General features: G+C 38.4%; 1 protein-coding gene across 2 annotated transcripts; it reads right to left on the bottom strand.

Annotated features, from left to right (window-relative positions):
* Positions 1-37,860: 37,860 nt before the first annotated feature.
* CDYL2 (chromodomain Y like 2) lies at positions 37,861-98,923 on the bottom strand. 2 transcript variants are annotated; one of them, XM_074881957.1, is made up of 7 exons: positions 98,643-98,923; positions 65,753-66,347; positions 57,531-57,748; positions 50,348-50,520; positions 45,501-45,711; positions 44,648-44,791; positions 37,861-42,428 (listed from the first exon to the last, which is right to left on the bottom strand). In XM_074881957.1, the coding sequence occupies exons 1-7, from the start codon at positions 98,664-98,666 to the stop codon at positions 42,270-42,272; spliced, it is 1,524 nt and encodes a 507-aa protein (XP_074738058.1). In that variant the 5' UTR covers positions 98,667-98,923; the 3' UTR covers positions 37,861-42,269. The 2 variants fall into 2 exon arrangements, with proteins under 2 accessions (XP_074738058.1, XP_074738056.1); XM_074881955.1 differs by lacking the exon at positions 98,643-98,923 and adding an exon at positions 66,729-66,872.
* Positions 98,924-102,266: the final 3,343 nt, after the last annotated feature.

Raw genomic sequence — 102,266 nt, 5'->3', positions numbered from 1 at the left:
ACATAAGGTCATCCTCAAAAACAACTGGCATTGTTGCACTTTATTTTGTCAGTGATTCATTTTGGGTAGCATAGTGGTTGGTTTGTCAGTTGCTTTGTATATTCTATAATACTGTAATCATTTATCCAGTGGCACCCTAGGCTTTAGGTGAGATTCATGAAACAATCCACCTGAACTGTCTTTGTGAAATGAAAATTCCAGCTTTTACTTCTTACACTTTTCTGTAGCTTTCAGAGCTAAATATTTGTGTGGATTATTTTGCTGTATTTTGGCTTGCTTCATATTCTAACATTGCTAGTAATGAATGTATGAAGTACTTTGTGTATAAGTGCTGTTAGTTAGACAGCTGCAGTTACAAGCAGCCCACATAATCATATTAAATCAATATTAAATGTGTGCTACTGAATAGTTGTCTTTGGGATGCTGATGGTCCCAATTTAATTTAAACTTCATCCCACTAGTACTTCCAAAAAACCTCAGAGGAAAACAAATCAAAAAGTCAGATCCCCAAATGAGTAACTCCAAATGGAATAATAGATCTTTCATAATTGGTCCACAGTGGCTTCATTTAGGTGGATATACAAGTGTGTGGTATGCGACAGCAAACAGTCCAAAACCTGGTCACTGTTCACTGTCACACAGCTAGCAGACGGCAACTAGGGAGAATGGGGTTTGAGATACTTTTTTGTGATAAGAGAGTTTGTTTACTTTAACGAGGAAAATAGAAGAGGCTGGTTGGAGTTACTATTGTATATTTGGTGTGAGGAAAAGATTTAAACACTAGAAGTTTCTTCAGAAAGCCAGTTAGCCCTTACTCTGACGCAGCTGTGCTGCCGTTGGTTCTGTTTTGCAGGATGGCCGAGAATAGATAGCATGAAGGCTAAAGAGGGGTAGCAACAAGGAAACCTGAAACTTTCCTCTGGAGCTTCTTGGTATTCAAAATGGAAACTCTTAAATCATCTTCTAGTTATAACAAGAGCAAAACATTCTCCCTTGAATTTTTCTGCGCTGGGCTTGTGTTCAAGGGCTTTTGTTTTATGCTTGGGGCTGTGTTCAAGGTGAGGGGAAAAATGACATAGTTGAACTAAATCTCCTAGTTGAGAAGTTGCATATTATTGCAGGGAGTGGTGCATCAAGTGGAAACCAATTCCGGTGTCCAATACTCACTGGAGATGTTGTAATGTTTATTAGGTCTTGCCGTGTGTTAGAAGATACTGCGAACAGAAGGTGTGTACTATAGGTTATCCTGGGGAAGCAGAAAGGCTGTACCTGCACGTGAAGTGAGAATTTTCCCTTTGAGCAGAATGGCAGGCAGGGAACCTTGTCTGTATGAAAATATCTCTGTTTAAATAGGTTGAATATCTGGGGAGGAACTTGGACATTATTCATAGGGATTTTTATTTGTGGCTTGATGGGGCTTGCATTGTTTGTAGTTATAGATCAACAGGCCGGTTTTAGTGTATCGTGGTGTTGCTAAGTGGAAGTTTCCTCACGTTCTTACACCAAAAATGGTGCTTAAGAGTTGTAGGTCATGCCTGGCAAGCGCAGGTCACGTGAACCTTGGTCTCTGGTGCGTCCTTTCCTTAGTTGTGTTGCCTTCCTTTAGCAGCCAAGAGGGTTCCAGAGGTTGCATAGCAATTCTTGTCTGTTTTATGTGACGACTTAGGGAAGGGGAAGAGGGAAAAGTGAAGGCAGCAACGTAGGTTTGTTGAAATTATTAGTAGCATTTAAAGCGACATTTGAAGCGGTGTTGTGTATGTGTATATATATATGTATGTATAAACATAGAAAAACTACTACAACAGTGAAAGAAAGGAAATGGCAAATTTAGACAAATTTTCAAATATGGAAGGTGTATGGCTCTTGTTAGCCTCTGAAGCTGCCTGCTGTATTGAAACGTAGCAGTAATACAACAGTGCAGCCTTAGTGATGGCGTTTACTTTTATTTTGGGGTTTTGATTCAGCATATGAAAAGGGAAAAAATATTACCTAAAATCAAGAGAGAAAACAAAATGCATTAGTCTTTCTGTTGTCTTTTGAGATACTGCAAATAGGCTTTTTAATTTAGACGTGTTTGACTTGGCTTTGACAGTGAGAGAAGCTAAAATAGCTTAGCAGCATCAAGAAGTTTTGAATTATCATCTGCCTCTGTGATAACCTGCATTTTAGAATTATTTAAGCTAAGTGCAGAATTATGTTCTGAGTCTTGCCATTCCCAAACAAATCATATTGCTAATACTAATGAAGGATGCAAATGGTGTACAAATACAGCAAGTAAGGAATTTACCATTTTTCAGCCCAAGAGAAAGCGTGGCTAGTAGATTTTCATACAGATGCTAAGTATTTTTCCTTAAAATAGTGATGATAATTCCTTACAATAAATACCTTTATTTCAACTTGACCAGCAATGAAAGTAATGCAAGTTATTTTTGTTGTTGCCATAAACTCTTTTAAGTAATTATGGCCTACTCTCCAAAGTTAAATCACCATATTTTCATCTTCATTTCAGCTTCCTGTGAAAGTGGTGATGAATAAATGCTTCAACACAGCTCCTGGGGGTCTATGGTACATTACAAAGATCCAGTATTTAGCAGATATAGCCAAAAATAGCCTGGGGAAACCTCAAGTCTACCGAGACACTTAGATTTTAGCTAGTGATGGGCCCAAAAACATCTGTGAACTTAAGGTCAGATTCAAATCTGTTTTTATTTTAAGATTCCTCATCTTTGTAAGCAGAACCAAAACCATGGTTTCAAGTCTCTTTTGTCCTGAGGATTAGATGTGTCGGCTTGAAACTAAACCGAAGTTTGGTGGCTTAGGCTTGTGGTAGTTCAATCTTTTTTTATTTTTTTATTTTTTTTTAAAATGAAACAAAGTATGAATGCCACCTTAACAGCTGGCCGTATAAGATGCCATTTTACCATAGCTAAATTAGGATTCTCAGTTTAAGTGTAAAACGGTCCTTAGGAAAGGGAAGAACACAAGATACTGCCCCGAGACAGTTGGCAGGTGACAGGTTGACATAGCATTTTCCTCCAAACCAGTGCTGGGCCCCTCAATCTTGACTTGAAACCAAGTACTGGAATGATAATATATTATTACTGTTGAGCAGAGACTGCTTACAGCATAGGACAACAGTTGCATACATATAAAGTGCGAGAAGGAATCAGATTAGATACACTAGTGATTTTCTGTTATAAGCAAGTATGTAGACAGGGAATTTGTAATTGCAGTTGGTTTTCTGCAGAAATTGTATTCTATTACATTCTTTTCACAGCAACATTAGGGAGTTCTGTCAATTAGACATCTTTTGAAATTGGTTTTAAAAATGGTATTCTTCTTAGTTTACAAATAGGCACTGGAGCCAGGCTAGTGGTTTTGTTTTGCATGGTTGTGGGGAATTGTTTTATTCTCCTTTTTGAGTCCTCTTTCTCTAGGTCAGCAGCCAGCAGTGAGGAACATTAAGTAAAAATAAAACTCCTATTTTTAGTTCAGCTAGATAATGTCCTATTTATAATACTGAAATTTCAGCTACTACCTGGCCCCTTTCAGTTCAATGAACCATCTCTCCTCTGTTAGCCCTTATTGCTCTTTTTTCACACCTGCCCCATTTGATTCGTTTGCAGTTATTTTTATAGGTTTGGGGATGCTTTTCCAAGAGGGCTTTTAATTCTGCACAGTGCTGACAGCTATCAGTTCAAGTAATTTGACTAGAAGTAAGGGCAAGTAACAGCTAGCAGGGGATACTCAAAACTTGGCATAATTCATCCTCAAAATTTTAACACCATGGAAAAAAAAAAAAAGCTGCAATCATAATGATGTATCAGTTTCTGCAACATCCAGATAAATGTTTGCTTCTGGCTTCAATCCCTCATGACTACTGAAAATAAGATACTTTAACTTAATTTTCCTCAGGATGATACATGACAGTCATTTTCTTTTTTTCCCCTTTTGTTTTGTATAAATGTTAACACAGCTCACCACACTAGCAATAGGCCAGTGAGAGGGAGACAAAGAAAAGCGTATACATAAACATCGCATGGCTAGCCAATAAGCTGCTTACTATTTGGAAGTGAAATTGTTAAAAATGTGTTGAAAACCTCAGAGTCTAGCTGAAGTCTGGGGTTTTGGCAAGTAAAAGATTACCCTCAGCACAGGACCTTCGGAAAAATGCATTTGTGCAAAGTTAGTTTTTACCCTGCCCTCAGTCTTGGAGATAAGGCAGTAATTGTAACAACAGGAATAGTTCCAAAATACATCTGTCAGCTTAAAGAGTTAGAAGGAAATGCTGACGTGCTACTGGGCATGGTTCTGCCACCATCGTAGAGCGGACTTCGAAATGGGAATATCACTCTGGTTAAGCCAAAACTAAGGCAGAAAAATTCCCAGTTAGAAGCAGCTTATGAGGTTTATTCAGTGCCTATTATCCACCAGGGACCAGGCACTGAAAATAACTTTTGTAAAGCATTTTATTTATTTCCTCCATATGATGTATCTCGCTTGAAAGAAATGAAATGACTTGTAAACCTACTGCTTTTCAACTGGGTTGAGTCATGCTAGAGACTGATGAGGAGTTGGATGGGGGTGGAGGAGGAGGGAATGTAATTCTGGTAATGTGGAGACCTTGTCATTGTGTGGCAGAGTTTGAGTTTTAAGAGCCATGATTATGCTTGAGAGAAATTTTTGCACAATATGTATGATACATGATGCCAGATACAGTGTGCTGGGCTGGGCTGTGTTGGGAACTGAATAAATAGATTGAGCAAGTAGTTAGCCAGGCATGATTGGTTTGTTACAACAGAGGTAGCAAGGTGTGATGGCTGGAAACAGCCATTCTTTAGGAAAATGGGGAGCTGCTTTAAAAGAGGCAAAAAATAATCTAAAAACACGATTTTAAAAAAACCAAGCCACAAACCCTGTAACCCATGCTGCTTCACAAAATTCGGTGGCAGAGGTACAGAACATTTCATGTAATTAGATTCCATATATAAATAACTCCGTATTTCAGGAAATTTCAGGTATCTTCTAAACAACAACAAAAAAGCTATTGTTTCTTCATATCCTTAATTTGAATACAAATCCAAAAGAGAGTTTCTCCTTCTCAGAGAGCTCTTTTTTCCCCTTTCTTTAATACCCATTTTCTAATACCAGAATAAATGATAAAAAAAGAAAAATAAGTGAGGTATAAATAAAGGAAAAAATATATATCTTATGGCTGCTCTGTCTCAAAACCTTCATCTCTAGTTGGGTAAAAGATTCCTTTTGGAGAGAAGGGCAATGGTTGGAATGTGGTTAGGTGGGGTAAACATGTAATTCTATTGTTACATTTGGTATTGCAGGATCTGTGAGAGAAAGGTTGCAGGGTAAGGATATGCAAAAGAGGAATATTTGAGGGTGGTCAGTCCCTGCTTGAGGAGAGACCACATGAGTGAATGAGGTCAATGGAAGGGTAAAAATAGAAAATGTGAAAAGTGGTCGGGTGAGAAGAGCCCATTCAAAAATGTCCGCAGTATATGAAGGGAGGAGGAGGGAGAGGACACCACTGAAGGTAGCTCTGAGAAGGGCCAGGAAGAAGCCCACTGAGTATACACCTGTGTACCAAACTGAAGTTCTAGTGAGACGTGGGTAATCTGTGATATCAAAGATATTGATGGGGTTTGTAAGAGATGATAAGGAGAAGACAGTGTTAGGTCTTGAATTTAAAAAGGCCATCAATGATGGCTGTGATGGCTGTTTTAGCAGAAGCTAGAAAACGCATTTCTGTAGACCTGAGGTGGAGACTGTTCTGCACTCACATCAGGTTTCTGAATGAAGAAATTCCCATTTCTAACCTTCTTTGCCTTTAACAAATTATGATCGTTTCATGTCTTGTAACAGACATCCTCCAGCTATTCATTAAATGACTAATATTCTTGCACTTTATACAGCCATAAATAATGTGTGTTAGATGTGACCATTCCTGGCAGTGCTCCAAACTGTTTCTGCAAAGAAGCATTTGTTTGCCTTCTACTTAATAACAATCAAGGGAATGAAGATACTGCTGTAGTACTTTTCCAAATATTTGGAGTGTTCACTGCGACATAATACATTCACTACTCATTGCATTCTCCCAAATTGTTTTTTTCAATGACAAACACCCGCCTCCTTCCTGATCTCCCTTCCTCCTTCACCTTTCACTTTGAGCAGAATCCTTTCCAAAGCAATCAGCTGGATCTGACCCAACTACAAATATGCTAAATTATGCCATTGTTCTTCTGTTTTTCCTGAAGTTCCACCACCCCCACCCCCACCCCGCCTTATTTAATGCAAACCCATTTGATACTGTCGTCTTGAATTTGTGGTACACGGTGCATACATTTAGTGTAGCCTTTCAATTATTTCTGTGTATTTAATTTCAGTATATCTTTTGGACCTGCTTTTCATAAACTTTGCACACAGTTCCAAACTGGTAAAATTTTAAAACCTGGTGCTTTGCTTGTTTCTAGAGCCTTAAATGTCAACTTAGTATAGCTACATCTGCATTTGCAATTAAACATCTTCACTTAGAGACTGGTTTAAGACAGGAGAAAAGTAATATGGAAAACATGGAATTCAGAGACAGCATGATAATTCCCTTATGTTAGAGAAGGCAGTGTTAGATGGAGGCAGTGATGGATTCAAATATTTTATTCGAATTAAATGAAAAACTACTATTGCTCTAGAGCATAAAATGTGACAATAAAATGGAATACACTGCCTGCTTTTGTACACGTGCATTCTGCCTGCTGTGGTTGAAAGGTCATGACCGATCATGAAAAAAGTGTGTGAAAACAGTTTGCATCCCTGTATCTTTGATTCATTAAGTTAGCTAGTGCACTGAATGGGATTGAAAATATTTGTCCATAAGCACAGAGAGTATTCCTAAAGACAGATGATGAATAATTTCTTATGGTGGTATAACTGTTCCAAGCTTGTCTGTTTCTTGGACACTAACAGAATACTTTGGTTTAGTTCCTTGTGAAAGGGGGCCAGTGCCTATCTGTTGGGTTGTATTAACCATCATTATCAAATTAAACTCTAGCTGAAATTCCACCAGAAAGGCAGCTGATCCACCATTTCTGGTATATGTGAGGAATATGACTGCAACACTGCTTCGGTTTCACTTTAAAAGTCTTGATTTTTTTATTAGTATCCAAAAATTAATAAGATAAAGGAGAAATACAAATTCCATTTGATATTTGAATATGGATGAGAAAGAGAAGCCTATCTTAGGAGACAGCTGCAAATAAGAGAGAGTCTTATTCACAGGAAATTGGGAGCATAGTTCAAAGAACATGTTTAAGAAAGTCAGCAGCATTGAAGCAGCTAGAAAAGAATGTGTGGTGAGAGAATGCTATGCTAATAATAAATAGAAATACAATGCCACTGCAACCAGTAATAACACAGAAAACAGTATGTAACTGTCTTCCACTGAGATGGAGATAATGAAGCAGAGATGAAGTAGAATTTAAGCCTGAGATACAAACTGTGTCTTCAGAATCCAGAGGTTGTTCATTAAGTATCTTGGAAACTGAGAGCCTTCAAGATACTGCCTCTTCCTTGAATGGTTTTGTAAAAATTAAAATACCATATTAATTGCAGAGAAAACTGTTCTTTATATTTTGTCTTAAAATTAAGAATCTCAAAAATTATTTCCCATCCTAGCCAGAAAATGTCTAACTTTTATTCAATGAAACTAATAGGTCGAGAAGCATGAGCTTATCTTGAAATTAGGTAACTTGGCAATATTATGTCTATGATAAGTTACTATCATTCCAATCATTTCAATAGTGTATTAACAAACAGCTTAGTAGCCAACTGTAAGATGATCCCAGAACACATTAAATTCACAGATTCAGTTCATAGATAACGCAGTCCTAAAATCCTTGCTCTGTTGAAACACAGTGTGGCTAACTGAATGAATCTACCAGAGAAAGACTTACTGGCAGTGATAGCAACTTAATTCAATTTAATAGAGAATAAACAATAAATACTGAGGCCTTTATGATCAAATACAAGTTGTCCTTTGTCTTTGCTATATGCTGAGACTAAATGATGAAAAATATTGCTAGAATTTTACGGTTTGCTACCAACTGTGTTTAGAATTTAAGGTACTGCTTTATTGTGTATCTTCCAGGTTTTCAATTCTAAATCTGTTTTTCTTGAATAGACTTGGGTTCTGGAAATTTGAATGATTGCTGTAATTTTTTTGCTGCTAATTCATGTTTTGCATGTGTGTAAGTAGGACTTGTCTGTTCCACTGTTGGATGTCCCAGGGTCTAAAGGTTCTCACTTCAGTTGGATAAGCAGAGAAAAGCAATAAAATTAACAGGCATATGTCTCCTTTAATTCAGCTATGGAAAAATCCAGTTGCTCCTTCAGTTTGAGTGACAGTTTTGGACAAGAAATTATCATGTTTATTTCCCCCCAGTCATCTTCCTCATTGTTAAAGGCAAGTAGATACTGTTTCTCTGCTGGTAATGTTCACAGCAGTATAGAAAATTAGCTTTAAGTAGGTGTATTTCTGAAACGTATGTTTTTCAGTCCCTGTCAGGGATTGGAATTTATTGGCTGTTATGGTTTTAGTTGCTAGTTAACTTATTTTTTGTGTTTTATTCTTGGGCCCCGTGTCACAGATGCCTGTGGCTCATCAACAGGTGCTCTGGGCGTGTTTTGCATGGTAAAATTTGGTACAAAAATTAGGCTTGTACAGAAACTTCTATTTGTCATGCTTTTTTGGTTTGATATGAGAAGTGAGCCAAGATTCTAAAAGTTGTTGTACTATTTGAAAATGGTTAAACTGAATTGTTCAATTTATTCTACACAGAAATAAAATTAAAGAAGATAAAGATCCTCTTCAGTTACTGCTCCTGTCAAGTTCTCCATTAATGAGGGCACAATAAGAAGAGGAGGAACATGCTATTCATTGTTTCTTTACTGTTGACGTAAAGCAGTTACTCTTGATTGGAATTTGGAAAAGGCAGTGATGTTTCTAGGGAATTATTCTTGACTTGATACTTAGTGCCCCTGCAACTCTATAATTTTAATGCATTCTCCTGAATTTTATCCTTTTCTAACCTCTCTTAGTTTTGGCCCTTTCCCCTTTTTCTGTATCTCCATTACTGTATGTAAACATAGATAAACACAAATTAAGATATTAAGTAGCTTTTGATGAGTATGCGCAATAGGAAACTTATCTGTTGCCTGACCCTTTAAGAATTATATACCACATCGCAATGTTGCCACTATGACTTTCTAGACTAACATGAAGCATTTTGTTTTTCAAGCAGAATGCAACAGTCTTTGAGTTTCCTCTTTTTAGACAATCACCACAGTTCCCTGTGAAGGAGAGTTTTTGCATTCCCCTCAAATGTATGCCTCTTTTACAGGCTTATTAACCTTTAAGATAGATGGAACTTTTCTTGTGCAATGGTGTGTAAGGTGCGTAACGACAGAGGGCAACTGTTATAACCTTTCTGCTCTTACTAGATATCAAACTCTAGTGGTAGGTCTTTTGTGTCTTGGCTGTTTGTCTTAGTGCTGTTCTCTTTCCCATTGGATCTGTAATATTGATTATTGCAGCCATCGAGGCATGTTGAAATGATCAGTGTAAACTACTATTACTACTGAAGGAGCAATGTGTGTGTCTGTGTTTTGCCTCAATGACAGTCTCTCCCCTAACACGTTTGCTGCTTCCAGACACGTGGGCTACCAAGCCAGGTAAGCTCTTTTCCTTGAGTAGTTGTGCATCATGCCTAATTTTTTCCCTACTTCTCCCCAAGCTGGCAGTGATTCCAGAGGCAACAAAGCAGTTCATTGACAATCATCCAGGAAGAATTGCTTTGTTTTCTTTATTAAACTATGAGTTTATAAGACAGAGACTGGAAGGGCTTAGTTCTAGTAAGTTAGAACAGCCTAGAGGGTTTTCTGTGCTATACCAGCAATCTCCTGTGTACCAATGGTAACATCCCTACTGCAGTGTAAATCACTGGGTAGCTCAACATACCTTTTATTTAGCTGAATATAAATAAACAGCAGGATACTTGAAAGAAGTAACACTCTAGAGAAAACACAATCCGAGTGCAATTAGAGCATTTCTATTTAGATAATTGCTCACTGAAATTATAAGCTTGGATCTAATCCTCAAAGGATACAGAAAATTGGCAGTTCCAGGATGATCTGCTTCTTTCATTCTTCCCCCCCACCCCCCAATACATGAATATCTTTGTTTCTCAAACCCTAAACGATGATGATTTTTTTTTTTTTTTGGCCTTTTTCCCTGCTATAGTGAGAGTGGTACTGAAAATGACAAAATAGCAAAGGATGCCCTGGAGATAATCTAATTTTTGAGGGAATCTGTGTAGAGTGATAACAAGCATGGTAATTTACTGCTGCTTGAAAGAAAAACATGACCTCATGCAGTTACAGAGGGGCTTGCCCTAATTATGGGTGCAGACAAGGTGGTCACTGGGGTATTGATGAGACAGGCAGTAATCTCCACAAACAAGTATTTACCTCAATGTGACTGTTCTCTCCTACCCTCTCTTCTATCGGACTAAGCTTTCTGTGAATATTTTTTTTCCATTTCTAAGAACTGTAGCTTGGTGCTTAGCCTAGGAGGTAGAAGGGCTGTTCCTGACTGTCCTATTGACTTTGGATGTGAGTTTAGGCGGGCTAATTCCATTTCTTTGCATCTTTTCCCATATCTAAAAAGTGGGGATTACCAGCCATGGGTAGAGCACTTTGAGTTAGTTCACATGCTTTAATTTGGTTTCTTTCTTTGCTTCTGTGTTTGTCGATTTTTTTTTTTTTTAAATCCTTAAATTTTCTGTTAAACTGAGACTCATAAAAGCCAGAAAATTGGGAGTACAAAGAGACTTCCCTGTTACACTACTCAGCAGAGTGCTCTGAAAAGACAGTGTTTGGGCCAGAAAGAAACTGTTTTTAAATACTGATGCGTAAAACAAATCTCTCAGGTAATCCATGTCACTGCTTTGTTCAGTTGTGTTTTCTTAAATGTCTCCTCAAGTCTCTGTTTGCAATGCATTTTATGAGACATATTTGCACTTGCAGTTTATAGAAACACTTGCTGCCTTGAACACCTGCCAAAACGTAGATCTTTTAAGGATGGAACTAGAATAAAGATCTTAGGCTATGTTGCAGTTCATAAGATTAAATTTAGAAGTTTTAAAAGATAACATTTCAACAAATAAATTACTGAAAAATGATTGAATTCATTGATGAAGCAAGTTGTGAAGCCAGTAAAGATGTGTATGAAGTACTCTTATTGGTATTGAAAACTGGCTCCGTGTTTATGTAAGATTGCAGATCAGAAAAATCAGATGTTGCCCCATGCATGACTTAGAAATACTTACTGGCTAGAGGAAGAAAATATGGCTTGAAGTAATTTTTTCTGTGTGCAGTTTTTTTCTGCATATTCCAGAGCTCATGTTTTTTTTCACAAATACATGAAAAAATGGGTATGTATCCATATGCGGTTTCTGTGCACTAGGCCTCTTCCCCAGCTCTTTAACATTTAAGGGAAGGGAAAAAGTGTGGGTGTGAAAGTATGGGGGCAGTTTGAGAAGGCGCTCTTTAAATGGTATGGGATTGTGTCATTCTGTCTCATAAATTACATCCTCAAACCGTCATTTACTTCTTAATCCTACTTTTGAATAATGAATATTCATCTAATCTGTTCTTGGTTCTCCATGTAACTCCCATCACTGAAGAACATCTTTCCACAGCCACAGAAAAGCACTCTGAATTTCACTCAGGACCACCATGACTTAAATTCTCAGGGGCTTGCTCTACAGTTTTTGAACAAGCCTGGAAGATCTGTGTGCAGGAGGGAGAGATGAAACTGCTTATTTTCCTTTCCACCCTAGAGTGTGATGGCATGTATCAGTTCTAGTCCCTAGCATAAAGTAAAACTGATACAGACTCAGACTCTGCCTCAGAGGACTGTTTTTATTGATTTGGAATTGGTAAAACATAGCAACAATCTTCTCGGTATCCTCCCATTTGTGGTCTGTTTGACACTCACAAATGGGTGCAGAGTAAAAGCCACAACAATTGAGGATTCTTCTGAGCCGAGGAAACGCTTGCTGACAAATTTCCTTGATTTTACTTTTGAATCATGCTGTTAGATCAGGGCACAGCAGACTCAATGGCTGATGAAGTCATCCACGTTTTCCTTTGTTGCTTGTGGTCTGCTGAATGTTCACTTGTATTACTGCAGGACACAAGTTTATGAAGTTGATGTGTTGTTATCAAAGCCTTTTAGTGTGGCCATTATACACCTCTTTTTTTTTTTTTTTTTTTTCTCCTCTTTAGCAGTCAGCCATCTGCAAGAACTGTTTATTGTATCCAAATTATTGTGATAGCATTCAGTTAGGGTATAAACAATAGCAGAGCTGGTTTCATTAGCAAAGGGCATGCAGAATCAATGTCTAGGTCTGATTCCTTCGTTCTTAAACTTGTATCAGTATAATTCATGTTTAAGTGGTTAACTTCTAATTTACTTGAGCTCAAGTGAAAACAGATAGAAGTTCACGGACTGACACTATTCATGTTGATGGAAACCGTTTATATTACTGCCAAATTGTTGGGGTTTTTTATTACAGTGGCAGTGAATAAAAGCCTGAGTAAATCATAAATTTCGCTACCTATAATACGTGAGAAACTGAGACATCTTATAGTAGCAGTCCTAAACTAATTCACAGCAGTAATTTATTTTATTTTCATTGTTTTCTACAGAGATTGGCTGAATGTTTTTGATACACATAGCTTTATATGGGCACTGATTATAAAATATTGTTACATTTCTTACTGTTAAAACACTCTTCACTGATTATATAGTCTGTCCCAGAGAGGAAAACGGTAGAAGGCTCCCATATAAAATTTTTATTCCTGTAGCTTTTCAAAGAATATTTAAAAAAATAAATAAATCTCATGAATCTGAACTTAGGCTGCTACATTTCTGCAGGGAGTATATCACAGATGAAGCAGGCTTTCTCAAGGGGGATTATACCTCATTACTTGGAAAAGTTAATTGGTAGTGCAAACCCCACAGAAGCATCCACTTCATCTGCAGACACAAGATACCTGAGCTGTTCACAATAACCTCATTTTCTAGTCTTAAAATGGAAAGAGGAGAGAGGCTTGTACACTTAAATAGTTTGAATTTAACTAGGATGAGTCTATAAGCAGTTGAAGCGAATGATTCCATTTGGTGTGTTACTGAATGCTGGCAGGAATCACCTTTACTGTCTCACCTCATGCTACACTACGTACGGTTCTGCCATGAAGCTTTTAGACTGAATGCTTCTTGGGGGAGAGTCACTGCACAGCATTGAGGAGCATGTGCATGGAGCTTTCTATGTGGACGTTCAAGGAGGGGGTTCACCACCAAAACCAACTGCAAACTTCTCTGTGTCATCAGATTCCTGTGAATTCATGTGGCAGACAGTGGTTTACCTGTATGGAGCATATACAAAAGATGGGAGTCAGAGGGACTTGAACACACCAGCAACTTCTGTCATATCTTATAAAAGGCTGCCTGATACTTATAACAATGTACCTGATTTTCCATTTGCATAGACTTTTCTGAAACACAGCTTAGTTTTTCTTTGAATCTCCTTCAGTGCGTATGTTGGTATTGTTACTGGAGCAAACAGAGGCCTTTTATTTCTGTATGTCTGTGGGGAAGGTCCCCTGCTCTGTTCAACATCCAAGCTGAATGGATATTAAAACTGGTGCTGACAATATCATGTCATCACCAGTTCTTTGGAATAGAGCTTGTGCTCATCACAATGTTGAGTGTTTCTTACAGTACTGCATTCTAGAGGGCATAAAATTACCGGTGCAGGGAAGAGGCTGGATTATGCATGAAAATAAAAGCAAGACTGTATTAAAATAAGACAATATTTGAAACGACAGCAGAGGCTTCTTGGAATTCCCTGCTGTAGCTGTTGTTGCCTCTTAGAGACAACAGGATATTACATGCCTGGAAAGTCTGTACCATTCTTCAAGATTTTGATGATTTTTCTTACTGCCAGTGGTTAGCACATATCCATACCTGAAACTGTTCTGAAAATACCCTTTCTCATTATAACTCATCCAATCAGAAGAATAACTGCTGATTCAGGTACTTTACGCAGGTGTTGGGACACAGGGACTGCTTTTGTGACCAGGCAGTTTCAAGAAAAGGCAGAGAATGGCACTGAGTCATGGCACCAGCAGCACTTGCTCAGCTGCAGTTAAAGGCCTTCATTAATTAGTTGTCCAGCAGTTTGTACCTGTGCAAAGTACAGGTAGAATGTCACTAAATCAAAAAGGTTGTTTTCACAGGGACAGATTTACTGAGATGGGATGAAGGGCCAAGAGGGTTGCTTCTTGCCTCAGCCTCTACTTTGCATAGCCTGGTATGCTGTCCTACATCCTGGTCATATAAGCAAGAGCAGCTGTGTAATTCCTCTATCCACACTACAGCTGTTTCTGGTTTTATATCATCTCAGGTACTTCAGCGGTTCCTGGGCCATAAATGGAAGCTCATTTTTCTGGGCTTAGTGGGAGAGTTTGCTAACCCCAGAAACTTACCTCTGCCAGAGGTTTCTGTATTACAACAGAAGCTGTGTGAATGCTCCCTAAGCAATTCTACCTAATGGTGTTAATCCGCCTTTGCTGGAGGGTCCTGGCCTGGTGGATAATGATGAGAAGGTAGAGATGGGTGCATACTTCAGCTGAATCTGGCAAAGATGTCTGCCTGTGGTTTCCAGTAGGTTGTGGACAGGTGGCCATCTTCAGCCCTGCCAGTGGAGCTATTTCTATTTCTGTCAAATTAGAGAACTCTTCTACAGCTGTTTCTTGTAGCATGTCAGATGTGGCTGAAACGTTTGGGGCAGCGCTCACACAGCGTGTCTGAGGAGATGATGGCAATAACATCACGTTAGAGGATGCAGATTCCTTCTAGGGACATGTTACGAGGTTTTTACACGGTGTTTACGAGGTTTGTGATGCCACCCCTGTGTAAGCAGATGTAGCCTGTATTGGTTCACACCAACAAAAAATGTGGCCCATAAACATGGAGAAGCAGGAAAAGCAGATCAGAATGAGGATACAGGTGCGCTCAGTGTTTTTTCTCCTTTGTACAATTTAGCCCAGGCTCATTCTTCTCTGCTGTTCTCTATAGTTGCCTGTTCGTTGGGACAGTAGCACAGAATTTGAGAGATTTGGTGTTAAAAAACAAGGTCAGGACCAGCTAGGATATGGAGATAATGTTGTTACATCCCAGGAATAATAAAGGGCCTGGGAGAGCTAAAGAAATGAAGAAATGCCTTGCCACCTTACCATCTCACATCTTTGCTCATCTTAGCTTGCTCTGACTCTCACAGCTGTAGTATAAAGGCTCCTGTGCAGTTATCCATTGGTAAATGTAAGAAACCGGCTGTGGGAGTAAAGAGAAAGGGAATATTGTGCACTGTGGTCTTAGTTATGAGGCTTCAGTGTTTTGTTTGCCCCAGGACCTAAAACAGCTTGTGGTCTGTGAGCTGAGGTTGAGCTGGAGTTCTGTGCTTTGGGGGGGCACAGATCAATAAGTGCATGTTGGTAACAAAGGAAGATCTGACCCTTGACTGTCACTTCCATCTGGCAGCTGGAGGCCAGGGAGGGATTTCTTGCAGTGGGGGAAGGGACCGATTCGTTCTGTAGAACTACAGCACAACTCTCGTTGCTGGCAGGGGCCAGCGACCAAGAATGGCTGATGCTGATTTGAACCACTGAACTGGTACCGTTTCACAGCCAGTCTAAGTCAGATTTTTCTTGTTTCCTTTATTGCTTTTGTGTGTTGATCATGAGCACTGTACTTGCTCTGGTGTAAACACCAGTGGCTTTGAAGAGCTCAAGAGTAGAGGAGGAAATGCGCACATGCACACGTAAGCATGCACACACAGAGAAGGAAATCAGGAGGAGTCAGCGACGCAAGGAAGAGTCAGTGACAGAAAGTGATAGAAGTGTAGGAAAGAGTAGCATCTTGAGGAAGTCTTATTAGGGGTCCTCTTTTCATCAAATACATGTTTCAGTGATGAACCCAGTGAAAGGTTTAGTAATCTTCAGCAAAGCAGCAGAAAAGGAGATTCTAGACAGCACATTTTTTCTTGACCAAGCAAGCAATGTTTGGATGAAGCAGACCTTTATTGTTTTGAAAATAAAGTAGTGCTCAAAGGCATATTTGGTTTAGTACTTTTCATTGCAGCATTAAAAAGCCTAGCTTCTGCCCTGAAGAGCTTACAGTAAAGTAGGCAAGGCAGAGGAATAAGGAAGCATGTGAAATGATGAATATTTATTATCATTTTTCAAACAGATGGAATAGGATCAATAATTTGCGAGACTGTCTACAGTTGGGATTTTGGGGGAGATTGAATGTTGTCCATCAAGGCCAAAGAGTATGTTGTTCCAGGGCACTATATTTGTGAAGTGCCTAGACTGCCAGGGATATGTGTTGTAGCTAGTCTTTGTTGATTGTCAGTTAGCTCAAGCAGACTAACCCTCAGGGCTCTGTTCTCCTATTGTCCTCTGGACGTTATTGATCCTGCTGTACTGCTACTTGTACATGGTCTTTCAAGGAATTGTTAGACTGGCTGGATAATGTATTTCTGGCTTAATAATAATATTTTGGCACTTATTTTATTAGCCATCTTTCAAAGAGTGGGAATGAAGTAATGTTTCTGGGATGGTATACTAGGAGTTAGGACACAGAATTAAGCCTTCAGTGTATGTGGTCCCAAAGGAAAAGATTGATGTTCATGCTGGAATGAGAGGAGCTTGGACTCCAGGTACAGAGGGAGGGAAAGGACTGTCTTGCGCTGCATGACAGCCCTCATACAATGCTTTCTTTGCTAGTCTAAATCGCCGTGGCTGTACAAGGGGCTGACAGGGTTGGACTGTATGGAGGATTCAGCTCCTCATACCATCTCAGCATTGAAGTGATCAGCCACCTCTTCCTGGTTCACATCAGTACTAGTTACGTCACACCTGATATTTTTGCCGTCATGGACTATTACAAAAATGATTGCTTAAGCTTTATCTTCCGTAAGAAGAGATAATCTTGGAGTGTTGTGCGCAGAGAAGTTTTGGCGAATGGGTTAAATTCGTCATTGTAAGATTTACCCAGAATGCATTAAAACATGTTAGTTTTTTGAAAAAAGATCAACACCACTTGGTGAGATTGTTATCTAAGCAGTGGGCAGGAGGAAATTGAAATGCTCTGAAAGTTTTGGTCTGAGCTTGTTGCCACTGTGTTGCAGAAACGCAGTTGCCATAGCTAAGGTGTAATTAGCTTTTAGGTTAATACTATAGTGCTTTGGAATTACCTTCTCTAAAATATGCAGCAGTTCTACTTTTTTTTGTTGCTTTGATTCCACAAATTAGACACTGCATGTTAAAAAAATGCTCTTACATACATGAACACATATGCACTCTCACACCGTTTTTTCTTTTTTTTTTAACCAAGCAAACACTGAAACACAGAAATAAGATTAAATGCAGGACAAATGTTGTAGTTATTATATGCATAAGCAATATGTATAATTCTGAACACGACAGTATTATCTGTTGTACTCCAAAGCAGAGAAACTACATCTTTTCTACACTGACAGAAGCAATAGTAAAAGTTAAAACGTCATTTCTCAGGTTCTATAAACCAAACTGACTGATGTGCTGTCTGCTGAAATATACATTGCTTCAAAATTGATGCTGCTGTTATTTTTTATATGTCTAAACTTTTAGTGATTTGTCTCCTTCAAAGATAGAAAAAAGAGGGGGGGGGGGGGAGAGATTCCTAGCATCTGCCCATAATGAAGGATTCTTTTTGTTCTGTATTTCAAATCTTTCTTGATCAAACCCATGCTATTCTCTGAACTGCTTCTCGAGAAGGAAAAATAGTTTTTAGCCTTGAAGAGAAGGATTAAACAGCTTGCCCTAGAGGGCTCTAAAACTAATAGCAAGGGTGAACACTCTTGTAATTATTCATTCTGGTGTTTCAGGTTTGGAAAATGTAAAGTAAAACAATCTGAATAGTCTTTCTAAATGGTTGCATGGTAAAAGATTTTCTTGCCATGAGAAGGATAGGAGATCTTGATCCTAAAGGAGAAGAAGATGGTTTAAAACTGTCTTGCACTATAGTTAGTTTACTGTTTTCTGTGCCATTTCTTCTATATTTTATCTGTTGAAGAGGAAACATAATATTTCTCATCAGGTGAACTAAATCAACCTTCTGACTCTCCCCCATTTATATTCTGAAGATAAAGCCATGGCTTCCTGGCTACTTTAATCTAGGATACACCAAGATTGCAGCTGAAGAGGGCCTTCCTGCTTTCCCCCACTCCCCAGTTTTTCCCCTGTTCAATAAAAAATAATTATTTGTCTATTTAGCATCCTGTGATGCCTAAAGGGATCAGTTAAGTGCTATTGCTTGCATGAGGGAGAGGATGAGTGGATTGGAGGGGGAAGGGCAGGGGATGCATTGCCAGCTTTCATCAGTCCAAATTTTCCTAACAGTATTAAGAGGCAGGTCTATGCTAATCTGGTTTGTTTTGGCTAAAGTGGTTTTGGTACCAGTTAAAGAGAACAGCTGGCAGCTGCTCTGAAGGGGCAGTAACCTCTGCAGCTGAGTTGGTGATGGACATCTGGGGATAAACCTTTTCCACGAACACAGCTATTTGCAAGGAGGGTGTTTGTCCACACCCTTAATTTCTTCGCTCTTCAGAGTTGAACTAAGAATCTAGTAAAATAGATAACTGCATGCAAAAGCCTTAGATATCCACTTGGTGCTGAAAGCTCTGCATGTTCATTTCTTATTATCTCTTATTATTCCTTATCTGTTCCTATTTGGCAGGTACAGTATTTTAGTTTATTGGAATACAGAGCACAAGGAAGTTTTGCTATGACGTGTCTCAGGAAAATATACTTGAACATACTGTCAGTTAAAGGATTGGCAGAGATCTTGTTTCATAGTTGCAAGAGAATTTTGAGAATATTCCCATTAGTTGAATGACTGATTTCTTCAGGAATTAATAGCCTCTTCTTCCTTCTTTTGATTGGGGCCACTGAGGATCTGCAGTAAGATAAAGCAGAGAAGAGCTGGTGGCAGAAGTTGTGTTTTGTGGTATTGCCGATCCAGTGTCCTTAGTGCTTAATTGGACATTAAGAACCTGTGGCATTGTTTTAAAAGAAAAGATGAATTCAAATTATAACAAAGTGTGAGCTCTTATTTCTTTTCTCCTGTCCTGACACCCAAAGTTTTGGAGGAAACCTGGATAGGAATGAGTGCTAATCTCTCCACAGTGCTGAACCATTCAACCAGAAGGTAAGTAAAGCTACCGTTTGCCTCTGCTCTGGACTGCAGTTGTTGGACAGCTGTCTGGGTATCCCCGTCAGCCCTGTGACACCTTCATGCATAGCAAACTTCTTCCATTTTTAAGGATTGGGAGCAATGTCCTTAAACAGCAATAAATGAAGCACGTTCCTTTATGTTTTGCTTGGCCTGTGGGTGTATAGCATACTTCTTAAGCTCTGAATTCTTGATCCTGTTAAAAGGCAAATCAGTAGCCAATCTGTTATCAGAATTTTTCTTAGGAAAACTGTCATTACAAGAGTTCAGTACACGCAACATAAAACACACTTAAGGCAGCTAAAAAAATTGACATATTTTCTTAGGTCTTCATCTTCAACATCCTCTTTGTTGTCATTGTTCTTGATTTTCTTTTTCAGAAAATACTGTGAAATGGCAACAGCACAGAGCTTGAAAATTAAAACTTGGATAAATGATTATGTAGTACAGCAGAAACTGATGTATTAAAAATTATGGAAGCAAGTATCTTTTACTAAAGCAGAGTCTTTTGTGCAGATCTCAGCAGCTGAAGTTGGTTATTTAGCCTTTCAGAGAGCTGGTTTATATTTTATGATGGGAGATTAGAAGCATTATTGAAATGTGATAAAAATCAGCTGCATGTTCTGAAATTAGCGACACTATTTCATCTGGCTGCTTTGTTTTTTGTAGGGTTCAGTACCTTCTGCTATGTAGTGCACACTAGAGGACCTTCAAAATGAACGCATCCTCTATTTGATATTTGTATCATGACCAAGGGAAAAAATACTTCAGTACAAGTATATAATGAGCAAGATTCTCCATGGATGTAAATTATTGCAGCTCCATTGATTTTAGTAGATCACAGTATATAATGTACAACTTGGGGGGGGATCTTGTTCTGAATAATATTCCTTAGAATATTTGATGCTGTGAATATTTATGTCTGTCTTTCTTGCAGCCATGATAAACTAAACAACTTGCAAATATCTACATTAAAAAACCCCATCCAACATGAAAAATGTTATTCGAGCAGTTTGTGAGAGGAGAAATAGCCAATCCAAGTACTGTATTTGAGCTTCATGCTTTGCTCCTGCCATGAAAATGACAGAAGTCTGAGCTGGGATCATGTATTGGTTTTAAAACTGAGAAACATAGTTTGAGAAATTGATGTGATCTCAGCTTCCTGCTGTGTTCACTCGCACCTGTAAGAGGATATTGAGTGTCAATGTGCTTGGAAAGATTAGTGTTGGTTTTGGCAGATGATATAGACTGGTAAAAATCTACAGATCAGTAAGAAACAAGAAATTGGATTAGCAATTTTTTTTTTTTTGGTATATGATGTACTTTGGCTTTTGTTGTATAAAAATGTTATGACAAAGTACTGTAGATACTCAAATAAGCTATCTTCTGTAGTGTCATTCTTATCTACCCCACTCTTAAACTCTGAAGTAGATAGTAAAGAACAAAATAAGTGAAATATGTAAACTGAGTGGCATTTGTGAACTTGTGAATGCTACAAACAGCTCAGATTCTTCTCACTATATCTGTTTGAATATTGGTGCCTCCTAGTAGATCTGATGAAGTGCAACTGACTGTAACAAGGTACTGCTGAAAAGACCACGAGATCAGAATACAGGAACCTTTAGGACATGTCAGAAAGAGAAAGTAAAAATCTTAACACTACATGAGGACTATGGAGGCTGAAAAAAAATATCAGTTCAATTGTATCTGTGGTTATAGGCTTTGCTACAGTAATCCTTGCACACGAATGAATGCATTCACAGCTGTTTTTTAATGTAATAAGCAGTGCACATACTTCTGTTCTACATTGTGCTTCTTCCTCCTCCTTTCAGCAGTAGTGAAAACTGTTCCTGCAGATGCTGGTAATACCCACGTACGAAGACTGCAGTAAGGAAGCTAGGGCTTTCAGTCATACATACATGCTTATCCGGTAGTGTGTGTGTTTTCTAAAGTACTTATAGTCAGAGTTCAAAAAGAGCAAGTTATTCCTGGAGTTGTTAGTGTTCCTTCATGGTTAATTTCTTCTTTGTAACAGCAAGAATTCATCTGTAGTTCTTGCTCCACATGTAGCAGAGAGAGAGGAATAGTAAAATAAGCTCTGTTCAGAAAAGTGGTGTCATTGAGGAAGATCTGCTATGTAAAATACTCTGCAGCCTATTTTGCCGTGCTCAGAAAATAAGTGAATTTCAGTATGTGTGTGTCTCTATCAAAAAGCTGAAACTTTGATTGCTGGTTTCCAGTTTATTGTAGGTTTATATGTCAGCTGAGTTTAATGTTGAGCATGGTATCCCTTCCATAAATGTTTTATGCAAATTGCTGAAAGCACATTGTCAGATTTGCTAGAAAGGTAGCAATTTTAAGAGTGAAATTTGTGAATGAACTTCCTATACATTAAAATGGCCAGCAGCTTGGTATTTTGTTCTTTTTTGATTTTTTCAGGTGACGTATGCACAACATTCACACTCAGCCATGTAGACAAGAAGATTAATTCCTTCAGAGGCTTTCTTGTATAATATGTTTGTTCTGTAATTATCAGTTTTTTTCAAAACAGTCTGAGAGATGTATTATGCCCATTTTACACGTAATAAACTGTAGCAAATGGAAATGAATGACAGTTTATGCTAATGCTGGTTGCCTAAATTGAGACACCTAGGACCTAAGTTACCTTTTGTCACCCACCATGTGGTACATACGCTCTATGATCAGGGAACAGCTTCCATTGCAGCTAGTCAGTGTTCAGAACTGTCGTACCCAAGGATCTCCAGTCAGAAGCTCTGAAATTGTGGAGCAAGTTTGATTCTAAAGATTTTCCAGCTATGAGAAAGTAAAGCAGAGATGGGGATGAAATCCCATTCTACTATGCAATTTTCGGGTGTCCTACCTTCAGACTGACTTCTTCTTGCTTGCCTTTCTTTTCCCGCTGCATGCCATTTTGTTTCAAATGTGCTTGTGAACTTCAGCAGTATCATAGGAGCCTTTTTCTTTAAACAAACCAAGCGCAGCATGTATCCATCCTGAGCAATAGGGAGTATGGAAAAGAATAATATGGAATTACATAATCTAGGGCCATATGATACTACATAATGTATGGGATGTTTCCTCAAATACTAGTTCTGCTGGCACCTTACGTAGCACCTCCCAAGTTCTTTCCTTTCCCTTCCCCCTGCAAAGTCTTACCCTGCCAAGTGTGTTTTAGTTCTCTTCCCTATGTATCTGCTGTTCCCCTCCATCTAGACAGACTACTGGCATGAATGTTTATAAAGTCTGGCAGAAGACGTTATCAGCTGAATGCAGAGTTGCTGTGCTAGGCTTTACCTTGGTGGGGCTGCAAGGCCAGGAGGATTTCTGCAGCATAGCTATACCTTACGGAGCTGCTGCCATGCAATACCCAAGCATGTTTTTGTGAGAGAGGCTTTGTTAGGCTTCATGTGTAATGATTTGTTGACTTAAAGTATAAAGCAAATAATCAGGCTGAGTACTGTTCCTAAATGGAACCAGAGTAACCTTGTGTAAGCTCTTCCTACTTTTTGTGATAAAACCTCACTAATAGACAGGCTTGCTCTGTGAGATCATACCTTGTTCTAGTGGCTGGCCCTGGAACAAGAACATTTCACTGCTTAAACAAAGGTGCTCTTAGCTTAGAGTGTGGAAGAAAAGTTTGATTTTTGTTTCAAGATGTGAAAAATCCAGTCGTCACTGCCAAGTCTGTGTGGTTATATGTTGTTGTACATAGTCTCATACATAAAGCATGCTGCCATGTTGACTCTGCATATGTGTATAAAATAAGACAGTTTAGGTTAAGCTTTGCCTATACTTACATCCTTCTACTTTCTTCAGTGCATAATAGCCAGGCATCCTATCATTTTATTATTCAATGGCAAGTTCTCTATGCCTTAAGAGGATTTACTGTAGGTGTGACTGTAGAAAAAAATAGTGTATCAGTGGCCACTGTATAGCATCAGTGGAAGAGCTGTACTGAAGCCTTACTCATTGACACAGAGGAGAGAATTTTTCTATACAAATGTCCTTTGGCAATTATTGCTGACAGATGTAACAATAGAAAATAATGATATTTTAACGGAAGTTAATATTTCAAATATATTGAGTATATTGTGGCACTAGTGACTTTCTGCAGTTGTCCACAGAGCATCCCAAAGGCCTGTTTAAGATGCATTAAGCAAGAACTGTTCAGTGTTTATTTTAAAACACTTATGAAAGGTAGAGCACAATAGAAGAGAACCTTGTCCATGATCTATGGTTTCGTTTGCAGTATATTCAACAGACAGTCTGTAGTTTGTGTTTCCCTTTTCTGGAACAAATTGCCTTTACTTGTGCAGTTGCAAATTGTGCAAGTACAGTTGAGCATCTGTAGTCCTTATGGTTTAATTTGTGGACATTTCTGCTTGTGTGTATAAGCTGGGAGCTGCAAACTAAAACTTGGAGATTCATGTGCTCAGTTTTGAAGACTTGCATGCTGTTTTGATGGTATGAACACCTGACCCTTTTAAAGGTAACAGAGAGAAGGGAGATGATTTGAAGTTGTTGAAATATGTTATTGGAAGAGTAGAAATGTTGAAGGCTGTTAATAGCATTACTTTCTTTCCCCCATGTGGATTATGTATATTGTAATAAAAGACCAAGTGTATGTTGGGATGAGTGAGTAATTGAATGAACTGTCATATCTCTCTCCCACTCACCAGCTTGTGGAATCCACAGTTAGGGGACCGTTAGCAGTGATCTCAGCTGCAGGGCAGTAGATGTGAAGTTCACAGCTGATCTAGCACACTCACAGTTAAAAATGTTTGCTTATTGCTTCAAAGGCATCACTGTGAACTCTCACACTGGGATTCCAGTAGACCTCATAAAAAGTTACTGTTTGTGAATGTGCAAACACAAAAGGGAAAAGGCTCGGTAAATAAAATGGCACTTCAGTTTTGCGAGTAATTCTCGAGCTATTCAGTGTTTGGTTTATGCAGTTGGTATTTTCAGGTGTATTCTTCTCAAGTGTAACTTCCCTTATAGGTCACACCAAAAAACCTGAGGCTCTTCAATTCAAAAGTTAAAATAGCTTGATGCAGCAAAGAGGCAAAGTTTGGAGGTTTAGAATGACAGTCTAGATAGAGTAAGTATTTTCTTCTAAAAGTAACCTTCCCTGGGTGTGATGTATTTTAAACTGTGTTTGGTAATGAATGCTATAGTTAAATTGAGACTTGCACAGTAAGCTGTTTTATAAACTCATTTCAGCAGATTTTTTTCTCATCTTAGAAGATGATTTTGTATGATTTTAGACTTTGAGAAAGACTGCAAAATCTTTCTTTTCCTCTCCTCTGTCCATGCTTCTTATCTACATTCAGACCATATAATAATTTCTGAGTGCTTTTAATATTCATCAGGGTCACAAGCCAAACCGCATTACTGATCTCTTTGGACATTTTATTCCCCAAAACTTCACCCCCTTTCACTCTTGTGGCTTCCCTCCTTGTCCCTGCTTTTGTTGCTCTTTCCCCAGGGAGGCCTCTCTCTGTCTTGGATACATTTCTTTTAAACTGGGAACTGTTTTTACTCTCTGCAAAAGAAAAACTGTAGAGAGCTTAGAAATTCCTTAACTGTGTAAAAATGCAAGCCAATGTCTAGAATGCCTTCAGTGATGTAACTGATGTCATTTGATTCTCTGAAGTTTCCTGATGAGGACAGGGAAATGCAGACTTGGTATGCCAATAATAAAGTGTTTTAGAAAATCTCTGCTTCCCCATATGCTTTTTTTTTTTTATCCTTACTTTTAGAGGCACATCCAATATTGTTAAGAAATACTAAAGAGCAAAAAGAAACTTACTCTGTATGATTCAATCTGAAAAATGATATAATTTTAAAAATTCATAATCCCTGAAGGTAGAAATTGCATTCATTTAGTGTTCATGGAATCACCATTAATAAGAAGAAAATATGTAGCTTTTGTATATCTCAAATGAGCACATAGTTCATATGTTTAGGGTAGTGTTTTTCAATGTACATGTGTATATAAGTTCAAAAAACAAAAAGTAATTTGTCCATTAACAGTATTTCATGAACAGAAGTTTGATTAATTTAATACTAATATTTTCTAATTTCCTGCTCTTCTGAGAATCACTTTTAAACAGGATATTGATTCTGTTTACAAAAAAAAAGCCAGTTTATTAATATAAAATTGGAGTTGTGCCCAGATGGAAATATGTATTCCTTTGCAGCTATCTGCCTTATATTGGAGCTAAATGCTGAAGTTCACCCACCATCCACAAATAGTATCTGACTTTACAGTAAAGGACTTTTGGGACTTCTTTTTACTTTTTTTTTTCATATATCCTTGGTAGATTTCCTGTAGAGAATACATGTCTGATATCAGCTGAGTGTCTGATCCAGTGCAAGTTAAGATATCTTAGTTCTCAGTAGGAGGTCCAAGGCTCTAATCCTGACCTGTGGAAATTAGCCTGTGTTTTATCACTGGTCTCAGTCCATATAGAATTATGCCTTTTCCAAAGAGAGATTTGTTGATACCATTCAAGCCATATGTACTATTTATTTACAAATATACTTGTTCAGTGACAAATATCTTAGTCACTTTATTTTGCATTTACTTGACTGTGGAGCTGGAAATTTGAGTTTATCTATCTCATGTGTGGATGAATGGTTAGTCTTTGTGATGTTTATTTTTCAGAGGAACCTTAGTATCTCAGAAAAAGACACTGAACACAGGTATAGAGTGGTGCGCATGGACAGAACAAAAATACGTCTCCATTCCCCTCTGATATCTGAGCTTTTAAAAAAGCTTATATTTTTATTGTCTCTCTTTTGACTTGATTGGTTGAGCACAATTTTGGAGTTTAGTGTGGTAATTTAGATGGAAGGGGAAACTGATGGTGGAGTAGGGTGCTTCATTGATACAATCTGGTTTAGGGGATTTCTTTGCAGACTGAGACCAAAAGAAGTTCATATGTCACACTGCATGTTTTACTGGAGCAGAGAATTTAACCTGGATTTTGTATAGCTAAACTTACCACCTTAACGTACGTACTTGTTTTCTCTCTGTAAGCTGGCTGATCCATTTGAATTCATTTGAACTTCATCTGAAGTACGAACTGATTCATTTGAATGATTTGAATGTTCTGATTTGTTTAGAAATGCACATACGACCACGAGAAAAGTAAATAGTAGATTGCAACAAACTTACATTGCAAAGAAAGGAGAGCAGATTCTGTGTGTGATGTGTCTGAGTGCAGCTGTATTGGCTGGAGTTTAATTTGGGGAAAAAATAAATTTCTTGTAAATATGATTAAATAATGCAATAGAGCATCTGATGTTTTTGTGGTAAATGACTGGTCATGTATGAAAACCTCTCAGTCTTCCACCCTCACGAATCATTTAAATTCCATCATTCCTTGGGGTTTTAAAATTACTTCCAGTATTTTTAAAAGTGTCTGTTGGCCAGAGATGAGTAGGCAACCCTTTTCTTGAGGTAAAATAGACTCTTTGGCTTGCAATCCCTAATTCATTTGTCTTGCTGTCGGTCACAGTGGAAGTATCTTCATATTTTTTTGAATCAAATGTTGTACATAACAATGAACTTGAAAATCAATCATGTGATACCCACTAACTGCTCGTTTGCTTGATAATGCCATTGTGCACTCTAAGAACACTAAGTTCTCACTATCCTTACATTTCTGTGGTTATTTTAACAATTGTTGTTTATGGACTTCAAAATACTATGTAAATTATTCGGTGCATTACTCCATTCCCTCATGTTTAGGCTAGATCCTACTTCCCTTCAAATCCCTAGAAGCTCTCTTATCTAATACCTTTCGCTATGTGGGCTGACAACAAATCCATACATGCATTGAGTAATTCAAGTCTCAATTTTGAGAGAAACATTTTATTTCCCCTAATTACCTTTATGAAAAAGTGCACTCAGCCATCCTTTTTACTTGTAGTAAAGCCCCTTTTTCAACCTCTCCGTTTTTTGTGCTTACTCTGTTAGTTTCTAAAACCTGTGTTCATGAAGTTGTTTCACAGTTCTCTTGGAGTTGTAACGATTTGTATCAGCTGCTGACCTGTTCTTCCTGTTTGTCTTTTGTCTCATTGTCTCTTGATTCTCATCCTCAAAACCCATTTTTAAATCTCACAAACTTACTGTGTCTCTTTCTGCTCCATATTGATCCTGAAGACCTCCCTCTAATGTGATGATTGTAATAAATGAGATTGTGCAAAGGCTAGGTAGAGTCTGATGAGCAAAGCTGGCATATCTCCCATCTCTGGGCTTGATCCTATTTCCATTCAAGTTGGTGAAAAATCTCTCATTGATTTTACTACAGTAAGGTCAATATTAAATTTCCATGTATCTGTATTTATAACTCTGCATTTCTGATGGTGAATATTCCTCGTTCTGAGGCAGGAGCTATGTCTTTGTCCGTGTTACCACAGCATTTTGGCAACTAAGGCAAATCTGAGTTTGGGATCTTATCTCTATTATAATACTGACACCAAAGACTGGGAAAGAAAAGGAGAAGGGAAGAGGATTTGGGTGTTACTGATCACCTTGCTGCCACATTGGAGTCAGTGAATTTACCCACTCTGTGTTCAGTTATATGAATTCTTTTTGCTTGGCTATATTATATATATGTGAGCACTGTGTCTGATCTCCGACTGTGTGTATACATATTATCCTGATCCTTTTGTCAGTATGTAGTGACATGCAGTATCATAATGCTCCTACTGTTTTTGGTTTTGTTTTAATTACATGACTTAGTGTTATTTACTAATCAGTCTGGGAAGGTTCCTTGAATTTGACTTACACTGCTGCATGACATGTAACACCCTGCTTTGTAGCTAAGCAGTGGGTATATAATACCATATGAAATAAAGGAAGACATAATTCTCCTAAAAAGATAAATATATAAAATTTAAAATTAAAATATTCTAATAAGAATATAGAATTCTGCAGAAAATGAACTTCTGGATTCTGGGGGCCTGTCTTGCGAATATCTCTCAAATCAAAGCTTTCTTCTGTAAAACTTGAAGACCTGAGTCTGTGAACTAAATGTACACATAGTTAATTTAGATCTTATGTTGGCTGGCATTGTAATGCCTGAATCTAAAGCAAGTTAGGTGCCGAGGTATCTAACGGGTTATAGCAGAGGATCCATAATCAAGTTGGAAAACTCAGGAAAAACATAAGAAGGCTGATGAAGAGATACTATCTACTTCCATCCCATATCGTAGCTTTTTTTTCAGAATATGGAATGTGGGAGGTATAGCTGTAATGCCCTCATCTACTTCATGGATTTGAACGTACCTCCTGCAACATCCAAAAGTATATCCCAAGCGCTGAACAGGATACTTAGAAGTGAAGGAGGGCTTCCTCAGTGCCTCCCACTGAAACTGTTCTACTTTCAAAGAGTAGTTTAATGTTCAGTAGGCCAATGAGAGAGAACAAGCATATTGCTGTGACTTACTGGTCAGGGCACTTGTCTGGGAGGGTGGGAATGGGGTTCCTGTTCTGCTTCAGCAGTGTTGCTTTGTGGATCAGCACAACATCTGGAAAACAAGCTGCTGTGCATATTGTACAAGGGGAGGCTTGAGTAGACTGTGGTGACCAAGTACAAATGGGTTTGAGCAAAAGCAAGGTGCAGAATTGAGCAACAGCAGATGCAATCTAATCTTTATTTCTTGACTGGTGCTGCTGCTCAGCGGTCTCCTTGATGACTCAGTTACATGGTGAAATGAGCTTTCTGAATCCAAAGTAAAAAAGTGGCTTTTATGACAAGGGAAGGTTCTTTCTTGGTAATCTGTTCACAAAGTAGAACATTAACCTGCTGCAAATCATACTCCCATAATGTAAATGTCATCTTCCTTAATGTTCAAAGCACCGGTTTTACACAGTGAAAATTGGAAGGTCTTGCAGAATAGAAATGAGAACATTTTAGAGCATTAATTGACTTACAGGTTGAGAACCTCACCCCAAGCATGTGGGTTTGGCTTTTTGTCCTTGGTTGGTTATAATTCTTTTTATATCAGTTGAAGATGACCTATTTTTCTAGTGGTAAGTTTTGAAACTCTAAAAAATGTACCATTCTTGTCAAATGAACAAAGCCTTCCTCCTGTTTTAAAAAGATAGTTATTTTCATGCATATAACCTGTGATCAGCTGCTTTAATTAAAAAAACAAACCTGTGATTTAGTGTTTTTGTAGATCATATGCAAGTAATACACAGGCAAACATAATCCAAGCCTCTGCAAATCCAGTATCTCAGCTCACCCCTGTTTTGTAAGGTGATATGAGACTTATTTTCAAGAAAGAATGTTTTTAAACATGTGGTGGTTACACATGCTAAGAATACGACTGTCTGAAAGCTAAATTACTGAGCACATGCTCTGAGTGCTACCTCAGTGGACATACTGGACCCAGTCAGGGCTCACCAAAAGCAGGCTCTTTTGTATTTTAAAAGGCATTATTGGCACAATTCTATGTGAATAAAGACTTTGCCTAAACACTGAGAGAAAGCTTGCCAGCAAAGACACAAAAGACAGGTTCTCAAAAGAACTATGTAAATTTGGTACCTAATTTCCATGGATGCAAATCTTGAAAAAATTGCATGAGGAAGTGCTGTGTTTTCTTTGACTTGGAAGGAACCCTGTTGCTGCCATGATGTGTAGTACAGTCATTCTGTGGGTTGTCTTAAAAACAAGTGGAACTATGGCCTCAGAAAATCTGAGGGTTTTAATGGTGCAGAGATGTACCATGTTAGTTTGCAAACCATAAAATACTTCAGGTTGGAAGGGCCTGCCAAGCTTTAGTTTAACATGGAGTAAAAATAAAATTAGTTTTCAAAATTATTATGTATATTTATAAATGATTTCTCATCATAGTAATTATATAAATGTTACTTAGATTTGATTTAAGAACAAACAGTACCTTTTCTGGAACTGGGATCATGTTCAAAGCAGCCTATCATTAATTAGTCTAAAAGACACAAATGGCTATTACCGAGGAATATAAAGATTTATAAAGAATATAAAGATTCTGTGAGCAACTTTGGGACATGTTAGACTGTCAGCTACTTACTGCATTTATACCACAAGTCGAGAACAACTGTCATCAGTAAGAGGAGCTGTTAGAAAATCAAGGTTTCTCTGTACTTGGTGCTATTAGTTATTATCTTTTAAAGATAATAATATAAGTTATAAACATTTTTCTCTCCAGTATATTTTATTTAATTTCTGCTATGATGACAGTTTTGTGGGACTGCATTTCAACTTTATCTTTACGCTTTTATCCCCTGAACCTTTATCTTCATTGACATATTTTTCAGTTTTAAATATTTGCATTTTCTTTTGGTTGGAATTCATCCTGGCTGTGCTGAGTTTCTTTTCCCTACTGCAGTTTTTGCTTACATACACAGAATTATACCTATCTCACCATACCTAGCCACAGCAAGACATTTTGGTGCCTCTTCCATCAAGTTCACTTTTGAACTGAATGCCTAACAATTTGCTCTGTACTGCTGGGGACAGGTTTCTGCTCTGGCACCCATGGTGTGTTCAGCGTGTATTGTGTGCTTCCTGACAGGCTCTTCCTTGTTGTCATGGTGGTTTTTCATTATGACTGTACAGAAGAGCTGATGGCTGCACTGCTACTGTGTGTTTACTTGTTTTTGTATGTGTTAGGAATATGAATATTTTTTTTTTTCATTTATGAGGTAATTTCAGTCCATTTATGGTGGTATGGTTTTGGACGTGTGGTGGTCTTTTTCCATGCTTTGGATATTTCAAATTAAAATTTTTTTTTTCTTTTAACTTCTGTAGCTCCTGTTAGAGAAGAAGTGTGCTTTTAAATAAAAGCCCCTCCTCTGTGACTTAGAGCAAAAGTTTCATAGCTTGGCTGTATGCTGGCCACTGCACAGTGGACATTGGAATCCTTTCTGTTTTTAAATGGATTTGCACAGCACATGAAAACTGAATGCAGTCTATTGCAGAATGGTTTTTGCACTCTTTTTTTTAGTAATTACATATCATTATAATGCTATTTAAATGCAACCTGACTAAACATTTTATTAGTACTTTACTACTTAATTAACAACTATTGCTGAAAACAGTCCCCACACTGAGACTTATTCCACTTAAGTATCCATCGTGATGAAATGTAACTAACTCCGCACTTGAAGGAATATATGACATTCTGTGGAATGTTTTTTCTTGGTTGTTTCTTGAAAGCGAGCCACTTATTTAGTGCTGAGTATCTGAAATTATTTAAAACAGTCTCTGCTTATGCTTTCTGCATAAAAATTGCAGAGACTATATAAATGAAATTCTCAACAATAATTCACATTCTTATCTGGGTGAAGAGCCTTCATACAAGCCACTGAGTTGTAAAGTGTTCAGATTTTTCTGCTGCTAAATCAACAATTGTATTAGTCTTGTGGTGTCACTGCATGTGTCATTTTATTTGGTCTCTTACTCTCCTGATTTGTTCAATATGTTGGAAGCAGTGTAAACTGGTATAACCTGTAGATGTTAGCATTTCCTGGGTATGTAGACACAGGAGACCAGAAAAGGTGTTTGGGTATGGGAGTGCAAGAATAGGCAAATAATTTTCTATTTGTAACTGGAATTTCTGGGTTTTTTAGACAGTTTTTGATGGAGGAGTGCTGGGTATATGAAATCGTGCTCTAGAGAGTTCTGGAGCTCTGCAGGATTTCTGGGAATTAGTGCTGGGATAATGATGGAAGAATACTTAGAGCTTTCTGCATACAGGAAAGATGTGTCATGATTTCCTTCCATAAACTGCAAGCTTAATACTGCAAGCTGACAATCTTTTACATTCCTTTTTCTTTATGAATTTCAGATGGGGGAATTTAGCAGCATTCATGGGGAATTTCCTTTCAAAACTGCAGTTTGAAAGTTCTGGAGGACTTGTTTCTGTTCTCACACTTGTGTAAGCCAAGTGCGAGCCATGACAGAATCATTCACTGCGAGTGATGTTGGTTTCTCATCAAAGTTATTCTTCGGTCATAGTTCTGTATTTCCAGTCCATAAGATCATGGTGGAGGGGAATGCGGTGTTTGAAGAGATTAATCTCCTTCTTGCTGCTGTGCTCCTCTGTGGGAGGTTGCCATCTTTCAAGTGTCCTAGATTTTTGTCAACCATTTGAGCTCATAGTCGGCTCAAATTTATCTTCTTTGGTGCAGATGTGGCTGTCTAATCTGAAGCCCCCGCTACAGTTGCTAACATCTAACAGAAAGACAGGGATGAAGGTTGGGGTAAAAGTCTTTTCAACCACTCCAGCAGGGTTTGGCAGGGCTTGGCTCTTAATGCCCAAGGTGATGGCTTTGTCTAAACTTTGGGCTTAGACTTTATGAAAGATGTTAGATGGGAGAAAAATTCTTTCATAGATCTGTGCAGGGAAACTATGAGTGTTTCCACCCTGGTCATACATTAGATATCTATACAAACTAATTCTTACCTCTGTAGTTTCATAGCCCAGGCTTAATCCAGAGCAGAACAAACAGTAACATTAAATGGACGTTACTGGCTATGAGTTGAGTTCCTGTAGAAGGTGGCTTAGGCTGTGGCGTTCAGTGAGGCAAGATGTGTAAAAATATTACTCATTTGTGTAGGCGTTTGTAGGATTGAGCAGCGTGAGGTATGGCAGAGCTAGCTGTTCTCAGCCTTTAACTGGAAGCTGTATCTGTTTGTTAATGGGGTAAGCTGTAAGTTCACAGCTGGTCTATAATTACCCTTTAACACTGTGAAAGTAATAACTAGAGTCTGTTTTTTTTTTTTCCCCCCTTTCCCCTCCTCCACAAGTGTCCAATGTGGTTATTTGCACCTGTGAAGAGTGAGTAAGAAACTAGGTATAAAATGCTGCCATTCTGGTTTGGCAGTGTTTAACCACCTTGTAAATGAGTGTTCAAATTTTCAGGTGGAAGATTGGGTCGTCTTTCAAACCTTTTTAAAAGTTTTTTTAATCCTCGATCTTTTTATCCTTTTTTGCTATCCTGAATAGAATATCTAGGGTGATCATGCAAAGTGATGCTTCAATGGGGAATTTCTTAAGAGGGATTAATTTAAAAATGATTTAGGAAGTCTCATGATTTCATCAAATACTCCACAAGAACACTGTGAAGCAAAGTAGCATGCACAGATACTCCTTTGGGAACATGACAGATCATTTGAACTGTATTTTGATTAGGAAAATGTACTGCTTTTTATATCTGTGCAAGTATTTAATATTATTGACTCTAATGCTCTCATGAAACCCTTCTGCACTCAGCCTTGCCAGGATTATCAGTGGGATTTTTGTCAGAGTAAGGACTGGACTGATATGTGATCATGAACCTCTTTCTCATCAGTTTGCCGATTGCTATTTTCTTTAGCATGTGTCCTAATTTAAAATTAGTGGTGCTAGAGCTTCTGTAAGTTGGAGGAAAATTGAGATAGTGGCCTGTACTAATGGAGAAAAAAATTCCAGTAATTTTTTTCTTTTTATGGAGTGTTTTCATTCTATTCGTAAGAAAAGTGTTCTCTGGAGTGGGGGTTAAATGCATTCTTGACACTTGATTCCCTACCCTGCCTGCTGACTCACCATTTTGTTGGCACACAGCCATGGTACAGTTGTGGAGTGTGTTTACCAAGTGCTTGAATCGCAAATGGAGTGCTGTTGGATTCTCTCATACTTGAAACGGTTGGGAAAAGTTTTAGCCTTTCAAATCAGCTATGTTGCAGCCTAGTTCTTTAAAGTTCAGTTTAATCTTTCAATAGACTTTTAGAGAAAGTGGATTTATTTAAAAAACATTATTTAGAGAGGGATGGTGTCTTTGTGTTACAGCCATTTATGGAAGATGAATCCTACCAGGTCTAGTGTGTTTTGGGATATTTCTTTCCAACTGGCATCACATTAGCATCCAGGAGAATAAGTCTGTTTTATCCTGTTACATGTACATACATGAAAAATATAATGCCCTGTTTTTCTGGTCTGATTAACCTAGGCACAATGTGGTGCTGGGGATGGTATAGGTATTGTGATCACCTTGTCCACTGCTTTTTTCAGATGGACCTGGTTACTGGAGTAAGAAACTTGCAGGTTGCTTTATAGTTAATAACTTACATTGCTTCAGATGTCATTCCAGGGAGCAGCCCTGTGCAAAGGAGTGATGAAAGGTCATTTATGGCAAGAAAACCCACAGAGGGCTGGACCACTGATATTATTAAGGCTTGCTTTCAGGAATAAAGAGAGGATCAGGGTCAAGCAATTGTCGACTCCAAACCCCACACTCCAACCAGTGGGCATGCTGCTGCCGATCAGCAAAGCTGTGCTCATCTGACCTTTACCCTTGAAACAGCAGGGAATCCCTTGGCAGCTCAGCTGGCAGGAGTTTTGAGCTGTTGCTCATTATGAGCCTAATGGGCAAGAAGTGGACTTGGAGGGAATTGTTTGCCAGAGTCCAAGTCCCTGACAAACAACTCACCGCAGCTGCATACAAAATAAACAAGTGAGAGCCTAAGATAACGCAGATCTTGAATAATGAGGCATGGGAAGAGTTTTCTGTGAATGCCTTTATCCATTTAATGAACCTCTTGTAGAAAGTGAATACCCTAGAGCCTGGTAGGCAGCATATGTAATTGCTAACCAGAAGGCTGGAAGGGCAGCAGTATGAAATTGTTGATCTTTTTGGAGTAATAGAAATGGTAGCACTTATTTACAGACACATCAGAAACACATTTCTGGATGACTAAATAACTTACTTCTAGATGATAGTAATTAACTTAATCCTAACAAGTCAAGATTGCTGCTTAGTGTTTAAATAATTTTTTGTTACAGAAACTCTCATGTTACATGCAGCTTTTTACCTAACATTTTAAGAGGCAGTGGTAGTTCAATAGCCCCTGTTTCCAACATGACTTAGTTGCAAAGAGCATTTTCATTTTTCTCTTTATAGTTGTTCACCAAGATATTTCTGTCTATGACCACAAGCTATTTCTGTCTATGACCAATGTATAAAATAAGTTTCATAGATGTTACATGAATGAGTCCAAGTTGATAAATGTGACTGAAGAGTTGAGGAAGATTAAAAACACAGCAGAGCATGTCTTTCTATTAACAAGAGTCAGTGATAAAATTGAAAATGTTGAATTCGATACAAAATTTCTTAGACACTGCTGTTAAATTTTGAACTAAGTATATGCAACCCTGCCACCTGTAGTAATTATGTCTTTCTGATCAGTGGCACATTATTTTTTGAAGAAGACGGCTACAAGATATTCCCTGTGCTATTATCATGGAGGAGTTTGCTGTGGTATCTGTCAACCACTGGGGTTGATCTAGAACCAACTGAAGTCAGGAGGATCTCCATTGGTGGCTTCTGACTTAGATGCACTGAATTCGTTCAAGTGACACCAGTGCCAGGAAGTGATAAAGGAAAGGTGATACAGTTTAGTTTAGGGTTTTTTAAGTTACTAAACTGTTTCCTTCTCCCAGAATGAAAATTTCCTTTTCTCCCATAGTACTTTTGACAGTTTCAGGTGACAATTATTGTGTCAAGCCAGATGGACTTAATAATTGGAATTCAACAAAGTTTTTAATGGTTCTATTTTCATTATACATCTGTAAGGAGCAAATTTTGTACAACCAAGGAAAGAGTATAAATTAAAGCAAAGTGGTGCTAGAAAAATTCAAATGGTTTGAATTCTAGGGTCAGCTGTTAGTCTGGGTTTCTTAGTAATTTGAAACTATCTCCATGCTATGCCTGTAGATTGGTTTTGAGGATGTCAGACATCAGTCATGAACAGATGCGTTATGTTTTATTAAATTTTATAATCTCTGAGGGAGTTTAATGAAAAACAAGGCACCAGGGAGGGGTGAATTCCAGAAGTTAATAGGCTCAGAATTTTACCCTCTGACTTTTTTCTCCTTAACCAAAGTGCCCCCTAGTCTGACTTCTGAGACCTGATTTGCTTTGAACTCCCACAATATTTAAAATGGTGTCCTCCTGGTTTTCTTACGTGCTTTCATTTGCTGTTTGTTTCAGAACCTCCCCTTGTTCTTTCCATACGCAATATTGTTTCTGTTATTCAAAACTCAAAATGAGAAATGGCATGTCTCAGTTTATGTAGAGCTTTGACCTGTTTGAGTACTTTTTATATCTTAAGTGGGATTAATACCTGCCTGTTCTTTTATATATGCAATTCATAGACTAGTCTTTTGTCTGCCTGAATTTGTAGACCTTCTTTATATCTACTTAATGCATTCCTCTTCCATGTAGTTTGTTCATGTATTAATTTACAGCAACAAGGACTAACATTTATCTTGTTTTAAAAAACCTTGTCTTGACAAAGTATTTGGGTGGATTTTTTAATTTTAAAGAACTTTTGCATTCCTTTAAAAATGATTTATTTAAAATTTGCATGTTGGCAATCTAAGACCAAAACTTATCAATAAAACTGCTAGACAGGAAAGGTGTCATACTCTGTTCATCATGTGCACATTGCTTACAGTCCAGTGCAAGCTACAATAAGTTAATTCCTGAAAGAGCCACTGTAATAAATAATTGGATTTGTTGATGGTGAAGCAAGACTAAATTGCTCAATCCTCTGCTCTGAATAGCTGACCACAGTTTTTACTAACAGTGTCTGTCAGTTTAAAGCTAACTAATGTAATTGCTAGAACATAATTGTTGTCCTTTGAATCAGGTGTAGGTCATTTTTCCAGACCTTTCTGTATAGGTGGTTTGAGTAACACCGGCTTCCTGTAAAAATATCCATCCTTTTCTGCCTCTGGCAGAAGTAATTTACAGTTACTCTTCTAATCGTGGGAGATACATGATTGGAAACAGCATTCATGGATGTTACAGCCAAACGGTCACCTTATATAGAGGAGACCCCATGGAAGGATTGCTGTCTGTAACCAGGTAGGAGGACCACAAGGTGATCCAGCTTCACACTGCACCAAGGGCGTTCTGGGCTGAATCTCGGCCTCCCTGGCAAATACCACTTCAAAATCAAATTCCCTCATGTCGAGCCGAAATACTGTATGCAGTAGTTGATTCTGGGCAGAAATGCTTTAGGTGACGTGCACATATCAAATAGTGGAAGTGATAATGGTGGAGAAGGTATCCTAGAAGTGCATTTATAAGAAAGACAGTTCTCAGTGGTTTTCTTGGATTTGATCATGAAATGATAAATGAGATAGATCATGATGAATGATTTCAGAGAGTTTGTACTGCAATGTCTTTTAGTGCCCTGGGTTTTGCCATTTCAGGAAAAAAAAGTTTTTAGTTTAATTTCTCTTCTAAAAACCCTGCTGAATCCCTGTTTCTTTTAAAAGGCAGGAGTTCATGAATAGCTTTATCATATACAGTACAAGGGTCTGTGGCTACCACTTATCACATTCATTCTGATCATGTAAAACTGCAAATCACTGCATTGAAATGAAGTTTCAATGTTTTTATTCAAAGCAGCTTCTCACAATGTATAAATACTGCATATTAACACACATGAAAAATACAACTTCTAAGGCACCCAGAAATGTGTCCATACACTAGTTACAGGACCATCAACAAATAAATTGTGTACATTTTGATCTAGACAGTCAATATTTGATATATCAGAAGATACAAGTCCCTCAGTACTGTACCAGTTTCAGAAAATATTTACAACACTGTGATATAGGGGTGCCTGTACCCTTATAATATTATAATATGTACTCATTACAAATATTAGAAACTGTTTTAGTCTGTTCCATGGCGTTCTGACAAAATAACTTAAGGGCCTAATTTGCAAAGTTCTACAATTAATTATTTGTGCAAGTTCTGAAAATAAATTTACATTGACATAATTTGTGAATTTTTGGTTCTTTGCTTCATCTCAGAGGTTTGGTAATAAGCCTTACCAATAGACATGCCATCCTAGCTGAACGTCACTCCTTTCCCAATAGGTCAGTGGATACATCTTTTCCCCTTACACTTGACATGGATGAGAATGCAGTGTTTGTAGCAGAAAGAGACTATTTGATCTTCAGTACGAATGTCAAACTAGTTCACTGGCGAAGGAACTAATGTTTTGTTAGAATAATGCAATTCTTTGGTCCTTTGTTTTTATGGAAGGCATAATATTTTTATTCATTAAAAATTGAAATCCTGTCTGTGAGTAAGCAAGCAGTGAATGACTTTCAGTGTAGTATTTAAAGTAGCAGTAAAGAGATTTAATATGGCTTAAAACATACGGTTAATTGGGCAGACACAGATAACACATCTAGGATACCGAGTACCCAAATGTACTATGATTAAGATTGTCTATAAGTCTCTTATGTAAACTTCTTTAGTGTCTCCTAAAGAGCGCTGGCTTTAGCCAGATTTGACTTTTATAGACCCAGCCACACAAAGCCTGAGATTAAACTACTGTGGTTGGGAGCACAAATGCACAGTTTATATATAACAAAGCCCATGCTGACAAGTCTACCTATGTTGTTCAAAAGAAACAACCCGTATTATCCTTTTCACAAGAAAAACTTAAGGCCCTGTACTCTGATTTGCTAACTTTCTTACAGCAATTATTTGGGGAAGTCCTTAGTACTACATAAGAAATTATGTAGCTTTAAAGATTTCTTGTACCTAATGGTAAGGCTTATTCACAAATGCAATACATTTATAAATTACACTTAAAACTGTAAAGGCTGGCAAAATAATAATTAAAAAAAACCAAAATAAAACAAACCCCAACCAAAATTGTCTGTTTATCCCTAACATTAAAAGAGCATTTTATTCTAATGAAAAACTATTGGCACAAAACCATTATATCATATATTAAAAGAACAGTTAATAGTAGTGAAAAAGATTGCCTAAAACGCATACCCTAACCTACCACAGAAATATAAAAGTTTATATTCTGAAAATATATACTGTATTAAAGTTTGTAAGCTTATTCATTTAAACAGAAATGTACTGAAATAGTAAACTAAGCAACACTTATCTACAGCAAAAATATACATGCAGGACAACACAAAATAAATTGCTTACCTTTAATATCTACAAATTCAAAACTGTAGATTTTTAAAGATTGTACAAAACAATTTACACAAGAATAAAATAACATACTTAACAACAAATTGCATTTATAATCTTAAATACTGTGAATATTAGTAAAGGTACCCAGACTAATATGTACAGTACATCTAGAGATCTGAATACCTAGTAAAGACAGAAACACAAGAGAAAATTGATTCTGATCTTTAAATACTGGAAAAGAAGCTTTTGACATTGTTATTACTCTTTTTTGAAGGGAAAATAGATTCCATGAAAACTAGATTGTAACTGTATAGATATGAATAATTAAAAATGTTAACTATGGTTAGCGCTTGCTTTAATGGAAAAATAATTATAGAAAAATGTATTTCAACCATTCCTTTGTCATAAAAAATGCTAAGATACAGATATCTGAAAATTCAGATGAAATGATGCAGTTTAAAGGTCTAACAACTTATGATTCTTCTCTCTTTGAAAATCTCATATGGAAAGCATACCTTCACATTGCTGAGCAATTTTTCTATATTTATCTACAAAAACCAAGCATAGTATTGAAATAAACTTACTAATATCTTATTAACATATGACTAGGAATTATGGCTCTCTGGACGGGAATAAAGGAAATAAAGGAAATTGAGGAATCATGGTACTTTCCATTGCTTTTTTTTTTTCCTTTTTTTTTTTTTTTTTTTTTCTGAAGTCACATGCTGGAGGCCTGACTGTGCAAACACGTATGCATGTGAGTGGTTTTCACTTGAGTAATCCCTCTCTTTTGAATGGGATTGCCATACAGGTGACTCACATGCACACACTGGCATAGTAGGGGGTCCTGTGGCCTTGATCCAACCAAGTCTTTGCGCATGTGCTCTGCGGCATTGCTGGCAGGTTGTGGAAATAAGCAAGTGTTAGTATAAAACAAGTGGTGCATCTATCACTTCAAATAGTTATTGAAAGAGTTCTGTTTCAGACATTTAAAAATAAGTTACTTGTGTTCATAAGTTTTTTTGAAAACATTTAAAACAGGCTAATTAGAAGCCAGACTTCTGTCTTTTCAATGAAGAACTTCCATGAGAACTTCTGCCTTTAGGGTAATGATTTCTTTAAAATTCAGTGGTACAATTAGGCCATAGAAATAACACTTCTAATTAATTGTGGAAAAAGAAATGTTATATTAATGTGTTGAAGGCTACTGTTTACTATAATCAACTGTTCGTTAACTTTACAAAGGCTTTGTTGAAAGTCTTCATGGAAATACTGGGAGGGAGAGAACGCAGCAGCCTCATTTGCAGAGGTTGAAACCATAAGCAAGTCACTGAGCTCAAGGATGGAGAGCAAGTGCACAAATTACAAAGCAAACAAATGTGCAAAGCTTCTGCTTCAAGAGGTTTTAATTTGGGCATACTAAAATGGCAGGTGAAGTCACAGAGCATGCTTGTGTTATTTCCATATTAATTGCCTTCTAGCAAGAAAGAACTGAGAGAGATCCAGTGTTCAGGAGTCAGTGTCACTGAAAAGTACTAGGATCACATTCTAAAATAGCAGATTGGATTTTTGTCGTTTACTGTGGACTGCTTTTATGGATAGCCGTAAGTTCTTGTAACAGATGGTGGGGTGGCCAGATGTGGAGAGCTGGGAAAAGCAAAACAAAACCTCTCCCTCCACTTAATTCAATACCTAGCACCTTGTATAAACTGTTGGCCCACACCCAAAGGCCTCCAGAGCAGAAATTATCTCACACCTGAGGAATCAGGCAACTAGACTAAGGCTCATAAGGATTTGCTTTTAGACTTCAGACCAAAAGGGGATGTTTAAACCTGAAAAACAGTATGATGCCACATAATGGCACCACTCACCCTGTTACTGATATCCGACTAACAGGAATATAGTAAACTCACTTAAACAAAGCATCTTGTTGGCAAGCCCTTCAATGCTCCTCAAGAAGGCAGAAAGTGAAAAGAGATTTAAGGGGGACTCACTGTTTCATCCACTTTTTTTCTCTTAACCCTGGCAAATTAATCTATTTTAATATATTTTTTGTACAATTTTACACATAGAGGAGCATGCACATGGCTGTTTCTTTTACTGCCCACAGCATTCTGTGTTTTCTATATATTCTTTGTCTGCACAGTTTGCTGCTAAAAATGTGTTCTCATTCTCATGTGATGCCATTAATTCAGTTGAGGGAACTATGAAAATAAGATCTGTGATCAATAAACAGCTGAATATGAACACAAAATAAATAAGTTAAATAAATTCAACAAAGAAAAAAATCCTAGTAGTTTTTGTAAAACTAACTTTACATATTATACATATAAATTATCAGATTTTTCCATTACACTGTTAGAACTTAGAAAAAAATAATTAAAATATTTCTAAAGTATGGTGTTTGGGTCTACAAAATATTGTGCTGACCCAGTTCTTAGATTGAGCCCTCTGTGTCAGCCCAGATGTGTTGCAACAGCAAGAATAAGTTAAGAAGGACAGACAAAATAAATCATTACAGATGGTGTGCCTTATTGGGCCTCAGTGGTGCTTCTCAGCACATGGAATGTATACTTTTATCTGGATGAGCAATGTGAAAGATGCAGCCCTCTGTAGAGATTATGTGCACTGAACAAGCCTGCCTATGTCTCGGTTACACGAAATCAAACCAGCTACAAGCAGCTGTGTAGCTCACAAGGAAATCGACACAACCATATGTATTAGGATACACTGTCACAAATTCCTCACTGATGCATTGCCTCTGCTTTTCAAACACAGGTAATGTTTGACTCTGTTCACAAGTGGAGCATTTTCTCTTTAAGTTAGGCCAAGACATCAGACTTCATAAATTTTGTCTTGCAAGTAGCTGAATAATGAATCCAGTCCTTTGGAAGAACTCCACAGCTGTTTTAACATCTGACACTCTTTCTCATTCACATCTTCAAGTCCGGATTTCAGGAAGCTCCGCACAAGACATTTGGACTCTTCCAATACCTAAAACCAAAATATCACTCAGTATTTTATTTTGAATCTGAAAAAAATTATGGGGAATGGCGTGAACAGCTTTTTTACACTACTGCGTCTGTTTTACAATCTAAGTAATTCCTTTGGGCACAGAAATTAGATTTGATTTACAGCCATAACTCTACTTGCTGATAGTCAGCATCTTTAAGAATTAAGGACTTCTGAGGTTTATGCGTTAGTGCCAACATTTTTAAAAGGAATGAGGGATTCCGAAGTACCGTGGTGTATTGAAGGTCTGCCATGAAGCACTAGAAGGAGCTGAACTCCCTCCTGTTGAAAATGTGATCCCTTGAAATGAAAATGTGTGAGGTGTGATGTCTTGGCTACCTGTTTTCTGGAAGGTAGTCTTTAAGGTTACAGAGGTTGGAAACCCAAATGTGGATGTCCACCATCTTTAACAGTTTTCCCTCATGCATCATTTCCTTATCAAAACAGAAATTAATAGGAAAGGGCCTTTACTGCAAATTCCCTTTTAAGTTCATTTACTTACATTTTTATAAAAGTGAAATATTTTATAAGAGAAGGGTGTTAATTAAAACAAGCACCCTCTGACTGTGTTCTAGAGTTAGATTTGCTTAGCACATGCAGGTAGTCATAACAAATCACATAAGGTTTTTGCAATGGGAAGCCCAATCTCAAGCCCTCAGTAATTGCTGCAAGTTCTTAAAGGCATGAACAGCAGGTCCATGGTTGCTCCCATAGATCAGCTTGTTTTTCCCAGAACCATTTTTAAACCCACTGAGACTGCATCCTTAAAAATTCTTTTTGAAATACCACCATACACCAGTATGTATCTCACAAGGAACCCAACTAGTCAAACAAAACCAGTAGTAATTCATTTTTTGAGGGCAGAAAATTTAATGTCAATTAATCTAGTGTTTATGTTAAGGGAGATGCACAGTCTCCACTCAGCTATGTCAACACCTCCATGTTAAGCCCAGATCCTATCCGTTTTAGGTTACAACACTGCTATTACAAAGTAGTATTTCTCTTTAACTCAAGTAACTGGTGTTAATTGCGAATTGCGGGGCTTGTGTATTTTTTTTGGTCTGTTTCAAAAAGTATCCACTTGGATTCATTGGTTTTTTGCATTTAGGATCTCAAGAGAGTAAATCTAGTCTTTGCAAGTTTTAACTCTCATCTTTGTCCACAAGTTCGCACCAGTCTTTCTAACAGGTCACAAGAGAAAATTTCATTGACAGCCAATAACAGTGAAGGAAGGAAGAAATCACAGTAAGGCCCAGAGGTTTTTCCAACTCATATAACACACCTTATATCAGCATGATTAAATAAGCTTATGCTACATTTTCAGAGAGTTTAATTCTGAATGTCTTTTGTGAGATCTAATCTACATTTCATTTAATTAAAAATCTCCTGTGTCTCTACCTTCTCTTTGACAAAGGATCTTTGAGACTGAGGGATGTTAAGACAGTTTCAGGCATAGGAAATGTAGCAAGAAACTGCAACAATTTGCACTTTAGTTAGTGCAGTTTTATTGCAGCCAGTATCACTTTTTTCACTGCATTTTTTTTAAACAAGGATGTGCCCAGAATAGGAGTATATCTGCCTGAAGGAAAAAACCTTAGGAAGTAGAAATAGGAAAGGGTTTTCTTTCAACTTTTATGTCCACAAAAGGAGAGTTATAATATACTGTGACCAGACTGTGTTCAAATCCCTATGTGTCTGGATCTCTTCTCTCCTTCACAGCAGAGGTTAGCTGGCACTATCCTACCCTTCTGGTGCACTGTGTAGAACATTTTGCAGAATCAGGAACTATGCAGGTGCAGAAAAGAAGGAAGACTCAGCTGAAACATAGTAGGCCAGGACAACATGAAAGGCAAATACATTTTTTTACTAGCCCTACAGAGATTTCCCAGTACAGTTGTACAATTTCAGACTCTTCCACTTTCATGAAGGAAACCTATGCTAAAATCCCCTTTCAAAATCTGAGGAAAGGAGGTTCCACTCATACTGAATAAATGTGGAGATGGGGAAAGGAAACACCCCCCCCCCGCCACTGAAAAATGGGAAACTCCACAAGCTCACTGATCCCTACGCAGATTTTGTGTTGTTAGCCCTCTTCCACAGGTATGGTTGTGGAAACTGAGGACCCACAACCTGGTGAGCCTTGGGAGCACACTTTGCCTCTGTGAAATGTAGTTTAATTACAAAGAAGTTTGATTTCTTACCACTGCACTGCAGGATGCCATTTCTTTCACTCGTAGCATCACTTCTTGGCTAAATGTTGTTGGCCAAAATACTTGTGACACTAGTCCTCTGCTGCAGGCTTCCTGTGCTGTCAGCTTTCTCCCACAGAACAACATTTCATTTGCCTGTGAAACCAAAAGATTGTTTGTGATCTTGGGCTATAATTCCCTTAAAAAATTTTCCATACTTGCCCACTATTTTCAAGATTAAATTTATAAATGGTCTCCTCTATCTTTTCATACTGCAAAATACTTAAAAAGGAGTTTCGGTAGCTATTTAAGGATTGTGCAGGTGGCCAGAGCACCAGCATGCGTTTCGTGTAAGAGAAATGTGCTGGCACACATGATGAATCTGTATTGCTGATTTTACAAGAGTAACTGTCAGTGATACTGTACCAAGAGTCATGGAACCTAGTATGAAGTACTTTGTGGGGCAAATTCTTCTTTGTTATACTGGTAAAAACTAAGTAACCTCACTGGAATTATTATGAATTGTCTTTAGAGAACAGAGCAGTATCCTGCTCTGTTACTGCACAGTCCTGACACATTACAGACAAGTCTCTGCAACATATTCTGCTAATGCATTTCTTCCCTTCTCTACCATGCTTTTTCAACCTGTGTTCAATCTTACTTATGTACAGCATGTGTAATATATTGAATTCTGAGGTCATTTTGTGATAAGAAATTGGTAGAGATTAGATGAACTTTCCACAGATTTCATTTCTGTTCATGACAACTGAGAGAAATAGTGGTTTTCTGTTGTACTTTTTAAAGACAGAAAGAAGAGCATGAGTTCAAGAAAGGTTCTTCAGCAATTTGAGGTGGAAAACCTTACCAGTGCAACACCCAGAATTTGCGGGAATGTGTATGATGAGCAGCCAGCTGGAGTGAGTCGGATTGTTGCATATGGTGTCTGAAACCATGCCTTCTCACTTGCCCAAACGATATCACATAGTGGTAAAATAGAGGCTCCTAAACCAAGAGCAGGGCCGTTGATAGCAACCACAATTGGCTTCTTAAATTGAATAAAAGCTTTTACAAAATCCCTAAAATAAAAAATAAAAGATCTTGAATACAGAAGTAACAGATAATACCCAAGCTTAAAGTACTTAATCTGAAAACAAATTAGAACAACAGATGAACACAATAAATGCCATGGCCCCGTTTTATGAGGTCAGAATTGCAAGATACTTTCTAGTTTGCACATGGAAAATTTTGCTAATGTTTAGGTACTTAATCTTTCTGAATACCTGGGATATTAAACAGTTTTCTATATATTGTATATGAACTGATTAATTAGAATGCACTGACTGTTGTACTTTTTGCAGAATGGTTTGGTTACGTTTAACTTTACTTCTGGACCAGTAACTCATGAATTTGTACACATAGTGCTTCTCAGTTTGCTCCACAATGGCTAGTATGGATTCTGACAATCTGGTTTGGCTAACTTTATGAACATATGATAATGTGAAGGACAGGAAACTCACAGGTAGATTGCTGAGTATTTATTTTTTAAAAAACTTCTCTTAAGATCCTATGTCAAAGGTTACTGCAAGTCCCATCGATGCATTGAGAGATAGTTTATGGCACACCAGCAGAAAGAACAAGACCCAGAAAGGGGAGATAGATAGAGAGAGAAATGTTTGAACAGGGAAATAATTAGGCACGTGATCTGTTGGGTTTTCATTGCAAATGTCTTCATCAAAGACATAACAAAGTAGATGCCCTTGCCTGCCTACAACAGTAAATGTGAAGTGGTGGGAAATAATGGAGAAGTAAATGTGATCAGATTCATCTGGATGAATGAACTAGAACGTGTTAAATTCTGTGCAATGAGGAGATACTTTAAATAAGTTACCTACCAGCAACTGTGGAAAGACATCTGTTGAATGGAACAGCCTATACACCAATTAGGAAAAAGCATGAGTGTAATTGTGGGCAAATTACAGACTGCAGCAGCTCAATGTACAACATGTATATGGAGGCAAACGAGATGCTCAATTACTTTAGAAAAGAGACATGTATAAATCAAATTCAAAACCAGAGAGGGGATTCTGTTCCTGTACTGGGTATTTATTAGATCCACAGTGCATCTTTGCTGACAGATTTTAGGAAAGAACATTTTGTCAAATGTGCCCTCTGATGAGTTGCAGCTCTCCCACTGAGGTCAAAAAGACCTGGACTTCTGTATCTGAGAACAGGAGGCGTGCCTTGCAGGTCAGAGTGCCGTCTGGCAACAAATGGAAAACATACTGAAGATAAGTATTTTATTGGACTGAAGTGCAAGGGCACTGGCTATATTTTAAATGAAAATGAAGAGTCTGAGGTGACCCAGCATTAAATGTTAAATGAATGAGTTCTGTTTTTCAGGCTCTCTAGTGAGGAGATGATTTTTGACCATGGGAAAATAGGGACTCATGGGAATTAATGCAGCTCTGTTCCCACAGGGAGTAATAAAACAGATCAGCGGCAAGACAAAGAGAGTGAAATAAGGAACATCCCATTTGCTTGTTCAAGACTGTTTCTTTCTAGAGGATAGCAGGGTTAACCCCTATCTAAGGAGAGTTGTGGTTCATTTTTGTTTGCAGAAGCAATGCTGTTCCCCTATCTCATTATTTCTTCAGTTTTTTATGGTTGAGTAATGACTGTGGATCACTGCACCTGATTAATTCCAGAATTTTGAGAACCTTAGTAGTTAAGCAAGTAAGCCTTCCAAGTAGGACTACAGATGGGAACACAGATGTGATGAATGATAGGTAAAAAGAACAAACTATGGATAAATGGTGGCAGCAGATCTGAGGGCCACGTGCAGGCAGAGTAAAAGTGTTGTGGAGAAAAGCAGGAAGTACATGGTGATAAATGGGACTGGAAGTGAATGGAAAAGCAATTAGGGATGTGGAGAGGAAACAGTTAGATGACGGGGAGGAAGAACAAAGCAGAACATATTAATGGAGGGGAAGGGTTGAAGGAAATGTGAAATCTTCATATGAGTAAGCAAGGAAAGGAGGAGCTGGAGATGGGGGGGGAGTGGAACAGAACATTGAGAAGATACAATGAGCCTCTGTCATGAGGGAAGGATGGGGAGCACAGAGGATGGTACAGTGGATGGGTATGGGACGTGCCACCTACAGGAAGGAGTGGAAGACTAAAATATTGGGAGCTTGCGAGGGGAACAAATGCCTGCATTTGGTCTACAGAAGCTGCAGTGCCCAGCACTCCACTTATCTGTTTCCTGTTTGGTATGTTATTGTTTCAGTGAGTTGTCTTTGTACCCAGAACCTGGTATGTCTCTATGCCTCTGAACTGTAAGTTACACATGTAGTTTCTGGGCTAGAAGATCCTTATATCAATTCAAGGCAGTCTTTGAAAAGGATTTAAAATTGTAACTGTTGTTGCACAGTAGAGCCAGAAGCTCAAAGACAGGAAAAATGCAGAAGGCTTTTGGTTTTGCTAGAGGATATCTGGGAAGTTGACCATCAAATACTCCTTGGGATGCTCAGATACCTCTGTGTTGTTGCAGAGGTCTTGCTGCAGGTCAGGGCTCATAAGTACATCAAAAGCTATAAAGAAGTTGAGCAAGTAAAGTTGTCCTTCTTTGTTTTCTTCTGAGCATACCCAGAATTTTATGTATCAGATCACATAACGATGCTTGACTGATGATGTGGGACTGCTGCTGAGAATGCCTTCCAGGGAGTCTTTCGACTGCAGGGCTCTGTAGGCCGCATACGCACAGCTGCAGTGCAGTCTGTCTGTCTGCCTGCTCCAGGAGTGCAACGCCAGACACACGTCTGGATGGTGGCAGCTCCGGCTGAGGATCTATGCCCAGCACCTGGAGAGAGCCTGCGGTGCCACACATCTGTGAGTTGCCAGCCCCAAAGGCAGTGGATGAGCACAGAGGCCAAGTGAATATATCATTCATATGAGATGAGACTTGATGGGTATTTAAACTTCAGTTTTAACTTGTGACCAGTATATGAGATCCATACTTCAGAAAGCGGAAACAGCTGGTAATCAAGATTTTAATTTAATTTTGATACAATTCTAACTTGATGTAAAGCAGTGGAGGCAGAGATCCCTTAATGTGTTTTAGGACATCCTAGCCACTGAAAAAGCGAAGTGTACATTTTTGTCTACCCTTATTACAGTACATTTTCCATGAGTTGAGTCCTTTGTTCACAGAAAGCACAGAGGGTGCTAAATGGAAAACGTAGTGTATTGTTTCCAGAAGTACAATAAAAATCTATTTCCAGTGGGCCTGAAGCCGACATTCTTGACAAGGAGCAGTACATTGTACCAGTATTTCAAGAGTGTTCTGTGAGTCCAAGGATGGAAAAACTGAGTATCATAGTCTGGCTTATACTCATTTAAATGTTGAATTGATAAGTATACCTGTATATTAAATGTGTGTAGATAAATGCATACATATATAACAATACCTGTCTACACATTATTTACATGAATAATATTAAATTTGTATCTTTTAATGGAGTGTGAGTGTGCCTGTGTTTTCAAACAAGAATAGTGATTTTCTTCCCTCACATTTTTTTGGTTCCACATTATTAAAAATCCCTCACATAAAAAAAATAATAAATTAGGCTGTGTCCTTGTAAATATTACTACATGATATTCAAACATAGCTTAAAAACACATCATAATTTATTATATTTAAGAAGTAGATTTTAAATTCTTTCAAAATAATTACTAGTTTGAGAATTTCAAGTTTTAAACTGAGAATCTAAACTGATCTGCAGTAGTTGAAACCAAGGTAATTGGTGGTTAATACATGCCATGTAATAACTAAACCTGATCTTACGTTATACTAATATATCCAAAATATAGATCTGTTGTAAAACAAATTCTTTAATATTCCTTCATAGAATTGTTGCATAAAGTTTTAAAGCTCTCAGAAGAATATTTATTTATAGAAAGTGGGGGGGAAAAAGGGATCAAACCCTCTCCTGGTACAGACTGGTGAAATACCATTGGCTTTAGTGGAGTAATGTTGATTTATACTGGAAGATCTGCTAAATATGTATAAAGTATAGCTTGTGGATAATGGAAATATTTGGTGATGTATTGTGCAGATTGATTTGTAGACTGCATGTCATAAACCCTGGATTTCTATTAAGGTAATGTGATATATATAAGGAAAGTCACATTTTAGTTATGAAAATAAAACTACATTTACATATATATTAAGTAATTTAAATTTAAGAAAAAGAGTGGAGACCCTTCTAATAAGGTTCTGAAATACAGTGGCAGACTGTCATTCCAATAGAAGTATGAGTAAGCCATGGATTCCCATTTGTACTGAAATTCATTAAAATGATGAACATTAAAACAAGTAAAATATCTGCCTTTCAGGAACCAGTTTAGAACATGAAGCAATAGCGAATTTGGAAAAACAGCAACAAAGTTGTATTTGAATTTGGAGGAATGATTTGAAATATTAAATACAGAGAATTGGAGTAAAATAAATCCCTACGGATATCAGCACTGGAATAAATGTGCTTTCTTTTCTAATAAGGAAAGGTCCAAGGTTCTTCTTACTAAACAAATTTGTAGGACTATAATTAGAATGCAATCAACACTTAAATATACAACATTTTTGGACCTGATAAATATCTTTATAATCACACACTGCATTTCATAATTTAGAGATCATAGGTAAGCTTGGGTCACCTTATAGCTTCTGCAATCCTAGTGCTTTCCTTTCTTCTGTCATTGGATAACCTGCCAATTAAATATGAGTAATCTAGGCCACTACAGAATACACTTCCCACTGCGCTGAGAAGTAAGAGTTTACTGTCATCAGCTGATGCATTGCACAATGCTCTCCGAACTTCCTTCATGATCTGTGGATAAAGAAAAGTAAACAATTCGACATGCATGCCGTTGCAATACCATTTCCCTAGTTTTACAAACCTTATTGACTTTGAGAGACTTAAACTTTGGGCACTATTAATACATCAATTATAAATAATTATATAATTTTAATATACTTAGAATGATAACACTGAGAGTTTACAAAATATTTTATATTTGGAAGTGCTTTGTTGATGCTTACTAATTCAAAGAGTTTTTAGGACTTGGCTGTTCTGTGCTTATTCTACGGGAAATTCTAGCTAGCTTATGCTATTTGATTGCATTTTAATAATTTCAAATATCACTTCTTTATTTTCATCGTGTATATTCAGTGTATATCACTGTATCCTCAGTAACACAGTTATCACAATAATAGTCTATTAACCTCAACAGGTTGTAAGCAAAATCTATAAACCCCAGTTTTCAGTTCTTCAACTACTTTGGTTTATATGACTTCAACCAGAGCAAAGCAGGACAAGAGGACATCATATACATCAACATGACAAATATATTATTCATTTTTCTGTGGTCAGTGATACTGTTAAGGTCTACAAAAGTTAGAGCAAAAAAGTCGCTTGAAAGAGACATATTTTGACTCTGATTTACAACTGAATCAAGCTATTAATTGCACCATAAATCAAACCTAATCAAAATCTGTATAGAATTGAGCTGCTGGTATTGTAAGAAAATGGCCTTTCCTCTGAGCAGAGAGTTGTTTTTCTAATGATTTTTAAAAGGATATATTATTTCATAAACTTCTGATGGGTAACTTCTTGTTTGGTCACAATTCAGCATAGTTTGTAAGCTGTAATTGATTTCAGCCATTTCAGCTTCCCCTCTTTTTAGTGATTTGCTTCTCACTTTAAGGGCCATGACTTCATCTAGTGTGACTCCTCCTATGCTTAGACATACTCATATGTCATATAGACAGGGTCCTGTTGAGTCAAATTTTTCTCTTTTGTACTGGAAGATTTGCTGTTAGTGTAAATTTAGGTAAAAGATAGCAAAATGTGGTTGGGGGATTACATATGGTTTCTATGTGAGAGAAACCCAAGATTTTTTATCTTGTGATTATTTTTGTTCACTACTTTCCATTTCCAAAAATTCTTTAGATCTCTGAAGTGCCTTATTTAAGAAATGTCCCTAAACACAGAAGTTTTGTTTATAGCATTGCAGGTAGCCTTTTATTAGAAATCCTGTGGCTTGTGAGACCAAGCTTGAACTGGTATATTCAAAGCACACAGTGCAATGCTACCTGTCTGCTTTCCATACGTGTTTGCATAAAAATGATTGTTAGTGGCTGCTGAGACCGGAACATGAGAAAGCAGGTGGTGAACTTTTAGATGCTTCACTTTAACAAGTGCACTTCAGAGCGCCTGTAATACCGAATATGTGACAGTGGGTGGAAGTGAAGTAATTAAAAGCAGCAGAATTTGGAAGCGTATTTGAAATTCTTGTGCAGGTACAAAAATGTCATCAGTGATTTTACAAGTACTGTTTAGTCTCAGAGGCTGTCTCAGCCCTCAGTTGGTAAAAACATAGCAAAACTGCACATTTTGTAAGGGGGACACAAAAAAGATCCCGAAAGTTAAAAAAGAAACTTCAGAGTATGGTAGATATTAGAATGAAAAAAATATGTATTTTGATTTTCCTAGTTCCATGTGAATGCAAGATCCTCCTCTTAGTTTATTTTAAATGTTCTCAAAATCTGCTCTTTCTTAGGGTGCATGTATTAATAATATCAGGGAATACCAGTCAAACATTTTTATATACAATGAGGAGTGTTGCTTTAAATATGATGTCACGATATGATACTCCATTCAGCAAGTTTCTTTACTATTCCCCTTCCTGCAGTGATATTTGCATAAGTACCATCTCTTTGATGTTACCACTGCTATCCTTCAAACACATCATTACCATTACAAACCTGTCTCTCTTTTATCTTACCCCTCATTGATTTGGATGGCTAAAGCTATCTAAAAGCATACCAAACTTCTGAGCAGAGGTTATACTGCTTGTAGGAAAAAACAATATTCTGCTGTCACTGTTTTTTCAATGTGTTAGAGAGGGCGATATTCAAAGTCCATTATTAGGAACTGATTTCTCAGATATAGTTGAAAATGGGAAGGCTTTGACAGTCTTTTGGATGGTATTTTTGAGCAGGAGTGGAAATTTAGTTCCATTGCTCCATTAGTTTCTAGCAAAAGAAAAGAGTATCAGAAACCAGGAAACCATAATGTATCGGTGTTTTCAGGCTCCGAAAAGTATTTTTTTTAACTATCTATAAGTTTGTCATTAATTTTATCATCAAAAGGTGCTCGGAGGCGCACTGGAATACACCAATGCCAGCAAAGTCAATTCTTATTCCCCTTGTTCTGTGCCATGACTCCTTTGCTGGTGCAGTCCAAAATTCACCTGGTCACCTTGTGACTCAGCCTGGTTATAGCCAACCTCTGTCCACTGTGGCTTCCGAATGCTTGGCATCATGGCTTTCCTCATTGATTACCTGGGTATGGGTATTTCTCACAGATATTTATATAATTATAGGAAAGCCACTAACAATAAAGATAAAAAAGATGGTTTGTCTGTTGGGTTGCAGAACAGTATATTAAACTGCTGTACTGTGAAGTAAATATAATTTTAGTTCAGAACTGCTATCTGCTTTTAAGCACAAATTTCCATTTAATGTGGTAGTGAATTCAGTTTGCAAATACAGAGATACTATGTGTCTTTAGTTACATTTCTTTGTCAGATTCCATATTCTTTTTCTCTCTTCCTTAGTCCTTAAACCTTCCCTCATTTTGGTAAAACTATGGCATTTGTCTAATAAAATTTTACTTTCTCTAGCAGACCAGATCTAATATTACTATTTGCAGGGCTCCACAGCAGTATTCTCCAGTTGCATGTTTTTTTAAAGTAGCTTATTTATGGCCTTATAGTTAATTTTCAGTTGTGGGGACAATATTTCTATTTAAATGCATTTGATTAAAATTTCTGAGGAAGTATTTACAAAACAGTATGGGCCAGTTATTTAGCTTATGATAACTGATCAAGTTATAAATTTAAACTGGGCCTAATGCTTCACTTACTGTTTTATTGAAACCGAAATATATAATAAAATTATCACTTTCTCAAAAGTTGCTTGTTTTTTTGATCCTGTCAAGAAAACAAGCTAGTTAGTTCTTTAACAGGACACCTTATACTGCAAAATAAACATAAAATGTTTAAAAAACTTCATTAAACTTCTAAGAGCTTGTTTTAATGCCTTTCACGGGATGTAGGAAATTTTAAAAGGCATTTGGTGCCCTTTGCTTTCGCTATTGTTTACATTCTGGGGAAATCAGAGAGCTGGGAATTTATCACCGTAATTACACAAAGTATCTTGAACAGAAGTCTTCTGTTCACATAAATAGAAATACTAGTTTAAAAGGTTAACTCCTCTGAATCTCTAAGGATTCACTGTTGATATTCTTAAAGGTAAATATTCTGTCAATATTACAGTAAAACTAAATTTTAAAGCCATTCAGTTTTTCTTAGAACCTCTTCCACACTTGTACATTTTTACATAAATACACTTTTTGTTACTGACTGTGCAAACAGGTTCTGAGTCCTTTCTGTTTGATAAATAAAGGACTTAGGAACCTATAAGGCTAGCTTCAGGCAGAAGTTCTGGCCAAACCCCACAATTTGTCTCTGTATGAGATCAAAAATACAGATAACAGTAAACTTGTACCTGCTTTTTTTTTTTTTTTTTAAAGTTGGGAAAAGTTGTAAGTGAAGAGAAACCAGTGCTCCAAAATGCACCTGGTAGAACTTCAAACCTTGTAATTCTCATGGCTAGAAATCTGAAACCTGACTCTTTGAGAAGTGTACTTGAGGTAGTTTTATCAGTCTTCAATGGAAACATTAGCTGTTTAGGGTATGTTTTGCTTTTAATTCAGGGGAATATTAATTCCTAGCTCTATTAATAGTGTAAAGTAAAAACAGCAGATGGATCCATTTAATCTTAAGTTTGAAACAGAATTTGGATCCTTGAAATGTGCTGAGTTAAAACAGCAACATCATGATTGGAGAAAGAGCTTCAGAAGCAGCAAAAGACCTATGAGAGAAAATGCCCTAATGGAATTTATAATGATGACATATTTTACATACCCATTTTAAATATTAATTTTAAAAATAGCAAGCCTAAACCACTGAAATAAAAACAAGCTGTGCTGTTTCATGACACTGGCTTGGAAGTTTTATAAAGTCTTGTAAAACATAAGAAAGAATTTCTGTAGTGCCCTGAACATTTTTGTAGAAAAAACTCAATTACTAGCGTGGCACTGAGCCAACTGCAATCAGTGCAAATGCTGCTGGAAGGATCATGGGCACATTTCATGCTAAAATCACCTACACAAACCCACAGGTGTGATGTGGTTACCGAAAAGATAGGGCAAAGGGATGAAGATTCAGGTAGACTTCTCTAAGCTTGTGGTTTTTTTTGTGTGTATGTGTGTATAAGTTAGTTCTTCATTATTTTAATTAAATTGGCATAAATAGCAGAAGCCAGTGGTTGAACAAAACTATTAAATTTCATCTGAAGATAAAGCACAAAGGGAAGCAGGGCTGTTTAGGGGTGAGAATGATTCTGTATAAGCTTAATTTTATAGTGATTGTGGGCAATGCACACCTTTTTCTCCTAACATAGATGGCCATGAATAACCAGACCACTATTTTAACTATACTAAGTAGACCTCTCTTAGTAAATTAATCATTTACTATTTGGCAAACATAATTTACTGAATGTCTAATAAAGCTTGAAGTTAGTGTTTCTTTTGACAAAATGAAACACTCTTTCTTAATTTTGTAAGATTTTTGTGTTTGTATTTTCTATTCATTGGTGATAAAAGGCATCAAAACTGGAAATGTTGTAAACGTCCTTAAAATACTCTGTCAGTTTGTCTCACCTGTGGCTATGGGTGACAAACTGCAGGGACAAAGCATTCAACATATTCCTCCTTTCAGTTCCTTGGATTTTTGCTGTAATTGCCAGCAAGGATGTGGAATTGCCAATATTGGAGGTGCTGGATTTTGTGGTGTGAATGATCACGGGCTGCAGCCTGGACTGAGGCCAGAGAAATCGTTTCATGTTTGCTAGCAAGCAACCTTCAGAGAGCAAGAGCTTTCAATTGCTCTCAGCCTGGATGAGTTTTAAACAGACAATCTCAGTGTGGAGAACTCATTACCTTGATTAATTCCTGACCATCCAGATCCTGGTCAGTAATGCAGTTTTCTAAAATGTATTTCCTCGTTTTCAAGTGAGCTTCAATAAATGTTCTAGAAATAGTCTATGCCGGTGATGCAAGAAGAGGACTATTACATGCTTATCATTTATTCTTCCACAGAGGTGGGTTCCCGGCATATTGAAAATTTTTAAAGAATAAAACGGATTGGTTTGGCAGACCTGAAGAGCCTGAATTAATTCACTGGTTAGAGCATCTGAACATTGCTGATGTGGAACAGCACAGCCAGCAATGTAAAGGTATGTCTGTTCAGCCTGAACATAGTAAGTCCTTGATTTCATACTTTTTCAGGCCCTTAAGCTCATCATTTAAATCACCTGCAGTGTCAATTAGTGCTAATTAATACATGGATGGAATGATGGATTTGATACAATCTAATGCGTTTTAAGGAATTAGTGTTAAAAGAAGGTGTTTGGTGTTATGTGTTAATAATTAAGACGGTCCTTTTAAATATTACATAGTTTAAAAACTAGGAGTGATAAATCTATGTACTATCAGTTTTAACTATTTAGTATTGTTCTGTGTATTAATGTCCATGTGCAGGTGTGCATTTGGGAAGGGGAGTCAAATTTAGGGCCCATCATACCTGCCAGTGGTTTTATTTGAAGCTCGTTGTAAGTAATTATTTTCAAAGTTATTCAGTTCCTTATTGAATAAAATAATTCCTCAAAGCTAAAATCTATTTTTCTCTCAGATGGTGCTCAAACTGGTATTTCATATACTCTTATCTTGAAGTTACTGTGTAAGACAGAGCTGCACTGGTGTGACTGGAGGGTAGAGATCTGCCACACTGCAGGCAGCTTGTGGAGGAACTCTGCCTGCAGAATGCTCAGACAGGCAAAATTGGTGCTGGGAGGCAGCTCCTGTTGTTTCCTCTCTGATCTATGGTAACCCCTCTCCATCAGGCTGTTACTGCCCACATGGAACACAGCTCAAGAATCTTCTCTGCTCTCCAGGACATGCATCCTGATGCAGGCATTTATTGACACCCCTTTTGATCTGACGTAGGAAAGGTATACCAGGACATCGCCACCCACTATGCTGGGATCACAGGGAGTGGAAGGAAAAGCTTCTCAGCCCTTCCAGTGACCGATATATGTACTGGAGTATTGCAAGCTACAAGTCCAAGTCTGACCTTCAGTGTATAATGTTTGGAACAAGGGAATTCATTAATATCATTTATATGTTGTATGACTTTATGCAATCCAGCTGAGAATAGAGCCCCTAATTGGTTCAGATTTCATAAATAAGGACTCCTAAAGTGATTCAGAGAAAAAGCAATTAGGGATCAAGATATACTTTTAGAATTACTGTCTCAGGATATAGCCTGAAATTCTCTGTATGCAACAACAGGAGCACTGTTTAAATTAATAAAATGAAAGAGACCAGATTTCTCCCAAGGACAGTAAATATCAGTAACTTCAACATGTGAAAAACTGCTTCACACAACTCCATGCTGGAAATATTGATTCTGCCATTCCTTCCTTTACTTCTAATTTTCAGTTTCGGACATATAAATTAAAAATTAATTTCCATTGCATTCTTTTTGATAGGAATCCCAAGTGTGAAAAAGTTAGATATATCTGAACTCCATATTTCTTTTCTAAGATAATCAATTAGGAAAAAAATACTTAAAATCCAGTTCAGGTGCAGTGTTTCCAAGATAACCCACATATTGGGATGGCTTTCTTTGGCTTTTATCGTTACATGCTTACCTCTGGGGTCAGTGCATTGTTATCTGAAGTCTGACTCGACAGCAAAATATGTGTGAAACCATCTTCTTTCCGGACTACAATGTCCCTGAACCGGCAGTTACTTTCGTTTTGACGCACGCTGTATCTTAGCCTCTTATCGAAGACATAATCTTTCTCTCCATCTAGTTTCCTTTTCACAGTGCTGTGTAGATTCAAGCTTCCATTGGCCAGAGAAGTACCTTTCAGACGGAAAGAATCAAAGCATAATTAGGTCTATACCTTCAAAGAAATGGAGAGATATTTTCTATTAGCTTAAACATAGCTCAGTATTTACAATAGCCTCTACATGATAAATTTGATAAATCAAAAAAATATGCCTGGCTAGTCAATTGTGGCTTCAAGCCATACTTATTATTCTGTATTCCAACATGCAGTTTTTTGTTCTCTGATCAGACAACCTCTAGATACAATGGACTGTAGCATGTAGGACTGGTACTCTTACTGGGATTCAGTTCTGCTTTGAAGATGAAAGCAATTGTATCATGGTCTTTCATATGAATTTGGGTTGATCCCTGAATTCACAGAAAGATTCTAACTCAACTTTGGAAGAACTTGATATGACAGATTTAGTCCAAATCCCATCTTTCAAAGTTACATTTTCTTCCTTTTGTGGTGACCAAAAGTCATTACAATTTCAAGTGACAATCTGAATACGCACTTGTTGCAGATCTCTGTGTGACAGTGTTAGCTAAGCAGACCCAACCAGCATTCTCTTCCATCTACCCTTGTGGTTAGCATCAGAAGTAGCAGTTAGCCATCCTCTTTGCTCTGATCCTAAGCTTCTACTCATTACATTTTACAGTAACAATAATTACTGACTTTTGACTAATACTGGACTTTGTACATAGGAAATATTAATACTGATGCCATTTTGGAGGGTACCCAGCAGCAATGAAAGAAGGGAACTATGACAAGAAAGATACAGTTCCTTCTTAAAAACAAATGAGAGAATAGTATGTCAATTTTAAATGACAGTTTATTCTGACTTACACTGTGTATGAACTGTAAACTATTACTTTGCTCATGTTTACAGTTCCTCTGTAATAGGCAATGTGTTATGATTGGTAACAATGCTAAGCTGGAATGTTGAAAATATCTTTACAAGATTTTTATGCAATACTCCTAATTACAGATGTTTCACACTATTGCCATTAAAAGTAAAGCAGAGACAGGAACAGAGATTGAAGTCACTCTGTTCATTCAGATAGTTTCCAAATCTGTTTTTTGTTTAAATATGCCATATTTAAGGAAAGCCAAGAAAGAACTGAATGAAAACACCTTTGTTTGTTCTGTTCTTTACTCCTGCCAAAGCTGACTTGTTCCAGCTTCTGGTATCAAATAGCCAGGAATTTTTAAAGGGCAGATGACATAAATATTAGAACATAGATTCAAATTTATAGTTTAAATGACCAATATCCAATTAAAAATGCTCTGTTGGAATAGAATTGAATGGTGAATTCATAACAGATTACTCTCTAAACCAAAGTCACTTACCCTCATTTTGGATTAGCTACGTTTCAACTTGATGTTTATGTAGGTAACTGAACTGTCTGACAGCTCTCAGCTGGCAATGGCCTGTGGAATTGTTCACAGTGTGTGTAATGCCTGTATATACACTGCAGTTACGATATGGGATGTTAATATAGAGTGCTTAATAGTGTTTAACTGGTGCATCGTTTGGCCTCATCATGTAATGTGTGCGTGTGTGTACACATATATCTAGCTACAGAAATGCACGGTTGTTAAAATGTCTGCTATTTCCATCAATCATAAAACTCTTTTTCATTGTTAAAAGATACCATCTAAAGCATTGCCTACATTATACTGGATAGAGGATTTAACTGGTGCAATGCAAACACTGACAAATTACATTAGATCATCTATTTGAAAAAAATCATTTGAAACCAGCAGAATTTGAAATTTGTTTTCTTGACAAAAATTATCTGCAAGTGTAGAAATCACCATGTGCTTGAATTTTAAAAATGATGAATACTTTCTTATGGCATGTTTCTTCTTTTTCAAAAGGTTTTGCTACTGCATATAGTTTGACATGTATTCTTACAAACAAAAATCAACTAATGGAAAACTAGTATCACTGGGAATAATATTACTGAATAGTAATATTGGTAATAATAGTAATATAGTAATATTCATTACAGTAAAATACTGAAACAAACTGATTATTTGACTGAGGCAGACTTAAAATACTGCATTTTTATCTATTCAATCCTTACTGTGTTGCTTGACCCAGCAATAAGCTACTAAGATGTGAAGAGTTAAATCTCCCAAAAAACTGTAAAAAACTTATAAAATCAGAGGCACAAATGAACACTGAATGGAAGATGTGTCAGACTAACTGTATTGATTATCTACCTAATGTTGAAGATTATGCTACATCTATTTTAAATACAGATGGTAAGAGAATAGTAGAAGATTAATTCACACAGATAATCCAGCTCAACAAAAAGCCTCACAGTAATAATTTTATTTTAATTTTTTATTGTATTCTTCTTTGAGTAATGTATTCAGTTTGTAAATTAAATATATGATGTAAAAAACTATAAATCTTATCACAATATTCTAACTATCTGCATGCCAGATGACAGAAATTTAACCAGAGGAAAAAAAGTTCTAAATTAAATATAGGAGAAACATAAATGGAAGAGTGTCATTTCCAAGAGTGGATGATTAACAGAACAATATATAGCGAGTAAATTGTTTCAGTGTATACAGTGCATCCCAGTAATCTTGTTTAATCTGATAAACTGGAGAAAATGATCAGCAAAATCTAAAGACAATAGTCATGTGAAATCAGGCCAGTTTAGCAATGTCATAGCATGGATGTGATGGAGCTAAGGAAGGTTTGCTCTGGAGCTACTAAAGCATCCGGCTTGTCTCTGCGTGAGGGTTAATAGCACCTGCTTAATGCACACAAGGGTAACAGTACCTGAACATGTCAAGATGAAAGATGACTGTGACATAGGAAAAAGGAGACATCCTCAAAGCAATCTATACTGCACGTGAAACAAATTAAGGATGTCATAAATTAACTAAGGAAGCTTAAGGTACCTCTGAGTGTGGTTTACTGGCTTAGAGTGAGTGTTTGACACTTAGTCTAAGTACAAAAAGAAAACAGAATGGGAGAAAACTGTCCTTCCTTTAGTGGGAGTTTAATCTTGTTTTTAATCAGCAGTAGAACTTGTGGAATACCTAAAACCAAACTGGTATTCAGAAATTTCAAGATTTTTTAAGGGAACTTAAGATATTCCCAGACCACTAGTATCTAGTTGCATCTAGTAATCCTTCTCCAAGAATGGCAGTAGAGGATGCTATTTAAGGAGGAAATGCAAGCTTGGCCAATTTCTGCAGTCCTTTCCACTAGTATCATCCCCAAGTGTTGTACAAGAATATGAGAGAATTCATCCTTCCCGCTTCCTTCAGCATTTGCTCATGGACCTTTTCATGGATTTCTCTAATCACCTTTAGAGCCTGTTGATGCTGTCTGTCTCCACAGCTTCCTGTGGTAGGAGTTTGAGAAGTTGTGTAGCTACTACACAGAGAAGAATTTTCTTTCATCTGTGCTTTTATCTGATGTTCTACCAGTTTCAGTGAGTGGTCCCCAGTTCTGCGATTGAAGGATTTAGCGAACAACAGTTTTGCATTCCTCAGTCTTCCCAGTAGCCTTTCTCTGTCTCCTTTCTGTCTTTCTTGTGGGTAATGGTTAATACTGTACATACTTAAAAGCAGTGTTCTGTTGATAATTTACTAATAATTTCAGACTTCTCCAGCTAAAGGAGCATCTGTAAGATATCTAAAAGCAATGAGTTTTTATCCAAACTGAGAAAGCAAGCATATTTGGTTGTCTTTTACTGCCAGTATTGCTCCAGAATAAATAAAACAGAACAAGCTAAAATACCAAGAGGAAGCAGTGACTAAGTTCATAGAGAGTATTTAAATTAAGGGCACCATGAGACTACAAAGATTTTCGTAATGGAGAAAAACAGTGGTTAGTGATACATGACAAGCAAAAATTCTTCAGCAGATGGTACAGAAATAGAGTGATGTAGAAACAGGAAAGAGAAAATTAAAAGGGGATGTTTTTTGATGCTGTCAAGAAACTTGACAAAACAATCACTCTCAATTACAATATCTGGAGAGAAACAGAAATGTGATAACAGAAGACAACAAATATCATCAGGAACAACAGTACTGTTAGCTCCTGGGAGCATCAGTGGATGTTCTCCCACAGAGTTTTTCAACATTTTCCAATTTGCAGACCCTTAAATAATTGTCAGTAAAGACAACTCTACTCTCCTTATGATGGGATGTGTAGAAGGTAGAAGAGAGGTTTTGGTAAGACAGGTCTGTCCCAACTTCAGCAAGGTTCCAGGCCTCCACTAGGGTGCATATATGATTTTGTGCAAATATCTGTAGTATACAGTCCCCTTTCTGGGGTAAACAGTTTACTGGTGAGAGTTTTATCAATAGGTTGGGCAGGAAACACTTGTGCCCAAGTGGATGTATACACAAAACCAAATAAGGCTGGTGGAAGTCCATTCAAGGAGTCATCAAAAACTAGTTTGCAAACAGCTATTATTTGTTTCAACAGGACTCGCATACCACAGACAAAAAAATAAGGTATTTTTTTATTAGCTATAGTTTATAAATTACTAATTATATTGCTTGGTTCAATACACTGGTAGTTTAACATTATTATAATATGAAAGAATACTGGTTCAAGTTGATGGGTTTTGGAGGCCCTCAACCACAGGCCAACATTGGTAGCAGAGCTGGGCCTACAGCTGGGTTTTCAAATTATGGGGATTTTTTCAGTTTTCCAAATCTAGGCTTCATCTCAAGACCAGCTTGAAATTTTTATATACATTTTCTGTGCACTCTTGCACTCAGCTGTGAGATGAGTCTGACATTCGTTTGGGCTCCATATAGGCAATCTCAAAGCTGACACAAATGTCTACTTCATCGGATTCTACCCCAGGCTGCCTGGGAGCCACAGCTTCTGGGAGCCAAACCCAGGTCCTCCAGGCTCCCTCTTTGTTCTACATACAGTGCCTGGAGCCCTGCGAGCGTTGATGGGGCATGCCGGGCTTTCGACTTCCAGACTCTGTGGCAGACTGCCTGAAACCTCTGGCATAGCTGGCTGCCTCAAAGCTAAACGTGGGAGTCCTGCCAAGCAGACTGCCACATTGCTCCCGGTCTCAAGGGACAAAGCCTTGGGACCTTGGCTCAGATTTGGAGAAAGTTTTGAAACCCAAGATGTTTGGAACAAAACTTCTGTTATTCAACAAATTGGTATTTTTCTCTGAAACTTTTTTCATTTGTAATTTGTAAAATTTCAGACCAGTTTTATTTGTGACATCTATCCCGATTAAAATGAGTTTGTGTGATACTAACAGGACACATGGCAGAATCACACTGGCATCTTCTGTGCTACTTCCCTGGGAATGTGAATACTGAGGGAGTTCAGTAAATTGTTGGACTTGTTAAAGAGTAGTGCAAGTTTCTTCGATTTGACATTTCAAATGATGCAAAATCCTGTATCAGGAGATGTGACTTCTCTCAAGCTTGTAGGGCAGTATTAGGAAAAAAGCTAGTATTTTTTTTTTTTTTGACCCTTCTTCACCAGTTTCAGTCTGCTCTTACTTTGGTAGTCTCATCTCTCCTCTTTGTAGTTTTCCCCACTATGCGTGTGCTGGCTATCACAAAGCAAGACTGGAGGGATTTCTGACCTTGGGAGTGCTGCTGAGTATGGGTTTTTCAGATGAGAACCAGGTAGAGATTTAAAGATCTCTTGCTTTTGCCTACAGGGAAGTCAGACTGCAAGGGAGAAAGGAGAGCAAAATACAGAACAGAAGTGATGGATTTGGAGAATGCAAAAACCATCATAAAGAAATGTTTTAAAGGAGCTGCATACATCAGCTGTTAGGACAGGAGCCCTCTGTACATGGCAGAACACCTGGCTGCTTAGGCAAAGCAGCTTTCTACTGAAATAGAGCTCTCTTACAGGGATTATTCAAACAGGAGCTGGTGGATGCCATTCATTAGCTCTTGTGGGGACAAATTAAAGGCTTGTTTGACCTTACAGTTCTCTGTGGCCCTTTAGTTCCTCATTAAAAAGAGGAGGGTTCTGAAATATGGGAATTAATGCATTTTAAAGATGCATTTTGTATCAGAACATCCCCAATGAATAACATAAACCAAATTATTAAAAAAACTTCATTAGAAACAGTAAGAAAGCAAAGAAAAATAACTTTATATGCACCTGTAATTAGATATGCAAGCCTTTTTAAAGAAGCAGGCAACTTTTTAAGCAGTCTTGTATGAGCTCATACTCGTCAAAATCAAAAGCCTGCACTCTCAATTTTAAGTGTCACTGACATCATTTGGGCTACTTATGCATTTAAAGCTGACCATACATTTTGCTGGTTTGGGAGTCTTAAACAAAGTATTTGATGCCTAGATTGAAAGATCACAGTAGTCATAGGATGTAACCAGTAAGTCTAGGCAAGGTCAGTTCTACTTTCCAAATCAAGTAGTATTTGCTAGGTTGCCAGTAGGGTGGAAAATGGAAAGCGAGGTGATATAATTTATGTTGATTTTTGAAAAGTTTTTGGCAGGGCAATTCACAAGAAGCTGTTAAGGAAATGAGTGCTATCATGGGCTATAGAAAGTGGCTAATAAAAATAAATAATTGGAACAAATGGTTACTTTTCATCATGTCAAATGATTAGTAGTTGGCTGCCCCAAGGACCTGCAGAAAGATTAGTTTATTTAATGTACGTATTAATGAACTGGGAAGAGAAGTATGAGAGGAAAATTTGAAGAGAATACAAAGTAAGTAGAGTAAAAAGTAGGAAAGATTTTGAAGAGCTTCACTGAGTCATAAGAAAAAGGTGAATTGGCAACAGTAAAGCAGATTAAATGCATAATGAAAAGAATCATACATATAGCTGTGTTCTAAATTAACTGTAACCAGCAAGGAAAAAAAAAACCTAAGAGCAACCGTGTATCACTCAATGAAAACCTTTATGCAGTGTGTAACAGCAGAAAAAATAATTCTCAAAAGGTTGTATCACCACTATATCAGTAAGCAGTGGGAAATAATTTGGAACAGCTCCTGCTGTTTTTAAAAGGTATTAAAAAAACCTCCACACACCAAAGGCACAAGAGGATACTGAAAACGACCAGGAATCTGGAAAGACTTCCATGTGGTAGGAAGGCTAAAAAGGCTGGGGCTGCATGCTGATTGACAGAACGTCTTCCACTTTATCCCTTCATATAAGGACAAGAGCTTATTCAATGAAAGTAAAGGTCAAAAAAGCCCAAACAAAGCCCCAAACCCAAAACCCTGATCAAATAAAACATGCATCTCATTGTTAACTCCTGGAAATTACTGCCACAAAGCACCGTCAAGGCTTTAAATTTGGTAGGATTAAAAAAAAAAAAAATTGGATACATAGATAATGAGAAGCTACTTAGATGCATTAAGCTGAATTGTATTTATAGAGAACATAAACCTTTATTCTCTGAGAACTAAGCCAGTCAGTAACTATGAGGATTAGAAATAAATTCCTATTTGTTCTTGTTCCCTTCAAGGATGTTTGTACCTTCCCGTAAAGTACGTCCTGAGAGTTCTGATGTATTCAGTCACTGTCAGAGACAAGGGCCTGGCAGTTCTGAGTACTCCTGAATATGATGAGCATTAATACTGAGGAACTTGAATGTTATTCAGCCATACTTACCAGGGCACTTTAGCAAGAGTGGTATTAATTCTGTTTCTAAAATAATCCTGATTGGGTCTGAGCACACATAACTGAGAAGTGATTTGTTATTTGGTGATACACAGACCTGCAGTTGCAGTATTATACATACCTCAGTTGTCATTCCTACTGTCATCATTTCCCCACAAGGACTTTATACTGCAAAGTCATGTAACAAAGCCCTCATTACTTCATGTCACTCCGTGGGAAACGGAAGGGGAGAAGCCAACTGATAAAAAAATGGTATGATATATGGGGAAAGAGCGTGAATCTTGTTTACGTTCTCGCCATATCACTAGTGTAGCATGACGATGATTTTTCCACTAGTGGACTCTATTTGCAGCTGCTGCAATTAACACCACCCCCACCCCCCTGCCAAAGACAGTAGTTGTTTAAATCACATACCAATTCCATTCACAACAGGTGAATCATTACTAACTTCCAACACGCTGGGCAAATTTTGTTCTCCTTCATGATCATTTAAATCCATATTTTGCTGTTGTGAGCCATTCCCAAAATGTCTAGAATCTTTTTCATGACTGCCATCTCCATTCTGCAGACCATTATGTGGCTTTTTCAGTGGCATGATCTGTAAACCGCTGGGAGTAGTTCGGTAAGTCACAGTTTTAGCAGCCCTGTCATTAGCGGATGCTGGCTTTGCTGAGTATCCTCTTTTCTGTTTTTGAAGAGATGGATTAATTCTCTTCCTTTTGTGTGTTGACCCTTTAGACTTCCCAGATTCAGAAGGTCTATGTGATATTTTCTCAACAGAAGACCCTCGGCTTTCTCGTAAAAATTTTGGAGCGGTGGCCTGTTTCCCATGTCTTGATCGCTTTTCTCTAGTAACATGTAGTCCATTGAACTCATCAATAAATTCCTCACAATGTAGTAGATGATGTTCAGGTTCCCAGGTGTCTTCATTGCTTCCATAGCCTTTCCACCTGATGAGATATTCCCATTTGCCCTTCTTGTTCTTCCTTTTGTCTACAATCCTCTCTACCTAAAAGAAAAAACAAAAATATCATATTAGAAAGAAAAATAGTTTGGTCATGAAAAGGATGTTCTTCATTTACAGCTAGGGAGGCCTCCCTGACACTGACTGTAAAGGTGCCTAGTATTCATGAGATTCTCCTAAAATATAGTGCCTAAAATATGAACTGACTGACATGAAAAGCCTACCCAGGCTAGCCAAAATGCAGCAACCTTTAAATTTACCTTATTTTCATAGGATGCAGTCCAACACTATATTCCCATTGGATCCTATACAGACCGTGTGGACTGCTGAGGAGAACCTACCTGGTGTGTGTATAAACCACTTGACATAACATTTAGGAATCAGTGTTAACATGTTTCTGTTCGACTAACAATTCCATGAACAGACCTGGCAATACAGGAGAGGAATGCAGTAGCCCCAGCAGTATTTTGACAGCAAGGCCATTTCTCTTTCTGAAAACATTAAGAAGAGACATACACACATGAGCAAATCTGATCTGAGAACCTGCAACAGCCACAATGTGAAGAAACAAGAGAGAGCCTGAAGATCATTAACAAAAGCATGATTTTTTGAAAATCCGATTGTAAAATGAGTCTATTGCTGTTACATTCCTCAGCTACTTCTTGTCTGAAAGAGCTAAATAAAGCCTCTTTTGCTATATTGTCAGTTACTGATCACTCTCCTGAATCCACACATGCATTATGTCCCTATAAACATCCCCATTCTACTTCCTGTCTTGAAACTATCTTGAACAGAGAACTGATTATAACAAATTACAATATTTTGCACCAAAGATCTTATTTGAAATAGTGTACATCCACTTTGCTACTTCCAACTTGTAAAAATGTTTATTTTTTATCAATGCAATATTTGAGTAAATACACAAAATTTGCGAGTGCACCAATTTAAAAAAAAACCAACAAACAAATGAAAGGCATAAAGGCAGGATTATGTAGAAGTACTGAATTTCATGAATCTATGCTAGAGAATGTCAGTTTAAGGACCAATTCTGCACCAAGGGATAAGGGACTATATTGGGACTCCAAGCTGAATGTGAATTAACAGTATCATGCTGTTGTGGAAAACAGCCCGTACAACTGCAGAAATCTTTGTGCTACCTCAGCACTGGCAAGATCTCAACTAGTGGGAGAGTGCATATGGAAACCCAAGCACAATCAGTGGACAGAAGTCATGGGATTAAATTGCATCAAGTGAAATTTAGATCAAGTCATTAGGAAAAATGGAACGGTAGTCAGAATGAAGCATTAGACTAGGTAAGGTGGGGAAGGTATGGAAAAGTTTTTAGAACAAACATTTTTTGTTAGACAAACACCTGCCATGAAAAGTCACTGTTGGAAAATCAGGTTATGATGAGAAAACTTTTTGAAGTCTCTCCCAAGTTTTAATTTCCAATTCTTTTAAATTTTTTAATTTTTTAAAATGTGGCTTATGAGGGATAATGATGCCACTAATGAATAAAAAAATCATTATCATTAACCAAAAGCACTATTGTTAATTTAGAAAAATAAATAAGTGGATAGCTAATGTAATAGCTTTCATTGCTCTTCAAAGAAAAATCATCTCATGTGAAGAACAACAGTGCAATCTGTATGGAGAATTTAACCTTGAAGAAGGGCAATCACAGCAGTGTAAGTAATTGTTCTTTTTAGGTCCCCTGTTAGAGCAAACCAATGGATTAATTCTGTCTGTTCACTGGCTGGAACTGTACATTCATAGAAATCTTGGTGGGTTCCCCAAAGGAGTCTAAATGTAATTAGCAACTAAACATTATACTGCTATCTCAATTCATTTACATGGGAACTGTGCTAAGATATGTGTGTCTGAGTCATAGTGGACAGCTTTCCTCCCTCTCCAGGGCACTCAACTGCAGCATCCCAAACAGCTCGTTCCTGCGCTCTGTCTTATCAAGTATCTGCATAGAACCACTGCAGAAGCAAAGCAAGGCATCCTTTTTACTCTGAATTTAGCACAGTCCCCTTCAGGATTGCGCAGGGTGGCAAAACAATTAACTGAAGCTCAGGCTAGGGAAGTTTGAGATCATTTGAAAAGAGGGAAAAGTCTTCCCAAAAAAGATGAACTGGCATTTTTTTTGGTCCTCATTTGGGATGCGTGGCTTTCAATTATCAAGCTAATAGACTTATGATCTTGTGGACTTTATACAGAGAAGCTGTTCAAATTATCCCTGGCTTTAAAATACTTTTCATCCTCCTATCTGGGACTAGCCAGAAAGACTATACATCGAACCAGGGAACTCTGCAGTGGCCTGTGGTTGTCTGAGGATTTGTTAATTACTGGAGCTCACCATAGCAAGGAACAAAACATACGTGTATATATGTATGTCCTGGGGAAAAATCAAATTGCTGCTGAACTCAGTAGACCACATCTATCATCGCAGTAGAGAAGCTGGTTTAGTGCTATTCTGCCTGTACTAGCTAAACAATACACGCATTCTCCTCCCTGTTTAATTCAGGAGCTTGGACTTGGAACACAAACCCTGTGTCACGTTGATGCTACCTCAGTGTAACTTCTTTCTTTCAAGGGATTACACCAGTTGCATTCCCCCACTTGCTCACTGAAGGAAGAACCTCAGAAAGGATGGACAAATACTTTGCCATTTTCAGTATCACATACAAAAAACACGCCTTCAACCTCATCTTTTTTTCACTCATGCACCTATCTTTAACTATACTGATTTCTCATTTTCACACTGTTGCTCTACTACAAGGAGGAAAAGTGAAGGGAAGAGCTTTCATGGAGAGCATTTTTTAATATGGAAAGAGTATTTTGGTGATGAGGCATTATGCATTTCAATTAAGAGGATAAAAGGAGTAAACATGAGTGGTCTTTGTTCCTGGGAAACAAAATACTGGCAATAAGAGAATGTGATTAACCAGTTCAACACATCATGAAGGGAGAATGAAAGTATTTATGAAATTGGGTCAAATTTAATAAACGGTTTCCAGAAAAAACATTCAGAACATATATTTGGGAAAGACTAAGCGTTTCATTACAGCATTTTCAGAACAAAACTATCAATGTTTCACTTCCAATTTAACTAACAAAACTAAAATAAAGAGGGACTAAATAAACTGAAGACAAAATGTTTGTTTCTGGTTAACCCCCTTCTCAGTTCATTGTTTTGCTGGGGAGAAAATTAAAAAAATGTGGGTTGATCCAAAATTACTTGTTTTCCTTGAGTTTTTTGGTTCAGCCATCATACCCACTGGCTTGACTAATGATGCATAAAAAGTCTGAGTAGATATTTGCCTCATCCTCATTACTGCCTCACTGTTCATTACTGAATGCATTTGAGGGTAGCACTGAACATACTTGACCTCTCAACATGGTCCCTTTTCTTCCTCAGGGCTTTAAATTCTTCACTGATATTTATCCCCTTCAGAGTGCCACTGTGTTCCTTCACTGCATACAGTGAACTGCTTCAGTGTAGGCATAAATATCAGGTTTTTACCCACACCTGGTACTGTCTGTCCCATTTTCCTTCTATTCACAGTCCACAGTAATAACAAAATCACTATTTTGTTTTTTTAATGATGTATATTTGTTTTAACAGGTAGTATATAAAGTAATAATCTTTCTGCATTTACTTAAGGTTACACAAATTCATATGAGTTTTCTTAATGAGAAATAATTCTGTGACAGCTAGTGGTTAATAAAAATAATACTTTAATTCCTTCCCTAGAATAAGCAATACACAGTTCTGAGAATATGCAGAAAATATTTATGGCTTCGATGTCTGATTTTCCATTTCCCAGCTCAGTTCTATCTTTAATGGGAACTGAATAACATCTTCCCAAAAGTAACCTTTGTAGTTACAGTTTGCCAAATCCTTGAATTCACTATATTTTGTTTGGAAACTCAAGTAGTTAAATTTGATAAAAGTGAAATGACTGCAAACAAAGTTTGAAGGGGCACCACAGTTAAGAGAGTGCTAGAATTGGCATATACCATTACCTGCCTGGATTCTCTCTCTCCCTGCCCCTCCTGGCTAACTCTGGATGAATTGAGGTGCTGATATGTTACCATATAGATGTGTTTAAAGAGAACAAACAGAATGAGACCATGGCATCTGTGCAAATGCATTTGCAACACGCGTTTGAGCTTCCAACTAGCCTTAAACCTAGCTCTATACACAGCTGCACAAACTAGGATTAAAGTCATAAATAAAAGCCTTTTAAAAAAATATTTTGTATTCTAAACTTAATGTGAAATAAAAAAAAACCCTAGTCAATTATAGTCAAAGTATGTAGAGCTTCATAAACTTAGTGTTATGATCTGATGATCAAGTGTTTATATATGCGGAGTACAACACACACACATCTTCCTTCACAGAAGATTCAGGGTCAAAATCATTCATTTATCAACACAGTGTCATTGTCCATTTAACAAAAAGAAATCTAGGCTAAGTTAAAAAAGGGTAATTCCTATTGTATTATTTCTATAGATATAACTGTAAAATCAGAGCACAGTAGACTCAACTCACAGTTCACAGGAGCTCTACAGAGCATTAATAAAAATCCTTATGCTGCCAGAAAACACCTTCCAGGAGATCAGTAAACTTCCAGAAAGGTTTGGAAGATTGCGTATCTACTTAGTGATTTCCAAAATAAGTACATGTCATCTCCTCTTCTCGCCATGCATATCTATGTAAACAATTTAAACTCTAATCTGTGATGCTCAGATGGTTTCTGTTAGTGTACTGTACAGAGCAGCACACCGGTTTCATGACATACACTAGAAAAAATGCTTTTCATTACTATAAATTACAGGACTTGTATGGTTTTATGTGGTTTTTTGATTGGAGGTCTTTGTCCCATGTGCCTCAGGGTGTTGGAAGGGTATTTGAAGAAAGTGCCATGGAAAGAAAGGCAGTAAGATTTCTGAGAGAGATAAAGGCCATCTGATTCAACATGTTTGTCTTTTAAAAATTCATTCTTGCCCTGACTTCCTCCGTTTTGTTACCTTCGCTTTAAGAAATAATGTATTTCATTAGTTGTAAATCTCTTACTTGCCTGCATTTGTAACTTATTTGTGTTTCCCTTGTATTTGTATTTAACTTCTCAAAATCTGGAAATTGGAGCATTTGTTCCAGATGTACAACAAATATGGCACCGTATCTTCTGAAGCGGTCAGTATTCATGTTAGAAAAATAATAGTGGAATGGATGCTGGGTCTCCTGAATCTGACACAGTTTAAAAACAAGAGTAGATACAATCAATGTGCGAGCTATGAAACCCCCCCAGTAGTAAATGTGTGTAGTTACCCAGAAGGTCAAAATGAAAGCGAAAGCAAAAGGGCTAGATAGTCATAAAAATGAAAGGGAAGACATTCCCCATCTGAATTATACACAGGCAAAACATCAAATGACATCTTCCCAGGAAGTTCAGTGAACATCCTGTTAATGTCAAGAAGACATTGCTTTTTATTCAGTTACTTTTTTCTCTTTTTAAGCAAGGATTTTTAATTTTCTACAATCTTCTTAGAATCAGGTGTCAAACTTGCTAGGGAAATTCTGAAAGTGCTGCATTTTCACTGGAAAAGCCTGTCAGCCTCACATTACACATGGTTGCAAACCCCTGCGTTAGATATATGTGTCATCCAACACATATATATGAAGACTTAGAACAGAACAGATAAATGCTGTAAAAACTCGGGCTGCTTCCGGTATGTAAGCCTCCATCTTTGATCTTCCTCTCCTGATAGCCAGTAACAGGCTTCCTGCCATGTGATTCGATGGTCCAGGTTTATATAGAAAACCAGAAGTGAGTTAGTTGTATTTTACAGTAGTGATGTGGCAATTAAAAATTACTGCTAAAAGTGGCGTTTTCACATTCTTAAGACTTTTCTAGACCCAGCATTTTGCCTGCAAAAGTACATTCTGTTAGTACCTTCCCTGGCATCCAGGTATTTTAAAGAAACTGAAAGCTAAGCCTCACTCCGTGCTTACGCAAGCAACACGATTTCCTCTTTGTGTAAGGGGTCTTCTGGCAGAAGGAGCTCACCTTTTTTACCAGTTGAGATCAAATGAAGCCCTGCCTGATAGCCTGCAGAAAAACAGCCAACCACAGGTTCCATGTAGACTCATATCTCTAGTGACCTTACACCATTTTTCTTGGAAGCCCCACCTTTCTCTGAAATTCAGTCTCACCGAAACTGAAATTCTGGTCTGGTCTCTGTTATCCTTTTGTGGCTCTTTTGAAAATTTCCCTGGTGCCCCACCTCCAGTTCCACACAAGGGCTGTGTTTCCCCCCTTGATGCCATCTGTTCCTGTTGCTGACTCTACTAACAGAACCCATTTTTGTGCCCTTCTCTCATTTTATTTATGGCAGTTTTCTCCTGGTCAGAACCTAAGAGTGCTCAAATCTCCCAGTCTGTTAAAGCCACTTCCTTCTTCCACTATAAATTTAAGGATGTAATCTAAACCACTTTCTTTTATTAGGATATTTAAGTGTATGTGTGTAAACAATACCTGTGGTGTAAGTGCCACAATCATTTTGTTTTTTTGGAGCCAACAGGAATAGTAGTATACACAAGAACCTTGCACTGGAAGAAGGGCATTTTAGTATAGACTGACACTGTCCCTTGGGAAAGGACCGGAAAAGGCAAATTGCCAGATGACACAGGGATGAGGAAGGGACTTCTTGGTCAACGTGTGTACTCCCTGTCATTGTAGGCAACTACATCATATAAACCCTTTCATATTGGGTATGTTCATGATACAGAACATACTTCTGCCTGGGTTTATTGTTGATAGGTTGCACAGCAAACAGCTGTTCATTTTTAAAAGTAATCGTGTTGTAAAAAATATTTAGGTTTCATTTGGAAAGCAAGATGGTTTTCAAAGGTGCAAGAATAGTGCACTAAAAAATAAAGATATTCTTTAGCAGTAGGTTAAGGCAATCTTGACAAAGTTCTTTATATGGAAGAAGAGCAGGATTTTTTCCTCTGCAGTGCAGGTGTGCACCCATGTCATCAAAATAACTGTTACGCAATGTGGGGGAGACCTCTTTAGGTCTGTTCCCCGTAAATGGTTTAAATCCCTTTCACTTAAAAACATTAATCAACACATACAACATATATGGAAATCCAAAGAACATGGGGGTTTCTATTTCTTCTAAAGCATAATGATGCATTTCATGTATCAATTCCCTGTCTTCTTCTGTACAATAAATCAGTTCATTATTGTATTTCAGTGTTCGTATTTCTTAAGGAAAGGAAAGCAAGAAGCAAGGCATACCAAATTCTTGATGTCCTTTATGTTATAAAGTGGTTAGTTCTGAACACACTCTCTACAAACTTGCTAGCACCATTTATTTCAGAATGAATCTGTTAGAATGCTATCTAGAACATTTGAATTTGATGATAAATGCTTACTTTTATTTCAGTACTAAAGTACAGCTGGTAATTTTTACTATACTGCTAAAGCTGTTTTGTACATTATAGTGCACACTTTAAATTTAGAAACAACAGATATTTTCCTGGTTTGTAGACCAACAAAGTAAAAAATAAATGCTGTTCCTATTTACTACCATAAGTGAGATTTAAAAACACAGTTAGTGTACACTGCTAATCTAAGAGAATTGAGACATGGATGAGGTTTGCTTGAAGCAGAACTGTTTTGTACAGTCTATTTCTGTGACAAGCACAGATGACTAAAAGATGAATGAGAAATCTAAATTCAAGGAGACAAAATATTTTGCTAAGCTCTACAAAGAGCTGGCTGTTTTGGACACATGTATGGCTCTCAGCTTTCTAATACTGTGGACTACTTCCTCAAATGTTTCTCTGCCAAATTCAATGGGATTCTCCAGTTTTATACCATGTGAGAGTATATGTGGGGAATGTGTGTTTATCAGAAAAGGAGAGTTCAGCACAACCTAGTATGGACCTGATTCTGCCTATGCTTCCTTTACAGTACTACAAGTCAGCAGTTATTCCCAATTTACTTAGATGCAAGTAAAATTCAAGTAGGAATCCCTGAGATTTAAGACATGAGGTTTTTTACTTTTATTTTAAAAGCAGTTTATAGGAACAGGAGCAGGACTTGAAGAGACTTCTAAGCAAACCAATGTTTATGTGAACATATCACAGTTCTTTCAGTAAAACTGCCTGGAATTTGTTTAAAAATACTCATGTTTCCAAACAGTTGTGGAAATGTGTGAGCAGTAGTTAAAAAATAGAAATATGTTTATCACTAAAGGTACTTTTCACCAACATAAAAGCAAGTCCAGAAATGCAGGAAGGAATTATTAATTTACATAAAAGTTGCACCTGAAATCATTAGAAAAAAATGAATGCTGTTTTCTTTTGTGTTCATTTGCAGTTTGTTCTCCCTTACCTTGTTTAGTTCTAGCTTATTTTAGTGTTCTGTTGTACAGTCACTCAGTCTTTTTCTCCACCATATGGGCTTCATTCAGATTCAACTCAAGGCCAGGACTTCAGTTCAATACTTTTACATCCATCCCAAAGCTTAGTCAGAAGTGAAGATTCCACATTAAAAAAATACAAAGGTTCAGCTATAATACAGTATAAATAAATATTTGAACTACTCTGCTGTACTACCACTCAGTGACTCATTGCTTTACAAATGCTACTGGTACAACTGTCATAAAATAAACCACATGTTCATGTATGGTAGGTAGAAAAATATTTTCTTAGCCCTTTTACAGCAAAGTGGTAAAGTTGAGCACAAAGAAGTGAAAGCCTATGTTTTGGGGAGCTGTTTGTCATTCGGTGGTTTCCATAGGTGCTGAGGACTTATGATTTCAACGTGAACATGAACTTCAGCTGTTCAGAGAGACTTTACCAACTTCATGTGACAACTGAGGAGAACTGTCCAAGGGCAGCTTGCTGGCTGCAAAGCCTACACGCCAGGGAGAAGATGAGACAACGGGAGGGTACAGTGTATTGAGGGGGCTACAAGGTGACACTGGTCAGTCTAAGTGGCCATTGTACAACACACCGTCCTTACCAAAGGTTTTGAAGTGAATTTTACAGGGATCTTAGAAAGAGGACAACGTAATAGCTTTGAAGATATTTTCAAGGAACATGCCCCGTATTGAAATGATAGCTTGGTAAAAATTAAGCCTCTGTGTTGGAAAACAGGACAAATGGACAATTAGAGCATGTATTAGGTAGTTACTCCAAGATACAGGTTGTGGAATAGCAATTCTTGGGTATGTTGTGTAAAGAATCTCCAGTGACAGTATGTTTTCTAGCTACTGTACACAGGGAGATGCAAGTATTTTTGAAATGATCAATACATATTTGACAGAGCAGCAAGGCAAAAAGAATTCCCAGTTTACAGGGCTGAACCTGAAGGAGGATGGTAATCTCTCCCCCATCACTGAGACAGGAGGGAGAAGAAAATGAAGAACTCTGTCCGTGTTATATTAATGGCTGGACAGGGATAAGGAGATGTCAGAAAGATAAATGATTTGTCTGTTTCATGCTTTCTATCCAAACTAGAATAGGAGGCAACTGGTTGGAGCATCTATATAGCAAAGGTAGTAACAGTCAAATTTGTGAATAATACCATGCAGGGATAGGTTTTAGAAGAAAAGGCTAAAAATAGATAACTTTGTACAATATAGAAAGTTGAGGGACAATCCTTTGAGTGAAAAGCTGAAGTAGCAGTTTGTAAAGTAGTGGGATAATAAGAGAAGAAAAGTCATGAAACACAAAGGTTTCTTTCAGAATTCAGTAGAATTCTTCATTTTCTTGGTTACACAAATGAAGCTAATGTGATGGCAGAATATAGGAATGAGCCAAAAAGAAAGGTAGAGCAGAAAAAAAGAATAAAGAAACATGCTTTAGGCAACTATAATGGCATGATAGGAGCACAGAACTTTACAAGTAAGTATCCAGGATACCAGTGCAACATCACAGAAAAATGGCACATAAAATTTCAAAAATTATCTGTGAAGGAGTAATTGTTAAAAAGGAAGAATAATACATCGTTATCCCCTCAGAAATAGCATTCAGATGAGCAGGGTCAGCAGGCCAAGTTCTGGCCTCAATTATGACATTGGTTTTCGCTGCAGATTTAATTTGTGTTCAAGATCTGAATTCTGTCCCATGTAAAATCAACTTACTACTGGTGCCTGGAAGGAACAAACTATCTTGTGGACAGTAGTAAAGGCAGTTATGAAAGCTGTCAGTGTTCATCAGATGGATGCATTTTAAATCATCTGAGAGTGCAGCTAGTTGCAAATCTGCATTTAAAAAGTGGGGACAGTGCTCCAAACGTGGAGATGCAAAGGCATAAAAGCATATTCATTGATTTAACGTAAGAGTGTGTTTTGGAGCAATTAGATGGACTCTGTGTGAGGAGGACGTTTGTACAGTGTGCATGAAAGGCACTGACACATCTGTGCTTGTACAAATGTCTGCAGTGAGTCAGACTGACTACACCCCACTGCGTGGCAGGCTCCGGCCACATGCTGCTGTGCATCTCCTCCGGCAATGGCAGAGTCCCCCGGGAGCTGCTATCGGAGTGGCGTGCTGCGGAGGAGACAATCACAGGTTACCCTTCTGCTGTCCTCAGGCCCTAGATCCTCTCAAAAGCTGACTTTGGCAACAGATGGTCACCATTCCTTGACCTCAATGAGTCCTGTTTCAGCCTTGGTAATTCACACAAGCTAAGGAAGTGTTAATTGATGAGTTCTTCTACATCATCATTATTCCTGATGATAGGGTTTCAGCCAAGTGTTGGCAGCACTTCTAGCCGTAGGGGTTGCTATAGACTGGAATCCATTACTCCTTTCAGGGAGGTCCCAAGGAACACCACCGGGGTTTTTGTGGTGGAGAGGTACAGATCTTGCCATCCTGCTCAAAGTGCCTGCCAGATCACTCCAAGGGTTACTGTGGAGGCATGTGCCACATCTCCATGCTGATGGCTATCTTCTCTTTCTGTTGACAGATGATGCAGACATTATCAAGCATCTGGGTGAGACTGGAACTCTGATGAAGCTGAGGAACCATTTAGAAATGTCTGTGCTCGAAGCAGTATTGAATATGTAAGTAGTGAATATATTACTGAGGAAATTTTCCATGTATTTGTTAGTCAGATTCCTAACTTGGCGGTCGTGTTAATACCTCAGCTGCTCCTAGACACATTTACAGCAATGATGTGGCAAAGGGCTTTGTTCCATGTGCCTCCAGAGAATGGGGCACTATATTTTTATAAATGTAGGGTTTCTGAGATTTATTCCCTACATTTGTCTCACTGGGATTAGGCTAGTGTATGTTCTCTCCATGGCACTATGCCAGTCACAAACTGAAGCTGTGGAAGGCTGCAGCTGTCTGCTTGTTATTAATTGGGGGTTAGTGCAGAGACCAACACACATTGGTGCTCCAACACCCATACTACTTTCCAGATACTTTATGAATGGAAGCTTAAACTCACACTTCAGTGTAAGAAACCTCTGAGTCACATTTAATACTAAGATCCCACTTGCAAATGCTTTATGAAATTACAAAAAGGAATTTTAACAAATGGCTAATAAGTTCTTAGAGACTCTTATGAATCTTGGACCTAATTAGTCTTCTAATTCTAATGAGTCCATGATAATCTTCTGATGTTCTCGCTGTCGTCCCTAGCACAAACTATACGTGTAGTCAAATGCTGGAACAGATGTCCAGGGAGGCTGTGGAATATCCATCCTCGGAGATACTCAGAACTTGACTGAACAAGACCCTGAGTAACCTAATTAAGTTGGTACTGCTTTAAGCAAGGGGTTGGAGCAGATGATCCCCAAAAGCCCCTTCCAACCTACATTATTCTATGATTCTACGATACATAAATTTTGCCTAAAATATTTACTAATTCTTTATTAATTCTTTTTCCACTTGAAAAACTGAGCTCTATGCAACCTGTGGAAGTGGGTGTATGAACTGACTCCATTAAGCCAAGTCTGGATTTACCAGGCTGGAAGGGAGTTTCCCACAAGCAGCTCTGAACTTCCTTCTTCCCTTGACCTGATACCATCAGGGTTTGTTGACTTTCAGGTCATACAGCAAGAGCAATCTACTCTCTGAGATGTACAGGGAGAGATGGGTTGGAGGACCAAGGTCAGCTGATCATAAGGTTAAAAAGATTTTCTTAGTCATTAAATGGACATTTTAAAATACTGAGATACATTGTGAAGTTATTATTCAGTGTATTTTCAGTGTTTGTATAATGGTATAAGCAGAAGAAGGAATGTGCTAACTTGGGGTCTAAACATACAACATGCTCCATGATAGCAGCTACATATTTGCTCTTCATCCAATATGAAGGAATTAAAGACAGGGATAAAAGGGAGAAGTTACCATACATTTACCACAAAGATAAGAGGAAACATACTAATTAAAATGCACTTGTAGTTCTTGTTCCTATCCTTGAGGTTTGCGCACAGATAGTAACAGAATGCTCCATGGGACAAGATACTTAGATGGGGCTTGAAAGTCTGAGTTTCTGTTTCCAGTCCTCCTCACCACCTCAGCTGTTCTCTTTATTTTTATGTGCCTTATCTGAAAGGAACATCCTCTCTGTAAAGTGATTTCAGACCTGGTGTTGAAAATGGGAAAGGTGCATTGAAGTAATTTTTATGTACAGCAGTCTCCAAAATGAAAATTTTGATAAAGCAAATCTGGTTTGAAGCCCAGTGAGCAATATAAAACCAGGAAAAAACCCCAAGATTGACTTGTGCTGAATATCTGCATTTAGGATTTGTGCTAGCTGCTGCTTGTATTTAGCAGTTTTGTAGCAGATTATGCAGTGTAATGTCCTGACAAGACCAAGAAGGTCCTAGCATATTCGGGAGTGGTAAGAGACTCGTAAGATGAATACACATTTCCTTTTCTTGGGAAAAAGAATACACCTGGATTAGACAGCTCTGGAATTACATAAGGAATTTCTGATCAAATGTCAACCTTTCTTTTTCTCCAAAGAGCAGTTACGTACAAAGGCATACGTAGAACAATACCATACAAATAAACAGTAACACACATGATGGAGGAGTGTTATATTCTTACTACTTCAACAGAAATACTGACAAATATTGGAGAAAGTATTGCTTTTATTATGCTTGCCAGCTGTAGCCTAGTGAAGGAAGATAAACCTCATCCTTTTGGAATATTTTTAGGGATATTAACTAAACTTGATAAGGTATCTAGAATGCAACTAAGCTTGTCTTCTAGATAAGAAGAAGAAACTATTTCATGTTTTGATGTTTTGAGGATTTCAAGATGATATGCATAGTTAAAGTTTTTAGTTTAATTCCAAGGAAACAAGAAACTTCAGGTGGTCATGGAAGAAAGATTTAAACAAACTGACAGTTTGTCTTTAAATCATCATAGAATTTCCCTAAAGAGTATGTATTTCCCCAATTACTACTCTGAAATGTTATTTTCATAGTTACAAAGCACCATGCAAATCTATCCTACTAAATGGATACTAATGATCATTACTATTATTTAACAGCATCACAGGTGGAGCTCGGAGCAGTGAGCACTTTCCTTTAATATGTAGTGGGCCATAATGTTCTTAAAATTAAATGGTCAGAATATGTTAATCACAAAATCTAGTATAGACTGTCTGTCAGATCAGTGCTAATGATTGCTTAGTATGCCCCAAAGACAAAGATGTTAGTTTTGCAGTATAAAAATTCGGTGTTATTCTGGAAAAGACCTTGCCCTTGGCTGTTGAATGTCACATGCAGTATTCAGAATACGCACTGTGCAGTGCAGGGCAAATACAACACATGCAGTACCGTATGCTACATTATCTTTACAATTTCTGCCTTGTTGATTCTGTTAATGCACACAATTACAAATAGTCAGTGCAGATTTTAAAAGGCAAGTTTGCACCAGTGAATTACTTTTAAAGGGAATCTGAGATATTTTGCAACACATGTAAGGATATATGCTAGTTAGATGACAGCCACTGGGGGAAAATGAATGGAACATTCTTCAGTTTCTCTCTAAATGGCTAGAGAGAGTCTTCTGAAGGTGACAGTAAGGGACAAGAAGGTGTATGAATCACCTGTACATCTCTTACATTTTGTTGGAAATTTTTCTTACTCTGATGGGCACTCTGAGGTGTTTAGTTGCTTCCTCTGATGGCCATATCATATGAAATAATTTTTAGTCAAGATAATCAAAATGTATGAAATCTTTCCACTTTCAACTGTTTGGTGATGTACTTTCTTATTTATTTTTAAACCGTTCATAATACTATATATATTAACAGCAGAGAGTCCAGTCCAAGTTAATCAATCAGCCACACAGTTTTGTGTAAGCAGCATAATTGCATTTTTTGTTCAACATAAAAATCTATTTGGCTTTAGGTTTTTTTATGGTAGATATTTAGAGAACAAAGAGATTTTTCAAGCTCCCTTCTACCCCATGGTTTGTATTTTAGGATCTAGGTTCTCTTCCCTGTCTAATGCCTGTCTAGTTACAGGACTCATAAGTCACCAATATGAAATCTAATTATGTAAGTAATTGTAGGCATTGTACAATGAATGGCATCCTGTGATAATCTAAATATGCTGCATGTACAGTGAGAAAATTTATAATTCTAAAGACTTAAGAGTCTGAAATAGCTTGTTAGTTGTAACAATATAAAGTACTGAAAATTTCTGCTACATGAGAGTGATATGCACTTATTCACACACTAGAACTCATTCTGGAACAGTTGGTCACCATGTCTTTCTTAAAACTATAGGTTTTTAACCACTGTTTAAAATAAAAGGCTAATAATAGCCTGTTCATCAGATGTTCTAATAATAATGGTGAAAGAGACTCTGCATGTTTGAGCTTGACCTTTTTAGCATTTCAGGTGTTTATTGTGTAGTATAGTCTAAAAATGAAAAACTGTTAAAATAATAGTGACCTTCCAGAATGAATGACATATGATACCACAAAATTTCTTTCAATATGACCAGTTTTCTTTTTTTGACAAACTATTAGTCGGTGGTTATAAAACTTTTGGGAATGGAGTGTCTTGATAACATTTTGAAAAAAACTCTAGAATACAGATCTAGAATAAGTTTCATATACCGTGGCACTGAAGAAGTACCAGTGCCACTTCCACTTAAGAGGATGTTCCTTTTCAGTATGATGGCCCAGACTTGATTAGTTAACTGTCATGACATCATTAATTACAGGCCCACAGATTCACAGATTTGAAGGCCAGAAGGGACAATTACATCCATCTAGCCTGTCTTGGGCTACACAGGAATGTTTCATTCAGCAGTTTCACACTAGGTCGCAAATTCTGACTTAGTTAAACATCTATTAGAAAATCATCGCATCTTAATTTGAAGTGATTCACAGAAAGTACACCACTGCTGTTAGTGAATCTTTCTAAGTGCTATAAATAAAATGCTATGTTAATGTTAAAAAGTACTCATTTCTAATTTATGAAGGGTAAACTTCCAGCCACTGGCACCTTTTGTATCTCTGTTAGCTAATTTCGTTTTCCAGACCTTAAATCCTGCAAAGTGGTTTGCAGCTAACTGAACAGATGGTCTCCATATTTCTTTAAGTTTTGTAAAATTTGGGTGCTAATGTGATGGCTCTGTCTAAAATTTTGTAGCTGCTCCAGAAGCCATATTCCAAAATTTCATCATAACTGTTAGGGTTCACCACTTGTGTTTGAAGTTCAAATTCACCTTATTTCATATAATTTTGAGGGGGAATATTTTTATGAAGTGCAGGACTATAATAACTGCATTCACCAAATATAAGTCACTTACTTTGGTTTTATTGCTTAGAAAAATAATGCATCTCTTAGAGAGATGGCACAATTTTGACCAAAGAAAAAGGAAAATTTAAATGTAAGGATGATGTGCAGTGTTCAGTTCTGTGTCCCAGTTTTATTCCTGCTATGCAAAAAGTTTACTACTTACTGTCTTAATTCTGTACCCATGTGTTCAGTCATATGGACAAAGAGAACAGTTTTCCCCTGTGCTATACTGGATCATTGCATACAACTATATAATTACCCACATCTGTCTACAAACTGCTCTACATCCGCATAAATCTGTGCCCTTTCTGAAACAGGACAACAATATCCTCATTCGTTTGTGAAAAAATCAAATGCTAAATGTTTATTTGAATTTGAGTCATAATACTACATAAGTGCAAAACCTTAAAAAGAAGCAACACATGAAAGTTACACATGCTACAAAAATTTAATAATCTACCCTTAAAAAAATTACTTTTTCAGTGTTTGGGTTTTTTAAAACCACACGCTATGAATTCAAAAATACTAATTAAACAAATTAGAACACTTTAGGAATGTTCTGAAAGCAGCCATATAAAGCACTAATCAAATGTAAGGAAAGAGTTTAAATACTTTGAGTTCACTGGTTTGTATATTTTTTACCATAGTAAAGTACATTCAAGTCTTTTTATCCAAAGGATTAGTATCCTTTGGATACACGTGCCCCAAAATAAGAAAGGAGTTGGTTTTTCTGACCTGAGAAACCATTCACTAGGCACAAGTGCTTCACCATAAACTGTGTTGTGGGAAATGAAGAAGTAACAGCATTTTCTTCTCAACCTCAAACTTACTAAATAGTTTGTTGAGACTGTTGGGGTATGTAAAAGAACTGCTGTCACTTCAGAGCAGACAGCGAACCAGAATTACATTAGTTTCTCAAACGAAATTCATGACTAGTGAATCAATTTCTACTAAAATAACCCAGTTCTGCATTTCAGAGATCAGGAAACTCCATGGGGTAAATTCAGGCAGTAGTTTGCATTAGTGGTACATGAGCTCAGTGGTCCAGGGCAGCCGAGTATGAATGAGATTTTCATTCACTGATGAAAGTACATAATCTACACTTCCCTGTCCTTATAATACTGTTGTAGCCTACATGAAAGCTGTACATATTGAGCTTAATTTTGAAGCCAAGTTTTCTGTGGACTCAGCTGTGGAAAACCTGTCTTACTTTGCAGGCTTTCCTATGTGTGGAGGCAGCCGAGAGAGGCAGTGGGGTGCCAGAGAGCCGGAGATGGGCAGCGGGGGCTGCAGGGCTGCCGGATGACTTCCCAAAGACAAGGGTAGCAACATCCGGGGAAATTCCACTAACAGCACAAAGGGATGGGATGAGTTGGGATGGGAAAAGCACAGAAAAGGGCCGAGCGCTGAGGACGTGCCTTAGACTTCAGAGTGGAACAAGCGGTTTGGGATTAGGAATGATCTTGAAATCACTGTACCTATTGCCTAAATTACATGTCCCCACTGGTGAAGAAAGTGACTGCCTTAGCCGTATGTTACATGGGAGATTTACTACTTTCTCGAGCTACACACACACAAAAATGAGCACCACAGATCTATCATAAGGAAAGGTACAGCAATCCTGTTGTGCTCTAGGATGCCTTCATTTTCCTGAAAGAAAGCCACAGTCTTTTGCACCATGAGCATTCTGGAAAGTTGTGAATATTTTCACGTAAGGGCCAGACCCTCAGGAATGTTTTGGTTTTAGATACCTGAAAACCTTTTCAAAAGGTGTCATAAAAAAGGAAGGGAAAGATAGCTTAACCAAATAGTAGGATAGCATTAATTTTTTTTAATATACATATATTACCTTCCTGTAAGTGACAGTAGAACCTAGCATATCAGACATTTCCCTAATCATCTGAGTCAAAAGCTATAGATTATGTCTTAGTAGAAGTCACAAAGCATTACACCACTGGTAGATTCTGATATGTTATTTAAACAGTGCTATACTCATAATCTCTCCAGCACTGCAACAAGCAAGGTCAACTTGGTTTGTTCAAGTTCTGTTTTTTAAATTACTTTTATAAAAATATTTAGCCCTAGGGCTTTTAATTTTCTTTGTATATCTACCATATTTCTCAGCTTTTGGTATTAAAGCACACTGGAATAATTTTATAAAAGTAATTTTTTTAGTTTTTGAGTGTTCCAAAGTAGCCTGTCCAAGAACATATAATTTACAATACATGTCCATTAATAAAACTGTACCGTAGCCAGAAAATAGGTGTGATAGTACTTTTCTTTTAAAATTATACCAGTTCATCACCCTGAGTCATTTTGAGGTTTCTATGGTGAATGTTTTTACTGCAGAGGAGGCCTGAGAGTTTGCTGGCTGACTGAGTCCTTCCTCCAGTGCATTTTCAGCCCTAACCACTATGGGAGATAGGTGTTAGAAATCCCTTCCAGAAGCAACCTTTAACTTTAGGAGGAGAGGGTGAGAACCCTGCTCATTGTAAGATAGAGTCTGAGCGAGATATCCATTTCTTTTGATGACAGTGATTACATGACATGGCTGACCGTGATGAGGAGTTGATAGCCATGACTGTAGAATGACTAACTTAGAGGAGATCTCCTTCCATCCTGCTTTGCTAAAAGTGAGATAAATGGTGCTGCAATGAATTTTGCCCTTTGAAGGTCAGTGTCCACAGTGCACATGAAACGAATCCTTGCCATTCATGTTTTACAAGAACAATATTAACATTCATGAACGTTTTGGCTTTAACCATGTGATGAGTTTGGTTAACAAAAATGCCAACTCCTTATCTTCTGTGGGTACTTACTTCACAAAGCAAATCAGTTTGTTTCTACATGAGTACGGAGCTCCTGGACTTCAGTAAATGTCTGTGAACATGGTGACCTGGGGCAGTGGAAGTCATTTGCAGTACAGTGTCATTTAAGCTCTGTTCAGAGAAGTCTGATCAACTTGATGCTGAAAAGAGCTGCTAAAGCGGGTGAGCTACTTACACTAGGGCTGCTGATGTTGCTGAAATTGGTGCAGCATACAACGGGTGCAGTTTTTTAGAGCTCCATAGTGTACAAGGCTCAAAGGTCAGACTGAGAGCACTGCTTTGCAGGACTGAGAACTCCAAAGAAACTCCCAGTCCTATATAGAATTTATTAAGCTCATTAAAATAGCACCCAGTCCTAAATGAGCCACAGCTTTACTTCCTCTCTGTTGTGGCTCTTGAAACTCAGGGAGTGTGATTCCCTCACACAATAGCAGTGAGAAGCCACAGATCGAAAGCAGCTGCCACCATGTTTGCAAAGGGAAACGTGCTCCTAACAGTCTGCAGTTTCTGTCCCAGAAGTGTTGCAGCTACTGGTTTAGCCCGATCAGAGATGTCTCTGTTTGAGTCAGAGGTTCAAGTAACCTTCTCAGAAATGGAGCTAAAGACTAGTCACTTCAAAAGAAAAAAACCAACAAAATTGACTGTAAAACAGCCCCAGTTCATCCTGTCTCTCTGTTACACACTATCTGTCACTGCAAAGCCCTATTACACTACTGTATAATCAGAGGGGGAATGAAAAGGTAGGTCTTGCTATCAGTTCTTCTTGAGATCTAAGGTTTATCACGCAGTTCCTCTGCTAACCCTGAGGCTTACTACTAAAGTACTTCCCAAATCTTGAATAAGTGATGTATCAAATACTAAATATCTGTAGGCAATCCCCAGATATCCCTTCAATGCCTGTAAAAGTGTATGCATTTAAATACACATCCAAAACATACCTTTGCGATTCTCAGTGCTAAACAACATCCTCAGTGTGTAATTCTGCACTCTGAAAGATCAACTGCCACTAGACTGCAACTTTTGATTACCAGGGATGCTTGTGATCTTGGAATGGCTGCCTTTTGGTAGTCATAGGACCAACAGCTGCTGGACATGAAGAAAGAAAGATGTTCAGGGAAGGTTCTGCTAGAGCTGTTCTGAGCTGCACAAAACCCTAGAATTAATAGGAAATCTAGACATTTTACAGAAGTGTATTGTTAAGGCACTAATTACTTCAGTTACCTAAGGAATTCTGCCATGTGGCTTGGGGATAAAACAGCATTAAAGAATGTTGTCCTTGGTTTGTGAACTGTACTTGATCTTGAAATGGACTGTAGAAAAATCAAGGGGTGTATACTCTAAGATATAACAGCAATGCAGATTGCATATCCAAAATAAAAAAGTAGTTACACACCTTAATTGATCAGTAAGCAAGACTTTTTTCCTGTATACTGAATAAGCTACAAGAGCAGCAGTTAATAGCAGGGCAGGAAAACGGCATCATTCATGGTACACACAGAAGATCCAGTTCACATTAAAAGAAGATCTGTCTTTGTCTTCTAAACACAGCAGGTTGTCAGTGGTATTTGATATGAGTGGATGAAGCACAAAAAATAACAGCAGCACAGTTGCAGAACAATTCAAATCACAGCCCACAGTAGCTTGTCAATAAGAGGTAACCATGCACACACTGCAATACTTGATACCACTTCTAAGAGTGAGAAATGTGGTATCACTGGCACTCTCTAGAAATACTGTAAGTAATGTCATGTCAGAAAGCAAAAGCGTAGGACGGTCAAACAATGCAGGAAAAAGATCCGGCATCCTTTGTAGTGCTCATGACAAAGCCAGGGGACATGTTATTCAATTGGGAGAAACAGCAGCCTTCCATCAATTCTTCTAGCAATTCCTTGAAGCTTTCTGAGGCAGCAAGAACAACAGTTCATACAAGATTACGAACCAGAACAGGCAGTCCACGTGTTGAGCCATGCTGTTCTTCGATGAAAGCGCATTCTATCAGTGCGATGAAAGATTGATGAGAATAATAATCCAAAGCTTGTGATGTGTGCAACGAAAGAAAAAAAGGGTGTCTTCCTTGGAGCCTGGAATTTTTGTTATCTTCGTCCACTTGATAAATGCCATATAACGTACTGTTTGCATAGGCCTTAGTCAGCAGGGAGAGATGGCAAGGCCACCTTGGCACTCCTGCTTTAATCTGTCATCTGATGCAAGTGCATGCCAGTGCATGGGAAAGGCACTGGAAGTCATTTGCTGCTGGTGAGAAGGCAGCGGGGAGGACGGTAAGAGGGCAGTGGAAGAGTCTCCTTCCAATGGCCTCCAAATGGTCTTTGCTGAGGGAGGACACGGAGGAGCAGAGCACTCTCATACTCCTTAGCTGCTGTCAGGTCACACAGGTGGCCTGCCCACCCCAGAGTCTGATGGTGTATTTATACTTCAGCTTCTCTAAAAGTACTAACGCCTCAGTATTATGTGCAAAATGCTACAGCAGGTCCTAAACCAAAGGAAAGCCAGAGGAAGGAGCTGATCCAAATCGCCTGGGCTCTGAAGGCATTGCTCAGCCCTGTGAAGCCACACAATGCTTCCGAGAGACCTACGACTCCCAGTTAATTGAGGACTGTCATTCCTGACACCGAGGGGCAAATAAAATGCAGCAGTGAGAAGGCCATAAAAGCTGGCCAAGGGCCTCACTCTTTTTATTTTATTAAGAAACACGAGTGTTTCTGCAGGTGTAAAGTAAAAGAGCCGCTATTTCCCTGGTATATGTGAAGATACATTAACATGCACAGCTTTCCCCAGGGTTTCTGTTGCATCTTTTGTGTATCATCAGTGCACAGATGATTAGGGCTTCTATTGTGCATAGACATTATCAGGCCATAAAGGTAAGTAACGGGAACATTCAGTGTTACTAAGTTTTGCAGCCTGAATTGTCTATTTTTTATTTCATTGCTTGTCTCACACTTTATACATAAAGACAGAAAAGCAGTCATTTTCATTTCCACTGTAAAAACTAAATAAAAACCCCGAACACATTTATGTCTGCTGCTGCCAAAGAGCCAAAGCTGATACCTATTGCTTTTTTCAGTTTCCTGTTACTTTTATCACTCTTTCCATACTATGGTGTATTTTGCTGACTATACAAATACTGCATACTATGATGTGTTAATCTGCAGCATATAGTAGTATTAGGTATAGAAGAGTGACTACTTGGATAAAACATTGTCAAGTTCCTCATCATCTCTACCATCTCCATTCCTGACTGTTAACGTACATCGGTTCTGACATTTCAGCACAGAAGAAAATTATGAACCAGTGGTAGTGTCTCATTACACAAGAGTGGAAGCTGCTTTTCAACTTTTCTCATTTTTGGACTGGGAAAAACTTGAGTTTGTGCACCCAGACTCTATTACAGTCTCGCTTCCAGTTACTGCAGTCGCATGGCAAAGTTTTAATTGCTCCTTATGAGCCAGTATTTATTCCTTCAAGAACTTCCAGGTTACTTCCTCTGAAGTCATGTGAATGCATTTTAGTACGTAAATGTAGTTTCCCCTGTAATTCCTAGTGCTTAATTTGGGATCCAGAAAGCCTCCATCCTCCTCCCTGTATGGATTTTGATACTTGAGTCATATTTCTATTTAATTTGAAGCTATCCTGTTATATCATACCATTGCTGAACCTAAAAGGTTGCTACTCCCTCTGTTTAGGTAAAGATAAGTTCAATCACTTCTCAGTAACGAAGGTCTTCTCATGCTGTGTCATCCTAAATTCATGCATTCATGTTTGCACCAGAGTCTGCTATTCCTCCCTTACGTTAATCACCAAAAATCTTTGTGATTAACATCTTTCCAGTCTGTGGGTCTCAGAATTCATTTACGAGCCCAGTAAGCATTACTGTTCATTTTCTTTCCTTGTGAACCATATTTAGCAGGAATTCCCCAGCACCCTTCCTGTCAGATTTCCTGCGCTAAAACACCTAAAACCTACTGCAAAACGATTTCTGTTCATCAGGTGTATTAATGTGATAATGTGATTTTATATTTTGCAAAACAGTCCCTTCTCCAAAAAGGGAAATGATTTAACAGTTTCAAAAATATTATTAGAGCAAATTTCAACTGCATAACATTTAAAGGAGAGTCCATCAGCACAGTCAAACAAATTTTACAAAGTAGTCTTCTAAAAAACTGTGTAATGTCACACTTTATTTTGTAATATCTCTCTTAGTAATAAGACTAGTAAGATACATAAGCAAAGCTCTCTCCTTCGTAGTTAGCCTGACATCTGAGAACAGTTTACAATACCACTGCTCATTGCAGTGACTGCAAAGTGATGTCAAGAAAAAGTTAGTTTTTTATGTGTAAAAGAATTTGACAAGTTGAGCTGGTCAGCGAGAAATTAGGGTGTTTATATTTCAGTATGTTAGTAATCGCCATTTCTGGAAAAAAACCAACACAATAGCAACTTGATGGGTTTGTTAAAAGTTAGTGTCTTTTTAATGTATATTCAGCTAAGGCCTTTAGAGATTGATAAATGTGTATTAACAACTCTGTACAGCATTAAGGAAGCCTATGAAGACCATCCAAAAATGTAAATGCAGAAAAGTTGTGGATAAACCCTTTTAAATGCTGAAATGCTTTTCTCACAGAAGTAGGAGAAAGCTGGCTTTGTTCACTGGAAACATTTTATTACATTAATATAACCTTCTAATAATACTGACTTGATCATTTGCCTCATTCCATGCATTTACTGAAATGTTTTCTAGTTTATCTGTATCCCTTTTACCCCAGTTACTATCCAGAGCTACGGCAATGAGCCAAAACGTCATTTTTATTATTCATGTTTGATTCAGTATTACTTCATCATCACCTCCTCCCTTCTTCTACTCTTTTGTTTGCTTCTACCACCTGTTGCATCTTGTTAGAAGTCTAGACTGTGAGGTCTCTGAAAGAGAAATGGACTTTTTCTGTGTTGGAAACTGAACCCACTATTCTGATTTGTCCTTAGTTTGCAGGGATACTAACTGACAATGATTAGCAATTAGAATACCAGAATACAACTTGTAAGGCAAGTATGTGATCTCTGCAGACCGTATCAACATCTTAGTCAATACCTATGTTTGTTTAATGACTGTAGTAAGTACAAAACTAAGAACTGCCATACGAGGTCAGACTAAAGGTCCATTTAGCTCAACATGTTTTATATTCTAATAGAAATTAGTACTGGATGCTTAGGAAGCAGCATCTGTAGAGTAAGCGCTGTCCTTGCTCTACCCTCCAAGCTTCTGGAGATTAGCAGTTTAAAGATTTTTTTTTTTGTGCTGAAAGGTATAAAGTGATCTATCCTCCAAGAAGCTGTTTTACCATTCTTTGAAACCATTTACAGTTCTGACTTCCACAACATCCCATGGCAATGAGTTCCAAGATTTAAACACTGTGAAGAACTGCTTCCTTTGTCTCAGTCATTTGCCTAATCATTTGATTTGCTGCATGCCTTTTCTTGTGCTATGAGAAATAGCATTCATCACTGAATTAACTAATCATCCTCCATCTGTCTTTTCCATACCATTCATATCTTCCTCAATCCCTTCTTCTGCCAGCCAGAAATTTGTCATAAGGTGTCTTTTCATTGACAACCATTCCATACTGTGCAACACCCTGTCGGCCCTTCTCTGCATTATTTCGAGTTCTGTGTCTTCTTGAAGTGGGTACAGTACTGCAGATGTGAAAGCACAATGGTATTGCCCAGTGGCATGACGGTGGTCATCTTCCATCTCATTCTCAACTACTTTTTTAATAACACCCAAAATTCTCTTTGCCTGAGGTTTACCTCCAATTAACAGTAGTCTGGTCCCATGGACCAGACACTCATTAGGAGCTGGAACACATTTTCTGGTTTAGTTGCATCTGAAGGGAGTGTGGTCACTGCTCTCCAAGACAGTTCTGTGATGCAAACGGAGGTGTGGTAAATGGGGATCACAAGGAGATTCACTTCAAAAGCATGCACCTGATCCAAATTAAAATACTAGTGTAGACACACCCAAAAACTTTCCACAATGATTCCAAGATCTCTCCTGAATAGTAACAGCTTCTTCAGGGCTCATTGTTATGCATGTATAGTCAGGATTATCTTCCCTTTGATCATTAGCTTGCATTTATAAACACTGTATTTCAGCTGCTCTCATCCAGCTCTGCACTGTCAACCTTTCTCTTGACAATGCTAATAATAATCTATAAGTTATCAGCAGTAAATGCAATTCTTTTCAATACAGGTCCCAGTACTGATGTCTGGACACTCTATCTAAGTGCCCTTCATTGCTTCCTCTCTGTGAACCAGGTAGTCTAAGAGATGACCAACCGTTCTGAGCCACAGCTCTGTTTCATTAGCAGCTGCTCCTGTGGGAGCTTACCAGAAGGTTTTTTGAAAATCCATTTACACCAGCCGGATATTGACTAAGTTGTGTGAAATGTGGACCTTCCTCTAAAAATTCACATTAGCTCTTCTTCAAACTAAGACATGTTCACATATATCTGCTGATTATTTCTTTTTATAGGTGCTACTAATTTGCGTGCAATGGAGCTCAGACTTAGTGGTGTGTAGTCTCTTGTATCCCTTCTTAATCCATTGGGTGCTGAGCACATGTAAGTGATTACATTATTGTAAGATGATTTCAAATAAACCCCGCAAAATCTAAATAAATGCAGTGAAGTGCCCTATGGAAGAAAATATTCTCACTGTTCCTGTTTTGCCCCTCTGAAGGAAGGGGTTGTGAGGTTTGTGGGTGGTCTGTGAGAAAGCTAGCAAAGCCCAAGTGGGGCAACTGCTATTTTCAAAGAAAAGTATCTTTCTGACAGATGTTTTCAATATTGTTTTTGCTTTAGTGTTTTGTTGTAGTCTACTGATCGTGCTGCTACCGTTTACAATTCTGCAAGAGTCAACCTCTTTCCCCTTCTTTGGTAAGCCTCAAGAAGAGTAATTTTTTCCCTACACAGGTCAATCATATCAACTTATTGTGAAAGTTTTTAGAGACCTAATAGGTTTGCAACAATATTTTAATTATGACTGATAATGAGACAGTATTGAAATAGTATTGGAAGCTACATTTTCTCGGTGTAATAGAATAAAACAGATTGAAGTGTATTTCCCTTCAGCTTTGCAATATTACCAGTCTAAAGTTTTGTTAATAAATAAAGAGTGTGACATTGTTATTCAGCGGGCCAAAAAAGATGATTTTCCTTCTGTTGAAAATGGAGTATCTTATTTGCATGAATGTAAAGCAAGCCAGCATTCACATTCTCCATTACTAGTTGCCCTACATTGCAAATATTTCACTTTAAATAATTTGATACATTGTATTGTTCTAATAGTTTAAACACAAGGAACAGTAACTATTTAATCAATCTTTTTTGCCAGTGTCGGCATGCCAGTGTCATAAAAAGTGCTACAGAAATTGCCTGAAAAATATATGGGTAAAGAGAAACAACAAAGAGGGATTGCACTGATGAAAATGTGCAGCCAAGAAACTGTAATACTGCTAAAAGTCAAATGAATGGACAAAGAAATGCTATTTACAGCATAGCTCGCCATCACAATTACTCCATTGAGTTAAAAAAATAATTAGCCAATTTCTTTCAATATTAGACCACATTTAAATTTTGCCATTATTTGAACTGTCTCTCTCTAAATGTTTTAACTTTAAGAAAGAATTACTAAACAGTGAGTTTATTGCTGGATTTTAATTTTGAATCAAAGACCAACCCAAAGTAAAGCACTGTATTTGTCATTCAGAAAGCGTTACAAGAATTTATGTCATTTTAATCTTCAGATAGGTATGAACACTGAACCTGGACAACAAAGGAAGCATGTTGAATTCAGTGTCTGGTGGTGGGAGAATCTTCACTGCATGTGTTTAGGCTTTAGAGAGTGATACAGAGTGTATTTTCAGTAGCACTTCCAAGCAGGAGTAGGCTTATGACGTGCTATCCCAATAAACTACACTCCATCCAGATAAAGCACGTCATCAAGATTGTAACAAAATGGTAACATGCATAAGAAATCAATTGGTTTTCAGTATCCCAAAATATGTCAAGCAGTTTACAATGTAATGAGGAAGTTGGAATCGTGGTAACAGAGTGACGTTGTAGGTAAACAAGACAGTCATTATGTGCATTGTAATGTTCCATATGCGGCTCGACACTGGAATTTCTTAGTAAGATAATGAATATTGCCAGAGTTATCCAGTTACACGTTTGAAACTCACTCAGTATCTTTAATTTAGAGAACTACAAGAAGGACCTCGGGTTAACTCTTTGTTATTGGCTTTATACCTCAGTTTAATCTATTGTCCAGACGATCGCCCGCTTTAGGATTGAAGAATACCGTCTGCACTGCAAATCACACCTAATTAAGAATAGAGTGCTGAAAACTTTCATCAGGCAGCAAGATTTCTAGATTTCTACTGACTGAGGGTAATACTGCTCACAGGTTACCTTATTTTGAGGACAGTTGTCTTCTAAAAACTGATTTTGGTAATAGATCGATGACAATGTATTGAGAAATAGCTGATTCTTCAAAATAGCTCTTAGTGAAGCTTTTCCACTAAAAAAAAATAAAATAATAAGGTGTTACCTACAGATGATCAGATGCTTAGCTGGTGGGAACAAGCCCAGTATTGCTGAAGTCAGCATTGCACCCAGAGCTTGCCATTCTACAGAAGGAGTAGGTGCTTAACTCTGTTCTGTATTGCCCAGATCCTACTTAAAGTCACTGTTTTCCGCTTGTGAAATCAGTCTTGTTCCTTCAACAAGGAACTGTTATACCAATAAAGAAGTTGATTTGAGAAATAATATTTACTTAAATTTACCATCTTCTTGCAAGTCACCTCTGCCTTAGAAGATACACGTGTGAATACTTTAAAAATAGATTTCTGTCTTCCAGTTCAATAAGCAGGTTTAAGTATGTGTCTCTCCTAAAAAGTTACTCCATTGAAAGAGATGCAAGATGGAAAGCCGCAATGCTCAGAAACTTGCGTTTCTGCACTTTGTAAAAAAGATTATTTTCTAAAATCTGCATGTGCAGACCAAACCCAGCATCCCAAAGTTCAGCTGTATTCTCTCCAATCTGCATGTCTCCACATGTAATAAAGATTCAGCAGGCCAAACACTGCCATTATTATCTTCAAGTTTTGATGTTCCTGGTACCTGAGTGCAGGTATAAATGGGAGATACTATCTTTCTGGTGGATCACATGAGCTAAAATAAACTGCAGCTCATTCTTACACAGCTGCATAAACAGACTAAGATTTAATTGAAACCTGTCACTGTGGTGGACAAGTCTCCTATCCAGGGGCACTGTATCATTTCAGGGAGAAGATGCCATTTTTAAAAATGTCTCTTTTCCATGAAGACCAACACTTTAATGCAAAAACTGCTGAGTTTTAAAGACTCATTTTATTATTGTGATCCAGAAATATATACATGTGACAGTCCTCTTCAGAGATTTAGCTATAATATTTAGATCACTTACCTAAGATGTTGTAATATAATCTGACACAATGTTAAAATAAGACTTTAGATTTCAACATCATCATCCCTGAATGTCTAATTGTGTTCATTGTATATAAACCCCCAAAATATTAAATTAGAAAGCATCACAGTCAGCTTCATGGGCATCTCTATGATACTGATAATTGATTCATACATTCATCAATAAAGTGGAATTTTATTGCAGTAAACGGGATGCTCTGTGCTAGGAAAAATAAAGTTAGGTGCACTGTTCATATTGAGTGTTTTTTCCCCTCTAAAGCCATCTCATATACTTTTAATATCAGTGTCTTTGTGAGAGAACTATTTGGGTTCAGGTAACGTGAGAACTAAATTGTACATGGAAAATACAAAATGTTACTTCAAATTACCGACAACAACTTTAATATGAATCAACAGACTTGGTATTTAAGAGTAAATACATTACCCTTTCTGTTTGTTACCAAAATTAATGAGGATTTCCTATCAACACATCCAACAGTGTATTTGAATTTTGCTTTAGCAAAATAGGGCTGCCTTACTGAGAATACCCTTTTGTCAGTCCTTTATTTTCATTTTGTTATTTCTAAGGAATGTGCACTATAGTTCTTTAATATTTAACAGGTTACCTCTTATGAGGGAAAAAAAAAAAAAAAAAAAAAGGAGTATTTTGTGACTCTTTCATCCACTCAGAAAAGCTTGAAGTCATAAGCACATGGAAGTCAAGCAAAGCCAAACTAGTATTTTATATAGCCTGAGAATTACACTAAAATATATACAGCATTCCTTACTGTTAAAGGGAAAACAATTATTTAAAAATAAAACTTCAAAACTAACACCTGCCTTCTATCATATAATGGAAGTAACTCTCTTTTGATGTAAAGTGTCTTGGTTCTAATACACAAATCTAGAACTGACTACCAGTAAACACAGAATGGGTGTTCTTTTGCTTCTAGAATAAATCCGTACCTGTTTCACAGTCTTAAAAGAAATATAATAGGAGGTATTTCAGGTGATTAGATTTCTAACTAGAAAAAGGCATCTAGTTAACCAAACACTGAGGTTGTTTTGTCTGTCATCTTATTTTGCTTCAATATAAAGATATTAATTGAATTTAAGTTTAAAATGTTGAAAAGCCTTTTAAAATAACACAAGAGTAGAAAATGAATGAACTGACAGGATAAATATGCACATCTATTTCCAAAACTTAAAATTCTATACTTAAGTTTCTTGAGTGCCACCAAAATACAAGAAGTTAGTATAGGTAATACAGACTGTAATGTGCTTTATCATGGCTCCTAGATCATGATTGGCTTTAACAAAAATAATTTTGCAGCCAGTATTAAATACTCTCAAGTGCAGAGGTAATTATTGTCTTATTTGCTGAAGTTCAGTAAGAATCCTTGAAGGACTCAGATATTACTAATGGAGTCAAAGGGGAATCAGGAGTGGAATACCTTTGGAATGTCACCATAAGCCCCAAATCACTTATTTACACCAATAGCCCCAGCATATTTCAAGCTAAAATCCTGAAACTGTTTAATGGTCATCCTTCCATCCACATAACGTTTTACTTGTTCAGGAGGACAGAAAAGAATGATTTATCCAAGCAAGAAGAGAGGTGTCAGCTCTGAAGGCACAAAGCACTCCATCTCATGTGCTAATGGGTGTGGGACATCACAGCTGTAAGAGGTTTTTTCTAATGAGCCCCTTTGATGCGGTTGGTTTTCCAGGATGGGAAGGTGCAGGGGAGGCAAAGCCAAGTCGTTTTTTAAATGAAGCTACTACCATCTACACACTTGCTACCTACTAGCCATACAAACTCTTCAGCCTTCTAGACATTTCTTCTGACCTCCATCATGGAGGACTTCACAGTGGAGATGCAAAATGCAGATGGATTGATAATCGAATTCCTGCATGTACTTCTTCCCACATATTGGACATGTAGATAAAGATTTTACACCACGACCAGCTGAGAAGGTCGTATTCCAAACACCTCACACAACAAGGAGTACTTCCACTTACCTGTTCTGGTGGATACAATTCTTCCATATGATAGAACGATAAGCAAAAGTAGTTCAAATGGAGTAACAAAGAAGTGATTCAGAGGCTCTGAACCACACCACTACCAATTCACATTCATCCTTGCAAATGCCTGCAAAATGACTGGGCCTAAAATTGACTGCAAACCGGGTTGTAAGTCCATTTTCTCACAGAACACCTCCATGCCAGGTTACTACTTGAGCAGCATCACTCATATGCTGTGCAGTAGCACTCAAGGCACAGCCCACATCCAACTGCCAAACGTCATCGTCTTACAGTAACACAAAGATCATAAAAAAGGAAAAATTTTTAATGATGAGGAGCTAAACCAGCATGGCTACCTTAGAGGTACCAGTTTTATTTCTGTCCAGAAATAATCCAGACATCTGAAGAAAACTTAGACAAGACCAGGCAAAGATCCTCTACGCATCTCAGAAGTTACCAATACAAAATCTTATCACTAACTTTTTCGGGTCAGTGTTGTTCTTCACAGAACTCCCACTGGCTATGCCAGAGTCACAACAGCAATACAGTTGACATGCAGTAGCCTTAAAATTGCAAAGTAATATGACAGATACCGCAAAATGGTGGAGAAAAAGGTCAACGATACTATTCAAATCATCAAGTACTTCTGATAATTTAACACCATATAGGAGAGCATAAGTGCCGTTGACTGCAGAGGAGGTCTGTGTCCCACTCAGCAAAGTCCTAATAGAGCAATGTCATCCCTTAACTATGACCTTTGTTAAGACTTTCACAGACTGTGAGAAAGTAAAAACTGTCTACGTGAAACCTGCCAGATCCTCCACTTCTTGCACTTAAGACCCTACAGCTGATCATCGAGATCACCAAACGGAGAGTTAAGTCCAACTATGTCCAACGAACCACAGCAGCAATACCACACCCAAGCACACCCTGATGCATGAACAGCGCCTAATCATCGGCACACAGTTCCAACTGGAAGGTGACTGTTTATGTCCTGGCCCTTAAACTGTGCGCTCCAGACAGCCACAACACAGACCACCATTTCACCGGGAAACGCTGAGCCCGAGGAGGTGCTCCAGACCCAGAACTGGCGTAGGACGTCCAGTCTTGTTTGGGTTTTTTAGATGGTAGACTTCCACTCTGGTCCCACCGACTGGAGCAGGATATTTAAAACACTCAGGTCCAGTCTTTCTTATTTTTAATTTTTGCTTTCTCCCTTCTTCTTCTCTGGCACGGGAAGAGTGGCTAGACTTGTTCTCAGTTTGGGCATTAGAACTGGGTGCCTGAGGTCAAAATTTGGCTGGGTCTCGCCGACCGCCTGCCAGCCCCTTTCTCTCCCCCCCCCTTCCCCCGACCTGGAAACCGGGCTGCCGTCTCCCGATGCCTCGCCGCTCTCCCCGCCGCTGCGGCCGGGGGTGGGGGACACCCCCCGACACCCCCCCCCGGTATGCCAGGCTGCGGGGGGCCGGCGGCGCGGCGCCGCCCGCCCCCCCCTCGCCCCCCGGGCCGCCCGGCCCCTCCGGAGCGGGGCCCCCGCCAAACTTTGCAGCCCGCCATGGTGCTAGGGGCGCAGCGCGGCGCGGCCCCCCGCGCCGGCCCGGCCGCCGCCCCCGCCGCCCCCCGGGTGCGAGGTGAAGCAACCTGGCGCCGGCTCCTGCACTTTGCACAGCGGGCGCAGAGCCGCCTCCATCCCTGCGCCTCCCGGCAGCGCTAAGGCGCATTTTTTCGCACTAATCTGCACATTCAGCACGTTCAGAGCGCCTATGACTTTACCTGGACTTTCTCCACTCTCCGGGCTCATCACACTGCGATCGCCTCCCCATCCTACCGCTAACTCTCGCTCTCCTTCACTCCTTCCTCCTTCCCTCTTGCAAGGCCTGCTAAGATCAAGCCCGATGGAAAGTAGAGAGAGAAAGAGAAAGAGAGAGGCAGAGGGAAGGGAGGGGAGCCGCTCCATCCCTCCCTCCCCCCCCCGGCACACACGCCAGCCCTTTTCCCCCCACCCCAGCCCTTCCCTCGGCGATTTCCTCCGCTCTTCGGCAACTACGAGGGCTCCGCGGAGCGGCTCCCAAACGCGCCACCGCTGCCCTCCGCGGCGCCCCGGCCGGCGCCCCCCCCCGCCGCCCTCCCGCCCCGCGGCGCCCCACGGCCCCCCGCTACCTCGTAAAGGTCCCCTGAAGCCATGCTGGGTTGCGGGACTGGGCTCCTCCGCGCCGTCTCCCTCTCTCCACCTCTCCCGCTCCCCCACTCGCTCTCTCTGTTGAGTAAACTGTGTTTTGCAGAATGACAGGCTTTGGGGCTGGCTGTGCGCAGAATCAGAGGCGAGGAGAGGCAGAGAGGCAGGCGGCGGGGCTGGCGTAACCAGCAGCAGCTCGGGCGCACAGCGCCGGGAGCCGCGTCTCCCCCGCGGCGGCGGGGCCGGCGCCCCCCCCCCCTCCCCTCTCCCCACCCCGCCCGCCCGCCCGCCGCCACCCTCCCTGGCCCCGGGAGGCGGGGGGGGGGACGGGGACGGGGACCGGGACGGGTCCCCCCGCTCCCTCCGGCAGGGAAAGTCCCGGGGCCGCTCGGAGGGCGGCCTCCTCCTCCTCTTCTTCTTCCCCCCCCCCCCCCCCCCAACCCCCCCCCCGCTCCGAGCCGGGAGCGCTTCAAACTCTTTCCGCGGCCAAAATAAATAAATAAATAAAAATTAAAAAAATTAAAAAAAAGGGGGGGGGGGGGGAAGGAGCGGCCGCGCGGCGGGGAGGGCCGCGGCGCCCGCCCAAGGTCACCGCGGGGAGAGGCGGGCGCGGGGCCGGCTCCCCGCCGCCGGCCTCGGGCGGCCCTGCCGGCCACCTTCCCGCCCCCCCGGCGCCGCATGGCCGCCCCACCCACCCCATGGCCATCGCCGAGGAAATGGAGGTGGCGGGAAGCGTTCCCGAGCCCCCCGAGGAGGGGCAGCCTGGGCAGGGTGGCAGGTTTTAGGGCCACCTCTCGCCTTTGCTGGCACCCACCCTCCGCCAGGCAAGGAGAGGCCTCTCCCGCTCCCTTGCAGCCATTTTGCAAATTAGCCAGTCCTCTCCAGGAAATGGAAGCCACAGACCTCCCACCACCTGGTCTTCACGTGGAGACACCGGGCGGCAGGCATTTTGAAGCAGCTGTGGGATGTGGGGCGGCACGAAGCCGTCGGCAGTTGCCATGTTAGAGCGTTCTGGGCCTTTCCTCTGAGGAAAAGGGCCGCCCCATGGCCGCTGGCGTCCTCGCAGCCCAGCGCAGCGGCTCACCTCAGTGAGGGATCCCCGTGAAGATGGCACCAAGCAAGCCCAGCGGCATCTTGACCTCCCGCCTGCCTTTATCCGCCATTACCGCCCAACGCTTCCTGCTCGGGGATTCCCAGGTTGAGGAGGTTTTCTCACACCAACTTGGCCATGAGTGAAGATGAACTAACTCATTATGAGAGGAAGCCCTGCTTTCCACCAAGCATGATGGAGTCTTGAGGAGACGGGAGCTGGTGTGCGACAAAGGGCTCTCAGCGCGATGCTATGGCCACTCTGAAGCAAAGGGCTGTGCTCTGTGGAGGCGGCTTGAGTATCAAGTCATGTCCCTGCAGCTTCACTCTGTGAAGGATTTGTTTCTTCAGGTAAAATGTTAAGCATCCTCTCCCTATTATGTTTCTTGATACAAAAAAGTGTCATTAAGGTTTGCTCTGACCAGTTCTTCACACCTTGGCTTTGTAGCCAGCCTGCTGTAGTTGTTACCAGCTTTTAGACCCCATCTTCTCATAGCTGACCTCAGGTAGTCATCCCCTCTGGCTTTGCTGTGGTCGTGGCTTTTTTTTGCCTTCGTTGTGTTGGCATTTCTCATCTTTTGATTTCTCATCTTTTGATTTCAGTCCTTTGTGTAACGCTGGACTCCATATTAATGTGGGACTTGGCACTGCTCAATTACCTGAGCGGCAGGTAGGAGCCGGCTGTTGACTATAATACACTAAGTCTCAACGTGGCTAATAAATGTCGCTGGTATTGAGTGCTGAATTATTTCTGAAATTTCATTTATGACCAAAAAATCCCAGTGTGGTCCAAGTGGGGTGAAGCCAAAGACTCTTCTGGCTGAGAGGATTCTTATTTGAAATACTGAAATTGGGTATTTTGAACATCGTCACCGGCTATTATGAAAGTAGGAAATAACACATGCACATCCAGCTCTTGATTGACCCCATCTCCTGAACTGTGAATATTACCTCTGGTGATTATGAACTTGCTAGCTAACCAGTTTAGTATTGACTTACAGTTCAATAAAAACTGTCTTATGGTAGTTTGGAGCTCAAAGATGTTTATGGTTTGTGTGGTCTGCTGGGTGGTGTGATAATATTGAATTCCTAAGGACAAGCTACTCTGCCTACGTAAAACATAACTGTTTTTTTCTTAACTGAAGTAACTGGAGGGTTGTTCTCTGCTTTCCAATTCGCCAGCGATATTTGGATTGTTGGGATTTGATATTTGAAGAGCAAAATGTTGAAAGGATTAAGAAATACTGTAAACTACCCATGCCTTTAGCAATTCTAGTAATTAGTGCAGCAAAATTTTCTTCATTCCCAAGAAAAGCATTACTTAATAATCACACCCCATGGTTTCTTCTTGATAAACCAATTATTTTGTCTTAGTGTAAAGTGACTTTTACTGTTTACGGTAACAAATCAGCTCTTTGGAGTGCTCATTGAGCAGAATATTCCATTGATAAGTAGACATTTTAATACATTTCTCTTCAAAGTCTGCTTTGTTACACCTACTACTTTGCTGCTTTCTACAGCAGTAAACAAAATGGCAGTCAAATCCAGTGAGTCATTTTTCAGATGCATTCTAAAATATTCCTCCTCTGAAACTGTTGGCTTTCTTCATAGTATCAACTCTTTCCAAAGGTGCCTTGAATGAATTAAAAAATGTCCTTTCTCAAGCTGTAGAAGAATAAATGTCTTTTCTTCTGAGACAGGTCTAATAATCAGACTGTTCTTTATGGTCTTTGCTGTTACTCTGCTCTCAGACAGCTTTAATTAGAACAATCAACCCTGCACCATATTGGAAGAAATCTCCATGACCTGGTCTATATTTTAGAAAATTTCATTTACATTGTACAGTGTTTAGATCACACTAACACTGTCAATATTGTTGCCATAAGATTTACAACCCAAACAAATATTAGTTTGGAAGTTTTGAAAGGATGAGTTCTTTAGTGAATACTTTGAAGAGGGGAAACATCTTTTTCCTGATTACTCGTTCCTCGTTTTAGAGTACACAGTCCCTTGGGATGCAATGGTGTGTGAGTCAGTAGTGAGGAGCAGAAAGAGGACTTTTGCAATTGTCAAACCCAGGAAAACTTGATTGTGGTTTCAGTGCATTTCCCTATCACTTAGCAGAAAACAAGGTTTTAAATTTTAAAAAATCCAAGTGACCTTCATTTGCCCTGCAGGTCTCTATTGTAAGTAGTCAAGTCGTGTGGTATACCTCTGAATTTTTTTGAAAAAATGAAAGTATTTAAACTTATTACCATTTAAAAAAAAGTTTCTGATAACAGATTTTCTGGAAATATGTGGTTTTCAATTTTAATTGCCTTTAAATGGGAATATCTTTACTCTGAAATGAAATTGCTGAAAAATCCAGATTTTTGTACAAATTACAAACTCTAAACTAAATGTTTTTGCTAAATATGTGATTATTCATTACTCCTATTGTTTCCCCGTCTTCTCCTCTTTCCCATCCCAAGAGAGTGATGCAAGCAAGGGAGGCATTCCAAGTGCGATACGTCACATTT

The sequence above is a fragment of the Strix uralensis genome, chromosome 12 (genome assembly GCF_047716275.1).
Source record: "Strix uralensis isolate ZFMK-TIS-50842 chromosome 12, bStrUra1, whole genome shotgun sequence".
Taxonomy (NCBI): Eukaryota; Metazoa; Chordata; class Aves; order Strigiformes; family Strigidae; genus Strix; species Strix uralensis.
The sequence above is the reverse complement of the archived record's forward strand: the minus strand, read 5'-3'. Positions and strand labels throughout refer to the sequence as shown.

What these genes read in the sequence shown, in the direction of transcription:
- CDYL2 (XM_074881955.1), bottom strand. Translation starts at nt 66,824, where the DNA reads ATGTGTGTATGTCTCTTCTTAATGTTTTCAGAAAGAGAAATGGCCTTG. An exon ending in AGGATTGCAGAAGCTATAAG is followed by an intron (nt 45,712 to 50,347) that starts GTGACCCAAGCT and finishes TTTTTATTTTAG; the next exon opens with GGATTTTGTAAAAGCTTTTA. An exon ending in AAATTCTGGGTGTTGCACTG is followed by an intron (nt 44,792 to 45,500) that starts GTAAGGTTTTCC and finishes TTGGTTTCACAG; the next exon opens with GCAAATGAAATGTTGTTCTG.